Source organism: Bufo gargarizans, chromosome 1 (genome assembly GCF_014858855.1).
Source record: "Bufo gargarizans isolate SCDJY-AF-19 chromosome 1, ASM1485885v1, whole genome shotgun sequence".
Classification (NCBI taxonomy): domain Eukaryota; kingdom Metazoa; phylum Chordata; class Amphibia; order Anura; family Bufonidae; genus Bufo; species Bufo gargarizans.
This window is the reverse complement of record NC_058080.1, coordinates 75,788,083-75,932,261: the sequence shown is the minus strand read 5'-3', so window position 1 is coordinate 75,932,261 and position 144,179 is coordinate 75,788,083. Positions and strand designations below refer to the sequence as shown.

General features: G+C 44.1%; 1 protein-coding gene across 1 annotated transcript; it reads left to right on the top strand.

The window, feature by feature from the left end:
* Positions 1-31,697: 31,697 nt before the first annotated feature.
* On the top strand, positions 31,698-84,661 carry BOD1L1 (biorientation of chromosomes in cell division 1 like 1). The gene is given in 23 exon segments (XM_044296479.1): positions 31,698-31,903; positions 35,648-35,772; positions 37,686-37,876; positions 39,549-40,160; positions 43,123-43,272; positions 46,180-46,349; positions 48,089-48,203; positions 49,623-49,755; positions 50,595-50,673; positions 53,176-55,615; positions 55,618-59,059; positions 59,061-60,799; positions 62,121-62,167; positions 65,215-65,296; positions 65,394-65,479; positions 65,577-65,667; positions 65,755-65,810; positions 69,436-69,475; positions 73,231-73,277; positions 73,357-73,438; positions 75,405-75,552; positions 75,663-75,818; positions 81,322-84,661. Coding segments are annotated over 23 exon segments (10,269 nt in total). The 5' UTR covers positions 31,698-31,786; the 3' UTR covers positions 81,443-84,661.
* The last annotated feature ends 59,518 nt before the right edge of the window (positions 84,662-144,179 follow it).

Here is a 144,179-nt window from a genome sequence, read left to right as displayed (position 1 = left end):
AATGGACTGTTGCAGTGGTGGCTGACGTGAAGCCTCATTCTCTGCTATGACATGCAGACTAATTCTCTGCTGACATGAAGACAGATTCTCTGTTACGGGACCTCCCTCCTCTGCCTGGGTGCTGGGCCTAAATATATGCCAATGGACTGTTGCAGTGGTGGGTGACGTGAAGCCTCATTCTCTGCTATGACATGCAGACTAATTCTCTGCTGACATGAAGCCAGATTGTCTGTTACGGGACCTCTCTCCTCTGCCTGTGTGTGTGCTGGGCCTAAATATATGCCAATGGACTGTTGCAGTGGTGGCTGACGTGAAGCCTCATTCTCTGCTATGACATGCAGACTAATTCTCTGCTGACATGAAGACAGATTCTCTGTTACGGGACCTCCCTCCTCTGCCTGGGTGCTGGGCCTAAATATATGCCAATGGACTGTTGCAGTGGTGGCTGACGTGAAGCCTCATTCTCTGCTATGACATGCAGACTGATTCTCTGCTGACATGAAGCCAGATCGTCTGTTACGGGACCTCTCTGCTCTGCCTGTGTGCTAGGCCTAAATATATGCCAATGGACTGTTGCAGTGGTGGGTGACGTGAAGCCTCATTCTCTGCTATGACATGCAGACTGATTCTCTGCTGTCATGAAGCCAGATTGTCTGTTACGGGACCTCTCTGCTCTGCCTGTGTGCTAGGCCTAAATATATGCCAATGGACTGTTGCAGTGGTGGCTGACGTGAAGCCTCATTCTCTGCTATGACATGCAGACTAATTCTCTGCTGACATGAAGACAGATTCTCTGTTACGGGACCTCCCTCCTCTGCCTGGGTGCTGGGCCTAAATATATGCCAATGGACTGTTGCAGTGGTGGCTGACGTGAAGCCTCATTCTCTGCTATGACATGCAGACTAATTCTCTGCTGACATGAAGACAGATTCTCTGTTACGGGACCTCTCTCCTCTGCCTGGGTGCCGGGGCCTAAATATCTGAGAATGGACTGTTCCAGTGGTGGGTGACGGGAAGCCAGATTCTCTGCTATGGAACCTCTCTCCAATTGATTTTGGTTAATTTTTATTTATTTAATTTTTAATTTAATTCATTTCCCTATCCACATTTGTTTGCAGGGGATTTACCTACATGTTGCTGCCTTTTGCAGCCCTCTAGCTCTTTCCTGGGCTGTTTTACAGCCTTTTTAGTGCCGAAAAGTTCGGGTCCCCATTGACTTCAATGGGGTTCGGGTTCGGGACGAAGTTCGGATCGGGTTCGGATCCCGAACCCGAACATTTCCGGGATGTTCGGCCGAACTTCTCGAACCCGAACATCCAGGTGTTCGCTCAACTCTAATCACAACCTTTCATTGTGGAAGTGGACGCGTCTGAGGTGGGGGTAGGAGCAGTTTTATCGCAGGGTCCGTCTCCTGGTAAATGGCGTCCATGTGCCTTTTTCTCTAAAAAGCTCTCTTCCGCAGAGAGAAATTATGATGTGTGTAACAGAGTTACTGGCTATTAAGTTGGCTTTTGAGGAATGGCGTCATTGGTTGGAAGGGACGATTCATCCGATCACAGTGTACACAGATCACAAAAACCTGGCTTACCTGGAGTTGGCTAAAGGACTGAACCCGAGACAAGCCATATGGTCTTTGTTTTTCACCAGATTAAATTTCATTGTCACCTATCGTCCTGGGGTTAAGAATGTCAAGGCAGATGCCTTGTCTTGTAGTTTTCCTGGAGGTGGTAATCCGAGTCCTATACTGTCGGAATGGGTGGTGATATCCGCTCTTTACCCTGACCTAGATAGAGGTGAAGGTGTTAGAGGCCCGGGGAGATGCACCCAATTCTTTTCCCTCCGGAAAACTGTTTTTGCCATTGTAATCGCGTCACAAGGTGTTTGAGGAACATCACTGTACGGTTCTTACGGGACACCCTGGAAGTAGATCCACTGCTGACCTCATCTCTCGGAGATTCTGGTGGGAGGGGTTGCGTAAGTGTGTTGAGGACTATGTGTCAGCCTGTGGTACCTGTGCACGTGCCAAGGTGACACATACTCGGCCTTCCGGATCTTTACTTCCGTTGCCCATCCTGTCCAGGCCATGTACTCACGTATCCATGGATTTTATCACTGATCTACCTAATTCTTCAGGAAAGACAGTTAATCTGGTGGTAGTTGATCGCTTTAGTAAAATGGTGCACTTTATAGCGTTGCCGGGCCTACCTAATGCATAAGTGTTTGTTGACAACATTGTGAGACTCCATTGCATTCCCTTAGATGTAGTCTCGGATCATGGGACTCAGTTTGTTTTCAGATTCTGGAAGGCGTTCTGTACCCGACTGGGGGTACAACTGTCCTTTTCTTAGGATTTTCATCCTTGTAGACAGGAGTCAATCGTAGTCAGGAGTCCACTGGTAAGTCGCCGTTTTTTGGGGCATATGGGTTTCACCCGCAGTTTGGCACATTTTCTGGTTCTGATACTTGTATCCCTGAGGAGGAACGTTTTTCGTCATCATTGAAAATTCTAAATAACTTGATGAATATGGGCAACAAGTATAAAGTGTGGCTGACAGGAGACGTATGAATATTCCTAAGGTGATTATGTGTGGCTGTCCACAAGAAACATTAATTCGAAGGTACCTTCTTGGAAGTTGGGTCCAAGATTTATTGGTCCATATAAGATCTCTGCCATTATTAATCCTGTAGCTTTTTGTCTTGAACTTCCTCAGGACCTGGAAATTCATAATGTTTTTTATAAATCTTTGTTGAAGAGATATGTTGAACCTTTGGAGCCGTATCCCTTGCCACCCGCTCTTGTCATGGTGGACGGTAGTTTGTAATTTCAGATCGCCAAGATAATTGACTCTCGAGTTCTCCATAGATCTCTTTAGTATCTTGTTCACTGGAAGGGTTATGGACCAGAGGAGAGGATGTGGGTACCGGCATCTGACGTGAATGCCAGTCATTTGGTGAAAGCTTTTGTCACGGATGGTGTTGCATAAAGCTGTAACTTATATAAACATCCGACTGGCTTGATCCCAAACTAAGGAGCATATGGGTGAGCCCTATAAAACCCTTAGAGCTCTCCCTGACTGCTATGCCCATGCAAAGGTCTTAATGGTAGACGATTGCATGCCCACGTACCTAATACTATGTGACCCCTGAAAACCCTATAATAGTGAGGGGACATGACCACCGGCTCCCTGCACTTAATACAGACGAAGTCGGGGTCACCTAGAATCAAGCCAGCAAGGAAACACAAATAAACGAAACAGACTTATCTGAGGAATCAGCAGAAGCAGCCTCCAGCAGTGAACACAATCCAGGAAGAAGTATAAATCGCAAAGTGAGGCAGTATGGGAGGGAATATAAAGGGAGACAATTAGTGTAAATAGGTGACAGCTGGGAGATGGAAAGGAGATGACAACGTTAAACCAAAACAAAGAACGTCATGCAGGTAGAGAAGAACATCTAACAGACCTTCTTACAGAACTGGCAGTGACAGCTTTTCACAGGTCTCTCCCGGATAAGGTTGCTCCTGGGTGCCCAGAGGTCACCCGTAGAAGGTGGGGTACTGTCATGGACGTTCCGGCAACAGGTGGCAGGAAATCGGTGACACATGGTTAGATCTGACATGTTTTCCTGAGGATCAATAGGCGTCTGAGTTGTTTCTGGTATAGCCACACCCCTTGCCTCAGGTGTTGCTAATGTGGTCATTTAACCTTCCTTATTTATAGTTGCTTCTCCCACAATGCTGTGCGGTTTATAACTTCAGTTTCAGTTGTGGATTGCTGGTGTGTGGATCTCGGCGGAGTTCCTGGTGCTTCCATTGCTCCTTAGAAGTTAAGTCTTTCCTTTCCCTTTTGTATTTTGTTTGGGTTCCGTGTGTTGTATTTCCCAATTTTTTGTATTAGGCCTGAGGGAGACTCCTGTTCATCCTTCGTTTTGGAGGAACAGGTAGTCTTGTCCCTGCCATTAGTACCAGGGTCCTATAGGGATAGATAGGACTCTAGGTATTTCTGTGTATGAACACAACTACCTCTGGGGTCTGTTCATACTGATAGTCAATGATAAGAAAAAGGATTGCGCTGCAGGAGAAGATTCTTTTAAATGTTCCTTTTTTCTTCTTACATTCGAAAAAATCTTCAGTTAGATGGACCACATTCAATCAATAATTCTCAACAGTGGCATGGAAACCTGAAATGCAGTAACAAAACGCACTATGGTGTAGTATGTTCTGAACACCTGTCGTGTCGGGTGCATGCGATATACTCACAAAATTCCACTCGTAATGCGCATAGAAAGAGACCTCATGTGCATCTTCAATCAAGAAGCTCTAATTGTGGAGCAGGCATGAACCAGGAGCCGTCGATTCAGTGGATCTTAATCCGAACCACGATCCCACCAGCAGAGTGTCACTTTGGATATCACCCGTCTCACACTTCCATGGAACTCGGAAAGGAAGGAAGGCGCAGGAATAGTGAAGTACGTACCAATAGTTGCAGATAAAAATGGTTTAATATACTCACAAAATTACAGAAATAAAATCGTATTAAGAACAATCTATGTTGCCCGACCCGGGTTTCGCCATAATGCTTCGTCTGGGGGGGGGGGGGCGGCGGGGGGCCGCACACTGTGCCACCAACCTATTATTACAATAGAGGGAGGGAGGGGGGGGCCGCACTGGCCACCAATGATATTCAAACTGGGGAGGGGGGGGGTCTGCCCCCTGCTGCCTGGCAGCCCTGATCTCTTACAGGGGGATATGATAGTACAATTAACCCCTTCAGGTGCGGCACCTGAGGGGTTAATTGTGCTGATCACGGCCCCCTGTAAGAGATCGGGTGCTGACTAATGGCCGGCAGAGTAAAATACTACAGCCTATGTCCTAATGATCGGTGTCTGGCACCAGGAGGCTCAGGATGAACAGGGCTCTCTAACAGAAAGGAGCCCGGCAGGAAACAGACGTCTATAAAAGCCCTAATGTTGTTAATGCTATAGAGGGAGGGGGCCGATGGGGGGCGCACACTGTGCCACCAACGAATTATTACAATAGAGGGAGGGAGGGGGGGCGGGGGGCCGCACACTGTGCCACCAACCAATTATTACAATAGAGGGAGGGAGGGGGGGCCGCACTGGCCACCAATGATATTCAAACTGGGGAGGGGGGGTCTGCCCCCTGCTGCCTGGCAGCCCTGATCTCTTACAGGGGGATATGATAGTACAATTAACCCCTTCAGGTGCGGCACCTGAGGGGTTAATTGTGCTGATCACGGCCCCCTGTAAGAGATTGGGTGCTGCCAGGCAGCAGGGGACAGTCATCTACACAGTTTGTAGTATATTCTAACTAGAAGCGTCCCCATCACCATGGGAACGCCTCTGTGTTAGAATATACTGTCGGAAATGAGTTTTCACGATCTAACTCATATCCGACAGTATATTCTAACATAGAGGCGTTCCCATGGTTATGGGGACGCTTCTAGTTAGAATATACCATCGGATTGGAGAAAACTCCGATCCGATGGTATAAAAGGGACTCCAGACTTTACATTGAAAGTCAATGGGGACGGATCCGTTTGAAATGGCACCATATTGTGTCAACGTCAAACGGATCCGTCCCCATTGACTTGCATTGTAATTCAGGACGGATCCGTTTGGCTCCGCACGGCCAGGCGGACACCAAAATGACTTTTTTTTCATGTCCGTGGATCCTCCAAAAATCAAGGAAGACCCACGGACGAAAAAACGGTCACGGATCACGGACCTACGGACCCCGTTTTTGCGGACCGTGAAAAAATACTGTCGTGTGCATGAGGCCTAACTCAGAGCAAATTATGGCATTGTTGATTCCTGCAAAACTTGACTTAAGGAGTAAGTGGAGTTTATAAAATAAAAAAATGTATGTAAATCTAAGGACCGTAAGTAGTTTGCGGTCCGCAAACCACGGATCCACAATATACAGATACTGGCCATGTGCATCCTTCACTTTTCGGGGGTTCCATTGACAAATGCCTGTTTGTTGTAGGCAAAATGGACAAAAATAGGACATGTACTATCTTTTTTTGCAGGTCGGACATATGGATGCGGACAGCACATGTTAATGAGACCTAATTTACACAAATCATTAGCCTGAAGGTAAGGCAAAGATCACTTAACAACCGCCATGACACAACGCAGCCTATGTAGCATACAAAGCTAATTGGATCTCTCCAGAAGAAATGTATTCAGCTTTGACCAGTCTCCTCCTGAGTCATAAACTGCAGAAAAACAAACAAGAAATGTAAATCTGTACACATTGTGGCCTTAATCAGATCATTGGAGACATGAGTAGTCTGAAATCACGCCTTCATTCTTTCTCAAAGGTCATCTCTTCTGCTAAAGTAGCCACACAACCAGTATGATAAAAAGCGAAGTTTCCTCTGCAGCTTTGGGAAACTTGGCACATCACAGTGAAATTAATCACCATGCATACAGCACGATGCAGGTCGCCTCAAGCACAATAACATTTTAATTGCGAATTTAATCCAACATTATGCAGATTTTATATATGATGAGAGTGCAGAAAAGGAAAACAGTGCCATCTGCTGGCAGCAAGGCGACTTGCAGAAAAATCCCCAACAATGCATTTGTATATGAACCTGTATTATTTTACCCTTTAATGACATAAGGTTTTTATGCTTTTCGTTTTCATTTTCTCTCCCCTGCCTTCAAAGAGCCATAACTTTTTTATTTTTTCATACACATAGCCGTATGAGGGCTTGTCTTTGGCAGGACAAGTTGTATTTTCTAATTTTATTTATTTTCCAATGGCACCATTTAATATTTCACAGAATGAGGGGAGAAATGTGACATGGATGGAGGGGGAGAAATGTGACACGGAGGACTGATGTGACATAGATGATTTGACATGGAGGGGGAAAAAATGTGACATTGAGGCCTTGAGGGGGAGAAATGTGACATTGAGGGGGTGAAATGTGACATGGAGGGGGGAAAATGTGACATGGGGGTGATGTGACAGAGGGGATTATGTAAAAAGGAGGGGGAGAAATGTGACATGGGGGGGAAATGTGACATGGAGGGGGAGAAATGTGACATGGAGGGGGAGAAATGTGACATGGAGGGGGAGAAATGTGACATGGAGGGGGAGAAATGTGACATGGAGGGGGAGAAATGTGACATGGAGGGGGGAGAAATGTGACATGGGGGCATGATGGCTTACATGGGGGGCTGATGGCTGACATGGGGGGCTAATGGCTGACATGGGGCATGATGGCTGACATGGGGGCATGATGGCTGACATAGGGGGCTGATGGATGGGGGCTGATGTCTGACATGGGGGTCTGATCTGAGGTCTGATTAACATTGGGGGTCTGATTGCTGGTCTGACCTGAGGTGTAATGGAAAATATTTTTTTCTTATTATCCTCCTCTAAAACCTAGATGCGTCTTAGAGGGCGAAAAATACGGTCCTCAAACCAGCGATTGTCTGAAGCAGAGAGAAGATACCAGGACCACACAGAGGAGAAGCCAACTGCTGCAGACGGGACCAGGGCCAGGTGAGCTGCGAGGTGAAGGGGCGCCAAAATGTAGCTTCGCTTGTGTTGGCAAAATTCCTTGCACCGGCCCTGCTTGCACCCACCCACATAACATCAAGGGCACCCTACCTAACACCAGGCAGAAGCCCCAAAATGTCCAGGGTGTGCCCTGAGGGAAGAACGGGTGTGCCCTTCATTCACTGCAAGGCCCCAGGGAGCATTAGAGTGAGGACAACCGCCGTGAAACACTAAAACTCCTATCTGTGCCACTATTACCACTCCCATCCTCCTCGCTGCACTAAGTTGGGGCTTGATCAAGGTGAATGTACATACTTTTATGGCAGCTTTTATTATTAACACAACCTAAAACATGGACATTTATATATTTTAAGTGTCCAATAGGCGTTCCCTCACTGTGAAAGGCTCTCTGTTGTGAGCTGCTCCACAGCGCCTCCTCTCTGGTCTGACTAGCAGCTAGCGGATTCAGGCTGCTGATTGGATGCTACAGTTGTCACTCAGAGTAGAGGGGAGGGGCTGTGGAGGGAGCAGCTTAATGCAGAGAGCACTTCTCAGTAATCTCCTCTTGGGCACTTGTGGTGCCACTGTACATCTGTATGTGTGTTATTAGTTTAGTTAGGTTGTGTTTGTCTATGATTATGACTTAAATAACAATCAGATCACATTTAAGGGGTTGTATCATGAAAAATTGATCACAATTTTCCAACTGGCATGTGGATCTGAGTACTTTTGTAATTGCATATAATTAATATTGATATAAATCTAGCAGAGTAAATGGAGCAAGGAATGGGGAGATCTAGAAGGAGATTGTCATGCACTATATGATGTCTAATTTCCATTTTTTTACATTAACCATCAATCATTGCAGAAATCCAGGTGATTCCAAAGGGTTCACTTACTTTTTCTTGCAACTGTAAGGCCTCTTTCATACGGGCGTTGCGGGAAAATGTGCGGGTGCGTTGCAGGAACACCCGCGATTTTTCCGCGCAAGTGCAAAACATTGTAATGCGTTTTGCACTCGCGTGAGAAAAATCGCTCATGTTTGGTACCCAAACCCGAACTTCTTCACAGAAGTTCGGGCTTGGGATCGGTGTTCTGTAGATTGTATTATTTTCCCTAATAACATGGTTATAAGGGAAAATAATAGCATTCTGAATGCAGAATGCATAGTAAAATAGCGCTGGAGGGGTTAAATAAATAATAATAATTTAACTCACCTTAGTCCACTTGCTCGCGTAGCCGGCATCTCCTTCTGTCTTCATCTTAGCTTTGTGTAGCAACAGGACCTGTGGTGACGTCACTCCGGTCATCACATGATCCATCACCATGGTAAAAGATCATGTGATGGATCATGTGATGACTGTGACATCACCAAAGGTCCTTGTTGCTACACAAAGCTAAGATGAAGACAGAAGGAGATGCCGGGCTGCGTGAGCAAGTGGATTAAGGTGAGTTAAAATTATTTTTATTTTTTTAACCCCTCCAGCGCTATTTTACTATGCATTCTGTATTCAGAATGCTATTATTTTCCATTATAACCATGTTATAAGGGAAAATAATAATGATCGGGTCTCCATCCCGATTGTCTCCTAGCAACCGTGCTTGAAAATCGCACCGCATCCGCACTTGCCTGCGGATGCTTGCGATTTTCACGCAACCCCATTCACTTCTATGGGGCCTGCGTTGCGTGAAAAACGCACAAAGAGGAGCATGCTGCGATTTTCACGCAACGCACAAGTGATGCGTGAAAATCACCGCTCATGTGCACAGCCCCATAGAAATGAATGGGTCAGGATTCAGTGCGGGTGCAATGCGTTCACTTCACGCATTGCACCCTCGCGGAATACTCGCCCGTGTGAAAGGGGCCTAATTCACACAGCAGCTGCTGCTGAAAAACCTAATTTAAAAATAGGAATCAGTCCATGAGAAGGGACTTTCTACCAAAGCCACCTGTGACGACTGCATCTGCAGGAAGAGGTAAGTAGCGGTTACGAAGCGCCGCTCATCTCGGTACAACTTTACAGTTCTAACATCAGAATGTGACGTCAATCAAAAGTTTCTATGGGAAGCAATACATTTTTTCCCAAGCAAACAACCCTTGCAGAATAATCTATGATTAAAAGTCTTATGCAGCGGACCATGAAGCCAGTGTAGTGTAAAATATCCAGAAGATAGCGAGAAGCCGTCGTATTAGTTACTGGAGATTTTAATCATCAGCTGAGAATGGTCAGCGCTAAACAACCCTTTAATTCTTTCTCTTTCAAGAGTCACTTTAAAGCTTCAAGAAGCTTTGGCTTCGGCGTGACACAGATTGGTAATGACAAGGATTGCTCTGTTTAATTTCAGTGTGAGAACCAAAGAAGCAAGAGTCCCTCAGTAATTTCAGTTTTGTTCCAGAAATCACTTAAAAACGTATTGAAAAGTATTAAAGGTGTCAGCACTAAGACCTTTACGCGCCAGCTGGAACAAAAGCCTTCTTTTCTTAGGAAGGGACCTGTTGTCTGGTCACCATTTTCATCTGTGCCAACTATTCAGCTTGTCAAAGACCTTCCTTTAAGGGTTTCTGCATCTCATTGACTTGTCTAAAATTACTTCCCTTCTGCTGGAAATAAAAACACGGGATAATGTTGGTTCTTTTGCTGCTTTTTAGTTGCTTGGTTAATAAAACTATATAGACGCCTACATTTCCATTGAGACGTCCACATTAACTCACTGTGGTAAGTCAATGCCTTGGAGAAAGGGGCTGAATGCTTCTGGGAAAGCTGAATGAAACTAATTAGAGACCCAGGGTAAGTGGTAACATGAGACTTGCTTTATTCCAGGGTATAAAATAACTGGGAGTTAGAAGTAGTAAACAGACACGAGTATAAGAGGCTAGTGGAGGGATATGGGCTTACTGGGACAACGCTCTTGTTATAGGCAGTGAGTATGGACCCTATGTGCCAACCAACCGGTTTGACTATGGGCCAGTCCTGGCAGTCTCCTGGTTTTCACCCTGGCCTTCGCTGCAGGCAAGCCACCAGGCTGAAATAGTCCCACTGTGGTTGGCTGCTGACCCACTGGAGTCACCGGTGCCAACCACAAAGAGATCAGGCAATGTACATAGTCAGGAAACAGGCAGAGGCCAGGTCAGGCAGAGTATGTGTGAATCCAAGAAACAGTCCAGAGGTCAGGGCAGGCTGCTCAGAGTTAGTAAGGTGAACAGGCACAAGTCAGGTCAGAAGGGAGAGTCTGGATCCAGGAAACTGGTAGAATCCATACACATACAATCAGGAGGCTTATTACAAGGTCTAGCAAGCTAGAGAAACCTAGCAAGAGTAGAGAGATCAATTGCACAGGCAAATAATTAACCAAAGAGCACAGAATATATGGGCCAGGCTGATTAGCAATTGGACACAGTCTCAGAGTAGCACACGGAGCAAGAGGAGGTTAACCCTTGCAGTATGCAGACCGAGGTGAGAAACAATGTACAATAGCCCTAATTCAAATACAGGGAGCCGGCACTCGTGCACATGGGACAGTGGTGGCCATGAACCCCCATTGTAGCAGGATGTTTACATGTAGAACTTCCTGTTTTTATCAGCTTGCTGTTAGGTTTTCTAACCAAACTCATCATGCTTTGCTCTATAATGTTTCTCAGTGCTTGCTAAAATGGAGAGGGTAAGTGTGGGGGGCATGACTACTGCAGAGAGAACAGCGTGGAAGGTGGAACAAGGTCTGTGATAAATCACAGAGCAAAGCGTGCTGGGTTTGGTTAGAAAACCCAACAGGAAACTCTGCTTGTAAATATCCTGGCAGCATTCAAAGAAGTTGAGAAAAAGGGGAGGAAGGTTCTGACCTGAAAAACAGATGTATGGGGCAAAATATATATAGGGTCATTTATCAAACTGGTGTAAAGTAGAACTGGCTTAGTTGCCCATAGCAACCAATGAGATTCCTCCTTTCATTTTCCAAAGGAGCTGTCAAAAATAAAAGGTGGAATCTGATTGGTTGCTATGGGCACCTAAGCCAGTTCTACAATACACCAGTTTGATAAATGACCCAAATAATGCCGGTGTGATTACGTAATCTCGCGCCGCATAGGATTTAGTCCGAGATCTTCAAGCAAGATGGCGACGGCCGGCCCATCGCAAACAAATGGAGGTAGTAAGTTTGAATAAATGAATTGCTAATTTTACACTCAGATGCCGCGATCATGTATGAACGCGGCATCTGAGGGGTACAATGATGGGGGCGGCGCTATTGCACCCGCTACTTACAAAAAAATGCGCTTCGTGACAAAGTAATTCATCACGAAGCGAATTTTTGTGTGAAATTCGGCGAATCAGCCGAATCGAACTTTTAAGACATTCGCTCATCTCTAAACATCATCCCCAGACACCTTTAACATACAGTCCCATGTAAATAAAATCACCCCCTTCCCAGCCACCTCCAACATGCAGTCCCATGTAAATAACATTACCCCTCAACATTCAGTCCCATGTAACAACAGTTTACATTCAGTCCCATGCAACAACAGTTTACATTCATTGGAAGCTGTCTGGCACAAGGAAAGGTATAGAGTAGGCTCGGCATGCATGTTGGTACCTGCATCCCTTGTAATGAAGGCCATTATGGCACCAAAAATGGTAAAAAGCAGAGTGGATCCAGCATGCATGTGGATCCAACACTCCCTGAACCTTATGGCGGCCATTATGGCGCATAACAGGTAGTATTTAGTGTTAGGACCCGTCTAACAGAGATCGCCTTGACATACGGCAGACGGGCTCAGATGGTTTTGTACAAAATGCATTGGCCAAGCATCTCACTTTATAAATAAGCGTAGCATTAGCACTATAATTTTTGGCATTATTGTACTTTATCTGATTTGCAGGGTGCTGCTGCATTGTCTTTTTTTCCTCTGCCATGGCAGCGTGCCCCTGCGCACTGGGAGGTGCTGACTAACCCCCTTTTTTTGCAGATATATTAACAGTAGGAGCATTATATAACTGTTTTAAATACCTATTTTGGCCTCTCTGCTTCCATAAAACACAGCTCTTAGTGGAGTGAATGTCTGTTCAGCTTCTCTCCTCTGGTGTAATAATTCTAGCAGCTCCTGCTAGGGGAATTGCCCACACAGGCTGTGTGTGAGGTTGGCTGTGATTGGTCAAAACTCTTGCTGTGTGTGAGGCTGGCTGTGATTGGTCTAGACTCCTGCCCAGCAACAACAGTTTAACTCTATACTTTCTGTTGTTTCTGCTGTGTCATTGAGCTTACCTTGTATAATATAATGAATCTTAAAGGCATATTATCTTTTCTGCTTCTGTGAACACAATATATAACATTTTTCTGACATGCAAACATGAAGTCACTGTAAATAACTCTGCTTTTGTCTTTAACACGCAAACATAGGAACTGTATTAAGGTTATTGGCAGGTCTAGTTGTATAAACACATAAGCCATATTTGCAACCTAGGACAGGTCTTAGTTGGCCAGCTACAGGGCCCAGGCCCCAAATGTTTTAACCTAGCAACGCCCCTTGTAAACAGACTTTATTTGTTGCAACCTTTGGGCCTGATCCTTGTCTCCAAAATCAGCCAGCCCTGCATCTATACTCCTGCCTTGCACCCTGGCAAACAATCACCCAACACCAAAGGCACTGCAACTACCACCAGGCAGGAGCCTTAACACCAGGATGTGCCCTGAGGGAAGAAAAGGTGCACCCTACAGTCACTGCACAGCCCAGGGTGCACCAAAGGGGAGACTGCCACACTGAACTGTGAGTACTTCTACCACAATCATAGCCACTACCACTCTTCCCATCTTCACCTCCTCTATGTTCGCATTCGTCTGATGGTCACCTACAAAATGTGGATAGAAACTTTGGGGGAGATTTATCAAACTAGTGTAAAGTAGAACTGGCTTAATTGCCCATAGCATCCAATCAGATTCCACCTTTCATTTTTCACAGCTCCTTTGGAACATGAAAGGTGGAATCTGGTTGGTTGCTATGGGCAGCTAAGCCAGTTCTACTTTACACCAGTTTGATAAATGACCCCCTATCTAAATTATAATGTCACAGAACATAACGGTTGACCGTCCCTCAGTCAGCCACAATAGAAGGGAGAAAAGTTTAGACCAATTCACAGCAAAGAAAAATATTCTCCCTAAAAACAAAGCGGAAGATTTATCAAAACTGGTGTAAAGGAAAACTGGCTTAGTTGCCCATAGCAACCAGATTCCACTTTCAGTCCCATGCAACAACAGTTTTTCAAAGGAGCTCAGAAAGGAGCTCAGAAAAATTAAAGGCGGAATCTGATTGGTTGGCTATGGGCAACTAAGCCAGTTTTCCTAATGCCATCGCTTGTCCCCATACTGAATCACTGTTTGTCAGCAGCAAATCGTGATAAGACAGCATAAATAATAATGCCACAGCCGGGAAATGATAATTTTTCAACCTCCTGAAAGATTCCATTTGGCCGATGAACGAGCGTTTGCGTCGAGTATTACACTGCCAGATCATTGCTAACAAGCGTTCATACGAACACTTGTTAGAGATGATCTGAACGACTACCTGTGCGTGTGATATAAGCTTAAAGGGGTTATCCCATGAGTAATGTAAAAAATGAAAATCAGACATCATATAGTACATGACAATCTCTTTCTAATAAAGCTAGAACCAGTCCTGTACCTCACATGGATTCAGAGATCTCTACATTCATTGCTCTGCTAGATTTATATCAAGCTGACAGTTCAAGGGGAGGGCCTTTTCTGTTGCAGCTGAGGGGGCGTGTCTCAGTTCTCCCTATCACAGCCCAGGAGGCGTGTCTCAGCTCCCCCTATCACAGCTCAGGAGGCAGTTGAGGGATGAAACTGAGCATGTGCGGCCATCTCAGTGAGCAGGACAAAGAAATAAGAAAAAAAAACTGCAGGTGGCGCTATACAGATACATTTCATTAAATAACTCAGTGGCTATACTAAAATTTTTATTACATGCAATTACAAAAGTATTCAGATCAATGCACTGGTGAGAAAATTGTAGAATATTTATCATGGGACAACCCCTTTAAGGTGGCTAGATAGTCCAACATATCCTAATAAACAGAATAGGATATTATTAGAGCTGAAACAAATAACTCCACACCAGTTCTATAATATATACCCCCTTAATCGAGATGTCTAGTGTTTAAAGAATATTATATATGTACACAGGTTAGCGATTTTACATACACCCACAGATGGTTCAACGGATGTATGATACACAGAGAACTATATGTCCAGCTAGTTCCAGGGCATAATATGCTGGACAGATTAGGGTAGACTGTAATCTACCTATGGATACATAAGAAATATACAGTAAAGATCTACCTTTCACTGACAATGTGATGTGATTCAATATACACTCAAAACAAAAATAAAAATAACTGAACTGCATACTGGCCCTGGCACAGGGAACATCAGACTGAACACATTGGGGGTCATTCATCAAACTCGTCTAAAGATTTCACCTTTCATTTTTCACAGCTCCTTTGGAAAATGAAAGGAGGAATCTGATTGGTTGCTATGGGCAACTAAACCAGTTTTCCTTTACAGCAGTTTGATAAATCTCCCCCATTGTATCTATTGGATGCAAACTGAGTTCAGAACGACTTCACACCACAACAAATGTCATGCATGAAAACATCCCGCATGGGGGGGCTTAGCCAATAGCAGGCTGCGACGGGAACAAGCCTCCTTAGCAAGGTGGGTGACGCTAGGGAGGCTCGTTCCCGTCACAGCCTGCAATGACCTTGGGGGCCATTCAACTGGCCCACGACGACCCCAAGGTCTCCCGATCTGACCCCCTTAGACTTTTATCTTTGGGGTCATCTGAAGGCAATTGTCTATGCTGTGAAGATACGAGATGTGCAGCACCTGAAACTACGGATACTGGAAGCCTGTGCTAGCATTTCTCCTGCGGTGTTGCTATCAGTGTGTGAAGAGTGGGAGAAGAGGGTTGCATTGACAATCCAACACACTGGGCAGCACATTGAACACATTTTATAAGTGGTCAGAAACTTGTAAATAACTCATGAAAGAATAAAGTTACGTTAAAACCAAGCACACCATTGTTTTTCTTGTGAAATTCCTAATAAGTTTGATGTGTCACATGACCCTCTTCCTATTGAAAAAACAAAAGTTGGATTCAAAATGGCCGACTTCAAAATGGCCGCCATGGTCACCACCCATCTTGAAAAGTTTCCCCCCTCACATATACTAATGTGCCACAAACAGGAGGTTAATATCACCAACCATTCCCATTTTATTAAGGTGTATCCATATAAATGGCCCACCCTGTATTCATCATTCTGTATTGACCAATGACTTACCTTGATGAATTCAGCACTTTTTTACTCTCATGTACTTATTATTGTTTGTATTTATAGTAGGGTATCTAATAGACCCACCTTAGGGCACCTTATCTAGGTGCCTTGCACATTTGCCTTGAAGGCCATGCGAGGGCTTGTGGGAGGTTCCTGAATACGGGATCGCCCCTATCGGGGCAGCCATTCTGTTCTATGGGCAGGGATCGATAGCCTAGGGTGAGAATCAGGGAAAGGTCCCCCATCAGACAATCACCATCCTGCCTAGAAATCCGCCCTATCCCGTATTATGGAATACGAATGACTGCTGTACTTACACAGCCTTTCTTTTGATTTAATATTTCTTTTGTGTTTTGCATATTTTGTGTTGGGTAATTTTAGCGCTTTGATTAAAGGCTATGTTTTAATCAGGGTGGTACTCTGTGAATACTCCATATTTGACTTTATACTACCTTGGCATACTGACCCTCTGACAGGCTACTGTCTTAGCTGGGATTCTGTTCTTGATTTGTAGATTGCGCGATTTATTCGAAAAGTATAGCATGGGTATGGCCGGCTTCTTGAGCACACAGGTTGATAAAAATAAATGGTTATTGGAAGCAAATTATATTTTCTCTGAGAAGGAGTTGTCTTCTGTGAAAACAACCACTCCATCGATTAAGACCACCTTTAGGGACCTATATAACATCCATAAAGAACATCAGAAATCTTGGTGGGAAATTGAGTCCTTCGATAAATATATCAAAAACTCCATTATACCAAAGGGTTTACGTATTTATATTAAACCAGCCAAAGGTATATGCACTCTAGATTTTCTATCTAAGTGGGAAGTGGAGGTCACAGAAAGTTCTTTACGCTTAATGAGATTATTAGACCACGAAAGAGTCAATATAGAAGTAATAGAAGAACAGCTCAATAACCAAACTGAGATGAAGTGAAGTTTAGGGACCACCCGGAATTCTCTAAAAAGGAATTGGAACTACAACAAAATATAGAGAGGCTTAAATCTAGCCTAGTTGAACGGAAACATCGCCAGTTTATCAAGGACTTGACTGAGTTTAGAAACAAAACTGCATATGAGGTAATACAGCCCAATCAGAAGGGATCAATAACTGAAAGCTCTGCATATGAAACAGACAGCTCTGATTTAGACTACAGTCAGTCACATCAATTCCATACTGGAGGGGCAGAGGTAGAACCAGAGAAAGGTCTAGATTATCCACCCCGAGGGCACAATTTAGGAATAACCAACAAACCAACTACTACCCTTTCAGACAATGGGACCCCCAAAATTCCCTGGTACTAGGGGAGAGGGAACCAGCACAAACTGGGAACAACAAAAAATGGGAGAACCATCCCCAAGGACAGCCCCGGGTGGGACATCCTCATCAGACACCTCACCCTCTTTAACATCTTCTATTATGGATGCTACATCTTTTTTTAGACCAGACTCCTCTGAATACCTATACACTGAGAGACTGGGCACAGTCATCATTCCAACAGAACAAGAGGTATTAACATCATCCTCTATTCAACCGGTTATTTTGAACCTGTCAGAAACACCCTTATCAGATATAGAGCAAAAGATTCTAACTAAAGGACTATCATATGTACAAACCACACGATTTAATTCTTTTGAATGGGTGAAAGATCTTAACCTATTCACTAGAAAACTAAGGTGGCATAAGATCTTCTGCTCCTCTGATAAAAAAGAAGTCTTGAACTGGGAATTGATCCCAGTGATTAACAAGGACTTGATGATCTAGTGTGATTACTGGACGAAAACGATCGCCCAAAAGGACAGGGTCCCTTTACCACTCTTAAAAACAAGAGCACAAAAATGCCTCCAAAAACACTGGGAAAAGCAAATATTGACCTGTTTCTGAGATCTGTAACTAGGGATCTTAAAAACATTGTACCAACACCAATGGAGGTCTTACGGCATTTAACTATGAACAAGGCTCTTGTAGTCAAACCCTCGGACAAGGGGGGGGAAAGTGGTTGTCATGTCTGTTCAACAGTTTCAGGACATTAGTGATGGATGAACATCGGCCGGGACGATTCGCAAACGCAATCAAATGTTTGCGAACAGCAAGTTTGCGGCGGGCCCCATTCACTTTAATGGCAGGGGAACCTGAAAAAGCTTCCGGTCATTATTGCAGCCACCAAATACTTACTTGAAGTGCACAAATCATCCCACAACATGGACAGTGACATACCAGAGGGGGATCAATGGCAAAAATTCCCACAAAAAATGTGCCATGCTGGAGCCTAGAAAATTTTTATTTTAGGCCACGGGAGTACAGGCCCCAAACGTTAGGCATTCAATGTAAAGAAAAGAACAAGTGATTATGTGGCTGGGGGTATATTATTTGATTGATCAAGTATTAGGTCGCACTACTGTGTGGGGTGACGCAGGGTGGGTGCTCTCAGCCAACAGATTCACCCAATCTATAAGCTGAACAATATTAAAAAGCAAAGAATGGGCTGGGCACTCTCTATATCTGGAGTCAATGGTACTTTATTCAATAGAAAAAATATCAATAATAATCAAAGTGTTAAAAGTTTAATTATAATATACATAAATGATACAAAGGTCTGGCCAGACTAAAAAGTACCTACGAACACTTGTTCAACCACTCAATTCCTAAACACAATGGTTTTCCTGTAAACCAATCTTCGAATTGCATATGAATCTCCACTTAAAATTCGGATTTTCACATAAAATTCTGATTTATAGTCGCAAGAAAAATTCAGATGTATAATCACAAGAAATCAAATATATAATCGCAGGAAAATTCGGATATATAATTACAAGAAAGAATCTCAAATATTCGATCCGAAAAATCTGATCCAATGTCCAACACCTTTTCAATATATGTAAGTCCAATTTTCGCTGTAGATTTAATTACACTAATACATCTGTCGGTTATATGCCGATTTTATTTTCATCGCTAAGTGCTTGTTTTGTCTACTCACATACCAGGTACACGTAGGCGGCTCCGATCAACAGTCCGCGGCGTCCCGTGTGGCAATCAGAATGATGTCTTCCGCTATTACTTGTACGTGTGAGTATCAACTTATAGTAGAGCAATATATGCGAGCACAATAATGCGATGTATTCAAGGATTTTCGACAGATTGTCCTTTGTTATAACCCTATGGGTTTTTAACTTACTGGCGCCAGCGATTTCCTTCTAGTCCACAGCTTTGCAAATGCATACGGTGCAATCTTAATAGATTTCCTCCAAATAGGTTCAAAGCTGCAAAGATTGAAAGGTTGATGCTCCTTGTGTTGAATCGGGGGGGTCCAATACAAGACGCGTTTCGGGGCTCTTAGTGGCCCCTTCCTGAGGACGTGCACAACGGTCAGGAGTAATTCTTGACCATTCCTCTTTAAAGAACTGTTTCAGTTCAGCAATATTCTTGGGATGTCTGGTGTGAATCGCTTTCTTGGGGTCATGCCACAGCATCTGAATCGGGTTGAGGTCAGGACTCTGACTGGGCCACTCCAGAAGGCGGATTTTTTTCTGTTTAAGCCATTCTGTTGTTGATTTACTTCTATGCTTTGGGTCGTTGTCCTGTTACAACACCTATCTTCTGTTGAGCTTCAGCTGGTGGACAGATGGCCTTAAATTCTCCTGCAAAATGTCTTGATAAACTTGGGAATAAATTTTTTCTTCGATAATAGCAATCCATCCAGGCCCTGACGCAGCAAAGCAGCCCCAAACCATGATGCCCCCACCACCATACTTCACAGTTGGGATGAGGTTTTGATGTTGGTGTGCTGTGCCTCTTTTTCTCCACACTTAGTGCTGTGTGTTTCTTCCAAACAACTCGACTTTGGTATTATCTGTCCACAGAATATTTTGCCAGTACTGCTGTGGTACATCCAGGTGCTCTTGTGCAAACTGTAAACGTGCAGCAATGTTTTTTTTGGACAGCAGTGGCTTCCTCTGTGGTATCCTCCCATGAAATCCATTCTTGTTTAGTGTTTTACGTATCGTAGATTCGCTAGCAGGGATGTTAGCATATGCCAGAGACTTTTGTAAGTCTTTAGCTGACACTCTAGGATTCTTCTTGACCTCATTGAGCAGTCTGCGCTGTGCTCTTGCAGTCATCTTTACAGGACGGCCACTCCTAGGGAGAGTAGCAGCAGTGCTGAACTTTCTCCATTTATAGACAATTAGTCTTACCGTGGACTGATGAACAGCAAGGCTTTTGGAGATACTTTTAGAACCCTTTCCAGCTTTATGCAAGTCAACAATTCTTAATCGTAGGTCTTCTGAGAGCTCTTTTGTGCGAGGCATCATTCACATCAGGCAACGCTTTTTGTGAAAAGCAAACCCAGAACTGGTGTGTGTTTTTTATAGGGCAGGGCAGCTGTAACCAACACCTCCTATCTCATCTCATTGATTGGACTCCAGTTGGCTGACACCTCACTCCAATTAGCTCTTGGAGATGTCATTAGTCTAGGGGTTCACATACTTTTTCCACATGCACTGTGAATGTTTACATGGTGTGTTCAATAAAAACATGGTAACATTTAATTCTTTGTGTGTTATTAGTTTAAGCAGACTGTGATTGTCTATTGTTGTGACTTAGATGAAGATTAGATCACATTTTGTGACCAATTTGTGCAAAAATCCATATCATTCCAAAGGGTTCACATACTTTTTCTTGCAACTGTATAGAGAGTGCCCAGCCCATTCTTTGCTTTTTAATATTGGGGGTATATTAGACGGTCATTGGATATTTATTTTACTTCAGGCCAGTACAAATACATGTCAAATACATATGTTTAAAAGAACTAAAAATATATATTAGATTAAAAACATGGCTAACGAAATCCCCCCTCTTAAATAAACCCCAAATGATAATAGGTGAAATTCGATAACACGTGGTCGTCACAGGTGTTAAATTCCTCCGAGGCCCCAACAATTAGGCATTCACTGTACAGAAAAGATCAAGTCATTATGTGGCTGGAGGTATATTAGACGGTCAATAGATATACATTTTACTGCAGGCCAGTGGACTACACTCCCCAAAAATTATCTAGTCACCGTACAGAAAAGAACAAGTGATTATGTGGCTGGAGGAACAGTACATTAGGCAGTAACCGTATAACAATTTTACTGTTGCGTTGGCCAGTTAGATTACAGGCCACAAAAATTATAGAATAAATCTATAGTGGCTCTCCCTCGTTTTTAAAACCTGGTAATGGTGCACTGTTTTAAGTGACTCACCCCATCACAACAGATAAAAATTTATAAAAAGGAAGAAGAAAAACAGGCACTCACCATCTGAATTTTGAATTAAAATTTGCAGATACCTTATAATACATTCCACATAAAATTAAAATTAAAATATAAAAATATAGAAATGTAGTGATCTCAATAAAATGCTGCTTCCTCTTTTTATGATCACTGGCTAAGAGGCAATTTCCTGTTCCTCAGCTGTAGATCATAAATCGGTACATGTAAATTGTAATAACGTTTCAAATGCGTGTATATTAACGGTAAACCAGTGGTAATTCTAATTTTAGGGGAAATATATCCAATATATACCACCTGAAATTTAGTGGACTTTGTGCCTATACTTTCACCATGAATTATAAGTGCTTAGTAGCTGAGTACATAATTAAGAGCTGAATACATATACAGGGAGTGCAGAATTATTAGGCAAATGAGTATTTTGACCACATCATCCTCTTTATGCATCTTGTCTTACTCCAAGCTGTATAGGCTCGAAAGCCTACTACCAATTAAGCATATTAGGTGATGTGCATCTCTGTAATAAGAAGGGGTGTGGTCTAATGACATCAACACCCTATATCAGGTGTGCATAATTATTAGGCAACTTCCTTTCCTTTGGCAAAATGGGTCAAAAGAAGGACTTGACAGGCTCAGAAAAGTCAAAAATAGTGAGATATCTTGCAGAGGGATGCAGCACTCTTAAAATGGCAAAGCTTCTGAAGCGTGATCATCGAACAATCAAGCGTTTCATTCAAAATAGTCAACAGGGTCGCAAGAAGCGTGTGGAAAAACCAAGGCGCAAAATAACTGCCCATGAACTGAGAAAAGTCAAGCGTGCAGCTGCCAAGATGCCACTTGCCACCAGTTTGGCCATATTTCAGAGCTGCAACATCACTGGAGTGCCCAAAAGCACAAGGTATGCAATACTCAGAGACATGGCCAAGGTAAGAAAGGCTGAAAGACGACCACCACTGAACAAGACACACAAGCTGAAACGTCAAGACTGGGCCAAGAAATATCTCAAGACTGATTTTTCTAAGGTTTTATGGACTGATGAAATGAGAGTGAGTCTTGATGGGCCAGATGGATGGGCCCGTGGCTGGATTGGTAAAGGGCAGAGAGCTCCAGTCCGACTCAGACGCCAGCAAGGTGGAGGTGGAGTACTGTTTGGGCTGGTATCATCAAAGATGAGCTTGTGGGGCCTTTTCGGGTTGAGGATGGAGTCCTACTGCCAGTTTCTGGAAGACACCTTCTTCAAGCAGTGGTACAGGAAGAAGTCTACATCCTTCAAGAAAAACATGATTTTCATGCAGGACAATGCTCCATCACACGCGTCCAAGTACTCCACAGCGTGGCTGGCAAGAAAGGGTACAAAAGAAGAAAATCTAATGACATGGCCTCCTTGTTCACCTGATCTGAACCCCATTGAGAACCTGTGGTCCATCATCAAATGTGAGATTTACAAGGAGGAAAAACAGTACACCTCTCTGAACAGTGTCTGGGAGGCTGTGGTTGCTGCTGCACGCAATGTTGATGGTGAACAGATCAAAACACTGACAGAATCCATGGATGGCAGGCTTTTGAGTGTCCTTGCAAAGAAAGGTGGCTATATTGGTCACTGATTTGTTTTTGTTTTGTTTTTGAATGTCAGAAATGTATATTTGTGAATGTTGAGATGTTATATTGGTTTCACTGGTAAAAATAAATAATTGAAATGGGTATATATTTGGTTTTTGTTAAGTTGCCTAATAATTATGCACAGTAATAGTCACCTGCACACACAGATATCCCCCTAAAATAGCTAAAACTAAAAACAAACTAAAAACTACTTCCAAAAATATTCAGCTTTGATATTAATGAGTTTTTTGGGTTCCATGAGAACATGGTTGTTGTTCAATAATAAAATTAATCCTCAAAAATACAACTTGCCTAATAATTCTGCACTCCCTGTAATATTGTGCATAAAATAAATGCTGAGTACATAAAATCTCTGAAAGCTGAGTACATAAAAATATATTCAAAAATAAAAAAAGGTCGTCCCAAAAAACTGAAAATGTGTCAATTTGATCCACCATGAGTGAGTATAACTTTCCCTCTGTTGAGAGAGGTATGATTATAGTCTCTATGTTATAGAGTGTGGGTTTGGTATGTTCATCAGATCAATGCTTTAAATATGACTGCGCTGAACGTCCTTTTGGACAGGACACTCGACGAGGGGCAAGCCAAGAGTTCCATGGCAAATTGTGCCAGCTCTGGCCACAGGTCATATCAAACCCCTTAATTAGTTTATTTTGGGGCAACTGGTATATCACACCAGTTGCAATTAGTTGTTCCAATAGCGTTTGTCCCTCTGTATAGCTGCAGTATCGCAGCAGAACCGAACATAACTGCTGCACAATACAAATGCACTATAATATACTTTCTAAGTGAGAAAGTATATTATAAGTATATCACACCCCTCAGTAAGTCACACACCTATCGATAGCACACCTATACCAGTCCTTAAAAGGACTTTTGTGGCCCTATTAGCTAGCGTTTGGTGTCCCTAACAGTCTGTCCCTGTTTCACACAGCAACCTCTCCCTACACTGGCAAAAGACTGAATGTAAAATGGCGGCCAGATCAGGTTTATTAATAAGGTAGGGGGTGTGTCCATGTGCTGAAATGTCTCAATTGGCTGTCCTGTACCACCTGATGGATGTGTCATGGGTCAAAGTTCTGAACTTTATGGCGACCATTATGGCGCATAACAGGTAGTATTTAGTGTTAGGACCCGTCTAACAGAGATCGCCTTGACGTACGGCAGACCGGCTCAGATGCTTTTGTACAAAATGCATTGGCCAAGCATCTCACTTTATAAATAAGCGTAGCATTAGCACTATAATTTTTGGCATTATTGTACTTTATCTGATTTGCAGGGTGCTGCTGCATTGTCTCTTTTTTTCCTCTAGGTCTTTGCCATGGCGGCATGCACCTGCGCACTGGGAGGTGCTGACTAACCCCCTTTCTTTGCAGATTTACAATGCTGGAGAGTTGGCACTCCAGCGAGTCGTGCACTCCTAATTAGCCTGTCAGCCCCATAGGTTGATTTTAATTAGTTTCAGTATAAAGCTGTAGCCTGCTCTCACTACATTCATTGGAAGCTGTCTGGCACAAGAAAAGGTATAGAGTGGGCTCAGCATGCATGTTGGTACCTGCATCCCTTGTAATGGAGGCCATTATGGCACCAAAAATGGTAAAAAGCAGAGTGGATCCAACATGCATGAGGATCCAACACTCCCTGAACTTTATGGCGGCCATTATGGCGCATAACAGGTAGTATTTAGTGTTAGGACCCGTCTAACAGAGATCGCCTTGACGTACGGCAGACGGGCTCAGATGGTTTTGTACAAAATGCATTTGCCAAACATGTCACTTTATAAATAAGCATAGCATTAGCACTATAATTTTTGGCATTATTGTACTTTATCTGATTTGTAGGGTGCTGCTGCATTGTCTCTTTTTTCCTATTTGTCAAAGTTCGGCACAATGCAAAAGAATATGGCGCCGGCGGACATCTCCAAATGTTCGCCTGTTCGGCGAACTGCGAACGAGCAAAGTTCGCAGCGAAACGACCGCCGGGCGAACCGCAAGGCCATCTCTACAGGACGTGTCTAGCACTTCTATCTGACACAAATAAATATAAAGTATTGAAATCTGACCCCACTTCTTTTTATTCACAGAAGCTATCCCAGATTCTGCGGGAGGCCCTTGAGGGGAAACTTTAGACCGGAATTTGAGTATCTTGGACCATCCAACCCCAGGGTGGCCACTTTCTATGGTCTTCCAAAAATACATAAAGGAACTAGTCCCCCCAAGGGCTGACGGATAGTATCTGGGATAGGGAGCCTCACTGAAAATACAGGTACTTACATTGACCAAATTCTCTGCCCATTCGTCATAGCCCTACCATCGTATGTACGGGACACAACAGATTTACTTAAACGCATTGATGGCATTGTATTAGAGCCGGACACCTGGTTAGCATCAATTGATGTTGAGGCACTATATACCTCAATTTCTCACAATAAAGGCTTGGCAGCTGCCAAGTATTTTCTCGACTCCAGATCCAATGACTTGAAGGAACACAACCATCTGGTCATTCAACTCTTGGACTTTGTATTGACCCACAACTACTTTGTGTTTAATGGTCAATTCTACCACCAGCTCAGGGGCACCGCGATGGGTAGTCCATACGCACCTACCTACGCTAATTTGCTCCTGGGGTGGTGGGAGGATACCATCGTTTTTTCCGAGACCATGACACACTGGACCAGATTTATCACCCTCTGGTCCAGATTCATAGATGACCGGCACACAGGATGACTTTAAACTTTTTATGCATGAGCTTAAGGGCCCATTCACACGACCGTATGAACGGATCCGCATCCGTTCTGCTTTTTTGCGTATGGTATGGAGATCCATTCACTTCTATGGGATCTGAAAAGATACGGACAGCACACCGTGTGCTGTCCGATTCCGTTGTTCCGTTCCGCGGATCCGCTAAAATAAACTCACATGTCCTATAGTTGTCCGCATTAAACGTTCCGTAGCCCCATTCAAGTCTATGGGTCCGCGAAAAAGCGGATCATACGGGAGTGTTTCCGTATGTTATCCGTGAAAAAAAGGATGAATGTCCGCTATTTACATATCCCTGCCCCTATTAAAAATGTATACTTTTTCCAGACATGTCTATGTGCCCCTCACAAACATCAGATAGAAGAGGCATATTTGTCTGACAGCAAAGATGTCTTTCTCTGTGGAGCGTTTAATAGTTTTAATTCAAGAAAGGCCAGAGCTGTGGGATACACGCTCTGATTTGTACCACGACCGTGTCCGTAAGGATAGGTCATGGTACCAAATTGCTGAGGAGCTTCTGCCTGAGGAAAGGGCGAAGGGCGATGGCAAGGTGCACAAGAAACTTGGTAAGTTACCAAAAAATGTATATGCATCCATACTTTCTAGCATGATCTGCATGCTCAGAGAACTTTGCAAACTTCCCTGAGCATCCAAAGCATGTTATCTAAGTGCACGTGCATCATGTCATTTGCTTTTAGTGTACTTGCAGGTGCTTTTTTTTTAACATTTTGAAATTGTATTGTGACCTTAAAGAATTGACACAAATTTTTATTTTATTTTTATATTTATTTTATTGAAATACAGTCCAAAACTTGAAAACCAGATGGCACTCTTGCCGGGATCAATTTCGGCGGGAGGAGACAACAAACAAAGGACGCAGTGGCGATAGTGGTGGGAAAAAAAAAAAGCCATATCTCTACACCAAGCAGCTTCAGTTCCTGAAGCCCATTTTTGAATTGCGGCCGTAAGTATATTCACGTTATTTTTTTAGGGAAAAAAAAAATCGTAAAATTTGAAAATATTAATTACAAAATCTTGTTTTATTCCTTATTAAGAACTGTCGACAGTCTGGATGAAGGCCCATCAGAAACGCGGTCTGTGGAAAGTAATCCGGTAATGTCACCTCCGGACCCCTGCTCTCCAGCGCGTACACCACCGCAGCCTTCTACTCCACCAGCTGACCTTCCAGATGAACCCCAGACCAGCAGAGCATCCAGGAAGAGGAGACGACAGAGTCCCCCTCCCCAGCCTATTTCGGGATCAAATACTCGAGACCTGGTGGATAATCACGTTCTCGAGTATTTATCCAGAAATAGGCCGGAGTGCCAGGAGGACTCTATAATGTTAGGACTGGGACCTTTTCTGCAAAAAGTTCCACGGTCAAGGCAGCATATGTGCGTGTCGTCCTTGACTGCTGTCCTCGAATTATTTGCTGGGCCAATAATGCCCATGAACATTTTTAATTACTTAAATGATGCAAGAAAAAAGTTGCATGTAACGGCTGACCAGCCAACGTTTGAGCCAGTATTGAGCCAGCCTCAAAGGGTCACACGTGTTTACCCCCCCCCCCCCCCCGCCTCTACCTCCTCAACATGTGAGGGTTACTCATTTACCCAAGACCTATATGAGTTATAATTTGTTTTTTTCTTTATAAAAAGATTTTGATTCAAAAACATTTAGGCCTTTTTCATATTGTTTTATGAATTCAGGTAACTCTAGACTGTGTCCAATGAGCTAGAGCAAGGTAATGTAAGCTCTTACACTACATTATTTGATAAAATATATCTCAGCAGGTTTTTTATAGTAATTTAAGTGTTCATCAAACAGCGGCCCTTCAGCTGTTGGCAAACTACAACTCCCACCATGTCATGTAGTAGGCTGATAGCTGAAGGCAGTCTGGGAGTTGTAGTTTTGAAACAGCTGGAGGGTCGAGTTTAGCCATCCCTGGTCTAGCCATTCAGTAATTTGAGGCCTATAATTACACACGGCCATTGGGCGGCCATGGCTGTATTCTGGACCACCAATGGCCGCAGAGCAGGGGTCAGCTCTCAAATCTTTACTATGGGTGATAGCATACTCTATGTCTGTGCGCCTCATAGTAAAGATTTACTAATGTTGCTGGGCAGGCGCTGTGCAATCCCATTTAAATTTAGTGGAGCATTAGGGAGCTCTGGCTAGGAGTGGGCTGACCCTTGAAAAAACCTTATCACAATTTTCCACACTCTATTCTCCATGGAATTCAGACTACGTAATTAACACTTTCCAGAAAAAAGGATCAAACAGGATAAAAAGTATGTCTGATCCGTCAAGCGTCAAGTGTGAAATTAACCTATGTCCTAGAGTAGCATACATTAGGCGCACAGTATCATTTGATGCTGTGTGCATTGGTCCGCCAGTATGGTACTATTGTACTCTAATTATAACTGATAACAAAAAAAATAATCCAGCAGCTAGCCCGATGGGAAGAGCATCATTGTAATCTATGATACTGTACACTGACATACGCACAATGTATGTGGGTTGCCCCCAGACCAAATGTGCCTGACTACATTCTGCCGTGATATAGCATAAATTTAGTTTCTATATCCCAATGAGGTATTAGTCAGTTTTTGGCAAAATCATTCCTTAAAAAATGTTTGAATGATTTTCCAAAATACCTTAGCTCGCAAGCCAGCGTCAAGGCTCCTCATTATATTGCGAGTCCCTAATCTAATCTAACAATATGGGAACTAACTAACTAGAAAATTAATTTAAATTAATTTAGATAACCATAACCCAAAAATTAACGACGAGTACCACGGATGCTGTTCAGCTGCCATGATAATGCACCCTCTCTACTAATGAAGTAATCGGCAAAGAGTTCTCAAACTGCTAGTCCAGCAGATCCAGGCCTTCCTTGCGGATTATGGTCTAATCCAACAGATGTGGTTGGTGGAAAAGGGGCCACTTCAGGTTCAGAGGGTGCATCATGAATCCTGGTGAAGTTGTGTAAAATCACACATGCCTGTATCACCAGGGTGGCATTTTGCGGACTCATTTGCAAGCATGACAAGAACACTCTCCATTTATTGGACAGTATCCCAAAAGCACATTCTACATATCGACGTGCACGAGACAGACGATAATTAAATATGCGCTTTCGGTCATCCAAATCGCGTCTAGGAAAAGCTTGCATTACATGTGGAGATAATGCAAACCCTTAGTCTGCCACGATTACAAATGGAGCGGCTGAAGCAGAAGATCCGGGTAGTCGTTTGGGCTCTGGCAAGGCAAGTTGGTTGGAGCGAAGCCGTTCACCCATTCTGGAAGAACAGAAGATGCGGGCGTCTGCTGTGCTTCCATAGGCCCCAATATTCACAAAAATAAATCTATAATTACTGTCAACTAATGCCAACAGCACTATAGAAAAATATTGTTTAAAATTAAAATACTGGGACCCTGAGTGAGGCGGTTTCTTAACACGTATGCGTTTTCCATCCAATGCCCCAATGCAGTTTGGAAACTGCGCAGATTGATAAAACCCATCAGCAATTCTAAGCCAATCTTCTGCCTTGGGTTGGGGCATCACCGCATCTCTGAGTCGCTGCCAGATAAGTTGACATGCATGACAGACGATCCCAGATATCGTTGAGATTCCCAGCAGATACTCATAATGCAAAGATGCAAAAGAGTTCCCAGTCGCAAGGAACCTGTGAAGAGAAAAATGACATTATTAAGTTTCTGGTTTAAAAAAAAAAAAAATGTAATAAATAATAAAGGATAGACTAATAAACTTACCTCAACGTGACTAGAAGTCTTTCTTCATGTTGGTGTCCTGGAAAGTGAGCCCAGAACGGAGAGACGCGAGCAACATATCAAATGTCTGTACAGACATACGGCAGTAACCCTGGAATTTATCAGGGTGCTGCCGTAAGTCAAAGTATAATTTGTGAAAGTGGCCCTTCTGTAGACGCTGCGAGACAATGGGATGAACCCACCGCCTCCTCCTCGGTTCTTCAGACAGCATTGCTGGCTGCTGTCCAAATCTGCGAGAAATTAGCCAGTAAAGAAGAACCTCTCGATGATTAGCCATGATAGACCAGAAATATAGCACAAAACAGATGCCGACCAAGCACAAGTCTCACACTAAGCTCTTGGTGCAATCAAAGCTAGACAAAATGTCACTCTAGCTATCTGACAGGAATTATTTATATCCCTTTTTTTTTTTTCTGCACAAAGAACTTTATATAAAAATTACAAAGACACCTTCCGTTTTTTAGCGGATCCGCAAAAAACGGAACACCATCCGTTCCGTTTTTTCACGGAACAACGGATCCGCATATTTGCGGATCCGTTAAACACATACGGTCGTGTGAATGGGCCCTAACACTAATCATGTAGGGTCATACTTCACATATGAACTTCATCGTAATGAAATTAACTTTCTTGATATACAAATCCAAAGTGGTGAGAACTATTTCATCAAAACCACTCTGTTCCGTAAAAAAAACATCAACCAATATCCTGCTTAGGTGGGATAGCTTCCACCCTAGACCACTGAGAAAGGGCATCCCTAAAGGACAGTTCCTGAGGGTGCATAGAAACTGCTTGGACCACAGGGATTTTTCAGGACAGGCCCAACAACTATTTCATTGTTTTAAACAGAGGGGATACCCCGACTCGTGTCTATATGAGACATGGAGTAATGCTGAGTCGATTGATAGGTCTACACTGCTTCAATCTGAAAAAAAAATGTCCACAAGAAATAATTAGAATTTTCGGTACATACGATACCGCATCCCAACATGTTCAGGAGATCTTTGGACGATACTGGTCTCTTTTGAAAACAGACCCCGTTCTGACAAACCTTCTTCCAGACTATCCAGCAATAACGTTCAGACGGGGGCGCAGCATAGGCGACACATTGGTCCACAGCCACTTTGAAGCCCCCACCAGAAGTACCTGGTTGCTGGATAGGAGACTAGGCACCTACAGATGCGATAAATGCAAGGCATGCCCCTCTATTTCAGTGAGTGACACTTTTTCAAATAGCGCCCAAGAACGGACCTATACAATGCACTCTTTTTGCCAACTGCAATACTGTAGGTCTAGTGTACTTGGCTCATTGCGAATGCGGAATGAAATATGTGGGTAAGACCTGCAGAGCCTTTAAGAAAATAATCTTGGAGCATATTGGAGATGTTCGCAATAAACGCGACAAACCGTTCTCAAGGCACGGTCTACTCCATCATGGAGGAAATGTTAAGACACTACGATTCTCCGTGAATGATACTATAAAACATTCCATCAGGGGAGGAGACTTCGATAATATCCTAAAACAAAAGGAGTCCAGGTGGATACATGTGCTAAATACGATTTCGCCCTGTGGTCTTAATGAAGAAATTTACTTCTCATGTTTCTTGTAGCCGGTCAACCATAGTATCTTACTGAGTGGGTAATATATCGGTCCCAGGTCAAATCTTATGGCAATTCCCATTACTGGGTACTCTTTACCCCCTCTACTGTTTGCTTGTACCCTTCATAATTGACTGTAATTCAATATGGGTCTTACTAAGATCTGCTACCTAAGGTGGGCCATACATTTTTCCTTCCCTCTTTTCCTCCTTATATTATGGGTGGCACCGGCCCTGCCTAGGGTGAGAATCAGGGAAAGATCCCCCATCAGACTATCACCATCCTGCCTAGAAATCCGCCCTATCCGGTGTTATGGAATACGAATGACTGCTGTACTCACACAGCTTTTCTTTTGATTTAATATTTCTTTTGTGTTTTGCATATTTTGTGTTGGGTAATTTTAGCGCTTTGATTAAAAGCTACGTTTTTGAACTTGAAAAATTTGAATAAAGAAAGAATTTAAACAGATCTGTAATTATCTCGCACTGATCCTGCGCACAGCCTATATTATATATTACTGGTATGGATGCAATAACTGAGACCTATCATTAGAGGTCGCACCTGTACGCTTATCACTCTCAAATTACTGCGCATGCGTACGCTATAACCCATTCGACCACTAGAGGTCGCTAAACCCATCAGTCCTCCTACGTCTTTACCATGAGCCGACTCCACCACTAGATGTCGCTGCCTCTCTACACTCACCGTCAGCGCGCACACTGGTCCCGCTTTCTTTCAGAAATTGTATTTCCCCCACAACTCCCTAGTGCTTCCGGGTCAGGGGTCGGGTGCGGCGGTTGCGTTTGTTTTGGGTGATGAGTGCAGAGGTGGTCGCTGCTGCCGCCGGGTCACAACAGTGGACATCATGGCCAACCTGCCGCCCGGGGATCCGAAGCTGGTGTCGCTGATCGTCAACCACCTGAAGAGCCAGGGTCTGTTCGATCAGTTCCGCAGAGACTGCCTGGCTGATGTGGACACGAAGGTGAGGAGGATGTGGGGTATGGGGTGCAGGACTGCTGCCTGCCTAGTGCCGGGAGGGGGCGCTACAGCAGTCGTATTGTGTGTATGTGTGAATATGGAGGGAGCAGGTGGAGTTTTCATGAGAACAGCGATCAGCCCCCTGTCATCCATTAGGATATGCCCCCCTCCACCATTATACCTGTAGGGGGTATCTTGGCATCACCCAGAACTGCACCTGGTGGGTGAACAATTTCCACAGACCCTGAGCCTGCCCGGCTTGTGTGGATGAGATCAGCGGCTTCTGGACACTTCTGTAGGCGCTTATCTTTAGAGACTGATAGGATGAGGCAGTACTATGTCTGTCTTCTCTATAGGGAGTGATGAGGCAGTACGATGTCGTGTCCTCTATAGGGAGTGATAGGATGAGGCAGTACTATGTTGTGTCTTCTCTATAGGGAATGATAGGATGAGGCAGTACTATGTCGTGTCTTCTCTATAGGGAGTGATGAGGCAGTACTATGTTGTCTTCTCTATAGGGAGTGATGAGGCAGTACTATGTTGTCTTCTCTATAGGGAGTGATGAGGCAGTACTATGTTGTCTTCTCTATAGGGAGTGATGAGGCAGTACTATGTCGTGACTTCTCTATAGGGAGTGATGAGGCAGTACTATGTTGTGACTTCTCTATAGGGAGTGATGAGGCAGTACTATGTTGTGTCTTCTCTATAGGGAGTGATGAGGCAGTACTATGTTGTGTCTTCTCTATAGGGAGTGATGAGGCAGTACTATGTCGTGTCTGTCTCTATAGGGAGTGATGAGGCAGTACTATGTCGTGTCTGTCTTCTCTATAGGGGGTGATGAGGCAGTACTATGTCGTGTCTTCTCTATAGGGAGTGATGAGGCAGTACTATGTCGTGTCTTCTCTATAGGGAGTGATGAGGCAGTACTATGTCGTGTCTTCTCTATAGGGAGTGATGAGGCAGTACTATGTCGTGTCTTCTCTATAGGGAGTGATGAGGCAGTACTATGTCGTGTCTTCTCTATAGGGAGTGATGAGGCAGTACTATGTCGTGTCTTCTCTATAGGGGGTGATGAGGCAGTACTATGTCTGTCTGAAGCAGGCCTAGGGGTGTATTGAGTGCGTCCCACCTCTGTGCCCTAATACAACAGCGGGCTCCTCCTCTGACATGGATCTGGCGACCGCCAGAGACAGAAGTTTCCAGTGATCTCTGTCCGTGTTTCAAGAGGCACAGACCAAAGTAGTGGAACGCCCTGAGTTTCTCCACACGGACCAAGAGAAAACTGAGGCGTGCGTGGTCATTGCATTTAGACCTATGGCTCTGTGTGCGCAGCACATGGATAAAGACTTTGGCTGCCTGCATCAGGCCTGGGGATGACTCCCCTCTCCGTGAAGGGAACTTGTCAGGTAATTTCTGCTGCCTGCTGGAGGGAGAGAAGCTGAGCTCTGTCATGTATATAGGTTTATATGATTTGGAGCAGAATAAATCCTGACAGGACTCCTAGGAGAGCCCTGATTACCTTGCCCAAACAGGGTGATAGACCGCGATCCCTTTATCGGGCCTTGTTCACATTTCCGTTTTTCACTGACGTGTGCTGTCTGCATTTTCCACAGACAGCACACGCACCCATTGATTTAAATGTGTTTGTTCACATTTCATAATTTTTTTACTGACCACGGGTCAGTAAAAAAAAAATCACGGAGACGTGCACTACTTTGATCCGTGATGTGGACCAAGCATGCCCGTTGAAGTCTAATAACCCGTGGAAATAATAGACACAACATGGACAACGTCCGTGGTGCGCCCGTTTTTCATGGAAGACAGAAAATGCTCTTGAAATTAATTTTCAGCCGAGCAACGTCCATGAATTATGGATGAGACATGGACCCATTACGGATCCTTCACGGCTGATACACGGACACTTTTTTTTCACGGACGTGGCACTGACACGGAACTGTGGACAAGGCCTCAGTGTGTACAAAGACGACTGTCAGTCACTGTGTGAGCACCATAATCAGGAGTCTTGGGCTACTTTCACACTAGCGGCACGGACCTCCGGCAGGCTGTTCCGTCGGGTGAACAGCCTGTCGGATCTGTCCTGCCGCTAGTGACCATGTGCCCCCGGACTGCTGCTCTGTCCCCATTGGCTATAATGGGGGCGGTGCGGAGGCACGGCAGCGCACAGGGTGAGAGGCTGCTGGAATAAATGTCGGACATGTCGTAGTTTTATTCCGGCAGCCTCTCGCCGTGCCTCCGCCGGAACTCCGCACTGCCCCCGTTATAGTCAATGGGGCCGGAGCGGCAGGACGGATCAGACAGGCTGTTCACCCGACGGAACAGCCTGCCGGAGGTCTGTGCCGCTAGTGTGAAAGTAGCCTTAAGCTGGCTTTAGAAGTGGTGGTGGGAAGCGTTACTTCCCGACAGTCAGCTGCTCGTTAAGTGGAGGTGAAGCGCTGCATGTACATGCACTGATCTCCTCCACAGTATGATGGCTATAGTGATCGTTTGTCCTCATACAGAATCATTGTTTCTGAGCAGCAGATCTCGGTTTAGACCACATGATCTGGTGCCGGCATGAACGACAGGATCACCCGATGACTGAACGTTTCGCTCATTCATCGGGTGTTCGTGGCACATTTAGATGGGCAGCTTGTCCGGAACGAGCGTTCGCAAGAACATTCATTCCTGATAATCGGCCTGATTATTGCGCCGTCTAAATCTACCTTTACTGTCTGTCCATATTCACTCTGCTCCAAACCTTCTAAGCCTATAAATGACCGACCTCAGCTTCTCTCCCTCCATCACGTCCTGTAGGGCAGCAGACATCGCCCGTCAGGTTCCCCTTAAGCCGCACTTGTAGCCAACTTTTGAACGGAAGTGATGTGCAGAAGAACAGACCTCGCTTGACAATAGGCTGACTGTTTCAAAGTGTTTTCTCACCGGGTTATGCTAGGCCTCCGGTGCTCCAGCTGTTCAGAAACTACAACTCCCAGAATGCTTCATTCACTTCTGTGGCAGTTAGAAGAACAGGCGAGCATGTTTGCATGCTGGGAGTTGTAGTTTCACGGCAGCTGATCCCTGTGCTAGGATATGTCAGCAGGTATTGATTGTTGGGCTGCCTGGACCCCAGTGATCATTAGAATGAAAGTTTGCAGCAGTGTTTTTCCCTGCACACCAGGCGACTAGGCCCACCACTTCCAATCACATTATCCCCCAAAATTGATACTCGCAGATGTCTGCATTATAGGGCTGCATCTTTCCCTTGTCTTAGAGCAGATTTTATTTCCGAATTCTACACTGATATTTCATTGTTCAGTTGCTAATGTCATGTTGCCACCTGTCGAGCACTTACTGCATAGTAGTAGAAGAATGGTGGTTATCCAGGAATTCCGCTCCATGTGCTACTCTCAGCTCATAAAGTGGTAGCCTAACGCTAGAACGAGCCATCACATTATGATCGGTTGGGCTCTGACCCCCAACGATCCAGAGAACGAACCTCAGTGCAACCTGCATTGGTCGTCTGTGAAGTTCCCCCGTTCTGTGAAGATTTTCCACCTTACTTGTCATGAGCCAAACATTTTTTCCTTTCATCGAGAATTAACCCCTATGTGACATAGAAGGCAAAGTGATGCACGTTTTGGAGCTACGGATTTTTTGGGTGCTGTGACGCAGAACTGTGCTGTGGCTGGGTGCATGTATGTTTGTATAACGGGGCTAGCTTTTGACCAAGTCTTCTTTTTCCTTGCAGCCTGCCTACCAAAATCTGAGACAGCGGGTTGACAATTTCGTGTCCAACCACCTGGCAAACCACACGTGGAGTCCTCATCTGAACAAGAACCAGCTGAGGAATAACATCAGGCAGCAGGTGCTCAAGTGAGTACGCAGCTGAGCGCTGATGATCTGTTTCATCTACAGTATGACATTATCAAAGACCCTATACATATCAAAGATCTTTGAGCAGATTGAATTAATGGGCTAGTTCCATCTGGGACATTTATGACAAAGTGATTGGATATGCCGTGAATGTCTGAGGGTTGTGGATCCCTCCTCCGGGACCCGCCTCTATCTCCAGAACGGGGACCCGAAGTGAACGGAGAGCAAGCCGCACAATTGCAGCCACCCCTCCGGCCACCAATGTGGATCTTCTGAGAATAACCAAGCCAATGCTCAGCTATTTTTGGAAATCCCATAGCTGTGAATGGATGGCAGCCGTGTATACACAGCGTGCTCACTGTTCTCTTCGGGCCCCATTCTGAAGATGGTAGCCAGTCCCACATCTGGGATCAACTCCTATCAGACATTTACAGCATATCTTATCAATGTGCTATAGATGTCCCAGATGGGGCAACCGCTTTAATTGCCATAAATTTGTTACGGCCTCTCTATATATAACAAAGGAATTTTGAGAACGGTTAAAGGGGTTTTCTGGGTTCAGGAGATGAGCTGTTCTTTAAGCATTGACTACATGTGAGTGGAGTATAGAAACATTTCCTTGCTCCGGTGCTCCCCCTTGGCTCTGTTCCGGGCATCTCCTCACTATGCTAAACGGAGACTTCCACCTAGCAGTGAGCCTGTTGACGTCACCAGCCCAGATGGGTGGTCTCTAGAGCTGAAGATTGTTTTGGAGGCAAAGTAGCATAGTATCCACCTCCGACAGCGCTAGGGGACCACCCATCTGTGACGTCACCGGGCTCACTGCTAGGCGTAAGTCTCTGCTTAGCACAGTGAGGAGAAGCCCGGTACACCACCGACACAATACAGAGCCTTGCAATGCCGCGTGGCAAGGGAGAGTGTCTGAGCAACAAAATGCTCCTCTAATATGTACTCTACACATAAAGCACAGCCTATACCCATGTTCAGCTCTGAACCCGGAAAACCCTTTTAAGTGTGCTGGAAAGCAGGTCCTCTGTTATGTCTAATATTCAACCATTTAATCAGAGATATTCTGACATTCATGGCTTATCTGGGATATATGATAAATATCTGGTAGCTAGCGGGGCCGGGATGTGTGCTTGACCGTTTCCTTAAATTTTATAGACTTTAGTACAGCACGAATGCCAGGTCCCTCTTCACAGCTGCCAACCACTTTGCATTGCTCTACACTAGTCACAGGACCCTTTTTCTCCCATAGTTGGGACCCCCGCCTGTCAGATGTTTAGGGTGCATCTTTCACATATGCCATAAATGTATATGGTCAGAATACCCCTTTAACACTCAATAGTATTACACATTGCAAGTCCATTAACTAACATGCTTATGTGTCATCATAAAAACCTCTATACTGCCAAGTGCCATCAGCATTAGACGGGTGATAGGGAAAATAGTTAAACCATACATGGCGACCGCATCTCCCACAAGTGCCCTCTGGGCGGTCCCTCATGCTGAAGTGCCCTCCATTCTGTGCATTGAGCGTATCCATAACCCCCTCCCCTCAGTAATGAGTGATGGCTGTAGCAGTCAACCAGGAGTTCCCCTTCCCCCTCCTCATTTCTATAGCTAGAAGGGCAGTGGCAGACCACCGTACCCCTTTTAGTTCATGTCTGCTCCTCTCAACTTCATTGGGGAGATGTGAGAATGTGATGTTAGTAGCTCCTTCCAAATGAAGCCAACCGCAGCAGAAGAGGCACAGCTCTCTGCTCAGCACTGCACCCCCTTCATTCTAGGTTTCAGAAGAGGGTCTCCGTAGACTGACCTCCACCAGTCAAATCAGGAGATTACATCAGGTTGGCTAGCCACATGATTTAGATTGAAATTATTATTATTATTTTTTTCCTACGCTACTCTAGGTCGGGAATGCTTGAGTCTGGCATTGACCGCATTATATCCCAAGTTGTGGACCCAAAGATAAATCACACCTTCAGACCTCAAGTGGAAAAAGTTGTACAAGATTTTTTGGCCACGCTAAACAACAAAGAAGATGCAAATGTGAATCACGAACAAGTGGAAGAGAAAACGGAGTCGTCTCTCGCCATCACTGGTACTTAGGTTTTACTGTTTTCAGGTTGTGGCTGCACATTGCTTCTGTAGTGGCAATGGACTAGTAAATGGCGCTCTTGCAATATGAGATTGCACCAAATCCTGATGGTAGCTTTGCAGGCGCTTATAGACTGTTGGAGAGAAGTGATTGCTGTAAGTTGAGCTAAAGTTCCATGAAATCGTCACTCAGTGCATCCTTGGGTCGCTTTTAGATGGGTATAATATGGGTGCAAGCTTGCATTCATATTACGGATGCAGTTTATGGAACATCAGCGCCATCTGCTGAACTACAAGAGGTCTGAGCGAGTTGTCTGTAAAGCCCTTCTTTTGTCTTAAAGTGGCTTTATGGTCAAGATCATTGTCCAGTCCAGACCTTTTGAAGAAATGGTCTGGGGATAATCAAAAATCTTGGACAACCCCTACAATTGCTTAAAATAATAAAAAAAATCATATACTTCCCCTTATTCCAGTGCCGTTCTCTGTGGTATTGCTGCCGCTGTTTGGTTATGGTATGACACAAGAACGCTGCAGCCAATCACTGTCTACAGCTGAGGGGTCATTGGTTGCAGTGGTGAGATGCCGACTACTGGGACATGCAGGGGTGCAGCACCTGATCCTCAGTCCTAGACTGCCTTAGACAGTGACTGGCTGCAGCGGTCCTATGCCACCTCCCAGATTGTCACTGCTCCCGTTTGCAAGCGAACAGCTTCGACAATACTGCGCCACGGAGAACGGTGCTGGAATGAGCGATGATTGATTGGTTTTGTTATTTTATTTTAAGGTATTGTAGAGGTTGTCTGAGATTTTTTATTATCTCTGACAACCTCTTTAAAGCGGTTTGCTCTAAAAATGCAGCAACCAGGCATTTTCCCTGCAGCGATGATGACGAAGGCTCTGTTCACACTGCCATTATAACAGGAACCATGACAACAGTGCCAGTTCTGTGGTTTGTGTCTACATGGTGATTCTGGTCACGACAGCGGTAGTGCTACCAAAGATCGCTGTGTGGCAGTGCAGCTATTGAAATGAATGGGTTTGCAGCTCGACTTGCACTTGGCCCCGACCACAGAATTACAAGAACTACAGTATGGCGGCACTGTTATCTTTGGTTGTGCAGCAGGTGTTGTGGCCAAGATCGCTGTGTGACCCCAGCCGTATGTGACAGACTCCAGTTGACCCCATTGACTTATAATGGTGTCTGTTGTTTTGACAGGAAGAATTGTGCTACATGCTGCACTTTTCCTCCTGTTACTTCTGACAGAAATGCAAAATGGAGCCTCTGATGGTAGTGTGAAGTTCCATGGTGGTCATCAGGGAGTCCACCAGAGTGGGAGCCACTTGTACAAATCCCCCCACTCTGTTATGACACTAATACAACTTGATGGTGGCCGCTGGATTATCAGATGATCTAAGATGATATCAGATGCCTCTAAGTGTCCTAGAGAAGTGTATGAAGTTCACATGGATGCAGAGACCATCAAGTAATTGTGCGACCAACTGTGACTTCTTATCTCTGCCCAGTTGTCTGGTTCCAGTGTCATTAAATCTCAGAATATCTTACTTTTCTGTACCAGAGGCAATAGCGGAATTATCAGAATTTATGGATTAAAGGATTTATTGGCCATTTATGACTGTCCTAGATGAACTGTTTTGTTTTTCCATCTCTTCCTAAGGTTCTGCATCTATGGTTGGACCCAGCACCAGTGTCGCTAATGACGCAATGTCCATTTTGGAAACCATAAGTTCCTTGAATCAAGAGGCCACGGCTGCCTGGGCCTTGTCGGAGAATTGTAATCCTAAAAACCCTGACAAAATGTCGAGAAAAGCCCCTCCACAGCAGACCTTTGAGGTTTCCACAGAAGAGGCTCTGGAGAACGACAAGCCCGCTCCTGAAGGGCCAAGTGAAAGTAGTGTGGAGCCGCTTATCAAGGCAGAAGAGATGAATGACATCTTGCCTCCAGCCGAGGACATTAAAAATTCAGTTAATGAAGCAATTAGCTCCACGCCGAGCAAAGACACTCCAAACGACACTGACGAGCAGAGAGTGAAATCTGTTGAAAGAGTGGAGAAGAAAATTGAGGTCACTGAGAAATCGGACCGGAAGGAGGAGAATAAAGAAATTAGGACAGAAAAGAGGAACGAACACGTGAAGCGGAGCGATGGCACCACGAGACAGAAGGAAGAGAAGTCCGGGAAGGAGAAGGAAGGGGACACCGAACCTGCTAAATCCAGCAATGCCGAAAAGAGTAGCAGCAAGCAAAGAGCTGCGGACTCTGTGAAGGAAGGTAGGGTCTCGCAGTTTTATATTCCATTCAGGGTGTAGCAGGCCCGTCATGTCTAGCATCTTATGGTTGGGTCTGGGTTTCAGACATTTATGGACAATGTCAACTGAAATTTACTGATGTGAGCGCCACTTTAGTGAATTGCCTTACAGGCTATTGCCAGTGTAGGATGTTCACACTGGCTGCAGGTTTTGTCTCGTTTCCGCTGCTTTTTAACACAATAGTGTAGTCTGCTAAACTATCTAGCTGTAAAAAAAAAAATATAAATCTAATATAGAAAGAAGGGAATAGAGGCTCACCCAACTGAAGGTATGGATAGGTGCTCTAGTCACGTATTGACCCACCCATAAAAAAAAAAAAGGGGAAACAAATTGGATATAGAATGTAGCAGCTGGCACTCAACCTTTGGCACCACGCATTAGTATTCTGAGGATATACATAATTCGATTTTTATTCGCAAACTAAAAATGTGGATAAATACTAGTAGCACATATATAATGTTTCATACAATAATGCCGTGCATAAAGTCGCATATGTAAAATCGCACACCAACATTAATTGTAGTCCCAATTGCCTATGCCTTTTTTTTTTTTTTTTTTTTTTTTTTTATTACATACGATTTTACATATGCGACTTTATGCACGGCATTATTGTATGAAACATTATATATGTGCTGCTAGTATTTATCTACATTTTTACTTTGCGAATAAATCAAATTATCTATATCCTCAGAATACTAATGAGTGGTGTCAAAGGTTGAGTGCCAGCTGCTACATTCTATATCCAACAATATAAATCTGCGGGTAGAAAACATGGATTGAAAGGAAAAGTTCATATAAGTAATGGACCTGTGAGAAAAGACGCCATGGAGGGAATTTATCACATTTTTTTGCAAATTTTGTGCCATTAAAAAGTCAGATTTTGGCGCTGAGACTTCTACAGCAATGGGAATCATTTTCTATGTTGTTCCTTTTGCACATGCGTTTGAAAAGGGTTATTATTCATTCACTATATGGACCCCTGACCATCAGACATACGTGAGCTGCTGGATATCCCATTCCAAAATCACGTGAGACAGAGTTACATAGATACACAGGTCCATCAAGTCCAACCTATAATCCTACTGTGTGGATTCATGAGCTATGAGGCATTGTCAGTTACCATTTATTAGGGGGGAGGGGGTATTTCGTCCGGGCTCCAAATAAATCCCTGGATCCACACCCCATCCCCAGACACCTATTAGGCCCCCTGTTTGCAGTTAGAACAGCTTCCATTCTTTAGGGGCGGAGGTCTAGAAGATTTTCAGCTCAGCCCAAAGAGCATTTGTGGGGTCGGGCACTAATGTTAGATCAGTCTGCATTCCCAGAGGTATTAGATGGGCTAAAGTCAGGGATCTGTTCATCTCCTCAGGTTCCTCCACCCTAGATTCATCAGATTGAAGCATACAATTGTGTAAAGTGTATTTGTATGCCGTACACCTGTCACCTCTTAACTACATGTATCCCCCTTGGAGAATTTTCTTATGAATCTATGTTCTTCCCTTATTCCTGTTAGAAGTCTATGGATAAAGGTACACATGGGTGTTACCAGTGGTGGGCATGTCCTGGCACAGCGTCCTACTGACAGCATCGATTGGACAGTGACAGACTGTGCAGGGACCCCCCCAAAACTGGTAACGCCCATCTGTACCTTTTAGCCATAAACTTCTAGGAAGAATGGAAGAACAGCAATAGTCCTTAGAAGAAATGTTACTGAAACAGACATGTCAAGAGTTCTACTGGATTTTTTGAATTCATGACCTATCCTAAGGATAGGTCATCAGTATCTGATCAGTGGGGGTCTGACACCCGGGACCCCTGCTGATCAGAAGGCACTGGGGCTCGCAGTACATTGTACCATAGCTGTTATTGGTATTGCAGCTCGGCCCCATTTATTTCATTGGGGCTGAGCCGTGCCTAGGCCATGTGACTGATGAACCTCACCATAACCTAGGCAAAGCTGCAGGAAGACTGGTGCTACTGCGAAGGCCGAAGTCTTTTCAAACAGCTGATCGGCGGAGGTCCCGGGTGTCGGACCCCCACGATCAGATACTGATGACCTATCCAAAAGATAGCCCATCAGTAAAAAAAATCCCTGAAAAGCCATGTAACATTGCCCTTCACTGGAAAGAAATGGCCCTGGAAAACAATTCCCCGCCATTATTCCTCCACCACCAAAATTTTACATCTGCGTTTTGGTTTCAGGTTTTGAGATCCGACAGAGGGTCTCAAAACCTGACCAAAACAGTTCCGTTTTGATTACACTTCAGGATGCATCCATTCCGTTAGGATGTGGTTGTATGAAATCAAAACGGAACAAACCAGATCCGTCACTAAATACATTGAAAGTCAATGGCTTTTTTTAGGATCCGAAAAAAAACGGATCCTGCACCATTGACTTACATTGTTTTTGGTGACTGATCCGTTTAGTTCCGTTTCAATGACCAGACACAAAACCACAGCTTGCAGCGATTTTGTGTCCGGTCACAAAACAGAAAGCATCCTGATGCATCCTCAACGGATCTCTTTCAATTCAGAATGCATGGGGACAAAACCAAACCGATTTGGCCGGGTTTTGAGATCCTCTGCCAGATCTCAAAAGCAGAAAGCCACAACGCATATCTGAGAGTAGCTTAACTTGCATTCTCTAAGCATCCATCAGACTGCCTCATAGTGAGACGAGATCCTTCACTCCACAGAGCACATTTCCCCACCTGCACTACATAGGTGGCATGCTTTACACCACTCCAGCTGATACTTGGCATTGTGCACCGTGATCTTAGGCTTGTATTTAGCTAGTAAACGATGGAAACCAGTTTGATGAAGCTCCTGACAGTTATTTCCAGGATGTTCAGGTCTATCCAGCAATCAGTTTTTCTCTGTGCCTTATTACAAATCGTCAGTATATTAATGTCACCCTTTTACAGAATGTGCCTTACCTGATTCTGACACGGATGCTTTTTCGGATGTGACGGTCAGCTCTGTGCACACCAGTGACTTATCCTCATTTGAAGAAGACAGTGATGAAGAAGATGCTGTGTCGGAAAGTACAGAAGAGGGCGAAATTACTTCAGATGGTAACTTCTAACTTTGCAAATGAGCGCTTTATGTCGTCCGTTACCATTTGTTTGTCTCTTCGTTTGACTAAGCAGTAGATTCCATTATTTTCGTATGTCAATTATGGCCTTTTCTGGATAAGGTCATCTCGGACAACATGGAGGGAATTTTCTGCAACAATCCGTTTCAGAATCTGCACGTGTTACAAGCTAATTTGGTGCAGACTTGCTCTGTGAAAACCTGCAGTATAAGGCCTCATGCACACGAGCGTTGTTTGTTTCCGTGTCCGTTCCGTATTTTTTGCGGATAGCATGCGTACCTATTCATTTCAATGGGTCAGCAAAAAATGCGGACATCACACCGTGTTGTCCGTTCCGTAGCCCCGCAAAAAAATAGAACATGTCCTATTCTTGTCCGTTTTTAGGCATTGTTACAATGGATCCACAAAAAAAAACTGTTGGCATACCGATGATTTAAACTTTTATATGTGTATTTTTTATTTATATTTTTTTACTTTTAAAGTTATTTTGAAGTGTATTTGTTTTTTCTTTTTAAATTTGGAACAATCAGATTTTTTTTACATCCGTTAATTGTTCAGAATTGCAAATTTCTTATGTTGGCCTGCCCACCTGCTGGCCAAAATAAGATTTGCAGCTTTAATGCCCTGGGTCTCTTCAACGAGACCCAGCGCATTAAATTCAATTACCGGCATCCTCATTGGCCTCAGAGGATGCCGGTAAGAAGCCCGGAAGCGTGAGCTTTCGAGTTTCTCACCCTTTTAGATGTCGTGATCTCACTTGATCAAGGCAACTAAAGGCTTTAATGACCGTGATCGGAATTGCAGGTCGCGGTAATTAACTGTGGGTCTCTGCTGTTTGAAACATGTACGGCACTGGTATAGAAGGGGTTAAAGGGCATCTGTCAGCAGATTTGTACCTATGATACTGGCTGACCTGTTACATGTGAATACATCTGTGTTGGTCCCATGTTCATATATGCCCTCATTGCTGAGAAAAATGATGTTTTAATGTTATACAAATGAGCCTCTAGAAGCCATTGCCATTACTCCTAGAGGCTCAGCTCAGCTCTCTCTGCAACTGCCACACCTTCTGCTCTTTGACTTTAGGAGAAGTCAGGGCTAGGACTGATAACGTTTACACTGCCTGACCCTGTCTATCAAAGAACAGAGGGCAGTGGAAGAGAGAGCAGAGCCTCTAGGTGTAATGGTAACGCCCCCATTGCTCCTAGAGGCTGATTTGCATATGTTATAACATCATTGTTCTCAGCAATGCGGGCACATATGAACTTGGGACCAACACAGATGCCAAGTGCAAATGTAACAGCCAGGATCATGGGTACAAATCTGCTGACAGATGCCCTTTTATGGTCCATTCACACGTCCAACTGTTTTGCGGTCCGCAAAACACGGACACCGGCCATGTGCGTTCTTTTGCGGCCCCCTTGAAAATTAATGGGTTCGCACCCATTCTGCAAAATTGCGGAATGGATGCAGACCCGTTTTGCGGATGTGTGAATGGACCCTTAATGTAATAAATCGACAGCCATAACCACTACGTCTAAGTGGCCTTCTCTCTTAAAGAGGTTTTCCTGCTTTATTTTTAAAAATTTTCCCTTCCCGTATCTATGGAGTCCATACTCTCTGGCTTTTCCCTGACTCCCTTGCTGTCTTCGCTGGTCTTGGGGATATCCAGAAGTTTGTAGACTGGGACCAGAAGACCAGTGAAGAGACTCGGGGAGCAATAAAGAACTGGCGTGGAGCAGGGTAAGTATAGGTTTTTCCACAGACTGGCGTGGAAATTAAGAAAGTGCTGGAAAACCACTTAAAGGGGTTGTCCAAGTTATATTTATTGATGACCTATCCTCAGGATAGGTCATCAATATCAGATCGGTGGGGGTCCGACACCCGGCACCCCCTCCGATCAGCTGTTTGAAGAGAAGGTGTGCGCGGTGTCAGCGCTGCCTCCCATTCATTTCAATAGGAAGGCTTGGGTGTAATTACACCTGCTCACCACTGCAGATGCAACGGCTAGAAGGTAAACAGTGAGGAGGAGGCAGCGCTGACACCGCGCACGCCTTCTCTTCAAACAGCTGATCGGAGGGGGTGCCGGGTGTCGGACCTCGCCGATCTGATATTGATGACCTATCCTGAGGATAGGTCATCAATAAATATAACTTGGACAACCCATTTAAAGCAAAAGGACTCTTGTTTTAGGATGTTCATGTCCTGAGGGGAAGTCTTTTGATGCCATCTGTTGTACCTGACAAAAGATTTTACAAAGCTACAAAAATATTTCCTTGAAGCGGTTGTCTTGCTTCTGCAAATGGCATTTATCATGTAGAGAAAGTTAATACAAGGCACTTACTAATGTATTGTGATTGTCCATATTGCCTCCTTTGCTGGCTGGATTCCTTTTTTCCACCACATTATACGCTGTGCGTATACAAGGGTTAAGGCCCCTGCAATCCTTGATGTGGTCTGCATGCATAATATAGGAAAAAGCAGAGGCCACAACCCCTGGATATGGGCAGAGTATAATGAGATGGAAAAAACAAATCCAGCCAGCAAAGGAAGCATGGACAATCACAATACATTAGTAAGTGCCTTGTATTCACTTTCTCTACATGATAAATGCCGTTTACCGAAGGGAGACAACCCCTTAAATGAAACCACTTTTATAGGGAATTCAGATTTTACTAATGTGTGAGGATGTATTTCTATATGACAGGAATTCGCATTGGTGTCGGTCACTTATTTCAATGCAGAAATGATCGTCCGTTCCGGTATTGTTCCCCTGTATCTGCCATGTTTATACTGTAATGAGTGCGAGGTGTTGGAATTCCCTCCCTATGTGCCGTGTCAAAGTGCTTAAAATGTGCCGCTAAGTCATTGGGACGTTTTATTTCAGATGAAGAGGTCAAGCTAGACCCCGAGAATAAAGCCAAGTTGTCCGGTGAACCCGGGGAAACCAAGACCAAAGGCACCCGGCACGCCTACGTTCATAAGCCGTTCCTGTACTCCAAATACTACAGCGATTCAGATGATGAACTGACCGTAGAACAGCGCCGGCAGTCTGTGGTGGGTGCATCTCTTACTGTACAATATTTTTACGGGGATGTTTCATCTTCCTCCCCGTTTCCTGGGATCGGTTCAGGTCTTTGGACCTTTGCCGTCCACAATAAATTCATCTTTGTCTCATCACCATTACTCGGGATGGGATATCGGCAATGAGGCGTGCTGCTAGTGGGAGACACTGGCCCCACATCATGCTAAGCATTTTTTACAATGGTCCAGTAGCCATCACCGGTGTGACTTGTAAATCTAGCCCTGAATCGGGTCCTGTGACCTCTAAATGGACTATTCTGCTCAACAGGCCACATGCAGGCAGATCCCGTATATGCACGTGAGCAGAGGTCGCACTGCTTTTTTTCTGAAACAGTAAAAAAAAATCCTCCCCTTACCATTTTTGAGGATTATTTTTAGCCGAGGAGGAGTAGGAAAGTTGCAGTAGTTTCTAATATATCATATGTAGGCCTACATAATTTTAGGGGCTTGTTCAGGTCTGCATTGGAGGATCCATTCGGGGCTTCTGTCACTGATCCTGTTAAAAAGACTGGACAAAAAAGCCTTGCCTGCGAGACATGATCCCGAACGGAACCGGAACCGATTCCATTCTAGTCAGCAGAGTCTTTTCTGGTCAGTTATGTGCGCGGTGCAGCTTTTCCATTATTTCTGTTGAAATGCTCAGTGGATGCACAATAGGAAATTATAGCAAAGTGATAAAGTACGGTCCAATATATTGCGTCTGACTTCCCTGTACTTTATCACTTGGATTCATGCCAGTCCAGACCCCACTCAGGGGCTTAGCCACCCCAGGCAGGCACCCTGTCCACCATTCACTAATGCCCACTGCCCACCAGGAGGCTGCTTACCCCTGTGGGCCACCACTCTGCCAGCCCTGATGCACGAGCCTCCCTTCAGAGCAGAGCACCGAAGGGTCCGGCAGCGCCGCAGCTTCCTTACAAAGCTTCTTGCTGTGCGGAGCATTGTTATTGGATAGTTCAGGCAGCAGCAGTATCGCCTAAGAGCGAGTAATATCAGGTGTCCAGTCCTCAGAGGGTCTCAGACTTGCCTGTTTTAGTACATACTTGTATTTCTCATGAAATAAACCTACTGGAGCTTCTTTTCTTAGAACTGTGTTGTTCCTCTGTTATTCCTACTTTCACTCTGACTACGTTGAGAGACTTGTCAAAGGGGCCTCTCCTTACAGGCTGATACGGTCAGCACTAATTGGACGGCTTCACTGTGTAGGACAGTGGTAATACCCAGGTGTCCGTTCATTCATGCATTTCCAGGAAGAATAACTGAGAAGTGGCACAGAAGGCTTTGTAGCGAATACGGTTATTAAGTAAAACGGGAGAGGTGACGGGTCCCTTGTTTTTGCTTTTTTAAGAGCACAATTCTTTGGTGGAAAACGATTCTATTCATTCACACGGCCTGAACTATGAGCTGAGGAAAGGGCAGGATCTGGGGCTTAAAACATGAATATCTGTAAAGTTTGTAATTCCCTGAGCCTGTGCCTAATCCCTTCACACAGCACGGTGAAGGGGCTCTTGGGTCTCCTAACCCTGGTGGTCACTGACACTTTGCCAGCCTGGAGGACGTTGGATGTCACCTCTACCCATGAATGTGACGTTTTGTTCCTTTCCGATTATTATCAAGCCTTGTAGCGTTCTATATAACCTTGTGCCAGGATATTCTGTAACTTATCACAGAGATTGATCTTCTGGTGCTATCTGTGGATTTTCTTCTTGTAGGCCAAGGAGAAGGAAGAGCGGCTGTTACGGAGACGATTAAAGAGGGAGAGACTGGAAGAAAAGCGCAAACAGAAGGCCTTGGAGAAGAGCAAGGCTTTGAAAATGAAGAATCCTGGTAAACCTCCAAATCTCACACCATAAATCATAATGAATATTAAACTGCTTACTGTTTTCTAGAAGGAGTTGTACTCTTGTGCATGTGAAGTGTATATACATGTATGCATACATATGCCAGCCATTGAAATGAATGATATTCGATTTGAAGCATGGATATGACTGGTCCAGCAGAGCGTAAGCCTATCTACAGATGTTCCCCATTGTATCACGTAGAGGGGGTTCCAACTAGAGGACTTTCATCTATATCTATATGTCTGAATAGGGCCTATGGACAGGGGCTGGGTTGATGGGGCAACCCCTTTTAAGATATTGTCAAGTGTTACTAGCTTTCCAAGTGTCTCATAAAGACACAAGTAGCGGAGTTATAGAATATTGACTTACACAAAGGGCAAAAACCCCTAAAATGTAACTTTTAATAGTAGAATATAAAATATAATTAACCCTCACATAAAGACGATGGCTTATAATAATCACAAGTCCACAGAAAAACTAGTGACACGATATACTAGATGTACCAAGATGGCTACTAGCGATATATTTGGAACAAGTAAATAGGATTATCTAGGGCATAATATATCATACACGTAAACAGTGCGGGCCACGTGGTGCGGTTACTCACAATTCCCGTGATTTTTTGTGTGATGAAGTAACTCACGGTTACTGTGATTTGGGAAGATAACCCCCACCGGGTTGGATGTCTTGTCCCTGGGTGTCCCTTTTGATGGTGTTACTTGATGGATAGATCCACGGTTTCGTCGCTCTTTCTTCTCACTGTGTAGATGCAGCACCCACACGATATCTGCTGTAGACATCCAGTTTCAGGATTTCATTCACCGATTCAGAACATGACGCCAGATCCTCTTAGATAAGTGCAAAATGGCTTACCCGAGAGGATCTGGCGTCATGTTCTGCGTCGGTGAATGAAATCCTGAAACTGGATTCTACAGCAGATATCGTGTGGGTGCTGCATCTACACAGTGAGAAGAAAGAGCGACGAAACCGTGGATCTATCTATCAACACCATCAAAAGGGACACCCAGGGACAAGACATCCAACCCGGTGGGGGTTATCTTCCCAAATCACAGTAACCGTGAGTTACTTCATCACACAAAAATCACGGGAATTGTGAGTAACCGCACCAAGTGGCCCGCACTGTTTACATGTATGATATATTATGCCCTAGATAATCCTATTTACTTGTTCCAATTTTATCGCTAGTAGCCATCTTGGTACATCTAGTCACACTACTTTTTTCTGTGGACTTGTGATTATTACAAGCTATCGTCTTTATGTGAGGGCTAATTATATTTTATTTTATACTATTAAAAGTTAAATTTTAGGGGTTTTAGCTTTCCAAGTGCTGTAAATGAGATGAATAAAATTTTTATTTATTTATTTTTTATCATTTTAATTGCAGGAGGAACAAGCGCTACCGATAAACCTTCCAAAGATCTGAAGTCAAAGTCCAGCAGCATAAAAGAAGTGCTCAAAGAACAGATGTTTTTAGAGAAAAAAGTTGCACTGAGCAGGAAAAAGAAGAGTGAACTGAGGTATGATGCGTTACGTTTACTACAGTTCTCATTTTCTTTGTAGACAGGGGTTTTCATTGAACAAGACGTGAAGCTCCACATTGCTTTAAGAGAATTATATTAGCAATTCCCTTAAGGCCTCTTTCACACAAACGATACAGATTGCATCAGGATGCCCTCAGTGAAACTCGCACCATAAGCAAGTTCATTCAGTTTTGTCTGAAATTACGTTCAGTGTCTTTTCAATGTCCGTTTTTTCCACGCTGGGACATCCAGCTTTGATGCGTTTTTCACGCAAGTGGAAAAAATAATATATAATTTACAAACAACATCCACTAGCAACCATCAGTAAAAAGCGCATTGCACCCGGATTATATCCGGATTCAATGCGTTTTTCACTGAAGCCCCATTCACTTCTATAGGGCCAGGGCTGCGTAAAAAAGCACAGAATATAGAACATGCTGGGATTCTCACATAACGCAAAAATGATGCGTAAAAGACGATGCTCATGTGCACAGACCCATAGACATGGATCAGTATTCAGTGCAGGTGCTATGTGTTCACTTCATACATTGCACCTGCGTGGAAAACTCGCTCCTTGTGTGAAAGGGGCCTTATAGATATTCATGTCTTTTCATGATCTGTGGCCTTGTGTTTTTATGGTCACAGGTTCAACGGTAACTTTGGGTAATTTACTGTAAGGGGTTTGTTGTCCCACTTTTTCCACTCTCATTCAGTCTTAGGAAAGGCCGACACCAGTACAGGTTAAATGAATTGATATTTGTATTTATTCTTAAACTATGTCCTAACCTTTTATTTTGACTTTTATGGAACATAACCATTTCATTGGTTCTATATAGAACTGATCCTACCAGCAGTCTGAAGTTAAAGAGTGAACTTCACGATGAAGATTCAAGGGATACACAAAAGTCGAATGAGGTGGGTAGTGCAATAGCTGGATGGATGTTCCTGTGTATTGATAAGTCATTAATAAATGATCAGAAGGGCAGTGTCTTATGTAACTGTTTTAGTTTATAGTTTATTTTTAATGTAGGTTTAAACATTTTTGTAATATTATTAGGGAAATGTTTTTTGTACTAGAGAACAGGGTGTAAAGAGTCTCCTTAGTAATGCAATCTAACTGAGCACTGCTGAGGACAGTCCATCGTCAACACTCTACTGATCGCTGAAGACAACGGTGTACATACTCACAGTTGTCTTACTCTCTGCTTCTGTCTCTCTGCCCCCATTTCTGCCTCACTTTATGTGAAACAATCACAGAAAAAGATACAAAACATCCTGCATGATATAAGAACTGAATATGCGGATGTACATGGCAACATTTAATAGGAAAGAAATTACAGAAAATAATGCGATAACACAAGAGATGCAAACATTATACATCTGAGACTCTCAGCGAATATATATTTTGATGAAAACACATCTGTGCCCACCTACCAGCGACAATTTGGTCTTAGTCCGGCAGGTCCTACTCTAAACCTACCTTTGCCATTGGGCATCTATGTTCAGGAGAGCAGACTCTGCACATATAGTGTGCTGCTCCTAGTCACCTCTATGTGCATCCAGCAACCGATGAGAGGAGGAGGAGCGCGCCCAGCTATATGTACCGCCTAATCAAAGTCTCATAGGTGGGGCAAAAAGCGCACAAGAATGCTACTCGCCACACAATAGGAGCGTATTCACACTTGAAGGTGCCACTCCTTCAAGCACATAAATTGATCAAAAATCATAGAAAAAAGATGCAAACCATCCTGCACGATATGATAACTGAATATGCGGATGTACATGGCAACATTTATAAGGAAAAAATCACGGAAAATCACATTATTTAGTTCAGTTCTAACCACTGGCAGCTCTGCTAGTTTAGCTCTCTTCCCTGTGCTTCTCTCTATCGTAACAGTGCATGAAGCAGACAGTAAGTATACAGTAACAGAGCACGCTTACTGTTAGCGAAGAACACTGCAGGGCCGCTCGTATACCTATCTTCCCAGCTCTAAAAGGCACACTGGGAAGAGCCCGAGAGGAGCACTACAGCATTCTGCATGAAAGTGTGCTTTATTACTGTATACGCTGGCAGTCCCGTTCACCACTCTCTTCATTGCGTTTACGGTGAGAAGCTCAGAAAAACCACCTAAACTAGCCAAGCTCACACCAAACCCGCGCTGCTTATATTTAGGGAAATGCATTTACATGGAAGAAAAAAAGCCTACACCACCTCTTCCTCAGACAACTTCAATCCTTCATTGTCCTCTTCGTAATCAATCGCCAGTACCGGTGACCTGGAGTGGCTTCTTCAACTGGTGCACTTGTTAATGGGCTAGATAAAGGATTAGCAAGCTGCCAGGAGTTGCTGCCAGCAGCAAATCAGTTAGGCAGGGACACAGCAGAGACAGGGCTCATATAGGCAGGCAGGACCTGGGGTAACAAGACAAGAGGCAGGCCGAGGACCTCTGTATGTTACACACAGACATCTTCAGCATTCAGTACACACTGAAGATGGACTCTTTTTAGCAACGCTCAGCTAGAGCTTTACTTAAGGAGACTCCACACCTTGGTTTCTAGTAAAAAAAGAAACCCCTTTCAGCAAGAAAGTATATCCTAAAATATTCATAAAGATGAGGTATTTTTTTCTCTCAAACTAGGTATTACATTAGGTTTATCTCTGCATACAATAGTAACCTATGGAAAAAGATGCATTATACCAATAGGTATTCTAGGTGGTATTTGTGGAATAGATGAAGCTATAAAGGGATTTCCGAGACCCGAAAAAAATGTAGGTAAGGCTACTTTCACACTTGCGGCAGGACGGATCCGACAGGCTGTTCACCATGTCGGATCCGTCCTTCCGCTATTTCGCCGTGCCGTCGGACCGCTGCTCTGTCCCCATTGACTATAATGGGGACGGAGCTCCAGCGGTGCACGGCAAAAGCCGCCGGACTAAAGTCGGACATGCAGTACTTTTTAGTCCGACGGCTTTCGCCGTGCTGCGCAGGAGCTCCGTCCCCATTATAGTCAATGGGGACGGAGCGGCGGCACGGCGAAATAGCGGCAGGACGGATCCGACATGGTGAACAGCCTGTCGGATCCGTCCTGCCGCAAGTGTGAAAGTACCCTAAATGTGGAAGTATTATAAAATAACAAAAGCCTTACCTGTCCGAGCTCCTGCTGCATTTGTAATTTCCGACTACCACATGAGAACGTTGCACCAATCACTGGCCTCAGCTGTCACGTGGGGTCGTCGGGTATGTCTTTTCTGCAGCAACGGTGGGATAACCGGACAAGTGAGTTTAGTACATTCTGTTCCTACATTTTATGGGATCTCTGAAAATCTCTTTATTTGCTACATTACTGGTAGAACACAGTGGAATTATTTGCATTATTAAATGAAAGGTTTATTATTTTTTTGCTTATCTCTGCTAGTCACTGGACAGATCTTCCTCATCCACAAGAGAACCCAAGTCTAATACAAGGACTGATGCTAGCAAAGCATCGAGAAAACTGCAAGAACCCACCGAGCATAGTAAAAATGATTCAAGAGGAGACAAAGAGTTTAAGAAGAAAACAACATTTTTAGAAAAAATGCAAGAGAATGAAACATCAGATACTAGGAAACATGTAGAGAGATTAGACTCCACTTCTGAGGATTATCCAAAGCCTAAAAATGTAAGCAAATCTGAAAAACATACAAAAAAGGATAGTAATGAAGGAGATCCACAGAATGCCAAGAGCACTTTAAGGAAGGAATCAAAGCCTCCTAAGCATGAGCGTGAGAGGACTTACTCAGAGGAGCGTATATCCTCAAAGCATAGACACAAGTCGGATGGTATACATAGACCAGCAACAGATGAGTCGGATTCTCAAAAATCTAAGAGGACTTCAAAAGAGGAAGAACAGTTGAGTAAGCACAATCAAAGTAAATCAAGTTCAGAGGAGCGAAACGATCGGAAAAATAAGCAAAAAACCGATGGAAAGTCTTCGTCATCCAGCAAAGATGAGAGATCATCTGATCATTCAAGCAAAATAGATGGAATTAAAAGAGAGAGACATGGGTCCACTGAAAAGTCCAGACCTGAGAACCGGAATAAGAGATTAGCTGGTGATTCAAGACAACACAGAGAATTGAAAAGGTCACACAGTTCATCAGAGAAAAAATCCAAGTCTTCACCTGTTGATAAGAATGAAGCTGATTCTGCTAACTCTGATAATTCCAGGCAGGATGAAAGTGTTAAAGACAAAAGGAGAACCCACAGTTCTTCTGAAGAAAAGACTCATGCCAAAGCAAAGTTTAAAAGCAGTAGTAAATCACCTAAACAGAATGACCAGGAAGATGCAAACCAAAAGAGTGAAAAAGAGAGGATTGTGGTGGAAGGATCCACAGAGAAGTATCAAAAATCGAAATCTGAAGATAAAGAAGATGAGCGAAAGGAAAATCCTGTTCCTCAGAGTTCAAGCAGCACAGCAAAAGATGCCAGTCACAAGTCCAAACATAGCGATAAATCGAAGGAAAGGGCTCGGCCGGACAGCAAGGATCGTGACTCGCCTAAGGTGGATAAGAAATATTCTGGTGAAATCTCGAAAGCAAAGCATAGTCATAAGGATGAGAGGCGAAAGAGTGAAGGTGGCAAATTGGAAGAACGATCCTCTAAGTATACAGAAGAAAAGAAACTCCAAGACCGTTCAAGCAGCTCAGATCGGAAGTCAAGTAAAAAGTCTGTGTCTGAGCATAGAAGTGAAAGCTTTAAAGGCAGCAGTACTAAAAAGGGATTGAAATTAGACAACGAAACTGACACTCAAAGTATTGCTACAGGCAGCGAGCCAAAAGATGTTGAACGACAAAGAGAGAACAAAAAGGCTGGGAAAACACAAACGGAGAGCACCGAAAAGGCCAATAATGAAGCTGCAGAATCCATACTAAGTCTTGGGAACTCGAGCTTTTATTCTGTCACAGAAGCTACTACCTCAAAGAAATCGATCATGCTCAAACCCAAGACAAAACATGGAAGCAGTGATTCAAGGGATAGTAGTGGTGCCATTAAAACTATGACTGCTTCATTACAAAATACAGCTTCTAATGACTCCAGTACATCATCTGAACCATCTGTAGACAATAGTGAACGTAATAAAATGAACCTGCTAAGTTCACAAAACCCTGTTGCTATCCAAAGTGAGAATGATGCAGGAATCCCAGCCAAGAAATCAAGGAATCCAGGTTATGAAATTGGTGTCAGAAGTCACTTGCAACCTAGAGAGTTAGAAAATTCTGCTCAGGGGCAAAGTGAATCTGCTTCCGAACCCAGTAATATTGACAACTCCAGTCTGTCTCCTGATGACGTGTACTCTGAAATTACAGATTCCAATGATGGGGAGATTTCCACAAGTGACCTTGCTGAAGAGGATGGAAAATGCACGAAAGACGGGATTAAGAAGGAAAATGCAACCATTTCAGTTCAGATTGATTCTTTGGAACATGATAATCTTGTCACTGGTAATAATGTAGAAAGGGAAGCATCTGCTATGGATATTGATACATCCGAAATTGAAAGTTTTGAGGGATCTAATGCAGTGGAAGAAGGTTCTGCAGTTGTCCAAAGTGGTTCCTGTTCTGTGAACGTGACTTGCACAGAAAGAAATGTAGGAAGTAGCATAATGGAAGCAATCTGGGGTCAGGGTGGTAGCAATATCTCTGTACTTTCTGGGACTGATAATCAACGTGTAAAGGAAATCGAATGTGAAGATGCTGCTACTTCATCCAGCTCTGTTATAGAAACGACCAACGAAATAAGGCTTCTTGGTGAAGATATGGCCACTTCTTCCAATACCACAATGGATAATAGAACTGATAAAATCTGCATGGAAGTGATACAGTAAACCTTGATAATAGCAGGGGATATACTTCTTCAGCTTCTGCCGATGGTAACTTTGTAGAAGATGACGGGGATTTTACTATGTTATCAGAAAATAGCTTTGAAGATGCAACTACCACTTCAAGCACAGATAGAAACCCATTCCATGACAACACAGAAAGTTCTGAAACATGCTCACAAAGTACCAGTGATAATCTCCCCGAACAAGTGAGTATCATTACCTTTAAGCCTGCAACATCCAGTGCCATTAGAGAATCTACAGAAAGTACTCAAGAGAATGCAGCCTCCTCATCGAACAATGCTGAAGGTTCTCCTGCTTTAAGAGAATCACGTAATGATAGCCAGACAGCAACATCTTCTGACACCACTTCTGAGGGTACAGAGAGTCCCATTGCACATATAGCAACATCTTCAGAAAGTTACTTTGTGCCTGCCATTTCTGAAAATATAACCACACAAGCAGCAACCTCTTCCGTCACTGCAGCAGAGATTGATGGCGGTCGTGGGATGTCGGAAAGGCACACAGCCACCTCTTCAAGTAGTGTGGTCAATAGTAGTAGGGGGTTGAACTTTGAAGTCTCTCTGGTCTCATCTGAAATAGATGGCGAACATGTTGCAGCATCATCCAGTAATTTATTGGATAACAGTATGACTGATGACTGTTTAGAAAGAGAGAGCGATAGTGCGGCAAGTTCTTCCAGTAATACCCGCAGAAGTAACCATACGTTTGGTAATGCCGAGGAGAGCAAAAATACACGGGCCACATCAAGCACAGAGCAAGATGGTATGAGTGACACATGTACAAACTTCATCTCTTCTGGAACTCCCAAAGAGTATCCGGGAAACTCATCAGATCTTGCCATGGACAGTAGTACTGAAGTGTTCATAGGAAGAGACTTGTACTCTGGAAGCACCTCAAGCTGTTCTAGTAGTGGAGGAGGTCAAAGCAACAAGTTTAAGGAACAAAGTAAGGATAACACAGCATCTTCAAGCAGTGGAGATCCTTCGGTTCGAAGACAGACTTCTGAGGAGGCAGCATCTTCTTCAAGCTCTTTCAGGCAAAGTATTACAAATCATCCAGCCACATTAACCTCCGAAAACACAGAAGCTACAGCATCTTCAAGCGTTGCAGTGAACATCAGTTCTGATCGTTTTGACAGATCTTCTCCTGGAAATAGTTCTGATACTACAGCCACTTCATCGAGCAACTCAACTAGGAATGTTGCCAGCTTAGACTTGTATCCCAGTGCTCAACCTACGGCATCTTCAAGTGTCGCAATGGACAGCAGTACAGAAGAAGACTTAAGCATGAGATGTGCTATGGACTTAGATAGGGGTACAGGTACTGCAACGTCTTCTGATGTTTTGAACATGTTACGTACAGAAGACACAGTAAGAAATGATGAAGTACCGGCATCGTCAAGCACAGTGGCTTCAGATATGATTAAAGAGAATGTTGAAAGCGCCTTTGTAGATAAGGCAAATGAACAGACAGCTACATCCAGCGATATGATGGATAGCAGCATAGAAGATGACAAATCGTGTGCTGTTATTTCCAACAATGCTTATTCATCAACATCCATAAATAAAGATTCTTGTGGAATTAAAGATGGAAATGTTAATAGTGAAGCTACAGCCGCTAGTTCGAGCAATGCTATGGAATCTTCTTTTGATGAGAATAATGCCACATCATCAGATTACTTCATGAGCAGTAGGTTAGAAGCAGAGAAACAGGATTTGGGTCCAAGCAGGAATGATGAAGCAGCCAGTTCTTCAAGCTTTAATGATGGTATAGTCCGAGAAATCCAAACAGAAGCATCCATCAACAGACCTGTTGTCGATGATGCAACTACGTCTTCCAGCACGGAAAGAGAGCATGATATTTGTGAAAGAGATGGAAATGTAGGGAGTGAAACCGGCTGTGAAACTTTACAAATGTCAGTGGAATCAAGCTTTGACGATAACCACAGCAACACTGCCATTTCTGGTACTTCAGAAGAAGTTGCAGTTTATCTGTCAGGAGCAGATGCTAACAATGATTCAGGATGCATTGAGGCAAGCTCTGAGGATGGAGAGAATGATGTAACCTATGAAAAAGAGGATGCTGTAAGCAGTGCAAGCTCTGAAGAGCAAAAACATGTCTGCAGTGTATCTAGACAGCTCGGAGACAGAGAAACTGATGGTGTGGTAACAAGTGCCAGTACTGGAGCAAGAGTGTCATCTGGTAATAGAGGCAGTTCTGAAGCTTATGGTCATGTTACTTGTGTAGACAAAGCCAGTTTTGATACAGGCAGTATTACAGCTTACTGTCCTGTAGAAGTGGCAGTTTCTCATACAAATGATTTTGATATAAATGAACGTCAGGAATCTGAGGCATTTGCTGATAACAGAGATGCTGAAGATCCTGACAGAAATGCATCCGCTGAGAGTGTACAGTTTGAGGACATTGCTAATGTCCCAACGGAGCATGATGTTTCTAGACCAGATAACCAACCTGTATTGGAAGAAGGTGAAGGTGCTGTCACCAGTACAGGCATTTCTGAAGAAAATGATGGTGTAAAGCAAGATAACAATGCCTGCTGTGCCACAGAAGGCACTGAAAGCAGTAGTATCATGAGCAGACCTGCAAGCATAGATTCCAGAGTTACTACAGAAGATGATGAAAGTGCCATTACAAGTACTGGTGCTAAAGAAGATGAAGAAGAGGGGGAAGGGTTTGTCACAAGTACTGGAACTGCAAGTGAAGATTCATCTTTTTCAATTTCTGTAGATCGTAATTCCAGTAATTTAATACATACTGCAGAACACCCAAGAAATATCATGAACAGTAGGGTTGAAGAAGAGGCAGTGGAACAGCTTGAGGTTGACACAGCAGCAGAGGGGCAGATAGTGGAAGAACGGGGTATGGAAGAGGCAGTGGTGGAGGAAATGGATGTGGAAGAGGCAGTAGCGGAGGAACGGGCTGTAGAAGAGGCAGTAGCGGAGGAACGGGCTGTAGAAGAGGCAGTAGCGGAGGAACGGGCTGTGGAAGAGGCAGTAGCGGAGGAACGGGCTGTGGAAGAGGCAGTAGCGGAGGAACGGGCTGTGGAGGAGGCAGTAGCGGAGGAACGGGCTGTGGAGGAGGCAGTAGCGGAGGAACGGGCTGTGGAGGAGGCAGTAGCGGAGGAACGGGCTGTGGAGGAGGCAGTAGCGGAGGAACGGGCTGTGGAGGAGGCAGTAGCGGAGGAACGGGCTGTGGAGGAGGCAGTAGCGGAGGAACGGGCTGTGGAGGAGGCAGTAGCGGAGGAACGGGCTGTGGAGGAGGCAGTAGCGGAGGAACGGGCTGTGGAGGAGGCAGTAGCGGAGGAGACGGGCTGTGGAGGAGGCAGTAGCGGAGGAGGAGCGGGCTGTGGAGGAGGCAGTAGCGGAGGAGGAGCGGGCTGTGGAGGAGGCAGTAGCGGTGGAGGAGCGGGCTGTGGAGGAGGCAGTAGCGGAGGAGGAGCGGGCTGTGGAGGAGGCAGTAGCGGAGGAGGAGCGGGCTGTGGAGGAGGCAGTAGCGGAGGAGGAGCGGGCTGTGGAGGAGGCAGTAGCGGAGGAGGAGCGGGCTGTGGAGGAGGCAGTAGCGGAGGAGGAGCGGGCTGTGGAGGAGGCAGTAGCGGAGGAGGAGCGGGCTGTGGAGGAGGCAGTAGCGGAGGAGGAGCGGGCTGTGGAGGAGGCAGTAGTGGAGGAGGCAGTAGCGGAGGAACGGGCTGTGGAGGAGGCAGTAGCGGAGGAACGGGCTGTGGAGGAGGCAGTAGCGGAGGAGGAGCGGGCTGTGGAAGAGGCAGTGGTGGAGGAACGGGCTGAGCGAGAGGCAGTGGTGGAGGAACGGGCTGAGCGAGAGGCAGTGGTGGAGGAACGGGCTGAGCGAGAGGCAGTGGTGGAGGAACGGGCTGAGCAGGCTGTACAAGAGGCGGTGGTGGAGAATACAGTGGCTGAGGAACATGTTGTGGATGAGGCAATGGCAGAGGAGGATACGGTGGCTGAGGAACATGTTGTGGATGAGGCAATGGCAGAGGAGCATGTTGCAGAAGAGGCTGTGGCAGAGGAACAGGTTGCGGAGGAAGCAATGGTGAAGGCAGGCGTTGAGAAAGGGGCAGTGGTGGAGGAACATGTTGAAGAAGAGGCTGTGGCAGAGGAACAGGTTGCGGAGGAAGCAATGGTGAAGGCAGGCGTTGAGAAAGGGGCAGTGGTGGAGGAACATGTTGAAGAAGAGGCTGTGGCAGAGGAACAGGTTGCGGAGGAAGCAATGGTGAAGGCAGGCGTTGAGAAAGGGGCAGTGGTGGAGGAACATGTTGAAGAAGAGGCTGTGGCAGAGGAACAGGTTGGGGAGGAAGCAATGGTGAAGGCAGGCGTTGAGAAAGGGGCAGTGGTGGAGGAACGTGTTGAAGAGGCTGTGGCAGAGGAACAGGTTGCGGAGGAAGCAATGGTGAAGGCAGGCGTTGAGAAAGGGGCAGTGGTGGAGGAACATGTTGAAGAAGAGGCTGTGGCAGAGGTTGAAGTAAAAAAAGATTGTGGAGTATTTCAAGGTGTTATAAATTTCAGTATCGCACCGGTGAGATCATTGAGTAGAACTTCCGAAAATGAATGTATTTCTTCAGTGAAGAGTGCAATTGTTGCTGATCGTTCTGCACTGGAGTCCTTAACACGTGGTGCTGCAGAGATTTCTGAGGAGAAACTTGATGATTTAAACACTGAATACCAATGTACCAGTGACTTGGACGCTAGTGCTTCAATTGAGTCTCAAGGTTCTCTTACAGAGAGCCCTAGTGAAGCAAGCAATACCTTTTTCGACGGTCAGACATCTCATACTGATAAAGTTGCACATCACCTGTTTGAAGAAGGAAATATGCTTCACACAGCATTGTCAGAAGAGTGTTTAGAAGATGGCAAAGTGCACATTCTTTCTACGGACAACAGTGAAAATGCTCCTGTTAACATATCTGATGGGGGGAAATCCTCAAACTCTGATGAAGATGTTCCTTCAGAACCCAGCCAGGGTATGGTGTCTGAACACGTGATGACTGATGAGTCCAGCAACAAAGTCGTAGAGTCTGAGGAAACTCCTCAGACAAATGAAGACAATAATAAGCAAGCAAAAGAGTGCCACAACACTACCTCAGCTGATGCCCATGAAAACCAAATATCAGTACTTGCGTCGGGTAGGTATTGTCTGTTTGCTTGAATTTACATACCTTTTAGCACTATCTACATTATATAGCATGCAGTATCTCCGCTACCTGAAGGCAACCATTTCCATCGCCATTATTTTTTTAATTAAAGGATATAGTTTTCTTGTCCCTAACTATCTGTAAAAGCCCTGATGATAGTATGTGTCCTGGGTGAGGAGAATATTAGGGCACCTCAAATGCAAAACATATTGGTTAGTCTACTTTGTGCCGTGTATCGGCATCAGAAGATCCAACCTTCCATTGACCCTAAATTCTGCAGGGAAATCAGTGCATTATAAATCATAGATGACCTTTTTTACGTGGCAGACATGTTTTATATATGTAATGCTTGTTTGTATTAATGGTTGTAGTTCAACTTATTTGGAAGTTCACCATATGGAGACGAGCTTTGGATGCATATAGGTTTACAGGGAATTTTATGAGAGGGATGGCCCAACAGTTACTGTTCCCTCAAGTATAAGCTATTGTGATTCATCTTCACTACATCCCATCAGCAGACAGGCCCTCAGGTCACTATCCTCTACCTCTGCAATTGCCTACGTAAGATAATATTTTAGGCAGCTTCACAATATGGTCTTAAAGAGTACCTGTCAGCAGAATCAACTCTATTAAACCAGGACTGCTGCCTAGGCTAGGGTTCATCCTGCTGATTTAAAATGCCGGTCGGTGATAGCATTCCAGAGAGAAATAAATTTATTATTTTTGCAAATGAGATCCCCAGTGCACAGAGGGGGTATGGACAGGTGCGTGGAGTAACCAGGCCCCACTCCTTGGGGCACTGAAGCCCTCAGTTGCATAGAGAATAAAAGTATTTTTCTTGGGAACACAAGAACCGATTATCACAGATGGGTATCATTTAAATCAGCAGAATCAACCCTACCATGCAGAATATCTGACTAAATAGGGTTTATCTTGGTGACAGGTGCTCTTTAAGGCCTCATTCACACATACGTGGATTTTCACGGACCACGGTCTGTGAAAACCCGTCCTGCTGAGTGCACAAGCGCACAGCGTCATTGGTTGCTATGACGCTGTGCGCTTTGTGCCGCCTCTGCTGTACAGTAATACACTCATTCAGTTCATACGAGTGTGTTACTGTGGAGCAGCGCAAGGCGTCATAGCAACCAATGACGCCGTGCACTCGGCAGGATGGGTTTTCACTGACCGTGGTCCGTGAAAATCCACGTATGTGTGAATGAGGCCTAAAAGTGTCTCCAAAAAGAGATGGGTTTGATGTCTTCAGAGAAAATACTTTGTGCTAATTTTTTTTTTTCATTACGTTTTTTCACAGAACCCATCATAGAGCGTGTACAGTCTGCACAGGACGGCGACTCTCGTGTGAGTAATCTGTATAGTTGCCGTTTTCATGATTCTTGATTTATGAGACCAATGTCAATGCCTCTCCTGCAGACTTGCAGGCGACATTGTCAGTCGCACTCAGATTTCTCAGCAGTCAGACTCCTTACAATATCTATGCAAGTGGTTGCATTTTGTGGTGGCCATTTGCACTGGGAATGTTTCTAGAACTTGTGTGAAACGTAGCTGCAGGCCCCCATTCAAAAGATGGAGGTGAAAAACGCCATCGTCGGGTAAGTATCTGTCATTATACTTACAAGGGGGGCCAATACAGGGGAAAGCTTTGGAGTTGTAGGTCAGAACATCTTCACAGACCCTACAAATGGCACGCCGACCATTTGTACCCTTTGTTGGGATAGAACCGATCCTCGTATTCCTGATCTGTTTCTATGTAAGGGCTCCTTCACACTTGCGGCAGGACGGATCCGGCAGGCTGGTCTCCCTGTCGGATCCGTCCGTCCCGCTGTTTCGCCGGACCGCCGCTCCGTCCCCATTGACTATAATGGGGATGGGGGCTGAGCTCTGGCGGTGCACAGTGAAAGCCGCCGGACTAAAAAGTCCTGCATGTCCGACTTTTTAGTCCAGCGGCATTCGCCGTGCACTGCCGTGCTGCGCTGGAGCTCAGCCCCCGTCCCCATTATAGTCAATGGGGACAGAGCGGCGGTCCGGCGAAACAGCGGAAGGACGGATCAGACAGGGAGACCAGCCTGCCGGATCCGTCCTGCCGCAAGTGTGAAGGAGCCCGAAGTAAAATAAAGAGACAGCGTTTTCAGCCACTTATATACACCAGATGTAAGATGGTCAGGCGCGGTCCGATGACTAATGTGATGGCCGATGTCCGGGTAGGGCGGATTGAGAATAGAAGCACACTCAGTCAAATACAACCTGCACGTTGGGAGAAATAGTTGTCAGATGTCTAAGAATTTGGTTGGTTGGCTGACTGACGTATGTATATGGGCAGCTTTAACCCCTTCAAGCGAAGGCCAGTTTGGACCAAATGCCAGGGCCCCATTTTTCAAATCTGACATGTCACTTTATGTGGTAATAACTTCGGAATGCTTTTACTTATCCAAGTCATTCTAAATTGTTTTCTGGTGACACATCGTACTTCATGTTTGTGGTAAATTTGAGTTGATACGTTTTACCTTTTATGCATAAAAAAAATCTAAAATGTGCATTTTCAAAATTAGAATTTCTCTGCCTTTTTAAGACTGATAGTGATGCTTCATAAAATAGTTATCACTTTACATTCCCCATATGTGTACTTTTTATGTTGGCATCGTTTTGTAATTGTCATTATTTTTTTTAGGAAGTTAGAAGGCTTAGAAGTTTAGAAGCACATTTTAAAATTTTTAAGAAATATTCCAAAATCCACTTTTTTAAGGGTCATTTCAGTTATGAAGTCACTTTGTGGGGGGTTACACAGTAGAAACCACCCATAAATAACCCCATTTTAGAAACTACACGCCTCAAGTTATTCAATACTGATTTTACAAACTTTATTAACACTTTAGGTGTTCCACAAGAATTAAAGCAAAAAGGAGGGGGAATTTAAAATTTTCATTTTTGGGGGGCAGATTATCCATTTCAATCCAATTTTCCTGTAACACAGCAAGGGTTAACAGCCAAAGAAACCTTAATATTTATTGCCCTGATTCTGCAGTTTACAGAAACACCCCATATGTGGTCGTAAACTGCTTTATGGGCACACGGCAGGGTGCAGAGGGAAAGGAGCGCCATATTATTAATGAAGGGCAAATTGTGCTGGAATGGTTTTCAGGTGCAATGTCACGTTTGAAGAGACCGAGGTACCCCAAAAAGTTACCCCATTTGGGAGACTACACCCTCAAGGAATACATTTTAGTGGTGAAGTAAATGCTTTGACCCAACAAGTGTTTGGTAGAATTTAGAAACACATGGCTGTGAAAATGAAAAATTTACTTTTATTTCCAATATAAAGTTTCTTTAGCCCCAAATTTTTCATTTTCACAACGGCTACCAGGAGAAAATGCACCCTAAAATTTGTTATGCATTTTTTCCTTGGGGGCATGGCAGCATTCAGAAGAGTAAAAGCGGCATCAGGATTTTCTAACATGTAATTTGCTAAAATTAGTTTAGGGCCCATAACATTACCAATGTAGCTGTTTGGGGGCTTGTTTTTTGCGGGACGGTTATGGCGATACCAAATTTATGTAGTTTTTTTATGTTTTACTACTTTTTCAGCATAAAATCACTTGTGTTAAAAAAAAAAGATATGATATTTTGCATCGGACAATGTGGGGGCAATTTATCAGGGGCACTGCGGGCAAGGTGGCAGTCATGCCTGATTTTCAGGCTGTGATCTCCAGCCTGGAGATCACAGCCTGAAACCGGCATTTTTCTCAATAAAGCGCTCCGATTGCTTAGTCTGCAGAGATTAACCACTCTGGTCGCTTGGCGCCACTTCTTGTTCTGTACAGATTACTTTTATTGCAGTTATCTGCTTATCTGTCATTGTAATCCTGCCTGTAATGATATCACCTATGTGCATAGATACGATAGGATCCACCAGTAACTATTCTTTCCTTGTACAATGACCTCTGCACAGATCACAGAGCACACCTAGTAAACTCTCCCATAGAAGTCAGTGAGGTCCTCTCCGGACCATGGGGCTGCCATAACGGAACAGATCAGGCAAGATGGCCGCCCCCATAATCATGTGCAGGAAATAGAAGAAATAAATCTGCAATCAGAAAATAAAAACAGATTAGAAAAAAAGGATACACGTTGCAATCTAGTTTTAGGTGGCAGAAAATCTTTTTGGTGCCACATTTCCTTTAGGCATGTCCAATTGATTTTAACCATTTATGCACCTTTGTGCCTGTTGATATAGCTGAAGGTGCACCGTTGTCTCCACTTTTCTGTCCCATTGATAGCCATAGGCCTTGACTGCTGCACCGCTTGTCCTTGTGTTGAACGTCTCGGATCAAACTTCTTCTTCCTAGCATCCTTTAATTTGATGGGGGTTTTTTTTGCATTTTCATGCTTAGGCTCCAGAACTTGGTGACAAAGTCAAACCCGGTTCAGAGATGGATGGGCCGAAAGAACCTGACAGTATTACCACGCATGAAGGTTAGTATGGAGGTAGAAGGAGATCACCATGAGCGGCACTGAATGATCGCTATGCTGTTTAGGATCATGACTGGTGTAAATCTGCTTCCTACCACAGACCCTGCCAAAACAAGTGAGGAGAAAGAGTTAAAGGAAGAGGGGAAAGCTGAGGGAACCCAACCAGACCCCAATACTGGTAAAGTGGTAAGCAGTGTCTTCTACCTATATAGGCTGACGCTTGCTGTGTCTTACCATGGCTGCTATGGAATTTATTTTTATTTTTTCCTATTTTTTATTTTAGGAATCTCCGCCTGCTGCTCAACCTGAAAAAAGAAAAAGGGGCAGGCCCCCAAAGAGGCGTACCCTGCTTCTAGCCATGGCCAAGCAGGCTGGTGAGCGTCCTCCTCTTTTCTAGTTTATATCTGACATGTTCTGTTCATCCAGTGATCCTCATGTCTGTTTGTGCTGCTCTCCCACAGAAGAGGCCGCAGCGGCTGCAGCAAAGCAGTCTTCAGAAGCACAGCGCCCTCTAGAGGTACGGATCGCTACTACAATGGCATACAATTGTCAGCTCTGTGGTTCTCATCCACACTCTCAGATCTCATGTGTAGGCAATCTGTGATGTTTAGAAGCAACACACACTAGGTTAAAGGAGAGAACATTTTTGAGACTTGATTTCTTTTTTTATTTTATTTTTTTAAATTATTTTTTGAATATTTTTACCACACAAACACCTACCTGTAATAGTTGAAGACATTTAGCTATAGTAAAAATTCAAGAGTAAATAATGTAAGTATCGACTGTTTTTACCCTTTGGTCATTTAACATAAGTTTATACTTAAAAGGTATGGACTCATTTTTTTATTACATTTTAATAATTTTAGGAATTTATTTGTATTTTTTTACATTTTTTTACATTTTTTTTGAGTTACTGGGGTTAATAATAGTCTGTTTGCATACTTTTCAGTCACGTCAGCTGATGGCTCATCTAAAGCCTTAAAGGGGTTTTCCCATCTCAGACAATGGGGGCATATCGCTAGGATATGCCCCCATTTTCTGATAGGTGCGTGTCCCACCGCTGGGACCCGCACCTACAATGAGAGCGGAGTCGCAAAATGAACGGAGGGCGCACTGCGCATGCGCAGCCGCCCTCCCTTCATTTCTATGGGGCCGCCGAAAATAGCCGAGCGCTGGCTCTGCTATTGCTATCTGCCCCATAGAAATTAATGGGAGCATGGGCCGCGCATGTGTGGTGCGCTTCCATTCACTTCTATGGGAGCAACGCTTGGTGGTGGACGGACCCTGGGAAATCCGGGGTCCTCCAGCCACAGCGCTCCCCGCTTAGTTCTCGTTGTAGGTGCGGGTCCCAGTGGTGGGACCCGCACCTGTCAGACAATGGGGGCATATCCTAGCGATATGCCCCCATTGTCTGAGAAAGGAACCTCACCTCAAACACTCATTATAGCGAAACTCTTATCAAACTGATAAGAATATGGTTTTAATGAGGTCAGGAGATCAGAGATGAGAGCTACACATGGCCATCAGCTGACGGGACTGAGAAGTGATACTCTGCAAACAGATTTTTAACCCCTGTAACTCAAAAACAGCTGATCATGTATCTTAAAGACCAATTGAACTAATTATTTATAGGCCAAAATGAGTAAAATGCAATGATAAAAGATTGCTCAAAGTTGGTACATTCGCTTTAAAGGCTATGTCCACCTTTAGAACTATATTTCATTTATTGCCCCAGTGCATCTAAAATCAAATTTAACCAAATTGCTTTGATAATAAATTTCTTATAGTTTTTTGTCCACAGCTTCTAGCCAGGCCTATTTGTCTCCCCCGTGTGCCCTTATTGCAGACATACTTACATTTGGTAGATTAGTATAAGGTAGGGGACAGATGGAATCCGACTGCACAGGGCTTTTTTATGGACCTATGGATCTGCATAGGAGCTGTAGACACATTGGGGAGGATTTATCAAGCCATGCACTCCAGAGTTCTGGCTTCAAAAAGTTGCAGAAACAGGACTTTGCCACATTTGAGTTTCTATGTGCAAAAATTTAGAGACCTCTTATATTTTTACACCTCTCAGTCTAGTTTTGAAAAGTGGGTGGTAAAATGGGTACGATTAGCCTCTCAAACTAATTTAAAGGGGCTCTGAACCTGGACGTATGCCCATCTTCACCCCTCCAGCCCCCCTCATATGAGCATCTCATACTCCAACGCTCTCATTTGCCCTGCGCTGAATCGCACAGGGCAAAGGTATTTTATGGAGATCCGGTGACGTCCCGGACTCTCCATGGGGACTGCTAGGCGGAAGCTTCCACCTAGCAGTGAGCCCAGTGACGTCACCGGCACTAATGGGCAGGCTTTAGCACTCCCCTAGCCTGTAAAACAGATAGGGATGCGCTAAACACCCACCTATCGGAGCTGGTGACGTCACCGGGAACACTGCTGGTTAGAAGCCTCCACCTAGCAGTGTGCCATTGTAAAGAAAAAAGCCCATGCCCTGCACGATCAGGGGCGCTAGAGGGGTGAAGAAGGGATATATATTTGGGTTCAGAGCTGAACCCCTTTAAGCCAGATTTTTCAGCTCAACTCTTCCTCCAGTAAAGGTGCCCGAGGAAGTTCAGTATCGTCTAAGTGCTAGACCACATTTATCAACCAGTCTGCCGCATTTGATACATTTGGCACATATTGCAGCAGCGCAGACTCCTGCAAAACCAATTAAAAAAAATCCCCCTCATGGTAAATCTCCCTCTTGTTTTTTTAGTGCTTCACTTTTTTTCATGGTACTTTATTTTAGATGCATTGGCGCAACAAAAATGGTTGTGAAGGGATGCCTAGCTTTTTATGGTATAGATCCAAGGAATGTAAATGAGAATCGGAAAAAAAGGATTGGTCCAAGAGAAGAGACCACATATAGGGAATTTATCACACCCCGCTCTCCAGAGTACTGGCCCCAAAGTCTTAAAATAGGGGCTTTGTGACTTTTTGGCTCCCCTGCACAAACTTTTAGACTTTTTTTTACAATTTTACACCACTCGCTCCATTTTTGGGTGATAACGTAGGCATGGTTAGTTATGTTAATGAGTTTAAAGGGAACCTGTCACCTGGATTTTGAGTATAGAGCTGAGGACATGGGTTGCTAGATGGTTGCTCCGCAATACCCAGTCCCCATAGCTCTGTGTGCTTTTATGGTGTAAAAAAAAAACGATTATGTGTGTGTGTGTGTGTAAATGAGGCTATTAACGTTTCCGGAGCCCAGCCACACCCACTGTGAAGGGGCCCAGCACCGCCCCACATACTCCGAATCTCCTTCTTGCTCACCGAGGTCAGATGTCACAAAGCTAGAGCACAGTTATCTTGCGATGAGCGAGCTAGCGCATGCGCAGTGTCAGCATAGTGTTCCTTCCCTGTGCTGGCATCAGCCTCGGAACGAACTGCGCATGCACTAGCTCGCGCATTGCGAGATTACGGTGCTGAAGCTATGTGACGCTGCGGAGCAAGGAGGAGATTCGGAGGATGCGGGGCGGTGCTGGGCTCCTTCACAGTGGGCGTGGCTGGGCTCAGTCAGAGAACGCTGGACTCATCTCAGGTTCATTTACATATATATAAAATGTTTTTTGGGACACAATAAAAGCACACAGAGCTAACGGGACTGGGTATTGCGGATGTGCTAGCTGCCATCTAGCAGCCCATGTCCTCAGCTCTATACCCAAAATCCAGGTGACAGGTTCCCTTTATATCCAGATTGATCACAATGTCTTTAAAAAGTCGTAAAAAAAATTGCAGTCGTACTCCAGTACCAGTGTGTTACTGAAGCAACATTCATAGACAAGTGTTCGGTCTAAAGATGTACAAGATGTAACATGCCACATGTGATACATTTGGTGCAAAATACTACAAAAAAGACTACTGCAAAACTGACTTCAGATATTACCCTCCTGATAAATCCTCATTGACTACACTTTCAGTTCAATTTTTTTGCTCTGCCACACAAAAGTGCCCTTTTGGAAATCCCATTCGCTCTTCCATGCAGTGTTTAAAACAAAAAAAGAAATGTCAATGGGAAAAAGACACAATCCTGTGCTGCGTAATATTCTCTGACCAGCTTATTTATGTGTAAACTGTCATATTTCTCGTTTCTACAGGAAAAGGATAAATCTGACAAGAATGACAAAGGGGATAAAGGTACGTAACCTCAGGAGACCCAACCAACCCCCTTTCATAGCGTCGTATGAGCTGCATACTTTGGCTTGTAATCCCCACCACGAAGTCAGGCTGATCGCAGGATGTATTACGTACAGCGCACACCAGAAATCTGTGGCTATCCCACTTAAGAGTAGCATTGGAGGCATGCCGATCCATAGATGACCATTATCTGTAGGATAGGGAAGGCCCTTTGAGAAGATTTGCCAAGTTTGCTGTGGAAGAACTTTACTGCTCTACATAGACTCCAGACCTTAACCCTTTTGACATGCAATGAATTGCTGGCTACAGGCCCTGACTTAGGCTGGAGGAACAGACTGCCACAATTCACCTTATCCATCATAGCATAGCCAGATACCACCATACATTGCCAGATCCACACTCACTGTAATGGGATCCGGCGGTAAGGGTACTTTCACACTAGCGTTATTCTTTTCCAGCATTGAGTTCTGTCCTAGGGGCTCAAAACCGGAAAAGAACTGATCAGTTTTATCCTAATGCATTCTGAATGGAGAGTAATCCGTTCAGGATGCATCAGGATGTCTTCAGTTCAGTCTTTTTGCCTTTTCAGGACGGAGATAATACCTCAGCATGCTGCAGTTTTATCTCCTTCCAAAATTCCAGAACACTTGCTGTAATGCCGGATCGGCATTTTTTCCCATTGAAATGCATTAATGCCGGATCCGTTCCCTGAGTGTTCCGGCAAAACGGATCTGGCATTGCGGTCTGCGCATGCTCAGACCGCAAAAAATGTGAAAAAAAATAAATGCCGGATCCGTTTTTCCAGATGACACCGGCGAGACGGATCTGGCATTTTAATGCATTTCTCATACAGATCAGGATCCTGATCCGTCTGACAAATGCCATCAGTTTGCATACGTTTTGCGACGCAACTGCCTGCCAGAATCCTCTGCTGCAAGTGTGAAAGTACCCTTATCCAGCCGCTTTTGGCCGAACAAAAAATGTTGCATGTAGCTTTATTTTTTAATATTTTTTTTGTCCAGCTGAAAGCCGGCATGTACTTCAGATACAGTGCCGGACTTCAGAACGCAGATGTTAACCCGGCCGTATCGCTCAATGTTTCTGCCGTGTGGCTATATATATATATATATATATATATATATATATATATATATATATATATATATATATATATATATATATATATATATATATTAGATCTCCATAGTTGTGCTACGGCCTCTTTTATCAGTGAATCACGGACATGTGCTGTCCATGTTCTTCAGGGACGGCGAACATATCCATTGATTTCAATGTGCACATTCACTACTTTGGTCTGCAGACCAAACGTGCACATTAACTTCTATGCGTCTGTGAAAACCACTGATCGTTTTCACTGATCATCGGTAGGAGATACTCTGAAAATACAGATGACACATGGAGAGCGAGAAACAGATCAGCAACGGGCACGTCACAGATAAAACACTGACCAACTTGTCAAAGACTCCCTCGCTAACTTGAGTGGAGAGCCTTCCCAGAAAACTTCCATGCATTCAGAAAGTCTTCACATTTTGGTATGTTGCCGTCTTGAATAAAAAATAAATAAAGTTTTCCCCCCATCATTCTGCACTCAATACCCCATAATGCTTTGGGGGTCTCCCATGTATCTTAACCCTTTCAAGACCAAGCTATTTTTCACCTCCGCGACCAGACTTAATTTTGCAAATCTGACAAGTGTCACTTTATGTAGTAATAAGCCTGGAATGCTTTTATTTATCCAAGCCATTCTGAGATTGTATTGTGACATCTCGTACTTGATGTTAGGAGTTAATTTGGGACGATGACGTTGACCTTTATATTATAAAAATTCCAAAATTTACATAAAATTTTGAAACAAAATGTAATTTTCGAAATTTTTATTTCTAAGCATTAAAGGCAGCTAGTGATGCCTCATTAGAGAGTTTTTACTTAAAACTCCCTATGTTTACTTTATGTTGGCATCATTTAAAAAATTACATTTCATTTTTTTAGGACATTAGAAGGCTTAGTTTCAAAACCGACTGATTCAGTTCTGAAGTCACTTTGAAATCCTTACATAATAGTAACGACACATAAATTACCTTTTTAGAAACTACACCCCTTGAATTACTCAAAACTGGTTTCACAAACTGTTAGACCCATAACTTTTTAGATTTTTCCATTTAATATAGCTATGTGGTGAGAGCTTGATTTATTTTTTGCAGGACAGGCTGTAATTTTTACTGGTACAATTTTGGGGTCTATGACTTTTTGAGTGCTTTTTATTCCATTTTTTAGCAGGCGAAAATTGCATTTCTGTCAGCGTTTTTCATTTTTTATGGGGTTCTCCATGTGGTATAGTTGATATGATAATTTTATCCTGCGGGTTGATGCGGTTATGGCAACACCAAATTTGTATTGGTTAATGTTCTACAACTTTTATATCATAAAATCTAAGACCCATAACCTTTTTTATTTTTCTACCAACATAGTTATATGAGGGTTTTTTTTTTTTTTTTTTTTTTTGCGGGCTTCTTTTTGTTCACTTTTTATTCTTCTTTTTTTTTTTTTTTTTGGGAAGGTGAGGCAAAAAAAAACAGCATAGTTTTTTATTTTTACAGCGTTTACCATGTGGGATTAGTACCATAATCATTTTATAGATTAGGTTATTACGGACGCGGCGATACCAATCGTGTAGTTTATTTTATTTTTTCAATTTTTTGAATGTCTTCTAAATGAGCTATGTGAAAAGTCTTTTAACTTTTTTTTTATTTTTGCTTTTTTTTTTTATTAAGTCCCATTTGGATCTTAAAGATCCAATGGGGCTGATGACTTTTCTATACTTTGCAATGCATTTGCATTGCAAAGTATAGTACTATCAGGTTTCCTAATGGCAACCCTGAACGCCTTTTGGAAATCGTTCGATGGCCATGGCAACCATTGGGCCGCTGCCATGGCAGCGCGGCAGCCCGATGTTTGAGAGAGCGAGCTCCCTTCCTCTATTAACACCATGGATGCCACGGCATCTAATGGGTTATAGCAGAGTGTCAGCATACAGCTGACACTCGCTGCTTATCCACCGCCATCAAATTCAGTAGGACCGCAACAGGGGGCAAAGATGGGGGCAGTGAACAGTTAGTCACAGCCGGCAAAGTTAAAAGCAGGGGGCACAGATGGGCAGCTGGCGCTGATCAGGCAGAGGGCACGGAAGGGGTTGGCAGGACACATTACAGCGCACAGATGGGGCTCAGATAGGGGCAGAAGGGCACAGATTGGGGAAGAGATCATCTAATGCCTGATTTCAGGCTCTGATCTGAAGAGTGCAGATCAGAGCCTGAAACCGGCATTTTTTACACTGCTGCACTCCAATTGGTTAGTCTGCATAGACTAACCAATTGGAGCGATCGCCGACAAGTGACCACTCTGGTCCCTTGCCGGCATTACTAGACTCTGTACTGTCCCTGACAGCGGCAGGGCAGGGGCAGAAGCTTTAATCCAAGCGCTTTGCAGCGATTCGATTAAGAGCTGCCAGAACATTTTATATACTTGCTATCTGCACGGGGTGTGTGCAGATAGGACGTATATAGCCGTATGGCAGTCGTGAAGGGGTTAATCATGGTTTTGTAGGCACAGCAAGAACCACATCCTAAAACAGTTGCTCAGTGAATCACAAAGATCCGCTAAATGTCTACCCTTTTTTGTTTTTACTTATTTCCTTTACTGTAACAAATGGTTTTTTTGTTGTTGTGTTTTTTTAGATGTTTCCAGCCCTAAGAAGAATGAAAGCGACCCTAAAATATCTCAAGTAAGTCACATTAACACACTGATGATAATGACAAAATTATGGTGATAGAACTGAAATTTAATGCGCTGTAATTTTTCAGGAGAGCAGCTCAGACAGAAGTCCAGCGCCTGTGTCCAGGAGAGGAAGGAAGAGCAAACGTTCACTAAGTTCTTCTGAGACAGGTAGAAGATCCATGTGCTGGTCTCTTATCATTGTTTTAAAGTAGTGTGAGGAGCCTGATTGCCATGAGTGTATGTGAATGTCCATCCATGTGATAGGAAACATAAGCGCTTCAGTGATAAGGGAGTAGATTGACCATATCACTGGAATGCAGATAGACGGCTTGCGTTCCTCCTCATTGTGAGGACCATGAGAAATAACACCATAGGTGGCCTCTCCTTACAGATGTTTGTTAGACTTCTCTAAACATCATCTGGTTGGTAGTGCAGCGACCGGGACACGCAGGGGAAAACACGTGAGGCTCACGGTGGACCGATGGGGGCAGTAGTTGTTTGTATTCACGGTTAGCAGATGCCTCCCTGTCCCGGTGTGCAGTGATGAAAGACAGCACGGGGCACTCTCTGTTGCAGGGAACACCAGCCAGATGGAAGTTGAGCTGCCCTTGATGGTAATGGGTGTAAGGTGCTTTTGCGGCTGGGCCCCTGGTTCGTGACGCCAGCACCGCAAGGTGCAAATGTGGAGAGTAGCAGTAGTAAGAATGAGGAGTCGTTTGTTATAAACCAGTTGGACATTTGCTACAAATCGCTAGTCTCTGGACAGTTGGTACAGATCATCAATGGAAAGCTTTTTGTTTAGCATAAGTAATAATAAGTTTGCGTGTAATCCTATTATCAGGTAGTGGCAGTTGTCAATGAAGGAGTTGTCCCTTTTAAAATAGACACTTTACAGGCAATGATCCTGGTGGTAATCCTAAGTTCACTCTATAGCACTCTGGTACCAAGTCTGCTGATATAACTGATTACTAGGAGCTATCCTTTAATGGCAATCTCCCTTGTGACAGGCAAACACTTCTGCTTCATTATTTGCAGGATACTCTTCTGAAAAGGTTTAGGTTTTTCCACTATGACCCGGAAGGCTTGTGTAGCGGATAAGGACAATTCTGCGCACTAACTGTCCATTTGTATCCAGGCACTCGGAAAGCTACTCCTGGTCACTTGTGCTAATGAGGTCCATAAGCTAGGTTTAGCGGTTACCCTCGCTAGGCTCTTTGCATCTTTGTACATAGACTCACTGTCTGGTGCTTGGTTGTTGTGGTTGTCTTCTCCAGGCTTGATCAGGGCCCAGAGTTAAGGAAAACAGCTACATGTTGACTTTAGCCTGTTTCTCTCCTCCATGAACTTCCTTCTCCTCCTCTCACCAACTACTAACTAACTCCAACTAACTTTATTAACACACCCAAAACTGTATATATTATGTGGTGCCAGTACCACCTAGGGGCAAATGGGTGTAAATGACATTGCCAGCCAGATAATAGGAAACGCCATACATTGCAAATACAGATGTTTAAAGTGTCCCATTTACACACACACATGTGGGAGGCTGCAGTAGTAGCACCAAACAGAAAGAGAGAATGCAGAATGTGTTGCAGCAAGGGGTAATACTGAACCTCCCAAATATGCTCTATGGTCTCAGAGCTAAGACTCTCACTGTTCTAAACTATGTCCCTGTAACATATCAAAAGTTTACTGAAAGTACAGTGCCACTTTAAGCTCAAGAAGAGATACAAATGTGTAAATAACAAGATTTACTGAATTGCTTCTTACAAAACTGTGTATCGATTTTTTTTTTCTCGGCTTTTCCTGCTCAATAACCTGCAGATTTCACAGCATTTTGTGGCGAGAGGTCCTTTTTTAAGAAAGGACATCAATTTTTGATCAGTGGAGCTCAACCCCCAACTGTGCTTTTGTAGCGGAGTGCAATGGCCCCTTCATTCTGATGATTGGTCAGGATCCCAGAGAGAAAGCCTTCTCCAGTCAGACATGCTTATTCTTAGTTTAAATCCTGGAAAATCCTTGTAGTCTATTCTGGCACAACTCTGATCAGATTTTTTTTTTGGGCAGCTTGCACTTTTCGGTAATGTTTATTAGCATCTCCATATAATGTAGTATATTTACATTATCAATGCAGACTGTTCAGAACCAGAAAGAAAGCGTAAGAAGTCAGAATGTGTCGAGGAAGAGGAAGACGAAGATGATGATGATGAGGACAGTGAAGACGAGGAAGATGGTCAACAAGGAGCAACAACCCGAGCAGCCTCTCGTCTAGAAGCACAGAGGTATCAAAGCTAAGCTTCATCGATGATGGATACCTGTCCAAAGATGACAGTTAGATAATATTGTGGGCAGAGTCTGCAAACATATATCTGATAGAATACATATATTGTAGGAAACTGCCCCACAAGCCAACAACTCGAGCAGCGTCCAAGTTAAGCAGTCCTGAGAAATCTTCCCCTGCAGCGAGACGGCGTAAAGCGGTATCATCGGAGTCCAAGACTGGCAAGGTATCACCAGAGTCCAAGGCTGGCAAAAACACACAGAATCGGTGAGTGTCTAAAGATTTTAAAATTTTATTTGCATCAAATGCTTCTGCCGATCATGGTGGGGACAGTGGCACATTACACAGAACTAGGTGGCCTTGAAATGTAAGCTTGTTGTTGTTGTTGTTTTTTTTTTTTTTTTTTTTTTTTTTTTTCCCCCCCCCCACAAACGTTCTTGTTGTTCTCTCAGTGCATAGGAACTGAAACAAGTTTGTGGTAGGTCTTGATTAAAAATGCCCTAGAGTTTGTTTCTGCAGCTCCTATGCAGACCTAAGGGCTGTATTATACTGCGATTTTGCATGCGATTGTCGGGAAGAAAGTGTTCCTTCCCGACAATTGTCTGCTCATCACTGGAGGAGACCGCGGCTATTACCTGCAGCGATCTCCTCCACAGTATGAGGCGAAGTGATCACTAATGCCATGACGCGTCCTCATGCAAAATCGGCAGCAGCAGAATGTGATTAGACGGCACAATATGCCGCCGGCAAACGATTTTATATATATATTTTTTTAAACCTGCTTAAAGATTGTGATTGCCTGATGAACGAACACGGGTAATCGCCGGCACCATTACACAGACAGATCATCGCTAACAAGCGTTTCTACCCGACTATTGTTTGGTGTAATACAGACCTAACTCTCCATGGTAACAGACAACAAACTCTGTGTAGTCGGATCCTGCAGTCATTCTCTCTTCTTTTTGTCCTTGACTTGTGACTAATGCACAAAGTAGGACACAAATGAGCTTAAAGGGTCCCTGTCACCTCTACTATGCTGCCCTCTCTGAGGACAGCATATAGTGGTGACAGGCCCACTAATTTCAGCCGGCTGTCACTTCTTGGCTAGAATTCAGTACTTTTGCAATCTTGATAGGGCGAACCTTGCAGCACATGCTAACGATGTGAGGGACATGGGTCCTATGAGACTCATGGCCCTCCTTCTCCTGCTTATGACTGGCAGATTTTCCTTCCCAGGCATCGGCAGGAGGTGGGGAGGGCGGAGCCACGTCTCATCGGACTCCTCTCCCTCTCTGCGCTAGCGTGTGCTGCAAGGTTCGCCCTGTCAGTGTAAAAGTACTGAATTCTTGCCCAGAAGTGACAGCCCACTGGAATTCTGAGCTGCAAGGTTAACATAATAGAGGTAACCGGTTCCCTTTAAAGCCACTAATATACTAGCGATATCTGTTGGGAGAGGTACAATTATATCACTTTCCCCAAATCCCACCATTTATCCAAACTGCCTTATTCTAAAGTTATTAGTCTACGATTGCTCCCTGTGACAAATCAATTTTGCTATTCAGTTGCGGTAGGTTACGTTCTGCATTGAAGTCTTGTAATGTAGGACGTAGGAAGTGTCATTGGTGAGATCAAGAGGTGTGGTTAGGGTCACATGATCTGCTGATGTCGGCACACATGACAAACCAGGAAGTAGGATTCAAGCATGGGGGGGATAAGAGAAAACTGCAAATGAGGTATATTTGAAAAAAGAAGCAATCCAAAAAGTATGGGAACTAGCGTAATTGCTGGAAATAAACTTTAGAGTGAGAAGTAGTTTATGGCACAAACCCTTTAAAAGGGGTTTTCAGAGATTTTTACTGATGTCCCTTCCTATCCAGCTTTTTGCTGGACCTGGGGCTCCTTTGGATTCCCCAGTTATAGTGGACAAATGTAAAATAAAAGAAAAAAGTGTAAATATCCCCCAAAGTATTTTTTTTATATATTTTTTTTTTTTTAAAGGACATCTGTCAGCAGTTTTGTACCTATGACACTGGCTGACCGGTTACATGTGCACTCGGCAGCTGAAGACATCTGTGTTGGTTCCATGTTCATATGTGTCCACATTGCTGACAAAAATAATGTTACCATTACACTTAGTGACTCTGCTCTTTCTGCAACTGCTGTATCCTCAGCACTTTGATAGACAGGGCCAGGGGTGATGATGATTACACTGCCTGGTCCTGTCAAGGAGAGGGTGCAGCTGTTGCAGAGACTCTTGAGCCTCTAGGAGTAATGTCAACGCCCCCGTTGCTCCTAGAGGCTCATTTGAATATGATAAAACCTCATGTTTCTCAGCAATGTAGACACATATAAACATGGCAGCTGAAGGCATCTGTGTTGGTCCCAATTGTACATGCAACAGGTCAGGCACAGTCATAGGTACAAATCTGCTGACAGATGCCCTTTAACCACTTCAACCCCGCTAGCTGAAACCCCCTTCATGACCAGGCCACTTTTTACACTTCTGCACTACACTACTTTCGCCGTTTATCGCTCGGTCATGCAACTTACCACCCAAATGAATTTTACCTCCTTTTCTTCTCACTAATAGAGCTTTCATTGGGTGGTATTTCATTGCTGCTGACATTTTTACTTTTTCTGTTATTAATCGAAATTTAACGTGTTTTTTTTTTTTTTTTTTTTTTTTGCAAACAAATGACATTTTTCACTTTCCGCTGTAAAATTTTGCAAAAAAACGACATCCATATATAAATTTTTCGCTAAATTTATTGTTCTACATGTCTTTGATAAAAAAAAAAATGTTTGGGCAAAAAAATTATGGTTTGGGTAAAAGTTATAGCGTTTACAAACTATGGTACAAAAATGTGAATTTCCGCTTTTTGAAGCAGCTCTGACTTTCTGAGCACCTGTCATGTTTCCTGAGGTTCTACAATCCCCAAACAGTAGAAAACCCCCACAAATGACCCCATTTCGGAAAGTAGACACCCTAAGGTATTCGCTGATGGGCATAGTGAGTTCATAGAACTTTTTATTTTTTGTCACAAGTTAGCGGAAAATGATGATTTTTTATTTATTTATTTTTTTTCTTACAAAGTCTCATATTCCACTAACTTGCGACAAAAAATAAAAAATTCTAGGAACTCGCCATGCCCCTCACGGAATACCTTGGGGTGTCTTCTTTCCAAAATGGGGTCACTTGTGGGGTAGTTATACTGCCCTGGCATTCTAGGGGCCCAAATGTGTGAGAAGAACTTTGCAATCAAAATGTGTAAAAAAATGGCCTGCGAAATCCGAAAGATGCACTTTGGAATATGTGCCCCTTTGCCCACCTTGGCTGCAAAAAAGTGTCACACATCTGGTATCGCCGTACTCAGAAGAAGTTGGGGAATGTGTTTTGGGGTGTCATTTTACATATACCCATGCTGGGTGAGAGAAATATCTTGGCAAAAGACAACTTTTCCAATTTTTTTTAATACAAAGTTGGCATTTGACCAAGATATTTCTCTCACCCAGCATGGGTATATGTAAAATGACACCCCAAAACACATTCCCCAACTTCTCCTGAGTACGGCGATACCAGATGTGTGACACTTTTTTGCAGCCAAGGTGGGCAAAGGGGCACATATTCCAAAGTGCACCTTTCGGATTTCGCAGGCCATTTTTTACACATTTTGATTGCAAGGTACTTCTCACACATATGGGCCCCTAAATTGCCAGGGCAGTATAACTACGCCACAAGTGACCCCATTTTGGAAAGAAGACACCCCAAGGTATTCCGTGAGGGGCATGGCGAGTTCCTAGAATTTTTTTTTTTGTCGCAAGTTAGTGGAATATGAGACTTTGTAAGGAAAAAATAAAAAATCATCATTTTCCGCTAACTTGTGACAAAAAATAAAAAATTCTAGGAACTCGCCGTGCCCCTCACGGAATACCTTGGGGTGTCTTCTTTCCAAAATGGGGTCACATGTGGGGTATTTATACTGCCCTGGCTTTTTAGGGGCCCTAAAGCGTGAGAAGAAGTCTGGAATATAAATGTCTAAAAATTTTTACGCATTTGGATTCCGTGACGAATATGAGACTTTGTAAGAAAAAACAAACAAAAAAAAATATATATATATATTTCCGCTAACTTGGGCCAAAAAAATGTCTGAATGGAGCCTGACAGGGGGGTGATCAATGACAGGGGGTGATCACCCATATAGACTCCCTGATCACCCCCCTGTCATTGATCACCCCCCTGGTAAGGCTCCATTCAGACGTCCGTATGATTTTTACGGATACATGGATCGGATCCGCAAAACACATGCGGACGTCTGAATGGAGCCTTACAGGGGGGTGATCAATGACGGGGTGATCAGGGAGTGTATATGGGTGATCACCCCTCTGTTATTGATCACCCCCCTGTAAGGCTCCATTTAGACGTCCGCATGATTTTTACAGATCCATGGATACATGGATCGGATCCGCAAAACACATGCGGACGTCTGAATGGAGCCTGACAGGGGGGTGATCAATGACAGGGGGGTGATCAATGACAGGGGGGTGATCAATGACAGGGGGGTGATCAATGACAGGGGGGTGATCAATGACAGGGGGGTGATCAGGAAGTCTATATGGGTGATCACGCCCTTGTCATTGATCACCCCCCTGTAAGGCTCCATTCAGACGTCCGTATGCGTTTTGCGGATCCGATCCATGTATCCATGGATCCGTAAAAATCATGCGGACGTCTGAATGGAGCCTTACAGGGGGGTGATCAATGACAGGGGGGTGATCAGGGAGTCTATATGGGGTGATCAGTGGTTCATAAAGGGTTAATAAGTGACAGGGGGGGGGGGTGTAGTGTAGTGGTGTTTGGTGCTACTTTAGTGAGCTGCCTGAGTCCTCTGGTGGTCGATCCAAACAAAAGGGACCACCAGAGGACCAGGTAGCAGGTATATTAGACGCTGTTATCAAAACAGCGTCTAATATACCTGTTAGGGGTTAAAAAAATCACATCTCCAGCCTGCCAGCGAGCGATCGCCGCTGGCAGGCTGGAGATCCACTCTTACCTTCCGTTCCTGTGAGCGCGCGCGCCTGTGTGCGCGCGTTCACAGGAAATTTCGGCTCTCGCGGGAGGACGCGTATATGCGTCCACCCAGAAGAGCAGTGCCGCCGGCAGGACGCAATCCTGCGTACGGCAGTCCTGGAGTGGTTAATGACCTATTGGGGACATGCTGTGTCCCAAAAATATGTTTAATAAAGTTTAAAAAAATAAATAATATAGAAACAAAAGAGAAAAAATATACCCACATAAATAGTTGCCCCCGTTCATTTAAAAATATATACATATTGTATGTCAAAATTACTGACACAATATAGAGAACCCATTTTAATAATTATTTAGGCATCAGTTTGCCTATTTAAAGCAGAAAGCGATATTATTTGAAAGACTTTCATATTTTTCCCTATATAAAACTTTAAAAAAATCAAAAAATAAATCATTAATTTGTGTCATGTTTAAAAAAATTAAAAAAAACATTGCCAAAATTATTTTAGTTGTCCAACAGATTACTGTTAGGGCCGTTAAACCACCACATGCAGTAAATCACAATTACTGGTTATTAAGGCTTTTTCAGGCCCGGTCATTTAGGGGTTAATAAATATAGCCCTGCCATGTTTTACAGTGCCCGTTACTTTGTCAGAGCGGTGCCACACTGATATACAAAGTCCTTAGTGTAATGTGAGGAACTCTCCTTAAAACGTTTTTCTCATTGACTCTCTGCACCAGATCCACTCCACCCCAAGCAAGTGGAGCAAAGAGACGAAGGGAAGCCAGCCCGTCGACGCCAAGATCGCGAGGTCAACACACGTCAGACGAAACTGCAGCAAAAAGAATAAAGCGCCAATAACTGTATAAAGTTCATGTTTTTGTATTATTGTATTCTAATTTAATACTCTGTGTAAAAAGTCCATTGTTGGAAAGGTGCTTAGACATGTAAATGAATACACAATGATGGCATCAGACTACGGGGCACACATTTTTCCAATTTATTTGTGAGCAGAGACTCTGACATTTGGGTTCATGGACTGTACAGATACGTCCTCCCCAGTGTTCTGCAATATACTGTACAGATCTGTAACATATGGGCTGAGAGATTATACATAGATCCTTTCTCTTTCTTAATTCACCTTTCTTGCCTGTCTACCATTATTTCATGGACTATTATATAGCCGACATCAGCTGTTCTGTAAGTGACCCCCCTGGTGTTGGCACGTTCTCACATGTCGTAGAAACGTGCAGATTTTCTTTGTTTCATGGGGGGGTGGCTTTGTGGACCAGAAAAACAGTGAAAAGATCGGAGCTGCGATACCAGGCACAACCCGTGGAGAAGAGATTGTATTTTCTAATTGTTGATAACTAAACCCACCTATTGCTTGAAGACTGGGCCCCAATGCACTTGTTTAGCACCGTCCCTCTTCAGCCATAGTGACAGAGCAGAGTGCCAGAGGCCCCTTCATTTGGGGGCCCAAACTCTCACTTGTGCCTATGTTATGGTAAGAGTTTGTGAAAACCAGAGGGTTATCCAGACCTCGCTCCCACCCAATCCAGCATAGACGTGGGCGTGACAGTGGTCTGATGTAGGCAGTGGCTATGTACACCTTCGGGGGCAATTTTTTAACGTTTTCATTTTACAAATTTTGGGCTAAAAATAAATATTTTGTTTGGTCTTTATTAAAAACATTGAGCCGTTCTGTCACAAAGGGTTAACTGTTTTCTAGCTGTGTGACTGGTACTTTCACTTTGTGCCAGTCTAATAACCCAAATCTCTAAATTATCAGTAAGTTAAGGATTGAGTGTTTTTCGGAGGTCACAGATAAGGAGCCCATCAGCTCCCTGCCTGACAGAACAGAGAGAAAACGCAGATCCTCCTAGTAGATAAACTCAAAGCTGTGCAGGGAAAACGGCTCATCATTTTTAATAAAGACCAATTGAAAAAAATGCTTTTTTTTTTTTTGTGCTCAAAATAAGTACAATACAATAATAAAGAAAAATGCAACCAATGGTGTACATATCCTTTAAGGCTTGTTAATAACTAAATTGTATTTGCAGGCTAAAAAAAATGCAATGCTTGTTTTGGATTCAAAGGTGTTCAAACAGTGCCACTAGTGTTCATAGGCTGTATCTGGTATTGCAGTGCACCCCTTATCAAATGACTATACTAGACACAATTTGTGGACCTAAGAGTCAAGCAAGCAGCAATGTGTCTTTATTGCCATACAATCTCTTAAAGGGCCTTTCCATATTATTATGTCTGACAGATATTAGACTGTTGGGGGGTGGGAACTAGGATTGCACCATTGTCCAAACTGAACTGGCCCTATAGTCATCTGTCCTGAAGTCCGTTCATTCGGGTCCTAGCTTCCTGACCCCACGTTCTGATGTCTGATGCTCATGGCCACCCCTGTGGTTGAGACCCCTTATGCTGATGAATTCTATATAATTTTGTGACTACATTTTCTAACTGCCTTCATTGTAAATATACAGTCTTTATTGAAATAGTCCAATTTTTTTTTTTTTTAGTGGTTAGATATTTTTGAACATCAATAGGAACCAATCCAACCAAATCTGCTTCTGCTGAAAGCCCAACCTTCCAGTGCTTCTTATTCCTTTGAATTTGTACATATTTTTCTCTCCTGTTAACACCTGTATAGTCTGTTCTTTATCACATGGCCTCTGTAAATTTCCTGTTACCCGATGACCATAGTTTAACGGCAGTTACTCGTTTCAGTATTTTAATCTTTAAAGAGTAGTCGCCTCTTCTGACATGTCTGTTTTAGTAAATGTACTCCAGGTGAAATGACCATTCTGGAGCATCTTTCTTATAACTGTGTTGTTCCTCTATTATTCCTACTAAATGTTTATGAATACATTGGCAAAGTTGCTTCCAGCTGGGTTTCTGTCACTGCGCCATCCAATTTGTGCTGTCCAATCAGCGCTGGCAGTCAGACCATACAGGTACATAGTGGTAATATCCTGTTGGCAATTTATTCATGAATATAGTAGGGGTAACAGAGAAATGGCACAATCTGCAGTAATAAAGATGCTCCAGAATTGTTATTTCATGCAAGTATTTAGGCTACTTTCAAATCTCCAGTGAAAATATCCGTCAGCCATTGCCAGATTCTACGGTTCTCCGCTGGATCCCCATTGACAATAATGGAATCCAGAGGTGATCTGGCCACTGGGCAAATACCGTTGCACGCAGCGTTTGTCCTGCAAGCAGCCGACATTTCTGCCAGAACATCCCATCGTATCAGACATGCTGGAGGTATGAAAGTAACCATACTAAACCAAACATCTCAGGAGAGGTGACAGCTCCTCTAATGGGTATTTCTGAGATGTAAAATTGATGGCATTTCCAACTGTTGGAACCACCAATGATCATCAGAATGATGAGACTTAAAGGCGTTGTCCCATGTGGCACTAGGGAGATGCTATAAATGTCAGATGCGAATGCCACCTTTTATCTCCAGAATGGAATCCTGAAGTGAAGGAAGAGGAAGCTGGGCATGCGGTGCCACCCTCCATTCACCGCTATAGTTCTGAAAATTGCCCGGCTCTTTGTGGAAGTCCCATAGCAGTGAATTGAGCGTATACCTGACATGGCCGGTGTTCCATCTGTTCACCTCAGGGGCCTCTGGAGACCTGCTCCTGTCTGACCTTTACAGAATATTCTATCCTTTTGGACTTGTATCGGACAGAACACCCACGAGCTGCTACTGCTTCTGGATCGGAGTGTTGCTGTCTGAAAAGTGCAATGGGGGAACAACAATACGTCTCTTCATTTTGGTGATCGTGAGGTCCCAGTGGTTGAACCCCTTCCATTATCAACATGTTAAATCTTAGAAAACCCCTTTTATAGGCGACGGCCAGGCTAATGATTAGCGTTGTTACAGCATTTTTTTTTTTTTTATTGCCTTTTGTGTATTATTTATGACTTATGTTGTTGGGCTTTTGTTTTCTTTGTACAGTTGAGATTTTCTGTGAAAAAAAGAATCCTTTCTTAATTTCAGTTTTTTTTGTTTTGTTTTTTTTTTACATAAATTATAGACTGGTTCCAAACGGAGTCGCTCTGAAATATTTATTTCTAATTATTAGAAATGTAAGAGTGTTGAATGAAAGTGAAATCGTAGATTGCTTGAATCCTTTATCCAGCCGGAAATCATAGACTCTGATGGAGATCATTTATCTGTCTTAGGACTTCTTTTCAGGAGTTAGAGATCCCTTCACCTGACATTTCATGGACTCTACGAGGTCTGGCCCATGTTGGCTTTACCCGTCAGAGCTCTCCCCCATCAATGACGTAGGTCCTGATATCTACATCTAATAAGCTTACTGATTGGAATATACCTACTGCACTTACATGTCATGGAAGCTCTTAACAGGAGCATCTCTAAAACAGCTTGTTAAGTCATCAACCAGAGGAGATGGCATCTTAGATTTAGTATAAAAAAAAAATGCAGATCTGATGTCTGCGGTGAAGTTGGAGAGAAGATTTAGGTTCCAGTGACCAATCTTTATGGTTTGACATTAAAAGGGTTGTCAGGGCTTTTACTATGGATGACCTATCTTCAGGATAGGTCATAAATATCAGATCAGTGGGGGTCCGACACCTGGCACCCCCGCTGATCAGCTGTATGAGGAGACACTGCATGTGACATCTCCCGTTCACTGCTGCAGTCTACGGTCTCTTTGCCATAGACAGCAGAGGGAACAGGAAGAGAGAATTGAGACAACACGTGTGCGCTGCACGCGCAGTCTCCTCATACAGCTGATCAAAGTTGGCCCTCCGCCGATCTGATATTGATGACCTGTCCTGAGGACAGGTCCTCAATAGTTAAAGTCCAGAAGACCCCTTTAAATTAGATTTTGAGTAATCAGCACTGTTGGGCTGCACATGTTGTGGATTACGTGTAGGGGTTTTTCCCCCTGGATTCTCATGCAGAACTGCAGGGTAATACAGTACCAGCAGTTAGGGGATGAGTGAACTTTGTGTTTTCACATTCGGCGTACAAGGTTCAAGTTCGGGTTATCTAAGAATTCCGTTATGGATTCCGCTATCACGGACCCCAACCCGCACCTTGTACGCCGAACTTGAAACACAAGTTCGCTCATTCCTACCAGCAGTGTATAAGATTAGACAAATCTCATGCACACTTTGCTTTTTCGTTCCATGCGTATATTGACCTGCTGTGCAGATTAAGAAATCTTCAGCATATCAATTATGCTTGTGATTTTTGATGTGGATCTTACCCTGCAAGGGTACCTCCATACAATGCAGTTTTTCCATACAGAAAAACTGCAGTGTAAGGCTTCTTTTACATTAGCGGAACAGCCTGCCGGATCAGTGCTAACGCTAGTGCACGCGTGGCGTCAGGAGTTCGCTCCAGCCCCATTCACTATAATGGTGGCAGGCCGGAGGTCTGGCCGCAGCACGGTAAAGATGCAGACGAAATAAAACTACATGCCTCCAGCCCGCCCCCATTATAGTGAATGGGGCCAGAGCGGACTTCCGGCAGCACGGATCCGGCAGGCTGTTCATTTGCCGGAACAGCTTGCTGCTAATGTGAAAGTAGCCTAACATAGTACAAGCAAAATATGAGATTAGACAAATCTAATGTACTCTTTGCTATTTATCTTGAATGCATTGGGGGACACAGCACCATGAGTATATGCCCAGCTGACACTGGAAGTAAAAAGAGTGGGCTCCTCCTATCTGGGCTATACCCACTGCAGATGCAGGAGCAAACCAGTTTTTTTTCTAGTGTGGCAGACACGACCTGCTTTTTTCCTGCAGGTCTTGCTGCTATTTTGTTTTATTTTTTTCTTTCTTTTCCTCTTTATGCAGGTTTTTCTCCTGCTGCAGGGGGTTCTCCATCGTGGGCTGCCACATTAGTTGCACCCTCTGGGTGACCCTGCTGCGTCTGAAGACGTCAGAGGGCAAGTACAGCTTCCCCTCTCCCCCCTCTGTACCACTGATCCCTTCTACCTTGGCCAGGGCATCTGTTCATGGGGCTCAGGGACGCATGTGCTGGACATCTGGGCCTGCCTCCCAGTCGGTCCCCCTTTTTCTTTGTGGTCTCCTGGGTGCCGCTTCCTCGCTGGGGTCCCCATCTTTTCTGTAGTTGATCTGTTTTTGCCATCATGTCCTCTGCTAGTATGGACCCTAAAGCCTGGGTACCTATTTTTTATGCTTGCTCTAAGTGCAGTAAGGCTTTTCCTTCCCCGCAACCTAACTCTCTCTCTGCGCAGTGAGTTGCTCCCATGTCCCCTACTGACTCCCTGGCCCCCCTGCGTTGGCGGTCCCTCCTGACTGGGCCACCTCACTGTCCCAGGCTATAGGCGACCTTGCCAGCCTGTCCCGGTCCATGGTGCAGTCGCTGGACCGCTTGCCTGCTCAAATTGCGGCAGTCTCTGCCCCTCACAGGGACCATGTTGCTGAAGGGGCTCGCCCCCGCTCTGACACTAGGTCCCGTAAAAGTCCTCGAGTGATCTCAGCCGCGTCCCGCTCATCCTCAGTGTCCTCTGGTCACTCCCTGGACTAGTCTGAGGCAGGCAAAGTCTCGTCTTCTGCCGCTCCTGGGGACACCTCTGATTCTGTATCGGAGCAGAGTTCTACTTTATCTGCAGCCATGCAGGACCTCATTAAGGCGGTTAGAGACACTCTCCATTTGCAGGAGGGTACTCCCTCCTCTTCTCAGGATCCTGTGTCCTTCCGCCGTTCCAAGTGTTCCGTGTTGGTTTTTCCTAACCACCCAGACCTCGACGCACTCCTGGCCAAGGAGTGGTGTCAGCCTGATAAGCTCCTGCATATCTCTAAGGGTTCGGACGCTCTGTTTCCTTTCAGTGCAGAATCCGTGAACCTCTGGTCAGTCCCACCTCTGGTTGATCCTCAGGTGGCCTGTTTGGCCAAGGCCACCACCCTTCCCTTGGCTGACGCGGCTTCCTTGTCGGATCCCGCTGACAAGAGGATTGATTCCTTGGCTAAGGCCGTTTTTGTAGCGGCAGGCCCTGCTGTTCAGCCTGCTTTTGCCGCCTCCTGGGTCGCCAAAGCCTGCATGGTCTGGGCCAAGCAGCTCATCCGTTTGCTGCCGGATTTTGCTCCAGGTGAGGTTTCCATTCTTGCCTCTCTGCTTCTCCAGGCTTCCCGGTACCTATGTGCATGGTCTGGGCCAAGCAGCTCATCCGTTTGCTGCCGGATTTTGCTCCAGGTGAGGTTTCCATTCTTGCCTCTCTGCTTCTCCAGGCTTCCCGGTACCTATGTGGTGTCTCGCTGGAATCAGCTCGCCGGACTAGCAGGGCGGCTGCTAACTCTGTGGCCATTGGCCGTACGGTCTGGCTCCGTTCATGGGCGGCAGATGTGGCTTCCAAAAAGGCGCTGATCTCTCTCCCTTTTCAGGGTGAAAAGCTGTTTGGGAAACGCCTGGTAGAGCTTATTTCAGAGGCCACGGGAGGAAAAAGCTCCCTCCTCCCCCAGAACCGCCGTCGCTCTCCCTTGGCGACTTCAAGGTCCAAAAATTTTCACTCCTTTTCGGGACTCTTCCTCCCGCTCTGAGAAGAAGTCGGGGGGCCTTCCTTCAAGGCCAGGCCTGCCTGGCATTCTTGCCCCCAAGCCTTCAAAGCCCAGTCTGCAAAAACCTCTTCTGCATGACTGCGCTTTACCACATGTGGGGGGCCACTTGCTCAACTTCCAGTAGTAGTGGCGTGTAAGCGTGGATGACGCATGGGTCCTGGAGATCGTTTCCTCCAGGTTACAGGATAGAGTTTTCTACTCTTTCTTCGGGTTGGTTTTTTCATGTCGCTTTCCCCTTAAGTCTCCCGTAAAGGCGGCAGATTGTTTCCAGGCTATTCATTCCCTTCAATCCCTTGTTGTGATCGTTCCAGTCCCCGATTCGGAATGCTTCCAGGGATTTTATTCAAATCTTTTTACGGTACCCAAGAAGGACGGCTCCCTCCGCCCTATTCTGGATCTGAAAGCGCTCAACCGCCTTGTTCGGACCCGGCACTTCCGCATGGAGTCGCTCAGGTCGGTGAGGAAGGCGAATTTTTGTCGTCCATTGACGTACACAACTCATATCTCCATATTACTATTGCCGTGGCCCATCAGCGGTTCCTTCGCTTCGCCGTGGGTTCTCAGCATTTCCAGTTTGTGGCTCTGCCCTTCGGCTTAGCGTCCGCCCCAAAGGGTCTTCACGAAAGTCCTGGCCCCTCTTATCGCTCTCCTCCGCACTCGGGGGGTGGCAGTGATTCCCTACCTGAATGACCTGTTGGTGAAGGCTCCGTCTCTGGAGCCAGTCTCCGTATCACCCTGTCTGTTGTGTCTCAGTTTGGGTGGTTGGTCAACTATCCCAAGTCCTTCCTGGTTCCCCGCCAGAGAATGGATTTCCTGGGCATGACCTTAGACACTTGCCTTTGTCGAGTGTTCCTTCCCCAGGACAAAGTGGTGGCTCTCCGAGATGCAGTGGTTCGCCTTCGAAAGCCGCCCCCTCTACCTCTTCGGACGTGCATGCGGGTTTTAGGCCGGATGGTTGCCTCCTTCGAGGCAATCCCATTTGCGCAATTCCATTCCAGGCCTCTTCAGCTGGTGATCCTATCCAGCTGGGACAAGTCCCAGCTAAGCCTCGACTGTCTGGTTCGTCTTCCCCATCTCGTCCGCAAGGAATTGTGCTGGTGGCTTCTACCTTGCACCCTATCTCTGGGCAAGTCCTTTCTTCCCCCTCGTTGGTGGGTGATCTCCATGGACGCCAGCCTGACTGGGTGGGGAGCCGTCTTCGGGTCCCTCTCTGCTCAGGGCCTGTGGGTCAGCAGCGGAATCCTCCCTGCAAATCAATATTCTGGAGCTCAGGGCGATCTTTCTGGATCTCTCTCATTGGACACACCTTCTCTCCGGTCTTCTGGTCCGAATTCAGACGGACAACTCCACTGCGGTGGCGTACCTGAATTATCAGGGGGGCACCAGAAGTGTGAGGGTCATGGAAGAGGCATCACGCATACTTCGGTGGGCGGAGTCCTTTGTACCGGTCCTCTCCGCAGTCCACATTACCGGGATCGACAATTGGGCAGCAGACTCACTCAGTCGCCAAAGCCCCGACCTGGGCGAGTGGTCTCTTCACCCAGAGGTGTTTCTTTGTGTCAACGTTGGGGCATGCCGGACATAGACCTTTTAGCCTCCCGTCTCAACCACAAGGTACTGTGTTACTTCGCGAGGTCCGGGGACCCTCAGGCGCTTGCCTCAGATGCTCTGGTCCTTCCTTGGTCCCAGTTCAGTCTCGTGTACCTCTTTCCTCCTATTCCACTCCTTCCCAGGGTTCTCAAGCGCCTGAAGTCGGCCCAGGGTCCGGCGATTCTGGTGGCCCCGGACTGGCCTCTCCGTGCATGGTACACGGATCTTTTGTTCCTCCTCGCAGACAGGCCGCAGCGTCTCCCTCTATGTCCCGACCTCCTTTCCCAAAGTCCGCTACTTCACCTGAGTTTACATCAGCTGCGTTTAACGGCGTGGTGGTTGAGGCCGCGGTTCTAAGGTTCCGCGGTCTCTCGGAGTCTGTTATCCAGACTATGGTCCACGCACGCAAGCCTCAGTCTTCCAGAATTTATCATTGTACCTGGAAGACTTATTTTTCCTGGTGTGAGACTGCGCCGCTTCCTCCTAAACAGACATGGCAATGACAGTTTATTTAAATGCTGCAGGCTAAATTTGACTTTACACACTTTATGAATGGGGTTGCTATGGGCAACCATTGCGAGTGTATGGCCCTTTAAGACGAGCGAATCGGTGCAGGCCGGAGGTTACTATTTAAGACAGTTCTTAGTAAATGCCCCCTTGTTACTGATGGAGGACTTTTTACAGGCTAAGGAGTAAGATCGGGGCTTCTACTTGCTTTTATCCCCGTGGCGGCTGGCTGACAATGACGATCCTCCTTTCTCTTGCACGCACGCCATTTCTCGTGATGCACGATAGTACGTCACATGCAAGTCCCGTACACAGCGTCTTTTCAACACGATTTCACAGCCAGAAGGGGCGGTGCCACACTTTACATACAACCCGGCCTCCACAGACTGTTACTGGAGTGGTAGGCGGCTCTTTCAATAATCACTTTGCATATGGGGCGGTGCGCTAACTTTCTCTGCAATGGAAGGTGGTGTCACTTGGTCGTTTCCCACCAGGCTGCTCTGTGTCTCTTAGGCGGCCATTTTAAATGCAAAACAGTCTATTCAAATACAGCAAGCAGTGCTACTGACTTTTCAAAAATTCACAATTTCGCAGTTTTAACTATGCGGTTTTGTAGTAGAAGAATAGCACAATACATGCAGACAGTCTTTAAGCAGTTTTAACAGTTCTTTGACCCAATAGAAGCGATAAACAGTTGGGGCTCATTCACAATAGGCAGTCCATAATAAAGCAGGGTTTTGCAAGTCTTGTTCACACAGTTCATTAAAGGCACATAGGAATTTATCAGAAATCCTGTTCGTAGTGATGCCAATTTTAATTATGCGGTATGCCATACCTAGCAGGGGAATTGTGTGTGAGGTCACGGTGTGAGCAATAGGTGGGTCGAGGTAAATACAGTTCTGGTTACTCACAGTTATGTCTTCCCTGGGCAGGCTCGCATAAGTGAAGAGGAGAAAGGCACAAGAATTCTCTGGGGCACACTCTGGTGTAAGGGACACTGGCCAGATGATGGTTCGAGGTGCCCTTGATGGTCTGTATTAATGTGCCTATGGCAGTGGTCGGCAACCCGCGGCTTGCGAGCCACATGCGGCTCTTTTGATCCTTAGATGCGGCTCTTTGGTTCGGGCTGGCGGGTGGGCGGCCTTTCTTGCAAAATGTCAAGCTTTCAAAATGTCCGTCATGCGCCTCCTGCCCCGTCTGTCTGCTCCTTCCACTTTATGAATGAAGCAGGCATGCGGGGCAGGAGGCGCATGACGGAGGGTGAGATGTCACGCTGCGCACAGCAGCAGAAGGGCGGGCAGCGGTGGACTTTCAGCAGAACACCGGCCATGTGAGGAGTGGTGAAGAGGCCGCCGCTCAGGTCCAGGAGGAGCGAAATGTCCTGCAGCAGAAAGGTAGGAGCTGCCCCCGGTGTGTGCACCGGCCCCACCGCAAGTGTCCCTGCCTCCTCCCTTCCCCCCCCACTAATACATTACTTTACTTACTGGAGGGCACTTATGGGGGATATCTGTGGAGGGCACTTATGGGGGATATCTGTGGAGGGCACTTATGGGGGATATCTGTGGAGGGCACTTATGGGGGATATCTGTGGAGGGCACTTATGGGGGATATCTGTGGAGGGCACTTATGGGGGATATCTGTGGAGGGCACTTATGGGGGATATCTGTGGAGGGCACTTATATAGCATCTTATGCTATATAGGTGTCATCCACAGATATCCCCCATAAGTGCGTCATCCACAGATATCCCCCATAAGTGCGTCATCCACAGATATCCCCCATAAGTGCGTCATCCACAGATATCCCCCATAAGTGCGTCATCCACAGATATCCCCCATAAGTGCGTCATCCACATTACATCCACATCTGCAGACAAGTTTAATAAAAGTAAAAAAATGATAAAGATAAAATGAAATAATAATCAAGATCCAAATAAAAGAAAGTACATATAAAAGTATGTAAAAACACACTCTGGGCTCATGCCCACGAATGTAAGGGCGCCGTGCCTGTGCTGCGGACCGCAAATAGCACAGACCATGGGGCAGCTGCATGAGGATTGCGGACCCATTCACTTAAATGGGGTTCGCGATCCGCATCCGACTGCCCGCACCGCAAAAAAAGTAGCGCATGCTGAAGTGAATGGGTCCATGATGCGGGCTGCACACTGTCGTGTGCAGCCCGCATCATGGACCCATTCACTTCAATGGGTCCAGGATCCGGGATATGAGTGCTACAGTGTGCTTCCGTGGTGCTTCTGGCTGTGCCTCCGCACCGCAAAAAAGTAGTGCATGCGCTACTTTTTTGCGGGGCGTAGGCACAGCCAGAAGCACCATGGAAGCACACTGTAGCACTCATATCCCGGATCCTGGACCCATTGAAGTGAATGGGTCCTTGATGCGGGCTGCACACGGCCAGTGCCCGTGTATTGCAGACCCGCCGTATGCGGCCTGCAATATGGCAACGGCGGGCACACGGTCGTGTGCATGAGCCCTAATAGTCCTCACTGGTACTGTTGACGCAATATTTTAGGTTTTAAAAATGTGGCTCTCGAAATAAATTTCAATCGTGGTTTTGGCGATATTTGGCTCAGTTGAAAAAAAAGGTTGCCCACCACTGGCCTATGGCAAGGTCCCTTGTAGTCGTGACGCCAGTACCTTTTGTATAGAGGTACAACCATTTACTGTAGTGTTAATTGAGGAACTTGAGACTGAGACAGGAAGGATGAAATCCAGGGTGGAACTTTACTGAAGATAAATCCTGGTAACAGAACATCCAAAGCAATAACAGTCTCTTGGTACAGAGGTAACACTGCTGCAGGTCCTCTGCTGACAAGTGTAGTATCTTTTCTCTAGCTATTAAATGCAATGAATGTGTAGCTTTACTGGTAGAGGACTTCTGGGCTAGTCTTGGTGATCCTAGTGCAGGCTTGTGAAGTTGCCGGAAGCTGGTGAACCCTTCACTTTGAAGTCAAATGGTCCTAAGGCACTAGTAGAAATGGCCGTAACCCTTTGGGGGTCTCTTTCCTTAGTATTTTCTGAGTAAATGGAGCACTTCAGCTCTGGGCTGAAATCTGGCTGAGAGCTCAAGACTACAAACTGCTAGACTGCACTTCCACCTAGACTAGGCCTGAGCTAGACTATATAAATGGGACTTATTATCTCCCCCTAGTGGTAGGCTCAGTGTAATGCAATATAAATACACCTGTAAGCAGGGATTATGCACAAAGATGCATTGCAGCAAGCAAACAGGCTATATAAGAAATGCAAAGCATAATACAACAACTTTGCAGTACCCACAAGGGTAGTGGGACACTGCAATATGATATGTGTGATGAGATGGAAAACCCCTTTAAGTTGGCAAAAAATAAGAGTTTAACTGTAGGCCATATCACTCAGCCTTACTAAATAAAGAGTAAAGATTCTTAAAAAATAAATAAATAAATAAATAAAAAAAAAATCAAGAAAAGCTGCAAAAATGAGTAATGAAACATTTATAACGAGTAAACTGACACGTGTGAACATGTGCCCGGTCCTGAAGACCACAATGACAACGGTGCTGAAGCTGTAAATAACTGGTCCCATCACTGGATCCATGTGACAAATAGTGAAATCACCACATCCAATATCTGATTATCATCTGCCATCTTACCCCACAAGTATTTATCATGTACAGTCGTGGCCAAAAGTTTTGAGAATGACACAAATATTCGTTTTCACAAAGTTTGCTGCTAAACTGCTTTTAGATCTTTGTTTCAGTTGTTTCTGTGATGTAGTGAAATATAATTACACGCACTTCATACGTTTCAAAGGCTTTTATCGACAATTACATGACATTTATGCAAAGAGTCAGTATTTGCAGTGTTGGCCCTTCTTTTTCAGGACCTCTGCAATTCGACTGGGTATGCTCTCAATCAACTTCTGGGCCAATTCCTGACTGATAGCAACCCATTCTTTCATAATCACTTCTTGGAGTTTGTCAGAATTAGTGGGTTTTTGTTTGTCCACCCGCCTCTTGAGGATTGACCACAAGTTCTCAATGAGATTAAGATCTGGGGCGTTTCCTGGCCATGGACCCAAAATGTCAACGTTTTGGTCCCCGAGCCACTTAGTTATCACTTTTGCCTTATGGCACGGTGCTCCATCATGACGGAAAATGCATTGTTCTTCACCAAACTGTTGTTGGATTATTGGAAGAAGTTGCTGTTAGAGGGTGTTTTGGTACCATTCTTTATTCATGGCTGTGTTTTTGGGCAACCACACACATGAATGGTCTCAGGATGCTTTACTGTTGGCGTGACACAGGACTGATGGTAGCGCTCACCTTTTCTTCTCCGGACAAGCCTTTTTCCTGATGCCCCAAACAATCGGAAAAAGGCTTCATCGGAGAATATGTCCTCAGCAGTCCATTCACCATATTTTCTGCAGAAGATCAATCTGTCCCTGATGGTTTTTTTGGAGAGAAGTGGTGTCTTTGCTGCCCTTCTTGACACCAGGCCATCTTCCAAAAGTCTTCGCCTCACTGTGCGTGCAGATGCGCTCACACCTGCCTGCTGCCATTCCTGAGCAAGCTCTGCACTGGTGGCACTCCGATCCCGCAGCTGAATCCTCTTTAGGAGACGATCCTGGCGCTTGCTGGACTTTCTTGGATGCCCTGAAGCCTTCTTAACAAGAATTAAACCTCTTTCCTTGAAGTTCTTGATGATCCTATAAATTGTTGATTGAGGTGCAATCTTAGTATCCACAATATCCTTGCCTGTGAAGCCATTTTTATGCAACGCAATGATGGCTGCACGTGTTTCTTTGCAGGTCACCATGGTTAACAATGGAAGAACAATGATTTCAAGCATCACCCTCCTTTTAACAGGTCAAGTCTGCCATTTTAACCCAATCAGCCTGACATAATGATCTCCAGCCTTGTGCTCGTCAACATTCTCACCTGAGTTAACAAGACGATTACTGAAATGATCTCAGCAGGTCCTTTAATGACAGCAATGAAATGCAGTGGAAAGGTTTTTTTGGGATTAAGTTAATTTTCATGGCAAAGAAGGACTATGCAATTCATCTGATCACTCTTCATAACATTCTGGAGTATATGCAAATTGCTATTATAAAAACTTAAGCAGCAACTTTTCCAATTTCCAATATTTATGTAATTCTCAAAACTTTTGGCCACGACTGTAACTTTAGTCTGACTATATACAGCCACCACCTGGCAAGTTCACCAAAGAGGATTTATATGCTAAAAGGAGATGGCGAAGAGTTTAATATCTATTAGAACAGTTTTGGAATAGATGGAGAAAAGAGTACTTAGCCAATCTTATGCTAAGAAGTAAATGGCAAACACCCAGAAGAAATGTCCAAGTTGGTGACATAGTGTTAGTGAAAGAAGAGGATTTACCTAGAAGTCAATGGAAATTGGCCAAAGTTCTAGAAATTCAAAAGGATGAAGACACACTAGTAAGAAGAGTGTTGTTACTCAAAGCTTGACAAAAAAAAAGGAAAACGTCTCACTACTCCACTCACGTTGGAACGTCCTATATAGAAGTTAGTTGTTCTACTTGAGAGTGATAAAAGACACTCGAGAGTTGAGAACATGATGAAAAATTCCTGAAATTCATGTTTAAGTCCTACCACTAAGAACATAGAATTATAGGTAATTTTGGTGGGAGTGTAGCTGGCCAGCTAAGACCTGTCCCAGGTTGCTAACATAGCTTATATGTTTATACAGCTAGACCTGCCAATAACCTTAATACAGTTCCTATGTTTGTGTGTTAAAGACAAAAGCAGAGTTATTTACAGTGACTTCATGTTTGGATGTCATATAACTGTTACATATATATATTGTGTTCACAGAAGCAGAAAAGATAATATGCCTTTAAGATTCATTATATAGATGTGAGGTAAGCTCAATGACACAGCAGAAACAACAGAAAGCATAGAGTTAAACTGTTGTTGCTGGGCAGGAGTGTAGACCAATCACAGCCAGCCTCAGACACAGCCTGTGTGGGAAATTCCCTAGCAGGAGCTGCTAGAAATTATTTTTCACCAGAGAGAGAAGCTGAACAGACATTCTTGCAAACTGAGATGAAGAAAAAATAGGCAACACTCACCAATGGTTCATTTGCTTCTTTATTTCAAGCAGACAAGTGCTTCATGCGGCAAGGTAGCATATAGCCAGATTCACATACCAGTGGTACGGCCATTTCGAGCACGAGTGATCGCGCTTCCTAAGGCCACTAAAGATGCATGCCCATATGTGCTGACCTCCTATACCCCAGCGTCAGGTTGCCATGGGAATCCACAACAACCAGGGGCCATGCACACAAGAGATCATTAACATGTTATAACAAAGAGCATTACAAAAACGCATTTAAATCATTGCGGTCATTCAGACCAAGCTGACCTGTTGCTCCTGTACAAATCATCCAGTTTGCTTCTTTTTGCAAAAGGGTGTGCTGTCTGTCTCCTCCCTGAACTGGGTATGGGACAGTCTCTATCCCAGCAAACTGCAGTGCTTTCACATTCCCTCCATGTACTTTTCTCACATGGTCAATTAGTCTGGTGCAACCTTTTCCCGTCTTTATAGAGTTAAAGTGTTCTCTGATCCTCTCGAATAAACATCTGATGGTCTTTCCCACATAGAAGTGTCCACAATCACACATCAAAACATATACTACATAAGTACTTCTACAGTTTATGAAACTAGTGATCCTTTTTGTGATGGGACCTATTTTGACAATCTTTTTTTGCCAATTATGTTCACATAGCGAACAACTGCCGCATTTATAATTACCAGTCGGCAACCTCTCCTGCAACCAATTAGTCTTTTTTTCTCCCAAAAATCTGCTTCTCACAATCCTATCTTTTATAGTGTGACTACGTCTATACGTGACTAACGGTTTGTCATCCACTATGCCTCTCAGACTCCCATCTTTTTTCAGGATATCCCAGTGCTTAAGTATTTCTGTGCGTATTGAATTAGCCATTGGGCTGAATTTAAATGAAAATACATAAATCTCTTTGTTGTTATTTTTATTTTCCTGTTGCCCATTCCTACCAATTCCTCTTTTTCCTGCTAATAACTCATCTTGGGACAATTTCTCAACCTCTTTTATGTTGTCATCCAATAAATGTTCAGAATAGCCTCTCTGCAATAACCGTTCTTTCAAATGCAGTGCTTGTTTTATATATCCCTCATCTTTGCTATTTATGCGCCTCAACCTAATAAATTGCCCATAAGGCACAGATTTTTTGATGGGATATGGATGGAAACTGTCGTGGTGTAGAAGAGAGTTGGTCGCCGTGGGTTTACGATAGCCCTCCGTGACCAACTCTCCACCACAAACCGCGACAGACACATCCAAAAATTCCAAACGTGGCCCCCCGAAATTCATCGTGAATTTCATCGCCATACAATTCTCTTCATTGAGGTGCTGTCCAAATTCCCTACACATGTTCTCTGTCCCGGACCAAACTATAAAAACATTGTCCACAAACCGTAGGAACAATTTAATGTACTATAGGTAAAGATTACTTGTATTCAAAGTACACTTATCTTCCAATCTAGCGAGGTACATATTCGCAAAAGTACAGGAGACAGGAGTCCCCATTGCAGTACCGATTTTTTGTCTATACCAGTCCATTCCAAACCTAAAGACATTGTTCTCTAGAATAAACAACAAGCGTCCTGCACAAAGTCACAGTAAAGAGGGCTCTTTCCTGCTTGTTGTAAAACCCCAATCACTGCTGTAACCCCTTCAGTGTGTGGTATGCGTGTGTATAAACTCTCCACATCCAGGGACACTAGTTGATACCCCTCCTGCCAATGAAATTGCTTCAAAGAGAGGAGGAAATCATTAGTGTCCCTGATGTAGGCCTTATTTGGTCTTAATAACCACTCAACATACTGGGACAATGGTTCTGTCACTGAGCCAATCCCGGCCACAATAGGGTGACCCGGGGGATAGCTTAGTGACTTATGCACCTTGGGTATGAAATACCATGAGGATTTCATAGGATGAGGAGGTATTCATTTCTCCAAGAACTTACTTGGGAGAAAACCCATGGCAACGTACTTGGATACCAACTGTTTTAACTCACTCTGAATGCATGCAACTGGATCCTGTTTTAATCTTTCATAGGTAAGCTGATCACTTAGCTGTCTGATGGCCTCTGACACATAATAATCCCTGGTCATAAGGACCACGTTGCCCCCCTTGTCGGCTGGCTTCACAATAATATCATCATGTGATTTTAACCAATCAAGGGCTCTTTTCTCTCCATTTGTGATATTTTCCTGTGCCTGGGGGTAAACAATAGCCCTTATTTCTTGCAAAACATGCTGGTGAAAATTGTCAATAACACTGCCAGCCGGCATAGAGGGACAAAACGTGGATCAGACACCTCCTTTAGCTGGACAGACATTCACTCCACTAAGAGCTGTGTTTTATGGAAGCAGAGAGGCCAAAATAGGTATTTAAAACAGCTATATAATGTTCTTACTGTTACTATAGTGATTAGAACTGTATACTGAACCAGTTAGGGTACTTTCACACTTGCGGCAGAGTGATCCGGCAAGCAGTTCTGTCGCCGGAACTGCCTGCCGGATCAGGCAATCGGCATGCAAACGGACAGCATTTGTAGACGGATCCGGATGCGAATCCGTCTCACAAATGCATTGCAAGAGCGGATCCGTCTGTCCGTTTGTGCTACGGACAAATGGATCAGTTTATATTTTTCTCACATTTTTAAAGGTCTGCACATGCGCAGACCGGAAGCACGGATCCGGCATTGCGGTATTTTTAATGCCGGATCCGACACTAATACATTTCAATGCAAATTAATGCCGGCATTCCGGCAAGTGTTCAGTTTTTTGGGCCGGAGAGAAAACTGCTGCATGCGTCGGTATTTTCTCCGTCCTAAAACGTCAAAAAGACTGAACTGAAGACATCCTGAACGGATTGCTCTCCATTCAGAATGCATGGGGATAAAACTGATCAGTTCTTTTCCGGTATAGAGCCCCTAGGACGGAACTCTATGCCGGAAAAGAAAAACCGCTAGTGTGAAAGTACCCTTATATGTGTGTTTACTTACAGTTCCACCAATTGCAAACTACAAAGTTCACAATCCAAATTCTAATTCCATATTGCAATCCAAATTGCATACAACCATACCAAATCATGCCAATCTGCAAATAGTTACTGCTAACTGCATATTGCAAATTGCGACCAAATTCAGCAAGTTAGTTAGACCTCAGATATACCTATCAGAGAGATCATAAAGTGCTTAAATAACTTAAAGTGAGAGTACAGATACTCAAGAGTGAAATATATCCACCATTTTATGTTGAATGACAAGATTGAACAGTTGAACCACCATCTTATGCATACCGCCATTTTGTGATATATTTTCAACATCTGTTATGTACCATACATGGACTATCTGCTGCGGAGGCGGCAGTGTTATATATGAAGAAAAGTTGAAGTTAATAAAGAAGCTATTTCAAGCATTCGGTGTGCTCTTTAAAACTACTATTTCCATAGAACGGCGCTAGAGGAATTACAAAGTAATAGACAGTCTGGTTAGACTGAAAGTCAGAGATATCAAAATTCTTCTAATGCCATAGCGCAAAAGGCACTTCATAGTGCTGCGCCTGCCACAGTGCGGGCTAGCCTGCGGTCCAGCACAACAGCTTACAATCTTACAGTGCTCTACAGTATTCCCCCTCCCATAACTGGTCTTGTAGCATGTGCCTGATTATTCCACCTGCGCAAAACGCCAGCCTGGCTTGAGTTTGTGGGAAGCTTATCATCTCTAAATGTGAAATGTCACTTGAAGTTATGGAGTCCTTGCAATGAACAGTAGCAACACTTGTGGCCTGACACAAACAGAGACCCTAACTAACAGCCTGGTCTCAGTCTCTAGGCGCCAACACTGTAATGAGGTGCATGCACAATCTTACCGACCCGGGTCTGCTCTGCCTCCGCTGGTGGCTCTGAACAAAACAAATGCCACTCCAACAAGCATGCGGTACCGCAGTGTATGTAGCTTTGCTCCTCAGCTCTCATCTGCGTTACTGGAAGCAATCCTCATTCCTCTGGACAGGATAAAGGTCTTGGACACGATCAGCTTCACTTAGCTGCAGCTCTGGTCACTGAGGTATGCTCCTGTAAGGATGTGGGGCAAGGGATCTTAAATGTATTACGCTGCTATGTTGTAAATTGTATAATTACTGCAACATCTCACTTTGGTCAGTAGATGGCAGCAAAGGATAAGATGATAAAAGTCTACATTGGAGCAGCCTATCAGAGGAATAATATAAGCTATTTAGTTTGCAAAGTTGGTAAATATCAAATTTATGGGCTGTTTTGGACCCTTACAAGTGTGATAGCAAACTGAATATGCAGGTTTGACACCGCACTTAGCAAATTACTTATTTCATCACACTCTCCCTGTGTAAGGGGAGGAGGTGCCTGTTGAAGCAGGAAGTGAGCAGACAGAGGTTGTGCTTGGTGCGGCTGGAAACCAGAAGAGGAGATCTTTGCTGTATCTGGAAGGGAATGGACCGGCTCATGGTGGAGACTGGCGACTGCACGAAGGGGAGGTTTGCAGCGACAATCCCGGGAGTGTCGTGTCTGTAGGATCCAGTTCTGGAGTGGACCAGGAAATAAGAAAAAAGCACCAAGAACTTGCTCAAGTAACTGTAAGTGCGGCTTTGCCGCGTCACATTGCACCACACTGTTGAAGTGGCATTTGGACATACAATAACGCCTAAAGTACAGTTACATTGCTGTGTACGGGCTGCAAGCTAATGCATAGCCCTAAGGGTCTCATACGCTGACACCTTCCTATCTCACTGGCTGCTCATAGAGTGTTATATGCTGGGAGCTGGAGTAAAGATTAAAGTTACAAGAGACAGACATCATTTCCCTGTGGATTACAAATAGTATTGCGCAATACTTAGGGTGCACCCCAACGAGGAACTCGTCCAGGAACATACAAGTGCAGCTAGGCTGCCTAATGGACTTTGGGGAAAACATCACATTTACTGGTTTATTCTTAGACAGTGTTACATTTACTGTTGGTTTAGTCTCTGTGTTTCAATCTGTTTTATATATTCTCAGCTTCTTGTTCACTACATTGTTCAGTAAACTCAACTGCTGGGAAAGAACCGTTGTCTGTGTCTGCGTGGCATCGTGTACCCTCTGTACCTGTGGGCCCAGCCCTCGGTTTTCTTTCACTCCCACACCTGGATGTCGTCATATCCTCTGCTCACACAGTTCCTCAGTCTCAGCTTCCTCTAAGATGGCTGCTCCCTTTCTTCTCCAGGCTCTGAAACTCCACCTCTCATGAATATGGAAATATATGCAGTCTGTTATCTGTGTTTAGCAAACAGCAGAATGTCAGTCCAGATCATTTAATTTAATCTATACAAACAGTGTTCAGACAATGAGAGCTGTTTCCCCATCTCACTTATGGCTAAAACCTCAGTAGTATTCGTATTGTTATATATATTCTCATATACAATGTACTGGAATCTACAAATATATCTCTATACATGCCAGGACATTGTATGTAAGTTTTTTTCTATATAAACCAGGTCATTTTATATATTTTTTTAGCAATGGAAAACAATTTAGTGGCCCAAATAAATCACAATAATCAAAAAACTGTCCATTATAGAAGGAGAACAATTTAAAAAATGGAAGTGCCATCTCCATCAACTGACGGAAATGAACCTCACCTGATGGATTCGCAATGAGTATAAGGCCTTCTGCATACGACAGTATCCATTTTGCGGTCCCCAAACCGCAGATTCCCAAGATACGGAAACTATCCATTTGCCATCCGCATTTTTTAAGGATCCATTGACTTAAATGGGTCTGTAGACCACGTTACGGGCCATAATAGCACATGTCCTATAATTTACAGAACTGACGTAGAGATGCGGGCAGCACAGTCTCCAATATCAACAATATCCTTTAGATGAGGAACTTATTATTAAAAAGGAAAGAGTTGCTGAATTGTCAATTCCTCAGAAAAGGTCAACACCTCATTGTCACGCCCATGTTCATGGTCGTGACTCCTTGGGAGCCGCATGCAGTTGCCCGTGGTCTGGGTGTTTTGTCAACCGCAGCTGGGGGGTGTTAGTAGTTTGCCTCTAGTGCTTTGGACAACAGGTGTATTTGGCAGTGTAGCAGCCTGAGTTGCTTGCTAGGCGTCTCACTGTTGATGCGTGCGGTTCCCTCTGGCTATGTGTTGTATGTATGTATGCACTTTCTATGTCTGTTGTGCACAGGGTTTATGTTATGTGTGCACTGTGACACTTTCCTTCACTTGTGGTTGCCCGTGGCTACGTGTGGTGTTGTGTGCATGTGGTGGCAGTGTCTCGGCCCTATGGCTAATCCCCAGGACTTGGTTGCCACGCATGCCGTTGCCTCGCTGTAACAGGTGAAGTGTGTGCTTCTTTGTGCTTTTTCCCCTTTAAGTAGTTTCCATCCCTTGCCTGGTTTTGGAAGGGTTAATTCCCTTCTTTGTGTGTGAACACTGGGTGTGTCTGTGTGTGTGGGTGTGGCTACTTGGGGCTATTTAGCTCCTGCTGGTTGCCAGTATCTGAGGGGTACTTCAGCCATGGTTAGCTGGAATTCAAATAAAAGAAAGGGTATCCCACGGCGCAAAACCACCCAGTAGTTGGAGTAATAAAGGTTCTTGTTTATTTGGGCAAGTAGTACCACTTGCCCAAATAAACAAGAACCTTTATTACTCCAACTACTGGGTGGTTTTGCGCCGTGGGATACCCTTTCTTTTATTTGAACTACTGGCTTTCTGCGGGATTCCAGGCATCCCTGAACAGAAGTATCCATCCCGGGCTGCACACCATCCGTTGTGAGGAGTTCATGGCAATTCGATACATGTCCATATTAGAGTTGTGCCTAAACTAGCACAACTCTATCAGGTGAGCCTCCCCAGTGGAGATACCTATTTTATTTATCTTTAACGTTATTACCCTATGGTGCGCCATTCTTTTTTGTTCTATAGTGGAACGACGCCTGTTTCTGACAATGGTTAGCTGGAGTCATCCTCCTGGTTATATACAATCTGCCAGTGAGGGCCACCCTTGTGGTCATAAGTTATACATGATGTTATGAAAATGTTTATATTTTTAATGCAGCTATGGATCTGGGTTCCGGTGTGTTTATGTGTGTGTGCTGTGTCCTTTTATGTTTGGTGTGGACATCAGCTTGTGAGCACGGAATCCAGTCAGCAAGGCTGTGGCAGGTAGGTTTGGAACTAGAGTAGTTCACCTGCCATATCCATATGTCTGTTTATGTTCCCCTTCTCCTTGCAGATTGGCCAGTGAGACTCCTGCTCCTCCGTGCCTAGGAGGAACAGGTCGTCTTACCCTGCTCCTAGTCCAGGGCCACCCTGAGGGCTAGTAAGGACTATAGGTTCCGGTGTATGAGCCCTCCTACCATCAGGGTTGGCTCATACGGTTAGGAGTCAGGGTCAGTGTTAGGGACGCGATAGGAGGTGACCTGCTCCATAATTCTGTCGTCCTGGCCGAGCAGCGACTAACATCTTCTGGCATCGCACGGCTGAGGGTTTCCCCCATCCTCAGCCATGACAGTATGACCACAATGGCTCCTCACGTGGTAACCTTCGGAAGAGGGTGCAGCATGCATCGCCATATGTTTGTGAGGTGCATGTGCGTTCTCCGGAGGGAGAGCGTTTCGGGGGTTTCACCGCTAACGGCGTGGTGAATGGCTTTTTCCTGCCATTACTTCACCGTTGTCTGTTTGGTGTCCCCTTACTTTTTATTCCCCCCCCCGCCCATTGTTTGTGGTGCCCCACCAACTTTCCCCTTTTGTGTTTGGGGGGGTCTTTGAGCGGTGGGAGTGGCGTGACCTTCGGAAGAGGGTGCAGCATGCATTGCCATATGTTGTGGGGTGCATGCGCGTTCTCCGGATGGAGAGCGTTTTGGGGATCACCGTTAACGGCGCGGTTGGTGGCTTATTCTCCGCCACCTTACCTTCCGTGTCCGTGTTGGTGATCCCTCGTCCCTCTCTATGTTCCTATCTCTGGTCGTCTGCTGGCAGAATTCCGTTAGTGTTCTGGCTGTGTGCTGGGTAGGAGTGTCTGTTGGCAGCGACTGGAGTGGGGACGTGAGTAGAGAGTGGACGCAGTGTCAGTGCGGTCTCCCCGGGCTGTTTCTTTGCTGGTCTCTGGTTCCTGTGTGTTGCTCCAGAGCCTGGCAGTCGGATCCTGGTTCCTGTGTGTTGCTCCAGGGTCCGGCAGCATTCCTGGGGAGACTCGCATGTACTGACGCTGATTCCCCCATTTTTTCCCTTCTCCCATCCCTTTTTGAGTTCCTCATTAGTTTCCCCTTTTTTTTTGGTGGGGGGGCTTTGAGGGGTGGGAGTGTCACGCCCATGTTCATGGTCGTGACTCCTTGGGAGCCGCATGCCACTTGCCACGCATGCCGTTGCTCGCAGTAACAGGTGAAGTGTGTGCTTCTTTGTGCTTTTTCCCCTTTAAGTAGTTTCCATCCCTTGCCTGGTTTTGGAAGGGTTAATTCCCTTCTTTGTGTGTGAATACTGGGTGTGTCTGTGTGTGGGTGTGGCTACTTGGGGCTATTTAGCTCCTGGATGCCAGTATCTGAGGGGTACTTCAGCCATGGTTAGCTGGAGTCATCCTCCTGGTTATATACCATCTGCCAGTGAGGGCCACCCTTGTGGTCATAAGTTATACATGATGCTATGAAAATGTTTATATGTGATGTTAAGTTGATGTTGTTTTCCTTTCTGTGTTTAATGCAGCTATGGATCTGGGTTCCGGTGTGTTTATGTGTGTGTGCTGTGTCCTTTTATGTTTGGTGTGGACCATAAGCTTGTGAGCACATGATCCAGTCAGCAAGGCTGTGGCAGGTAGGTTTGGAACTAGAGTAGTTCACCTGCCATATCCATATGCCTGTTTATGTTCCCCTTCTCCTTGCAGCTTGGCCAGTGAGACTCCTGTTCCTCCGTGCCTAGGAGGAACAGGTCGTCTTACCCTGCTCCTAGTCCAGGGCCACCCTGAGGGCTAGTAAGGACTATAGGTTCCGGTGTATGAGCCCTCCTACCATCAGGGTTGGCTCATACGGTTAGGAGTCAGGGTCAGTGTTAGGGACGCAATAGGAGGTGACCTGCTCCCTATTTCTGTCGTCCTGGCCAAGCAGCAACTAACATCTTCTAGAATCGCACGGCTGAGGGTTTCCCCCATCTTCAGCCGTGACACTTATTTGAGGTATCTGGAAAGAAAGCATGAACGAAGGCAAATAAATGCAATACCTTCCATTATGAGTAAAGTCTGTAAAGCCTATTTGGGCAAAGTCTCGCACAAGCCCAAGTCTTCTAAAGTTAAAGAGTTCACCAAACTGGGATTTAGTTCTGTTCTGGTTAAAAAGGATTACTTAATTATCAAGAATTTGATAGGGGTTCCTGACATTCACTTCCTGTTTGCCTCTGAAATAAACCCTGCTTTGCCATCTAACACTGGAACTGCATATCCAACTGACATTGCTAACCAAAAAAAAAAAAAAAATGTACAATTAAAAGTTACAGACACAGTTGGGCCATTGCTTTTTATGTTAATGAAACTTGAACAGGAAGGTGAGGTCTCATTTCCTCAGAATGCCTGATACATTACTAATATCAGACAAGCCTATTGGCTCATGTCACAAGTCCAGCTACAATATAACCCTAAATAGTAAATAATCTTTATTAATTCATGTAACGCACAGTAAGTCCTATCTTGTCCATGTACAAGAAGTCCACCCATATACTAAGAAGAGGAGGTTTAATGACCCTAGTAATGATACTACAGCTAGGCCCTGTGCCCAGGGGCGACTCCAGATGGTGGAGACCCCCCGTCCTCGAACCTCACTGGCAACTCCTAGTTCACCCTATGGTAAGCGGGCTGGTAATAACCGTATGGGTGGACTATGTTGGGCATGGACCGAACAGGATTTCCCTAAATGCACAGTGTATACTACCCTATCGATAGGGATACCAAAAGGTACACGGTGCAACTGACTACAATACAAAACACAACAAAAAACGACACCTAAGAGGATACCTAGTGAAGGCACAGACTTGGGGTTTTGAGCACAGACACGTCTGTGCCTTCACTAGGTATCCTCTTAGGTGTCGTTTTTTGTTGTGTTTTGTATTGTAGTCAGTTGCACCGTGTACCTTTTGGTATCCCTACCGATAGGGTAGTATACACTGTGCATTTAGGGAAATCCTGTTCGGTCCATGCCCAACATAGTCCACCCATACGGTTATTACCAGCCCGCTTACCATAGGGTGAACTAGGAGTTGCCAGTGAGGTTCGAGGACGGGGGGTCTCCACCATCAGGAGTCGCCCCTGGGCACAGGGCCTAGCTGTAGTATCATTACTAGGGTCATTAAACCTCCTCTTCTTAGTATATGGGTGGACTTCTTGTACATGGACAAGATAGGACTTACTGTGCGTTACATGAATTAATAAAGATTATTTACTATTTAGGGTTATATTGTAGCTGGACTTGTGATTATTCCCTTCAACCCATTATAATTAATTATATCCACTAGGCTGGATTTTGTTATTGGCTCATGTCAGTAGGAATTGCAGACTTGGCCCCAAAGTTTCATGACTACCCTAACCTAGAAAACAGTAATTTGTTTGGTCAATAATTTATTGAAATAGTAAACATGAGATATAGGGCTCACAAGTCATTTGCTGAACTTAAAAGACCTAGTCAACTTAAAAAGCCCTTTCAGTCAGATGCACACAAAGGTTCTGGGGACAGACCCAAACAAATCAGGGACAGTCACAAAAATACTACTCAGGCCCAGACTTTTCAGAAACCCTATCCAGGTAAGCATAGAAGTATCTTTTCCTCCCCATTCATATGTTAATTTAGGATAATCAGTTTCCACTGGGACCCATTGGTAATAAATATGATTAAAAATGGCCTCACACTACCACTAAAATCGTTCCCTTTTTCAGACAACTCAGTCTTTAGAGACTGCCCTCACTCAAGGGAAAATCAGATCCAAATCCGATGTGACAAAAAGGGCTGAATAAGCCTTATTTTTCCTTTCCCAAAAGAAAGACTGGTCCATAAGACCAGTTCTAAATGTGAAGGCCTTAAACTAATTTTTGAAGCCAAAGAAATTCCATACGGAGAGAATGACAGACTTGTGTTACCTTCTCCAAATAGACACGTTTCTAATAAAAATAGATATAAAAGATGCTTTCTATGCTATATACATAGCTCAAAACCACAGATGCCTTCTCCAATTCAAATAGAAGAGAGAGATTTATCATTGGAACACCATGGTGTTTGGCCTCCTCAAGCCCCTTACACCTTCGTGCATGTAATGAAGGTTCTAATGATAGGAATATCTTGTAAGATCTATCTAGACAACCTTTTAGTTTTCAATGTGGATCTAAACTCTTTATTAGTCAAAAAAGGCAAAATCCTAAGGCTTTTTGTAGAAGAAGTTACCAATATTTCATAAAGTTACCAATACTTTAAGATCCATAAAACGTAACAGAAATACAGTCCACTCATATCCCTGTTACGTTTTATGAATCTAAAATAAAGTATTGCTAATTTTCTGGAGCTCTGGACCCCTTTTTTTTTCATATACATTTGTACCATTGGCGGATGGTTATCCATTGCTTCAGCTGTGGACCCTGAAGTAATACGCTTACCTTCACATACCGAAACCACCCCCGCCTCTTTTCTCTCAAGTTATTCTAAAGATTCAAGAAGACAGAGTCTTAGATATGGTGACAGTATACACAGTATGGCCTTCCAAGCCTTGTTACCAGATGATCCACAAATTGATCAAGGCCCAAAAGATTCTACTAGGAATGATTGTAGATTGCTTTCAACGGTTGAAGGAACTTTTACTTCAGCTTCCACAGCTCTAGTTGGTTATTTTCTTTTCCATACTTCTCAAGACAGATAAACTAATAAATCACTCCTTTAAACCTAAAACTAGAAGTAGATATAAATTAATAATTTGTGAGTTTTAAAACTGGTATTCCAGAGAAAGGGAAGGGAAGGGGATTGGGGAAAGAAAGTTTCAAAAATAATATCTTTGTAAATTAATCGGTGTATGTATATTATACCATAGTATCTGGCTATGTACAACTACTAAAGTATGTCTCTTTTCAAGTGCTTTACTGAAATAAAAAAATAAAATAAAAAATACTGGTATTCCAATAGAGAATCTTTTCTAGCACATCTGCCTCAAGCCCCAGAGGAGAAGAGCACAGTAGCAATCCTCACACTGATGCTCCCTCCGACCAGGGCATTGATAGGATGGTGCACCCTTTTTTCCCTCAGGGCACACCCTGACATTGGGGCTCTGATGGTAGTTGGGTTGCCCTTGGTGGTATAAGTGTTGTACAGGAACAAGACAGGATCTGTAGGGTACAAAGGCTGGTGTATGGTGCTGAAGTCAGTGACCAGGCCAGGAAAATAAATGTTTCTGTTTACTAAAGTGCAGAATAGGAGTAAGTCCAACACTATCAAAGCACAATTCCAAACAATTCACAGTGCAAATCTTCAGAGCTTTGTATGGATATTAGCAAGAATGGGGGTTGCACTAGTCCTTCCCTCTACTTTTTTCAAACTCTCTTTCTGCTCAATCTAAGGGCTCATGCACACGACCGCTGTTGTTTTGCCATCAGTTTTTCACGGATCAGTTGTTCCATATCTGAGGTTTTTTTTCCTCTGATTTAAGTCCTCTTCCGTTCCGTTATTCCACAAAACATATCCGTATGCGATCCGTTTTTGCGGATTGGAAACGGAAACAGTAACTTATTAATCACCAAACACATGAGCAATATGAGCTGGTCATAGCATTTCTACAGTATGAATCCGCAAAATACGGATGAAATACAGATGATATACAGATGTGTTCCGTGTGCGTTCCATATTTTTTTTGTGGACCCATTGACTTAAATGGGGCCTCAGACCGTGATTTGCGGACAATAATAGGACACGATAAAGAGAATAAGTGGAATAGACGGCTCTACCGCTCAGGAGAATGATCGAGGTGCAGAGCTGCTAAAACTGACTCACCCAGTCAGGAGTAGATAATGTGTAAGAAGGAGAGTAAGCAGGCACACTCTGATTTGGGTCAATAAATAAATGTATTTGTATATATAGTGACTGTAAGGTATAATAAAAAGTGTTCAATAAAATATCGGAGGATCTTTTGGGTGGATTATCATTCAATGGTTACCAGCTGGTATTGAAGAGATTGTAGGAATAAAATATATATGTGTATGTATAGATAAGGATATAAAATATGCGCTATAAGGATGATGCGCTGGGAAATGCGAATGTATGGATATAAAATGTGCGCTAGGAAAATAATGCGCTAGAAAAACAAAAAGGGTAAAAATAATAGTAATAGTAGTAACAATGTCCTTATGGGTAGATAAGTCTATTCATGGAATAATAGTCTTAGAATAATCCGTATTGCTCCTTAATCTAAGGTAGTCTTATTCTTTTATAATAATATTCTCTAGATATGAATAAAATAATGGGTATTGCGCCTTAGGACTCCTTTTATGATCCGTGTTATTCCATGGAGGGTACGTGATGTGACTAAATATTGTAAGTCAATTATGTTTCATAGAGCCGCAGACATGTGCATTAGTACATTGTATCATAGGATGCTGTTGTAATTATCATGCGGGTACTGTGGGAAGAAGGGGTGCTCTGTGCCTGGGTGCGGCGTCCCGCACTTTCTCTGGCTGCAGAGGTCACTTACCCTTCACCCAGCGTTGTTGTCGTCGGTCCTCTAGTGGTGATTTGTTCTCCCTCGGCGGCTGTCCTGGATCCGGGAGTCGGCGGTGTAGCTCGCGTTGCTAGGGACGCCGGGAGGCGTGGTTCGCGCGTCTGTAAGGTGACGTAGGTTGTCACGTGATCGCGGCTTTGTGTTGAATGGTCCCGGCTTGTTCTGGGTAATCCTCTAGCTCCGTTACGAGTGATAGGTATTCCAACAATCCTCTGCTCCTTAAACGCGTTTCGGGAGTCTCTCCCTATAGCCCGGGCCTCACATGTGCACCAGAATGCTGCCTGTGGATGGAAATAAAGGCACATTCAGACTAGGAGTTTCTACACCTACAAAAAATTCTAAGTACAAACTACAAATTGGTGTGGTATTAAAAAGCATGCCTGCAGCGGACCACAAGTACCACAATGGACATCCTACACAGGATAGCAAATGTGTAGATGTGATAAACAGTATATATAATAAAACAAAGACAGGTGCACTCTGCGGTCTTACTAAGCCCTCAAACTGGTGTTAAATTTGAGAGCTTAGCCAACATGTCCTACGTGATGACATGTCTGAGCCCGAGCACCGTGCCAAGGTTTCTCAAGTAGCTCGGGACCTAACGCTAAACCTACCTGGGCCATATGGGCAATACCAGGAGCCAGTGGGCGAATTATATATACTGTTTATCACATCCACACATTTGCTATCCTGTGTAGGATGTCCATTGTGGTACTTGTGGTCCGCTGCAGGCATCCTCCATTGTATGCATTTTTGCTGGGGATTGCCATTAGCAGCAGACCGCAAGTGCAGGATCTGCCCCCCCCCCCCCCCCCCCCCGGTATAGATGCACCACTGCATATGGGGTGGAGCACTTCCTGCTTTTTAATACCACGCCAGTTTGTAGTTTGTATCTTAAAAGCAAATACCTTACTGAGTGACTCCAGTGCTTGGCCATGCAGATTCTAGACCTTCTGCGTTCTTTCTTTACTCTCTTTCTGGAGTACTGTATTGTGGAATCGAGATGGCCTTCCTGAACCAAATATCTGAGAGACAGTGAGACAGGACCTAGTTTCTCATGGGAGTGAGCACCTGTAGCTTCCCCTCACTTCCTCTGCTAACACTAGAGTGAGCTAGGGGGTGGAGCTAAGTCCATCTCCTAGCTTCCTGCAAGGGCAGTGTCAGGATCATTAACCCCCGACTGATCCATACAGAGATATGCTGGTACATTACAAGGCATTCATTTATTAAATAACATTAAATAACAAAAACACTTTGCAGGTACCCTATTCTGGGGTACTGGTCTTCTTCCACAAATGGAAGCAGTCTTGGATTTTCTATCAGAAAAATTCCATTCTGGCATGGCTTCTAGTACCATAAAGTTTCAGTTCAGCCTTCAACCTTATTATTCCAAACTTTACCTATAATAACGTTTAACTCAGGTTGTTAAAAGCAGCAGTCACTTCTCGACCTATTAAGCCTAAATATTCCTCAACATGGATGGAATGTTTAAATAAAATGTCAACAGCAAATACTCCCCTGAGAGACCGTGATATCAAACTAGCACTTCTCTTATTGGTAGCTATGGCAGCTAGAACAGCAGAGCTGTTTTTAAAGATAAATCAAAAACTGCCCTCACAGATTACAAACCTATTGAAATACACTTAGTTACAGTCTCCTCTGAAGCTTCCCTGTGCTTAGTAAAGGCACTGAAAGAATCCGGACAGATCCGGGTCATATAGAGAGGACATCTCAAACGTATTCATAACTTGAGATCTTCCGATCATACAGCTACAGCAAATACTATTGGAGAATGGATCCTGACAGCCATGAAAAATACAGGAATAGACACTGCTACTACAAGAGCTGCAGCAAAAGGAATTCCTTTGGAAACAATATTGAAGACAGCTAGATGTCTTCATAAAATTTCATTGGCATCCAAAAGGAATGGAACGCCTACCCTTCATGAGAGCTACCACCAGGTATGTGCTAGTCTACCCAACAGCTGGCGCTAGGTGGCTGCCTCCCACCAAAGCACAGTTTTCAGGAATCTATGATTCGCCAACATTTTTTGGTCAAGAGAAGGGACACCTGTAATACCCCAGAGTTGTGTTACGAAACTCTTTTACCCCGCTACAATCTGTTAAGAGTATTTGTCGTGTCATCTAATGTAATTTCACATAACATCCTCACAAATGTGCATTGAAAGCCTTGTTACATGTATATTGCTGTAATTTCCATGTTTACCAGCAGGTGGCAGCAATGTGTTAGCATGGGGAGGAAAGGAAGTTAAGTCAGTGTGCCAGCCACCCCTGCTAGGGGAAGGCTGTGCGTGTTAGGAGCTCCCAGATATAGGGATCCAAAGCCAGGATCTTGTCTCAGCTGAGACATTGATCATCATCCCCAGCCTGAGCCTTGCAGCCTCAGCTGGAAGAAAGCAAGCAGCCACCTCAGTTACAGGAAGAAGCATACCCTGAGACAATAACTGTGAGTCAAAGTCCAGAGACTAGGAGAAGCCATATTCCTCCTCAGCTAGTAAGTCCCCAGACAGCAGAAGATAGTAAGCGCAGAAGCCAAATTCCTGCCACATTACAGAGCTAACAAGCAGACGTCCTTTTCCTGCAAGCTCCAGGCATATGATAGAGCAGAAGATATGTTCCTGCCACACATTGTCAATACCTGCTGGGACCAAAGACTATTGCTGTATCTCGCTTGGATGAAAGCTGCAACTAGTAAAGACAAGTTTGAACTTTACCACAGTCTGGATCTCAATTATTGCTGCAATTTCCTCTATTACTCCTACTAGCACCACACTCAATTTATTGCAAGTGAGCCAGGATCCATGAGTCCAGCCGTACTCAGGTAGGAGACACAGTTGACACCATTAATACTACCAAACAGAGACATTACCCCACTCTGGAAGTCCTAACCTGGTACGTGAGTTACAACACCTTAAAGCGCCCTGCGACAGTACCCTGCGCACGCTGCAATTGGCGTCACGAACAAAACTATAGACTATTATACTGACCCACTGCATAATTTGGCGTCCGTGTAACCGTACCACGGTCCTGCTCATTGAACACCCACCTAGCAACAGTGGCCCACCCAATACTTTACCTAGCTATTTCTTGTTGATAGCAGAACATACTAATTTGTTTCTGTATACGTTCTTTTAGACTCAGAAACATTTCCCAGCAGAAAACGGAACCCAAGAAATAGAGGATGATGTCATACAAGAAACACAAGACACTTCTATTACCGAACTTTATTTATGACATGAACTTTTATATTCAACCATCCCCATTCCTGGGCTTCCTCTTGCTGCCAGGAAAGCATGGACAGCATCAAGATTTTGTTTTTTGAGTCAACGCCAGGAGTAGATGCAGTAGGTAGGGGAACAGAAGTCCTTTCGTTAACTGCTTTAGGACCATCCACTGACTATAAACGTCCATGTGGTCCGCACCTAACTCTGCAATGATGTTTCTCAATGTCCTTACAGAGTTAGTAGCTGAAACCTAATTGTGCAGCTGTGGGAGCCCATTGTCAGTGACAGCAAGACTGCCCATAGAGAAGGCAGGGATGTTTTTTTACCGTCCTTGTCTTCTCCAGCACTGTATACACAGCGTTCAATGAGCACTGTGTATACAGATCATTAAATGGCAATGCTATCGTTTCCTGCTGTGGTCCTAGCGACCATGTAATCACTAGGGAACTGGTATTTGCAGGAGGTACCTGGTCTTAGTAGACCCAGATCAGCTCTGCACTGAGGCTTTACAAAAACGATTTACAACCTCTCTGGGAGCTGTATTCCCCCTTTAACTGGGGCTATTATGCCAGCCCCAGTTACAAAAGAAATCAGTGAGTTTTAAATAAAAATGTAACATGTAAATGTCTCTCCTAAAGGTCTTGTATGATGTGTAAAATAAAAAATAAAAAAGGCAATATAAAATAAAAACCAAACAGCAGACCGCAAATTCTAGCCCCACCTGCGGCAACTATATATCCCCCTATATTAAAATTACCATTAGGGTGCATTCACACAACCGTATTCATTTTTGCGGACTGCAATTTGCATATCCGCAAAACAGAGTTACCAGCCGCGTGCCTTACGCATTTTGCAGATGGGAACATCCTGCCCTATGATAGAAATGCCAATTCTTGTCCGCAAAAGGGAGAAGAATATGGAACGGATGTGCGGATGTGGACAGCACACGGTGTGCTATCCGCATCTTTTTCAGCCCTATTGAAATGAATGGATCCGTATGTGATCCATCAAATTGCAGAACGAAGGCGGAGAGAAAAATATGGTCATGTGAATGGGCCCTAATGGGAAGGGAACAAATTTCAATTTTCAATGGCATTTTAAAAACTTGTCAAACAGACTATTATTCCCCTTGTTTGACATTTTCCCTGGTATAAAAAAATAAAAACAAAAAATGCTAAAATAAACATGGCATAAAGTAAAGCCCCAAATATCCCCAAAATCTTTACGTAACTCAAAGGAAAAAAACGTATGGCCTTCCAAAGCAATTGTACTAGAAAAAACAGAAATTGTGTTGGGTCAGAAAAGGGGGTAAATATCCCAATCTTGAACTGGCTAATAATTTCCAGTCCTATTAAATCCACTCCTGTCTTTGGCTTAAAAAACTGCATAATTTGGTAATGCTGGTGATGTTGAAAGTGTGATCATCAGCTCAAAGCCCAACACTTTACATTCAAACAGATATGTAACAAGAACAGAAGGTTTTTACCTGGAAGGAGCAACCATGACTGCAAGAGATGAGAAATGTATTTATAAATATTTCATAAATTCCTAATTTCATAAATTAAAATTGAACAAAAAAAGACTGACATGCAGTAATATAAAAAGGACACTAGATGGCAGTGATTCCATAGACAAGATCTTGCCGTAGCTATATTAGGTAGGCCAATTTCAGAGGACAGGGCCATCTATTAGGGTTCATTCACACATCTGTGTGTGTTTTGCGGACCGCACATTGCCGGCACTAATAGAATATGCCTATTCTTGTCCGCAATTGCGGACAAGAATATGGCATATTCTATTTTTTTCGAGAACGGAAATGCGGCCCCGGAAGTGTGGGTTCGCATTTCCGGATCTGGGCCACACATTGTGTGGCCCCATAGAAATAAATGGCTCCGCAATTCCGTTCCGCAAAATGCGTAACGGAATTGCGGATGTGTGAATGGAGCCTTAGTGTCCAGCTACAACACACAGATCTACAATGTCCTGGAAAAACAAGTATTAGTGACCTAAGTAATTTAACTCTGCATTCCTTGCTTCATCGAATACAGTTTGACTCAAATACTTAGACTAACACATTTAATTCCATATAATTATTATTTTTGTACTCACTTATATAGCGCTACTATATTCCTCAGCGCTTTACAGACATTAGCATCACACTGTCCCCAATGGGGCTCACAATCTAAGTTCCCTATCAGGATGTCTATGGAGTGTGGGAGGAAATCGGAGTACCCGGAGGAAACACACGCAAGCACGGGGAGAACATACAAACTCCATGCATATAACATATACTCCAAACATCCTTAAAGGGGTTGTCCCACAAAAAATATTCTACAGTTTTCAAACCAGTGCCTGAATCTGAATACTTTTGTAATTGCATGTAATTAACAATTTAGCATAGCCATTGAGTTTGTCAATAAAATGTAACTGTATAGCGCCACCTGCTGTTTGTTTGTTTTTTCTTATTTCTTTGTCCTGCTCACTGAGATGGCCGCACATGCTCAGTTTCATCCTTCAACTGCCTCCTGAGCTGTGATAGGGAGAGCTGAGACACGCCCCCTGATCTGTGATAGGGAGAGCTGAGACACGCCCCCTGAGCTGTGATAGGCAGAGCTGAGACACGCCCCCTGAGCTGTGATAGGCAGAGCTGAGACACGCCTCCTGAGCTGCAGCAGAAAGGACACTCCCCCTGAGCTGTCAGCTTGATATAAATCTAGCAGAGCAATGAATGTGGAGATCTCTGGATTCATGTGAGGTACAGGGCTGGTTCTAGCTTTGGTAGAAAGAGATTGTCATGTCCTATATGATGTCTGATTTTCATTTTTTACATATACTCATGGGATAACCCCTTTAAGTGAATTAGTGCCTATGTAAAATAATGTTAACTACAATATGGTGCAAACTGTATGCACATTATAAAGATGTGCTGAGGCTTAGGCTGGGTGATAAATTTGAAACATCATTAGACACTTTTGTCTAACTTTTCATCACCAACACCCAACTAAGCGACACCTCTTTTTTCCTGTAAGCTATTCCCCCTGGTCAAGTAAACTGCAATTTTTTTTCTTAAACACATGATACATATTTAGATAGCGGAAAGAATCTGATGGTAATGGTGGTATCCTCTGTACAGCGCTGCAGAATATGTTAGTGCTATATAAGCTAATAAATAATGGGAACAAGTACAGACCTGACAAGAAAGAACAAGGAAAACGGTGTCACTACTGCCATCTAGTGGTAGTGATGTTTTCTGCTTGAAGAGATATTGTGTAGAATACTTTCTCTGTTAGATTAAGATAAAGGTCTTGGACAAGATTAGAACAACGTGGCTCAAAAACAGTGCCACACCTGTACATAGTGTGTCTGACATTGCAGCTCAGCTTCATTGGAGTGATTGGGGCTGAGCTGCAGTGTCACATACAACCTGTGGACAGGGGTGGCGCTGCTTTTGAAAGAAAGCCCAGGCATCCTTAGAAAACTATAAAATAAAAAAGAATGAAAAAATCTGATTGCTGCATGTTACATACAGGGGACCCCATCTCCCAAATTTGGCGTGTGCACTCGTTCTCCATAATAGTCAATGGAATACAGTACAAACTTGGCCATATTTCAGCTGAGGCCAATGTGCTCTATATTGAAGAAGCAAACGTCGCATGCAATATTCCCCAGTGTGGACATGGTCTAATCTATCATGCAATGGAATTATTAAATTGGTTTTACCCTTCTATATTTTTTCTACTGTGTATTTTGACCTCATGGATCGCCGTATGGGAGGATTATGTATACGGTATTTTCATTGATCGTTGGTTTGATTATTGTGACTTCCTTCACCTGTCAAGCATCAATTTCTATTTTCTGTGTCACCTCATTGCCTATTTGACACTAGACTTTTCTGATTCTATCTATCTATTATCTATTATCTATCTATCTCATATCTATCTATATATCATATATCTATCTATTACTTATCTACCTATCTATCTATTATCTATTACTTATCTACCAATCTATCTATTATCTATCTATCTATCTATTACTTATCTATCTATCTCATATCTATCTATCTATCTATCTATCTATCATCCCTGTGTGCGTGGGGTCGGCTGTGACAGATTTCACTAGATTCAGCAGGTTAAAAGCCTAAACAGTGCTTTATTTTCCATCCAACACAAGATAGTGGCATTCAAGTTTTATATCAAGACACGGAGGCTCATATTTGCTTAACTCTTTCTTTACTGAGAATATAGCAGCAAAGACAACTGAAGAAAAAACATCAGTGTAACCATGGTAATAACTCCACCCCCGTAGCCCCTATATAAGGAGCATCACCAGACGGACACCTCCTCTTTCTTTGCTGCTCCAACGCAGATAAGTACCTTGGTTGTTATTCTGTGCTGGATTTAAGTGTGTATATATATATATTTGTTTTTTTCCTATAACCTAGTTGGTTTTGTCGGTACCCTTTTGCTTTCTGAGTGCTCCCTTTGGCTGCCCAGCTAGTTTCCACAGCTCCCGTCTGTGGCATTTCTTTCATTTCTCTTTATCCCCCCCCCCCACTTTTTTTGGTTATATCGTCTGGCCTTATATTTTGTCTGGCCTTATTTTTTTCCCTAGGTGCCTTCCCTTCCCTCTGTCACGCCGCCTTTTTTCTTTCCGCCCGGCAGATAGCGAGTTCCCTCTGGGGTTTGTGCCGTCCTGCGGCCATTCCCCCCCCCCCCCCAATCTTTAATTAGTGTTCCTGGCGCCGAGATCTCGCGGCGCCTTGCGGGATTTGCGGGTGCCATCTTACTTTGACTCACCGCTCATTGGCCCTTACAGTAGGGAGGAGGAGGCTCTTTTCTAGCCACTCCCCCTCTCGCTCCCGGTCTTTTCTTAGTGCCTTTCATTCACTGTTGCCTACTGTGTCTCCCTCAGCGCCGCTCGTCCCTTATCTGTTTTTTCCCTCATCTCCAAACTTTGTTTATCTGTTGGGGTGACTCACTCCTCCAGATATATATTCCGTCATGTCTACTGTTCCCGCTTCTCCGGCCGTTTCTGTCCAGGACAGACACACAATTCAGGTATCACCCACCACTCCTCGCAGGGTTAATGAGGCTCCTGTTCCTGTAGTACAGGCTGCAAACCATTTCGAATGCTATTGTTGCTGCAATGGGGTCCATGTCAGCTTCTCTGACACAATCAATCTCCCAGGCCCTTAGGGCTCATCCTGTTTCTGATATGCCCCCTCCTGCCTCCAGAACACTCTTGAATGATGGCTCTGGCCCATCTGTTGACTGCACGAATAAGTCGCGTAAAAGAGCTAACCCGCGCCCGGCAGAAAGGGCACGATCATGGAAAACCGCCCGGTCACTACCGGATCCGGTATCTGATTCAGACGCAGAGTCTGTTGAGGAGGCTATTGAGAATTGGTCCAACCATTCAGGGGATGATTTAATTGATATAGCAGTTGACCCTGCCATGGAAGACCCGTCTCAGGTAATGGGTGTCAATTTAGAGCCACAGGAAGACGTCAAGGACACAATCATAGACCCCAAGGGGGATCCTCTTTTCAACCCTGACCAGTTACATCACCCACGGTCCTCAGAGTGGCTTCCCGCCACCCACGTGACTCAGTATCTAGAAGCTAGGATCCGCACGCCTCTTTCCAAAGAGGCTCGCAGCAAGCTGCGGGCGGAATGCCCTCATCCCCTTATCCCGAATAGGATATGTGAAACCCCTAGCGTGGATCCTAAGGTGGTCCAATTCCTAGCAAAATCTGGTTACAACCCGCGCAAGGGGCTTGATTCCGCATTAAAAGCTTGCCAGGATAAACTTCTTGATATGACCGGCCCACTAGCAAAAATCTTTGATTTAGCTGAGGCCGCTAGGGTGGCAGGCACACAAGTTGACCCGGAGGATCTCAGTGGCTGGGCCCAAAGGGCCATATGTATGGTGGGCAATGTAAATACATCTATTGCCATTGAGAGAAGGAAAGCCATATTGATGAAGATAGAGCCCAAGTTGGCTAATTTATCCCTATCTGAATCTGGCAAGGAAGCGCAAGGCCTCCTTTTTGGAGATCCCTTCATTAAGGAGCTGGGGAAATATGTTGGCGCCTTTACGGCACTTGATAAGGCGCAAAGCTCCTTGCGTCGCGTTTTCCAGCCACGTTTTTTCCTTTAGGGCCGGCAGTCTCAGGGGCCGATTGTCCGGCCGCTCCACTTTTCAGCCCAGAGGCACGGGCCGAGGCTCCTTTAACTATCGCCAGTCACTGCAGGACCCCAGATACCAACCAACCTTCTTTCCATCACGCGGAGGTTCTTCACGCTCTAGAGGGTTCCGAGGCGCTCCAGGATCTAGACGCCCATATGGTAAGTCATCTCTGTGTGTCATATCCGATTTCACAACGGTTTGGGGGAAAAGAGACGGAGTGTCTCTTTTCCCGTGCATGGTCAAGGATCACCTCAGACCAGTGGGTCCTCTCCACAGTCCAGGGGTTCACCATCGAATTGGTGTCCACCCCAAGGGACCTGCCTCTCATACCGAGGTTTTCTTGTTCAAACCAGACACAGACACTCATGGATGCGGAGCTTACATCCCTCTTCCTGAAAGAGGCGATAGAGTTATCCCCCGATCCTCACACGGGAATCCTGAGCAGTATCTTCCTGGTACAGAAAAAAGGTGGCCAGTTCCGCCCGGTCATAAACAAACACTTGAATGTCTTCGTTCGTTACAGACATTTCAAGATGGAGGGCATCCATCTGTTAAGAGATATGCTTCTACCAGGGGACTGGTTCGTCAAGTTGGATCTTGAAAGATGCATATCTCACCGTCCCAGTGGCTCCAGCGTCCCAAAGTCTTCTCCAGTTTCTTTGGAGGGACCACACCTGGCGCTTTACCTGCCTCCCGTTTGGTCTGTCATCCGCCCCATGGTGTTTTACAAAACTCATGAAACCGGTGGTGGCCTGGCTCAGAGGGAGAGGAGTTCGTCTGATCATTTATTTGGACGACATCCTGATTATGGCCCAGGATCCACCCCTTTTACTTGGTCACCTGGAGATGGCCAAGGGCCTTCTCCAAGGCTTAGGATTTATTCTCAACTTGGAGAAATCTTGCCTCATACCGGCCACTTCCATAGAATTCCTAGGTTTTACCATAAATTCTTGGGATCAAACACTCAGCTTACCCGCGGCCAAAGTCAAAGCGATCCGCAAGGAAATTTGTCATTCTCTCGCCCTCCCACAGGTATCTCTCCGTCAGCCGACTCGTCTTATCGGACTTCTCACTTCGTCCATTCAGGTGATTTTTCCAGCTCCCCTCCATTATCGAGCCCTACAGAGGCTCAAGATTGCTCACCTGAGAGTCGGGGCCTCATACTCAGACACTCTGGTCTTAGATACAGAAACCAGACACGAACTGGTGTGGTGGATCCACAATTTGGCTGTGTGGAACGGCAGAGCCATTTTCGGCCCACGTCCAGACCTGGTCATCGAATCGGATGCCAGCCTCATGGGATGGGGAGCCCATTGTCAGGGAGTATCCACGGGAGGAGCGTGGTCCCCAGATGAATTACATCTGCATATCAATGCTCTCGAGCTCTTAGCGGGATCCTTCGCGATCCGCAGCTTTGCACAGGGCTCTGTTCGAGCGTGTGTTCGCTTACGTATGGACAATGTTTCGGCTGTCTGTTACGTGAACTGCTTGGGAGGGACGCGTTCCAAGGTTCTGTCTTCTCTAGCCAAAGACTTTTGGGAATTTTGCCTATCCAGGGGAATATCGGTGGTGGCCGAATACCTACCAGGACTCCATAACACTTTGGCCGACTGGAGTTCTCGTTGTCTTTCGGATTCCAGCGACTGGAAGTTCGATTCAACGGTTTTCCAAGATATTTTATCTCTTTGGGGCCCGTTATCCATCGATCTATTCGCGTCGCGTCTGAACGCACAACTCCCCAGATTCTTCAGTTGGCGCCCGGACCCGGAAGCGGAGGCGGTGGATGCTTTCCTCCAGCACTGGGGCGGCTCTCTCCACTACGCCTTCCCTCCTTTCGCACTCATCCCGCGAGTGCTCGCTCAGGTTTGTCACCAACAGGCGCAGTTAGTATTGATAGTGCCCTACTGAGAACGCAGTCTTGGTTTCCCCAGTTACTGAGCCTTCTGTCGGAGGAACCTCGGCTCTTGCCGTCTTTCCCACTTCTTCTACTCGACCCTTATGGTCGCCAACACCCTCTACTTCTAGACGGATCGCTTCATCTTCTCACATGCCGAATTTCGGGGGTTCCTGGGACTCCTCGAACTTTTTCGGCAGCAACTTGACAGCTATTGGAGTCTGCATGGGCTCCAGGCACTAGACGAGCCTATCATGCTGCATGGGACGTCTGGGTTCGTTGGTGCGATTCACGGGACTTGGATCCCGTACAGGCCCCTGTAACTGCCGTCCTTCAGTTCCTCACATCTCTTTTTGAAGCGGGGAAGGCTTACCGTACTTTGAATGTGTACCGTTCAGCTATCTCTTCCAGGCATTCGGGTTTTGACGGTTGTCCCGCCGGCCAACATCCTTTAGTGTGCAGATTGTTACGCGGTTGCCATTTGGCACGCCCTCCAAGACCTCGTTTCTCTTCCACTTGGGACGTTGCGACAGTTCTCAGATTTCTGGAGAGTTGGCCTCCCAACTCTATGTTGTCTCTACAGCAGCTCTCGGCCAAGTTAGTGACCCTTCTTTGCTTAATCTCATGCAAACGCGTCTCGGACGTCCGGGCTTTGGATATTGACGCGCGCTATTTTACTCCAGAGGGTGTTATGTTCAATATCTCTCGGCGCACTAAGACGGGCATTAAGTCCGTTTCTTATCCATCTTTCCCTTCCTCTCTTCAGTTATGTCCGGTGGCTTGCTTAAGGGAGTACAAAGCTCGCACGCTGTCTTTCCGCGCTGGGAATTCCCCTCAGCTTTTCATTTCCTTCCGTCGCCCTTTTTCTCCGGTTACCAGCGTTACTCTATCCCGTTGGGTTAAGTGGATCATATCTCTCTCGGGTATTGACACTTCCATATTCACCGCGCATTCGGTGCGTGGGGCAGCGGCTACCTCTATGTCTGTGGCCGGTGCTCGTTTTGAGGATGTCTTGAAATTGGCGGATTGGTCCCGTGTCTCTACCTTTCGGGAATTCTATTTTAGACCTGTTCCTCACGCCTTTACCTCCGTGATTGCTCAGCTTTAGGGCTCTTTCACACCTGCGTTATTGTCTTCCGGCATAGAGTTCCGTCGTCGGGGCTCTATGCCGGAAGAATCCTGATCAGTTTTATCCTAATGCATTCTGAATGGAGTGAAATCCGTTCAGGATGCATCAGGATGTCTTCAGTTCCGGAACGGAACGTTTTTTGGCCGGAGAAAATACCGTAGCATGCTCCGCTTTTTGCTCCGGCCAAAAATCCTGAAGACTTGCCGCAAGGCCGGATCCGGAATTAATGCCCATTGAAAGGCATTGATCCGGATCCGGCATTAAGCTAAACGTCGTTTCGGCGCATTGCCGGATACGACATTAAGCTTTTTTAGAGTGGTTACCATGGCTGCTGGGACGCTAAAGTCCTGGCAGCCATGGTAAAGTGTAGTGGGGAGCGGGGGAGCAGCATACTTACCATCCGTGCGGCTCCCGGGGCGCTCCAGAGTGACGTCAGGGCGCCCCAAGCACATGGATCACGTGATCACATGGCACGTCATCCATGCGCTCTGACGTCACTCTGGAGCGCCCCGGGAGCCGCGCGGACTGTAAGTATACCGCTCCCCAGCTCCCCGCTCCTACTATGGCAACCAGGACTTTAATAGCGTCCTGGGTGCCATAGTAACACTGAAAGCATTTTGAAGACGGATCCGTCTTCAAATGCTTTCAGTACACTTGCGTTTTTCCGGATCCGGCGTGTAATTCCGGCAAGTGGAGTACACGCCGGATCCGGACAACGCAAGTGTGAAAGAGGCCTTAAACTAGCAAATATGAGCCTCCGTGTCTTGATATAAAATTCAGGATTTTCCTAAGTCATGACGTAAAGTCATGATTTTATGAAAGACACGGAGGCGAGTATTTCCCACCCGTTGCCTTTAATTACCCGCCCGACTGGTCTGTGGTGTCACTTGACTATCGTTTGTCTATGATTTTTGACGTAATCTATTTATTTATTGTTTTTAACGACAAGTAGGATATTTGTCCGTATGTAATTGTCTAGGTTCAGAATGTTAATAGCATATTACCATGATGTCTCGTTTTTCCTTTTAGGTTGATCGCCTTCGGTCAGCTGCCTCCAGGTGCTCACCTTGCTGCAGTCCCGTTTTGTTATTCCGCAGCCGAAGTTCAGGCTGTTGTTGACCATTCCAGGTTTCCAGGTTCTCGACAGTTGAAGTCCACAAAGAAAGAGGAGGTGTCCGTCTGGTGATGCTCCTTATATAGGGGCTACGGGGGTGGAGTTATTACCATGGTTACACTGATGTTTTTTCTTCAGTTGTCTTTGCTGCTATATTCTCAGTAAAGAAAGAGTTAAGCAAATACTCGCCTCCGTGTCTTTCATAAAATCATGACTTTACGTCATGACTTAGGAAAATCCTGAATTGCATAGTCATTTGTACGACTCCACAGCAAAATAAACCATAACAGTTAGGCTAGGTCTACACGACGACATTTGTTGCGCGACAAAAAGTTGTGCGACAAATAGGGCGCAACATTTGTCGCGCAACATTTTGTTGCACTAATGTCACGCGACAATTTTTATAATGGCAGTCTATGGTGTCGCACTGCAACATGCGACATGCTCCGACTGCGACGCGACAGTCGCAGAAAAATCCATCTCGAATGGATTTTCTGCGACTGTCGCAGTCGCAGCATGTTGCAGTGCGACACCATTGACTGCCATTATAAAAATTGTCGCGCGACAAATGTCGTCGTGTAGACCTAGCTTAACACAGTTTGGGCGCTAATCACCTAAATACTTTTTAAACACACGATCAGGCTCTCCTCGTCCAGCAGGTCATGCAGTTTCCAGGCACTGACACTGAATGGGACTCTCACCCTAAGTTCACATCTGAGCGTTTTACAGCGCGTTCAAACGCGCTGTAAAACGCTCAACACGTGAAAACCAATGCTTCCCTATGGCCCTGGTTCACACTTGAGCGTTTTACAGCGCGTTTGAACGCGCTGTAAAACGCCCGACGCATAAACAAGTACTTGAGCTTTTTTTGGGGCGTTTGTCGCGCGTTTGGGCCATAGACTCATTGGACAACACTGCAGTCAATCACACAAACGCGCGTCAAACGTGCGTTTACTATTGCAAAAAACGTGCATAAAAACGCGCGTTTTACGCGCGTCTCAGAAACGCTCAGGTGTGAACCCAGGGTCAGCCCTGTATTTGTTCCCCTAATAATGATCCCAGTAACTACACCTGGGTTTGCTTCAGGCTAGGGGAAAGTGTTGTACTGCAGTGGGGGAGGGAATGGCACATTCCTCTAGCAACCAACCCACCATTACATTAAAATCCAGGCCCATAAAACATTTTAAAGAAAAGTGCCTCAGCAAACTAGACTTTGCTAAAACCACCCATCTTTCCTGGATTCTTTTATCTCAACCATCTGAGGCGAGATATACACCCCCTCCAGTATTTTACGAGCAGCCAGAGAGAGAGTAAACTGTCTGATATTTTTGGTTATACTGTAGAAATGAGTAAGATTTAGGTTTCTATTGCATTATTTTACTACTAAACCACCAATTTATACATTTATGTACAAAGCAAGGACAGATACCCTGTAATGAAGACATTTGTACTTGGCTCATAATTATAACAATGTCTAGAATGTGTGTATAATATACAGTGTATATGTACTGTATACTCGCCTTGAAGAGGAGTAAACCTCATCCCATCTGTATTTCACAGATGGGATGAGGTTTTTCTGCTGGAATGCATTGTTTTCCTTTCTGTGGACATCTGTGGCATCTCATTCAAAGCAAAAAGTTCTACTTTGGTCTCATTCGTCCACAGAACATTGTTCCAATAGCCTTCTGGCAAACTGCAGACGGGCAGCAATGTTCTTTTTGGAGTGCAGCTGCTTTCTCCTTGGAGCAGACTTATGAATAGTGTACTTCAATTCGAATTTCAAGATAAATTCTATTCGCCACGAAGGAGAATTTCCTCGTGCTTCATGGCAGCGAATCGATTTAACCTGAAATAGTGCAAAAAACATTTGCTCGAGACGGTCTGACCGCCGCCATCTTGCTTGAAGATCTCGTCCGAAACCCTCTGCGCGGTGACGTATGACGTCACCATGCCATCCAGCGTGGGATATAGTTGCATTCACAGGAAAGTTATCGCTCTCTAGTCTAAGCGCCCTCCCAAAGTAGAGCTAAATAAGTGATGAGCGAGAAGACATAACAACAGGTAATTAATCATCCCGCAGACTTGCTCTGTTACACATTTGACACGTCCTATTTGCAGGGTGACAGAGACATCAACACTGTAAAGTGATCTGTAATAGTCCTATAGTAACAGGTGTTTAGGAGGTGCGGTATCTGACACCTGAGACAGTAACCCAACCACCTCCTGCTCACCGACAACTGGATGGGTTTTTACTAGGAAACTGTTCAAATGTTCTGGATGAACCATATTGCTGCACTAACCTAAGATGACACATTCCTTGGAGATTACATGACACGGGGTCAGAGTGTTAATTTTCCATTTCTTTTCATACAACTAAATTACACCTGATCCGTCCCCTGCCGCAGCGAAATAACAAAGCACACATTCTCCTATATAAAATAGTAATATCAAGAAAAATCCACCGGCTGCGGAGGTAAAGTGTATTTTACCATGTAACCCACAAGGTTCATGTGTCGGTAATGCTTCCTACAAATATATATCTGAATAAAGCTCTCCTTAAAGGGGTTCTCCGGGCTTTTACTATCCTTAGGATAGCTCATCAATATCAGATTGGCGGGGGTCCGACACCTGGCACCCCCGATGATCACCTGTATGAGGTGACGGTGCGAGCGGTGTGCACGTGCCGTCTCCCGTTTATCTTCCTGCTCGCTGCTGCTTTGCCATAGAAATATGCAATCCAGCAACAGTTTTTTTCTGGTTTTGTTCTTACGGCGTTTCCTATACGGTAAAACTGACCAGTTACTTTCATTCTCCAGGTCAGTATGAATCTGCCGATACCATATATATATATATATATAAGAAAAAACAATGGCAGCACCGTCCTTGATGCAAGCTGGTGGGTGCAACTGGCCCAATGTGGATCAAAGCCAATCCAGAAATACAAAAATAGAAAAAATGGGCAGCACTCCAGAAAGTAAAAAAGTACAAAAAGTCTTTATTTACCCCAGTGAGACATGCGCGACGTTTCAGCTCTAGACAGGAGCCTTTCTCAAGCGGAGAAAGGCTCCTATCTAGAGCAGAAACGTTGCGCATGTCCCACTGGGGTAAATTAAGACTTTTTGTACTTTTTTACTTTCTGGAGTGCTGCCCATTTTTTCTATTTTTCTATATATATACAGTACAGACCAAAAGTTTGAACACACCTTCTCATTCAAAGAGTTTTCTTTATTTTCATGAGTATGAAAATTGTAGATTCACACTGAAGGCATCAAAACTATGAATTAACACATGTGGAATTATATACATAATAAAAAAAAGTGTGAAACAACTGAAAATATGTCATATTCTAGGTTCTTCAAAGTAGCCACCTTTTGCTTTGATTATTGCTTTGCACACTCTTGGCATTCTCTTGATGAGCTTCAAGAGGTAGTCACCTGAAATGGTTTTCACTTCACAGGTGTGCCCTGTCAGGTTTAATAAGTGGGATTTCTTGCCTTATAAATGGGGTTGGGACCATCAGTTGCGTTGTGGATACACAGCTGATAGTCCTACTGAATAGACTGTTAGAATTTGTATTATGGCAAGAAAAAAGCAGCTAAGTAAAGAAAAACGAGTGGTCCTCATTACTTTAAGAAATGAAGGTCAGTTAGTCTAAAAAATAGGGAAAACTTTGAAAGTGTCCCCAAGAGTAGTCACAAAAACCATCAAGCGCTACAAAGAAACTGGCTCACATGCGGACCGCCCCAGGAAAGGAAGACCAAGAGTCACCTCTGCTGCGGAGGATAAGTTCATCCGAGTCACCAGCCTCAGAAATCGCAGGTTAACAGCAGCTCAGATTAGAGACCAGGTCAATGCCACACAGAGTTCTAGCAGCAGACACATCTCTAGAACAACTGTTAAGAGGAGACTGTGTGAATCAGGCCTTCATGGTAGAATATCTGCTAGGAAACCACTGCTAAGGACAGGCAACAAGCAGAAGAGACTTGTTTGGGCTAAAGAACACAAGGAATGGACATTAGACCAGTTGAAATCTGTGCTTTGGTCTGATGAGCCAAATTTGAGATCTTAGGTTCCAACCACCGTGTCTTTGTGCGATGCAGAAAAGGTGAACGGATGGACTCTACATGCCTGGTTCCCACCGTGAAGCATGGAGGAGGAGGTGTGATGGTGTGGGGGTGCTTTGCTGGTGACACTGTTGGGGATTTATTCAAAATTGAAGGCATACTGAACCAGCATGGCTACCACAGCATCTTGCAGCGGCATGCTATTCCATCCGGTTTGCATTTAGCTGGACCATCATTTATTGTTCAACAGGACAATGACCCCAAACACACCTCCAGGCTGTGTAAGGGCTATTTGACCATGAAGGAGAGTGATGGGGTGCTGCGCCAGATGACCTGGCCTCCACAGTCACCGGACCTGAACCCAATCGAGATAGTTTGGAGTGAGTGAAGGCAAAAGGGTCAACAAGTGCTAAGCATCTCTGGGAACTCCTTCAAGACTGTTGGAAGACCATTTCAGGTGACTACCTCTTGAAGCTCATCAAGAGAATGTGCAAAGCAGTAATCAAAGCAAAAGGTGGCTACTTTGAAAAACCTAAATTATGACATATTTTCAGTTGTTTCACACTTTTTTGTTATGTATATAATTCCACATGTGTTAATTCATAGTTTTGATGCCTTCAGTGTGAATCTACAATTTTCATAGTCATGAAAATAAAGAAAACTCTTTGAATGAGAAGGTGTGTCCAAACTTTTGGTCTGTACTGTATATATATAATTATATACATATATATATATATATATATATATATATATATTTATTTATTTATTTTTTATACTGAAAAAAGATAAAAACCTTGGGAAAAAAAATGTTTTCTTTTAGTCGCCATATTCTGACCCCTATAACTCTTTTGTAGTTATGTGTACGGAGCTGTGTGAGGGCTCATTTTTTGGTGGCCGATCTTTACTTCTCAGTGATACCATTTTGTGGTTACATTCGACTTTTTGATAATCTTGCTGTTTTGTGTATGGAATAAGTATTTTAATATTTTAATATTATGGGCGTTTTTGCACGTGTCGATACCCATGATGTGTATTTTTTTATTTTAATTTATAATATTTTTTTTTTTTTACAGTTTTCCCATAGGGAACTATAGCAAGCAATCATTGGATTGCTATTCTTATAGACTCCAATACATTACTGTGTTTCTATGGAGCCCTGCTAGGGGAAGTATCAAAAAGTAAAAAAATAAATGAAAAAAAGTTTTTACAAATATTAAAAAATAAAGCAATATAAAAATTCAAATCACCCCCCTTCCACCAAATATAAAATAAAACTACAAAAAAAAACTACAATTTAAAAAATTAACATCAAGGGTATCGCTATGTTCGAAAACACCCATACTTTTAAATTATAAAAATATTTATTCCATGCGACAAACGGCAAAACGGGAAAAAAAAGTCAAAATGGCCAATTTGCATTTTTTTGCTCGCTTTGCTCCCCACAACAAATTTTATAAAAAGTTATTAAATAATTATACACACCCTAGAATGGTATCAATAAAAAGTACAGATCGGCCCACAAAAAAATTAACCCTCACACAGCTCCGCACACATTACAACACACGTAATCGTAATGACCGGGAGAATAAAAGTATTAGGTCACTTTCACTGCTTTGGAAACGGTGTAATAAAAACCCCATAAAACTGGGGCAAAATGGTGTTTTTTGTAATTCCACCCCTTTTGGAATTTTTTTCCCACTTCCCACAATATTGTATGCAACTGTAAATGGTGCCATTAGAAAATGTCCTGCAAAAAAATAAGCTCTCATATGACTATGTGAATGAAAAAATATAAAAAATAAAGTTATGGCTTTGGGAGGGCTGGGAGTAAAACATGAAAATGAAAAAACAGAAAATCTTGAGAGGGTTAAAGTGGTTGTCCCACATAAAATATTGTACATTTTTCAAACCATTTTTCTGAAGACTTTTATAATTGCATATATTTAAAAATGTAGTATATCCACTGAGATATTCAGTAAAGTGTATCTGTATATCGCCACCTACTGTTTGTTCTTTTCCTCATCTCTCTGTCCTCTCTGAGGTGGATGCACATGCTCAGTTCCTTCTTTCAACTATCACCTGCCTGATCTACTGCCCTGACAGATACAGAAAGTGGAACTGCAGTGAAAAGAACACGACTCCTGACTAGTGTTGGGCGTGAATATTCGAATCGCGAATTTTAATCGCGAATATCGCCACTTCGAGAATTTGCAAATATTTAGAATATAGTGTTATATATTGTATTCTCAAATATTCTAGATTTATTTTTCACCAGTAACCTCCCTTCTTGTGTGTGGGCCAATGAGAAGGCTGCAATATCTTTGTCTGAGCTTAGCAACATCCCTAGCAACCAATAGGAAAGCTGTCTACCCCTTACTATATAAGAACCTCCCCAGCAGCCATTTTCTGTAGTTTTATGTAGTTCTGAGGGAGAGCAGTGTCATTGCTGCGCTCTGTGCTTTACTGTTTAATTACATTAGATAGTTAGTTAGCTTGTATATATAATTCAGATAGTTAGTGGGAGATAGTCAGTGTAGATTATATCCTGATATAGTGTAGCTGATAGGTTCCAGAGCAGGGTGTTAGGTAGTGTGACAATACTTAGTGCACCAACCAGTAAGATGTAGTCAGTCCTGCTAAAATGTGAAGTTGCGCGTCATTAATTGCCGTTTTGCGCAAGCGCAAATATATTGGAGCACTCTATCTGCATATAAAGCTATTGTGATGTTCTGCCGTGCCAACCATTTTCTCCAGTCTCAGGAAACTTCTAGCAGCTTGAAAAATTTAGCTATAGTGACCCACGCCTGTATTGCGCGCGCATTACGCGAATATTACATTGCCGGTTTTCGCAATCAAGAAAATAATCTCGAATTCATGAATATTCGCCCAAATATTTGCGAAATATCGTAAATTCGAATATTGCCTCTGCCGCTCATCCCTACTCCTGACCTGCAAGTTTAAAATAAATCTAGCAGAGCAATGAATGGGGAGATCTCTGGATCCATGTGAGGTTCAGGGCTGGAACTTTGTGAGAAGGAGATCGTCATGTACTCTATGATGTCTGATTTTCTTTTTTTTTACATTAATCATGGGATAACCCCTTTAAGTCCTTCCAGCAGCCTCATGTTTGCACTGTACACGCATATATTACATTAATGGACCGTTTCCAACTATTCTTAAGCTATCTGAAGGAAAGAAAACATGTCTTCTGGCAGCGATTGTAGACGTATCACTACTGCAAATTAAGTTTTCAGCACTTCATAAAGGGCAGAAAACGTACTATTGTCTATGGAAACTTCATTAAACTAAACAGCAGAACTGAATATCTGGTAAAAATATCACAAATTGATCCTTTCATTGTGCCTAGCTCTTCTGCATTGACTGAATGGCATGCAAACATTTGTATATAAAAAGTACAATATAGTGGATGCTGCAGAGTTTTCACTCTTAAGAGTTTTGGATTTATTCAGACTGCCTGGTTGGTCGTCTTTGCAATCTATGGTGAAAGAGAAGAAACCAGATCCTTTTCAGTGTGATCACCAAGGCCATATTTACAATGAGGCACCTGAAGGCATGTGCCTATGGTGTCACCCAGCAGGGGGCGCCCCTTTCCCATGGGGTAACCTGGTCACTGGGGGATGGCGGGCTGTGGTTCTCTGTTAATGGCTGATAACAGAGAGCTCCAGACACAATAGCAGTGACCACCGACCAGGACCTGCTCTGAATCTGCTGCACTGCAAGAACTGAAGGACCCGCGATGTGATCAGTGCAGTTGGGGGCAGAGCTCAGGAATCCAGAGGAAAAGTGGTGGATGAACAACCTGTGATGGCGTCACCATAATGTGATCAGTGCAAGAGGAGGCAGAGCGCAGGAGTGGAAGGCCCCCTCCATGTAATGTCTTCTGAACTTGCTGGTAGTTGTAGTTCCCTCCTATTATACCCTCTCCCTGTAATTTCCTCTGATATCATCTAAAAACAGCCTGAGTTGTAGTTCTCTCCTCTTATACCTCTTCCCTGTAACGCCTCTTCTGATGTTACATGCTGAGAGTTGTAGTTCTCTCCTCTTATACCTCTTCCCTGTAACGCCTATTCAGATGTTACATGCTGAGAGTTGTAGTTCTCTCCTCTTATACCTCTTCCCTGTAACGTTCTGTTCTGATGTTACATGCTCAACATGCTGAGAGTTGTAGTTCTCTCCTCTTATACCCTCTCCCTGTAATATCCCATGGTATCACATAATAGCCTAGGCATGCGGGGAGTTGTAGTTCTCTCCTCTTATACCTCTTCCCTGTAATATCCTCTGATATCACATCATAGCCTAGGCATGCGGGGAGTTGTAGTCCTCTCCTCTTATACCCTCTCCCTGTAATATCCTCTGATATCACATCATAGCCTAGGCATGCGGGGAGTTGTAGTCCTCTCCTCTTATACCCTCTCCCTGTAATATCCTCTGATATCACATCATAGCCTAGGCATGCGGGGAGTTGTAGTCCTCTCCTCTTATACCCTCTCCCTGTAATATCCTCTGATATCACATCATAGCCTAGGCATGCGGGGAGTTGTAGTCCTCTCCTCTCATGCCTTCTCCCTATAGTGTCCAATAGCAAACTCTTGGAGGCAGTGAGGAAAGGTGTTAAATATTGCAAGTAGGCATAAAGTTTGGTGAGTAAAACAATGATTTACTTTACAGATTTCTAGTTTAATTTGGCTTAGTGTTACATAGATGATGTGTATGTTTGTTTCTTCCTCCACTCACATGGATCTGCTTTACTTGTCTCATCTACCTCATTATTCCTATGTATTTTGGTGAATAAATATGTGAATCTTCAGACACTGTCTTAAAAGAAGCCTGAAGAAGAGACCTAAATAGCTGTGAAAGCTTGCCATTATGTCATCTTTTCAGTTAGTCATTGCCAGGTATCAACCACTGAGGAATCTCAATTTATATTTTTTTCTTATCTTATATGACTAACTTAATTTTTCTATTTTATTACCTTTTTTTTAATTCTTTATTGAAGAAAAATAAGATTTTTACAGAAAATTCTGTTATTAATCAAAATAAAGTAAAAATTACAACATTATCAGGTACATGGCAACATTATAATGTGAGGAATCATCTTTGAGAAGTGAATTACGGTAGTAATGTATACTTCAAAGGTAGAATAACAATCCTATCCATTACTCAGAAACATAGTCATAACATTTTTAGAATGCAGATAATATTACTGAAAACATGACTAAGTATTTTAATGTATTATTTATAAATGATTTTATTTTATTTTTGTGTGTGTTTGACATTCACTTTTTTTTACTGGTGGACAGTAGGGTTGGAAACTTACATAAATGACTGCATTAGGGTGACTGCACACTTTGCGTATAGTGTTTAGCGCGAATATTCGAAAAGCAAATTTTTATCACGAATATCGGCACTTTGAGAATTCGCGAATATTTAGAATATTGTGCTATTTATTCGTAATGACGAATATTTTTTTTTTTTTTTTTTTTTTAACACAGTACACATCAGGTGATCATCCCTCCCTTCTTCTAGTTTGTGGGCCAATGAGAAGGCTTTGTCACAGCTTAGCAACATCCTAGCAACCAATAGAAAAGTTGCCTACCCCCTTACTATATAAGAACCTCCCCAGCAGCCATTTTTTAAAGTTTATTGCAGTTATGAAAGAGACAGCAGTGTCATTGCTGTGCTCTGTGCTTTGTTGTATTACATTAGGCAGTTAACATATATATATAATTCTGATAGTTAGTGGGAGATAGTCAGTGTAGGTTAGATTGATCTATAGTGTAGCTGATAGGTTCTGCTGTCCATACATACATGCTACAGACATAGTGCTGTGATGTCACAAGTTGCACGTATTGCCAAAAAATATGCGCATCATTATTTGCCGAAAATTCGCAAGCGCAAATATATTGGAGCACTCTATCTGCATATAAAGCTATTGTAATGTTCTGCCGTGCCAACCATTTTCTCCAGTCTCAGGAAACTCATACCAGCTTGAAAAATGTAGCATAAGTGACCCTCGCCGGTATTTCACGCACATTACGCGAATAATACATTGACGATTTTCGCAATCAAGAATATAATCTCTTTTTAAGCATTGACTAGCTTCTTAGGTACTGAAGCTCGACCCCCCCCCCTCCCCCCCCCCTTTCTCTTTCCCTTCCCCCCCTTTTTTTTTTCTCCCCTCAATTTCTTGCCTCCCTTTCTTCTCTCTTCTCTCCACATTTTTCTTTCTGATGTATATTATGTCCTATGTTTGAGTAGCCAACGTCACCTTGAACACTCCAATATATTACATCTTTGGTAAACAATAGAATCTTTAGGAGTGGTACAGGAGACTGTGAAATTTGTAACAACTATGGCTACTATATATCGATGTTATTATATGTTCTGCCTGATTACCTCCATATATTATCAGACTATGGCCATCAGGCTTTTGTTGGTCTGTCTCAAGATTGAAAATTTTGAAAATAAAGAATTAATAAAAAATAAAAAAATGAATATAATTTCGAATTCGAGAAAATATGATGAATATTCGCACGCAAAATATTGCGAATTCCAATATTGCACCTGCCGCTCTTCACTAGTTGCATATTAAGTGTGGATTTTCATGCAGAAAAAACATAGCATAATGCAGTACCAGCAAACAGAATTAGATCTGACAAATCTCATGTACACTCACGTATTTTTTCTGCACAGAATTTGACCTGGCGTTAGGATTTGAACATTTTTAAAATCTACAGCATATCAATTGTTGTTCCACTCTGCGCCTTATCTGTAGTGTTTTTCTCCATAGACCTCAATGGAGTTGCTAGCATAAATAGAAAATCCACAACAAAAAGTACATGAAAACTGTACAAAAACACACCAAAACCATGATAAATAGTGTGGATTTATGTGTTTTTATTGTGTTTTTGATGTGGTTTTCATGCAGATTTTCTGCTTACAAATCTGCCCTGCGTGTAGGTAGCCTTAGGCCCCTTTCACAAGAGCGAGTTTTCCGCGCGGGTGCAATGCATGACGTGAACGTATTGCACCCGCACTGAATCCGGACCCATTCATTTCTATGGGGCTGTGCACATGAGCAATTGTTTTCACGCATCACTTATGCATTGCGTGAAAATCGCAGAAGGGTCTATATTCTGCCTTTTTCACGCAACGCAGGCCCCATAGAAGTGAATGGGGCTGCGTAAAAAAATAGCTAGCATCCGCAAGCAAGTGCGGATGTCGTGCCATTTTCACGCATGGTTGCTAGGAGACAATCGGGATGGGGACCCGATCTTTATTATTTAGAACATGGTTATAAGATAAAATAATAGCATTCTTAATACAGAATGCTAAGTAAAATGTCCATTGAGGGGTTAAAAATAAAAAAACAAATTTAACTCACCCAATCCACTTGGTCGTGTAGCGGATCTCCTCTTCTTTCTTCAGGACCTGACAAAAGGACCATTGATGATGTCACTGCGTTCATCACATGGTCCATCACATGGTCCATCACCATCTACAGAACACCTAACCCAAACCCGAACTTCTGTGAAGAAGTCCGGGTTCGGGTCTGGGTACCAAACATGCCGATTTTTCTCATGCACGTGCAAAACGCATTAAAACACTGCACTCACGCGGAAAAATCGCGCCGCCCGTGTGAAAGAGTCTTTAGGTGTACACTTTGCAGATTACGCACAGTTTTTTCACACAGATTCTCGTGTGGAATTCAGTAACAGCAAAATGTATGAGATTAGACAAATCTCATGTAAACTTTGCTTTTTTGTTCTGTGTGGAAACTAATATGCCATGCAGATTTTGAAATCCGGTGCATGTCAATTCTTTGTGCGGTTCTTTTGTGCAGATTCACCCTTTTCAACGAAGGATTGAGAATTGCAGCAAAACAGCGTCAAATCTGCACCAAAAACAAGTAAGGCCTCATGCACACGACCGTTGTGTGTTTTGCGGTCCACAAATTGTGCATCTGCTATATAAATTTTATATACATCAATGGGGGAGAGGGGTGGAACTAAAGTGCCTAGGGCAGCATGAATTTAAAATATGGCACTGGCCATCAATGGTCATCAAGCAGGCTTCTTTTATTTTTTGTGTTTTGGACCCAGACCAGGTTGCTCTGAAGTTTTGCCCAATGACCATTGATGATAGCTCCAAAAAGGATTCAATTTCTTTTCTATTACTGATGATCTGAGTATTTGACTGATCTAGGCAATACAACGAATGCCAGGCATTTGTCTTTGATGGACAGTACCAAGATGGAATAACATTTATTCAGTCAAAGAGTGAAGCAAAGTCCAAGACCCCTTAGTATTTACCAGGGACGACCTGGGAGAAATTATTGAACTCCGAGCTCAAGGTCTTCGTTCTTCAAAGTCAAAAGATTAGTTCTCAGGCATAGGTGTACGATCCATAGGCAAAAGTAAGGAACACCAGCACAAGTACATGATATGATCTAGAAGTCAATGTTAAAAAAATCTATATGGCAACACTGGAGAAAGTTCAAACACCGCAAGACAGATGGTTGGTGGATGGAAGGAGTAGGCATAGCTGAGAAGTAGAAGGAGTAGAAATACTAAGCATATGTTCTGGTAGGATAAAAGGAGGAGGAGAGCAGAATTCCACACTATAGAGGAGGATACCTGAATATATGCACCACAGATATAAGGCAACAGACCTGAATGCAATCTCAATGATAAGAGGGTTTCCTTATAAATAAGGTTCAAACATCACCCCCTGAATTTTGTATTTGATGAACATGACAATATACATACATTACATTAACCCCATAACGTCCCGCGCTGTACATGTACGGCGCTGGTGGACGTAACTTAAGGACCAGCGCCGTACATGTACGGTGGGCTGATTGGGAGGGTGCAGGAGCTGCGCCCGCCGATAAGCGGCAGGGGTCGGCAATCACTGATAGCCGGTTCCCTGCTGTATGCGCTGGCATAGGTGAAAACACTGATGCCAGCGCATTAACCCTCGCACTGCCACAGTCACCGACATATTAGGTATTGCCACATCAGGTAAACATCGTAAAAGTAAAAAAATAAAAACGGTGTCAAAAAAAGCCATTTTTTGTCACCTTACATCACAAAAAGTGTAATAGCAAGCAATCAAAAAGTCATATGCACCCTAAAATAGTGCCAATAAAACGGTCATCTCATCCCACAAAAATGATATCCTACCTAAGACAATCACCCCCCCCCCAAAAAAAATATATATACACTCACCTAAAGAATTATTAGGAACACCATACTAATTCGGTGTTGGACCCCCTTTTGCCTTCAGAATTGCCTTAATTCTACGTGGCATTGATTCAACAAGGTGCTGATAGCATTATTTAGAAATGTTGGCCCATATTGATAGGATAGCATCTTGCAGTTGATGGAGAATTGAGGGATGCACATCCAGAGCACGAAGCTCCCATTCCACCACATCCCAAAGATGCTCTATTGGGTTGAGATCTGGTGACTGTGGGGGCCATTTTAGTGCAGTGAACTCATTGTCATGTTCAAGAAACCAATTTGAAATGATTCGAGCTTTGTGACATGGTGCATTATCCTGCTGGAAGTAGCCATCAGAGGATGGGTACATGGTGGTCATGAAGTGATGGACATGGTCAGAAACAATGCTCAGGTAGCCCATGGCATTTAAATGATGGCCAATTGGCACTAAAGGGCCTAAAGTGTGCCCAGAAAACATCCCCCACGCCATTACACCACCACCAGCAGCCTGCACAGTGGTAACAAGGCATGATGGATACATGTTCTCATTCTGTTTACGCCAAATTCGGACTCTACCATTTAAATGTCTCAACAGAAATCGAGACTCATCAGACCAGGCAACATTTTTCCAGTCTTCAACAGTCCAATTTTGGTGAGCTTGTGCAAATTGTAGCCTCTTTTTCCTATTTGTAGTGGAGATGGGTGGTACCCGGTGGGGTCTCCTGCTGTTGTAGCCCATCTGCCTCAAGGTTGTGCGTGTTGTGGCTTCACAAATGCTTTGCTGCATACCTCGGTTGTAACGAGTGGTTATTTCAGCCAACGTTGCTCTTCTATCGGCTTGAATCAGTCGGCCCATTCTCCTCTGACCTCTAGCATCAACAAGGCATTTTCGCCCACAGGACTGCCGCATACTGAATGTTTTTCCCTTTTCACACCATTCTTTGTAAACCCTAGAAATGATTGTGCGTGAAAATCCCAGTAACTGAGCAGATTGTGAAATACTCAGACCGGCCCGTCTGGCACCAACAACCATGCCACACTCAAAATTGCTTAAATCACCTTTCTTTTCCATTCTGACATTCAGTTTGGAGTTCAGGACCACAACCCTACATGCATTGAAGCAACTGCCATGTGATTGGTTGACTAGATAATCGCATTAATGAGAAATAGAACAGGTGTTCCTAATAATTCTTTAGGTGAGTGTATAGCTCTCAGAATAGGAATATTTGGTTTCAAAAATGCTGTGTAAAACTTAAAGGGAAGCTGTCACCTGGTTTGAGCATATTAAGGTGTTACTACAGCCATGTACAATAAAATAACTTATTTCTTGCTGTAGTCTTAATTTTTTGTTTCGTGGTTTCATTAGCGATAAAATCCACTTTTTATGTTATGCAAATGAGTGTCCAAGGTACCCAGAGGGGCGTTATTATCCTTCTCTGGAGCCCAGGAACTCCCCGTACAGTGTCCAGCCCGCCTTCCTTTAGAGCCCAAGCACCTCTCTTCCAGCATAAGTAACTGCCCACACCCGAACTTTTTTTCCGCCGCCCCCCTCCGCTATGTGAAATCTCACGCAGATGCAGTACCGTGGACTGCCTGCGCGATGTAGAAGCTCCTAAGGGGAAACAGCTTCAACTTCCAACTGAGATCATCCTGCTTGAAGCCTAGCAATGATCAAATGTTGGCTGTTGCCTTGGTCTCATGATGTCAAAATGTGAACAGCATGATGAGGAGGACTGTTAAAATACGAATTCTAATTGAACCAGGAAATGTATCGGGCGATTCATGGATCAAACACCTGTTGTGAATTTTGCCGTTAAGCTACTTGTTTGAGAACATCAAGTTGTGCAAAAAGTACTGAAACATTGAAAAGTTGGACATGTGCATTCAAAAGTTTAGAGAAGGTCACATTAAAGTTCACCTGTAAAGGTTAGAATGCATTTTAGGTGCATCTTGAAATTTTACCCATAAGCCTAACTTTTTGTGACTAGTGTGTGTGTGTGTGTGTGTGTGTGTGTGTGTGTGTATATATATATAATTTGGCTCCGTTTCGTCAGACGGACACCAAAACGCTGCAAGCAGCGTTTTTGTGTCTGCCTCCAAAGCGGAATGGAGACGGAACGGAGGCATATATATATATACATATATATATATACAGTACAGACCAAAAGTTTGGACACACCTTCTCATTCAAAGAGTTTTCTTTATTTTCATGACTATGAAAATTGTAGATTCACACTGAAGACATCAAAACTATGAATTAACACATGTGGAATTATATACATAACAAAAAAGTGTGAAACAACTGAAAATATGTCATATTCTAGGTTCTTCAAAGTAGCCACCTTTTGCTTTGATTACTGCTTTGCACACTCTTGGCATTCTCTTGATGAGCTTTAAGAGGTAGTCACCTGAAATGGTTTTCACTTCACAGGTGTGCCCTGTCAGGTTTAATAAGTGGGATTTCTTGCCTTATAAATGAGGTTGGGACCATCAGTTGCATTGTGGAGAAGTCAGGTGGATACATAGCTGATAGTCCTACTGAATAGACTGTTAGAATTTGTATTATGGCAAGAAAAAAGCAGCTAAGTAAAGAAAAATGAGTGGCCATCATTACTTTAAGAAATGAAGGTCAGTCAGTCCAAAAAATTGGGAAAACTTTGAAAGTGTCCCCAAGTGCGCTACAAAGAAACTGGCTCACATGTGGACTGCCCCAGGACAGGAAGACCAAGAGTCACCTCTGCTGCGGAGGATAAGTCACCAGTCTCAGAAATCGCAGGTTAACAGCAGCTCAGATTAGAGACCAGGTCAATGCCACACAGAGTTCTAGCAGCAGACACATCTCTAGAACAACTGTTAAGAGGAGACTGTGTGAATCAGGCCTTCATGGTAGAATATCTGCTGGAAACCACTGCTAAGGACAGGCAACAAGCAGAAGAGACTTGTTTGGGCTAAAGAACACAAGGAATGGACATTAGACCAGTGGAAATCTGTGCTTTGGTCTGAATAGTCCAAATTTGAGATCTTTGGTTCCAACCACTGTGTCTTTGTGCGACGCAGAAAAGGTGAACGGATGGACTCTACATGCCTGGTTCCCACCATGAAGCATGGAGGAGGAGGTGTGATGGTGCTTTGCTGGTGACACTGTTGGGGATTTATTCAAAATTGAAGGCATACTGAACCAGCATGGCTACCACAGCATCTGACAGCGGCATGCTATTCCATCCGGTTTGCGTTTAGTTGGACCATCATTTATTTTTCAACAGGACAATGACCCCAAACACACATCCAGGCTGTGTAAGGGCTATTTGACCATGAAGGAGAGTGATGGGGTGCTGCGCCAGATGACCTGGCCTCCACAGTCACCAGACCTGAACCCAATCGAGATGGTTTGGGGTGAGCTGGACCGCAGAGTGAAGGCAAAAGGGCCAACAAGTGCTAAGCATCTCTGGGAACTCCTTCAAGACTGTTGGAAGACCATTTCAGGTGACTACCTCTTGAAGCTCATCAAGAGAATGCCAAGACTGTGCAAAGCAGTAATCAAAGCAAAAGGTGGCTACTTTGAAGAACCTAGAATATGACATATTTTCAGTTGTTTCACACTTTTTTGTTATGTATATAATTCCACATGTGTTAATTCATAGTTTTGATGCCTTCAGTGTGAATCTACAATTTTCATAGTCATGAAAATAAAGAAAACTCTTTGAATGAGAAGGTGTGTCCAAACTTTTGGTCTGTACTGTATATATATAAAATCTCAAGAAATTTTAATTGACTTTTCAAACAGATGAATCCACAATGAAGGAGTTAACCAACAGGGATGACGATTTTGGGGGGGTTATATGAAGTCACAGAATCTAGATACCCCACAAATATTCTCTTAATAGCACAATGTTCTAGGAATAAATGGTGATGTCATCAGACACACAACTAAAGTTTGGTTGGAATTCGGTCACTTGGCAGAAAAACAATCCTCATGATAGCAGCAGATTTACAACTGAGAAGCTGTACATGGAATTTCTGATGGTATTGTAATTGTCAGCTCAATCCAGACCTCAATCCCTTTGAGTCACTGTGGTAGGACCTTAAGAGAGTTGTGAATGAGCCAATGCCCTCAAACATCAATGAGCTGAAGCTGTGTTAATGGAGCACTGCGCCAAAAATTCCTTCGGTATGATGTGAGAGGCTAGAGAAACTCATAGAAAATGATTAGTCCAATTTATTTCTTCTAAAGGTGCTTCTACAAATCATGAGGTAAGGTCTTCACACGTCATGGCTTTATAATGACTTTCTATGCTGAACAAATAATAACACAGTAAAATCTGGAATGTGTTACATGACAAATTAGATGACATTTGAAAACCTCTGTAACCTCCTCATGAGAAATGCTGCATATAATGATCTTGGCAATGGCAAATGAGACTTAAAAATAAAAATAACGCAAAGAAAAAGTGCATTTGGGGTGTTTTCACCCTGTATATGCTTTTTTAACCTGAACCAACTTAAAGGCAAATTTGATATTAAAACAGCAAAGACTAGAAAGCAGCATGCCAACCTCTGGACTCCCGAAGGAGAAAGTCCACCTTCCGGACTCCTGGCATTCACTGATTGTAATTTATTTCTAACGGCACACTAGAAAAGAGAAATACGCTGACAACATATTACATTGAGACAACTTGGCTTCAGGACCTGGTAGGAAATGATCCTATAGGAAAGATGAGAGGGAATAAAAAGGCTGCTTGATAGAGAAGGGGCGATTATGCAGCAACTGGCTCCAGCCAGGGCATAGACATGGAACTTCAGGGTGGGAGAATCTTATAATCCTAAAGGAACACTAAACACAAAAAATGCTGAAAAATGTATTCAGCATTTCCTCTCTTCATTTACTCCCACTTTTTCATTTCTTCTCTGTGTGATCCAGGAGCTCAGCCGTGTCTCCTTCCTCTCCTCCACATTGTCCTGGGTCTGGCTGTATGACAACTGGCAGTAGGACAAAAAGATTGTGTACTGTCTGCAGTAGGACAAAATGATTGTTATGCCCTGACCCTTAGTTAAGCACTGCACCCTCTGCCAGCCACCAGCAGGAGATGGAGCAGATCAGCTGGAGATAACCCATGTGTTTTCTGCAGGATTTCTACAAGACTTTGTGTTAGGATCATGCAGAAAACGCTGCAAACTGACAGTGAGGGCAATATTATCTCCTGTCTGTGGTTATCACTCATGTCTAGGTTTAAAGGCTGGCATAAAGCTGCCTACAAATAATATAAATGCCCCCTACAATAAGTGTGCACCCTCCCAAGCTGGTTGAGTGCACTCCAGTTTAATCCCCTTGTAATTCCACCATTGTACTGGTTTAAAAAAGGGATTTGGAATTAGATCCCTTTATTGTAAAGGTTCTATTATATTGGTCGACCCAGGAAATTATTGAATATGAAAATTTATAGGAATGCTTGTTCCCAATAATTGCCCTGTATAAGTGTGCACCAAACACCCAGTGAAAAAGCAAAGTCTCATTCTTTGGGTGATCGCTCTGTTTATTTAGCAAATAAAGTCATAATTTGCCGTCAGCACATTGTTCTGGGAACAGGAAACTTCTGCCAGCAAACAATGAATCTATATGGTGATGAGCGATCATTCATCCCCATACAGTGGAGATGATTGCTGAATGTACATTCATTGACAAAAAAATAACGCACTCTAGGATCCTGCTGGGCCGCCTCTAGCCTGGATACAAGATGAGATACGGTACGGCATGGGAGGGTAGAGGTTCCCTATGGTATCCTGCGGCACATTTTCCCACAGATGTACAGCTGGGCATGTAGATCCTGGACACTCGTAGGTTGATAAAGTTGATGTCCTATAAATGCTCGATTGGCAATAAATATGCTGACCGGGCAGCCAAAGAAGTGTCGTATTCTAATAGAGATATTCCGGGAAAACCCTTGCTGTGTGTGTGGGTGAGCATTATCCTGCTGAAAGATGCCAGTTGGAAACTCCGCCATGAGAGGCAGCACATGTGGCCGCAGGATGTCCTACACATATCACTGAGCTGTTAGTGTCCCTCACATCACTACTAGGGGTGACCGACTATCATATGCGATGACTCCCCCTATCATCACACTAGCATCTGAGGCAGTGCTTCGTTCCACAGCAAAGGCAGGTTTGAAGTGATCAGTGTGAGGCATCCATACTCAAGTGCCAACATCGTTGGATCCCAAACAGAACCTGAATGAATCGCTAAAGATTATACGGTTCCCATTCCATATCAGTCCAAGATTCTTGTTCATGACATCAACCTAAACAAAGGTGATGGTGGTTGACTGTCAATAGCAGAACGTGTAATGAGTTCCATGAGACCAAATTTTCTTCTGCTAAGCATCTGGAAATGGCAAAGACAGGAATGTATAATGAAGGTGCCACCTGTGTCTGGATGGAGGTATTCAGCAATGCTTCTAGGGGGAATATTGCCATATAATGGAGTCTAATGGAGGCTTTAATACAGACTGAAAGTTGACCGTGTGCTGTCGTACAGGTATACTGCTGTGTGAGTCACTATACTGTCCTACAATGTCATTTAATAGCGAATGGTGTAACTAGCAAATTTGCAAATTACTTAATTTACTAAATCTGCCTGCATCCACCAAAAAAAGTCATGGCCACTAGGGTTCTTACTTCCACCTTATTTGCAGTCCACTGCTTGTTATCAGGCAAGATCCATCCCTGCTAACTCAGAAGATGGCTGAGAGGAAGTAGGGGCATGTCACAGTTAGCTGAGATAAGTCTGAGTCTGATAAAAAATAACTGCTTCTACTCTGCTTCTGAACATCACAGGAGCCTCTTGTGTGTCTGTAAGTGTGATTTATACCTCCTTATCTGTTCTGTGGGCTCCAGAGCTAAAAATAAATATAGTGGGAAGTAAGGGAAAGGACGTCACAGTAGTATAGTGATGGCTGCTTCTGAGTGAAATACATCTAGCTGTGCAGCTAAAACAGGAAATAATGTGGCTGAAAAAACATTAGGAAAGCCCAAAAATGACAGCTCCTTCACAGTTATGTTTGTATGAATAAGCATCCATTATGCAAACATTTTTTGAAAACTCAGGTACACTTTAAAGAAGCATTCCAGATTTTTTATATAGTTAGTTACTCCCATTAGTAAATTACATGAGGATTAGGATAAGTGAACAGTATTCG